This window comes from Neolamprologus brichardi, chromosome 3, assembly GCF_056152115.1.
Source record: "Neolamprologus brichardi isolate AB-2024 chromosome 3, ASM5615211v1, whole genome shotgun sequence".
Lineage (NCBI taxonomy): Eukaryota > Metazoa > Chordata > Actinopteri > Cichliformes > Cichlidae > Neolamprologus > Neolamprologus brichardi.
Window position 1 is genome coordinate 54,118,433 of NC_142106.1, and position 144,179 is coordinate 54,262,611.

General features: G+C 43.5%; 3 protein-coding genes and 2 pseudogenes across 7 annotated transcripts in view; 1 reads left to right on the plus strand and 4 right to left on the minus strand.

Moving 5' to 3' along the window:
- Positions 1–2,817: 2,817 nt before the first annotated feature.
- LOC148105851 (uncharacterized) lies at positions 2,818–3,456 on the plus strand (annotated as a pseudogene).
- Positions 3,457–4,447: 991 nt separating this feature from the next.
- Positions 4,448–90,251, minus strand: LOC148105852 (protein NLRC3-like). Of its 5 annotated transcripts, XM_087838958.1 has the most exons (9): positions 88,977–88,996; positions 83,967–84,202; positions 82,023–83,850; positions 80,351–80,525; positions 73,665–73,773; positions 16,536–16,562; positions 9,122–9,251; positions 6,801–6,974; positions 4,448–4,643 (listed from the first exon to the last, which is right to left on the minus strand). In XM_087838958.1, exons 1-9 carry the CDS (start codon positions 88,979–88,981, stop codon positions 4,448–4,450), a joined length of 2,880 nt encoding a protein of 959 aa, XP_087695084.1. In that variant the 5' UTR covers positions 88,982–88,996. The 5 variants fall into 5 exon arrangements, with proteins under 5 accessions (XP_087695084.1, XP_087695086.1, XP_087695085.1 ...); XM_087838957.1 differs by lacking the exons at positions 4,448–4,643; positions 6,801–6,974; positions 9,122–9,251; positions 16,536–16,562; positions 73,665–73,773 and adding exons at positions 78,407–78,602; positions 89,938–90,036; positions 90,121–90,251 and having other exon boundaries at positions 80,349–80,525; positions 88,977–89,078; XM_087838960.1 differs by lacking the exons at positions 16,536–16,562; positions 73,665–73,773; positions 80,351–80,525; ... (1 more) ...; positions 83,967–84,202; positions 88,977–88,996 and adding exons at positions 11,040–11,216; positions 12,729–14,535; positions 14,652–14,919 and having other exon boundaries at positions 9,122–9,298.
- LOC148105853 (focadhesin-like) lies at positions 23,125–55,577 on the minus strand (annotated as a pseudogene).
- LOC148105854 (neoverrucotoxin subunit alpha-like) lies at positions 58,227–70,776 on the minus strand. Its single transcript, XM_087830824.1, has 5 exons — positions 70,759–70,776; positions 69,125–69,195; positions 60,665–60,711; positions 59,998–60,516; positions 58,227–58,294 (listed from the first exon to the last, which is right to left on the minus strand). Exons 1-5 carry the CDS (start codon positions 70,774–70,776, stop codon positions 58,227–58,229), a joined length of 723 nt encoding a protein of 240 aa, XP_087686950.1.
- Positions 90,252–130,057: 39,806 nt separating the features above from the next.
- LOC148105855 (protein NLRC3-like) overlaps positions 130,058–144,179 on the minus strand; it is a 16,190-nt gene continuing 2,068 nt past the window's right edge. The window contains exons 4-7 of the mRNA XM_087838964.1: positions 137,175–137,184; positions 133,690–133,921; positions 131,734–133,573; positions 130,058–130,238 (exon numbers count right to left, since the gene is read on the minus strand). Coding sequence (XP_087695090.1) covers positions 130,058–130,238; positions 131,734–133,573; positions 133,690–133,921; positions 137,175–137,184 — 2,263 coding nt within the window. The remainder of the gene's footprint in view (positions 130,239–131,733; positions 133,574–133,689; positions 133,922–137,174; positions 137,185–144,179) is intronic.

The following is a 144,179-nucleotide window of genomic DNA, read 5'->3' on the forward strand; positions in this document are numbered from 1 at the left end:
TCACTGAAATGATGCCACCAGTAGTAGCAAATCCCCACACTATACTGAATCAAGTCTCTCCAAAAGAACAATGGTTCTCAGTGATAGACTTATTAAATGCCTTGAGGCGACTTTTGTTGTGATTTGGCGCTATATAAATAAAATTGAATTGATTTTTTTTTCTCAGTGCCTTTACACCCCGACCCACAACACCTGTTTGGCTTCACTTTTGAGGGGCAGACACAGTTTCTACTCTACGTAGATGACATTTTAGTGACTGACCACACAGAGGAAGGGTGTAAGCAAAATACTATGGCTGTGTTACGTCACTTGGCTGAGTTAAGGCCACAAAGTATCTTTAAATAAACTCTAATTATGAAGTCACATACTTAGGGCACACCCTCTCAGGTGAAGGCAGAAAGCTAGTAAACAAAAGAAAAGAAGCCATACAAAATGCGCCACAGCCACAAAACTAAGCATTCACATTCTTTCTGTCAGTGAGCCTGAGTTATGACCTTGGCTCCCTGTTTTTCTGCTCCCGTGCAATGTGCTCTGTTGTCTCTACAATGAAAAAAAAAAAGAGAGAGAGGCCCTGACTCTCTGAACACAATATTCTCTTCATAACTCAGCAGTATGAAATGTCATGAAACAGTGTAACTCACTCACAGTAAATCAGCAGTATAGGATAATACAAACCTATCTAATAAATCTAATGATTTTCACATTCTTTTAACTCAGAAGTATGATGTGGCCTACAGCAGTATCAGTACTCATTTTGATTACAGGTATAATGTAACATATGACAGCATAATAATCTCAAGCACATTTGCCTTTCTTAACACACATGAGAGAAAGGCAGCTGTTAAGAAAATGCCCTTTTTGGGTGAGACAGGCCCACAGGCCCTGCATGCAAGCGTACTAACACACATACATGCAATGAAGAACAGCTTACACTATAGCACACACTATACATGCGCCTGCATCTGTCATTGGTGTTAAAGCAGGGAAAAACTTAGCAGAGTTCTTGTTATCAAATGCTGAATTTATCCACTGCTGACATTTAACTCTCCAGCTTGCAGGACAATAGGTGAAACCTTTGTAAAAAATAGAGAAGAATAAGAGAAAAAATAAATACAGAGAGAGTCTGGTATGACCAAGCAGTAATCAGACAATACACTTAGTTGGTAATACAATAAATTGTGAAATGCTTCATGTTTGATTGATACAACACAAGTAATTTACTGTATGAAGGAAATTCTCTTTTGTGATAATATTTTGAACGTGCATTTCTGTTGACCAGTCAACTTAGCGCATTATAAGCTGATATGCAAATTAGTTGATTGATACTAGATTTGGAAAAATAACTGGATTGTAAAATAAGTGAATAAGATGTAACAAGGGTTGAAATTAGTTTCTTATTTCTAGTGTGTGGAGAAAGGTTTTATCATGGCACACATCCGTTTACATGGGAGGAAACTCCTTATGTGATATGACATTTAGCAATTTGCAAATGTGCAGCACATCAGAAGGATGACTCTGAAATTACAAAGGGAAACAATTTTGCTGACAAAGCTGCAAAAGCAGCAGCGATTGCAACCACAGTCTTACTAACAACTCATGAAAATCACAGTATTCCACCATGTGTACTGCAGGACGAACAAAAAGCAGCACCACCAAAAGAACAAAAACCATGGCTAAAACACGGAGCAGTACTAAACACTGATGACATAATGAAAATAGCAGGGAAACCCATCCTTCCCAAATCATTACACAAAACAGCCGCTCTAGTGAGCCATGGTTTGAGCCATGTTTCAACGGGAGGAATGATCTTTATAATAAACCGACAATTTTACACTATAAATTTTGAAACTTCAGCAAAAGAATACATGAGAACATGTATGAGCTGCCAAAAACACAATACTCAAGGTAACTTAAGGCCAAAAAGAGGACATTTTCCTACACCACCTCACCCATTTCATACAGTTCACATGGACTTCATTGAATTGAATGAGTGTCAGGGCTCAAAATATGCTCTAGTAATTATAGATGTTTTCTCAAAATGGCCAGAAATTTACCCAGTGAAAAAAGCAGACACAATCTCAGTTGCAAAGTGTCTATGCAACCATTTCATTCCAACATATGGTATTCCTAATCTGATGAGATCAGATAATGGAACCCATTTTGTAAATGACGTGATCAGCAAAGTATCTGAAGCACTAGGTTTCAGTATAAAACACCATTGTGCCTACCATCCACAGAGTGCAGGATTAGTGGAGAGAACAAATGGCACTATAAAACAAAGGCTCAGGAAAACAATGGAAGAAACTGGCAGACCATGGCCAGAATGTGTAGGCCTAGTAAGAATGTGGATAAGAATAACACAAGGAAGTAACAAACTGTCCCCATTTGAAATTATACATGGGAGACCTCAATTGTTGACAAACAGAGAAGTTGTTTTGAACAATCAACTGCCGCAAGACTCTTCTTCTATTTCCTGCAGTTTGAAGCCAGGTGATTGGATCTGTGTCCGAGTACTCCAAAGAAAAATTGGAGCTCGCCAGGGTGGGAGGGTCCATACCAAGTGCTTCTGACCACTCCAACTGCCTGCAAAATAGCGGAGAGACCCTCCTGTATACATCAGAGCCACTGCAAAAAAGGTCGAGGTCCCAGAGGATTCCACTTCCTTCACAGTAATCAACTAGGAAAGTTTCACCCTCGCTTGGTTGCTTCAGTGGTGAGGGTGAAGTGCTGATTGAGCATTGCTCGCACTTCCACCTCCAGCCGTTGACCAACTCTAGGGTAACCAAGCAGTAGGGTGTGACGGACCTGTACGCAGCCATGGGAAGGTGGACCCTCTTGGTTACCTTGACTACGACGCTCACCCTTACAGGACCCCAGCTTATGCCAGAAACAGCTGAACCACGAGGCAGACAGAAAAGATGGACGCACGACAACTCCCACCTAAGAGACATGACACAAGACCACATCCACCCGTGGATGAACAATGCCTGGTACCGCTACATCCACAACAGGACCAAGGCAGAATCGGCAAATACAGACTGTTATGTCTGTTCTCATATGCCCAGCACGTAGACATACTCCACACTATATGGTGAATATATGAATAACACTCAAGCAAAGTGTGCAGCTAGCTTCGCTGGCATTGAATTCTAACACAGCAAAATCACCACCAACGATACAATCCCATATGCTGTTGGACTTAGTAATGGAACATGTGATCAGCTCTTCTGGATAGATTTCAATGTGACAAACCAGAATACATCCATCCACTTCCCAGTGTTCCTGGACCAACTCCCAGGGAAGAACCACTCCATGTGTTATCAACAAGAGAAAGGTAACAGACCCCTTGGAAACACAACAAACTGTGTCCAAACTGAGGAAAAGGGGGACTTTGAGTCCTCTTCAACAACACCTGCTGCACTTACATACCAGACAATGTACACTCATCAAACATGACTGATGCCCTGAACGCCTTGAGACAGATCCAGCAGGCCCAAAATCAGGACTATGTAAGCGATACAAGTGACTGGTTTTCTTGGCTTCACACTGGCTCCTGGCTACAGGTGCTAAAAAGACTACTCATCAGAGTTGGAATGTTTTTACTTTTATTTTGTGTTTTGTAACATGTATCCTGCCATGTCTAAAACTCATGATTAACCGCATAATCGTTTCCGCTGTAGCTGCATACATAGCCGTGACAAATGATTATGATGATGACCCCGACCTGTTGGAACATGAAAACTTTGTGTGATTAATGACGATGTGACAGAAAATGTACAAGATGTTACACACTGCTATCTCACTTAAAAGTTATACGTGACAACAGGAGGGAATGCTAATGGAAAATTGTACTGAGTAGTCAGTATAATCTTGTAATGATATAAGTTTACTTGTGATAGAGTACTGCATGATGACCTTTTCCTTGTTTAGAACTGATTGTTCTTTATAAAACGTGTTCTGATATTTCTATCTGAATCTTCCCACAGCGATAGTAAGAAGTCGAACAAGCAGTTCTGACCTCACGCACACACACACACAGAGACACACACACACACAATCAGATAGGCACATGCTCACGTATCAACATTCCACTGAACAAATGTTTTCATTTTTCTTGTGTATAAATAAAGAGTGTGAGCGCTCTGTGACCGCCCTTGCAAGTAAAATCTGCAGCGTGTGTGTCTCCACTCTCTGACTCTCCGCTGAAGAACTGTCATTTAGAATAAATCTCTTGACAGGTGGGCAGGCCGCGTGTGGGCTGCGGGCCATACGTTGAGTATCACTGTTTGAAATGTGAACATTGTTCTGCTGCAGTCAATGGACTAAACCAGAGAAGAAGAAAACAGACTTTACCATGAAGATCCTCAGTGTGGATCAGTATAATATCAGCCTGATGTCTGCAGTTTAGTGTCAGCACAACTTTCACATCATATTCATCTCAGCACAACTAAAACATGCTGACTGACCTCAGAGTTTCAAGTCCACATCCTGGACTCTCCAGAAAACGACACAGATGCTTCACTCCTGAATCCTGCAGCTTGTTGTTGGAGCTCAGGTCCAGCTCTCTCAGATGGGAGGGGTTGGACTTCAGCGCTGCTGCCAGATAATCACAGCTGATCTCTGACAAACCACAGCTCCACAATCTGTATAAAGAATGAAAGATGTAAGTTTATTAGACAAAGTGTGAGCTTGAAATCATTCAGTGTTTCATCATCTGTTCAGAGCTGAAGAAGGTTCAGAATGTAGAAGTTTAGAAAATGGAAACTCCAAACAGCTGAAGCCAAGAGGAAGCAGCTTCAAACAAACACAACAAGAGAAAAAACTCTGAATGTTTCACATTAAAGTCGTACATTTATCATAAAAACAGGACAAAGACTTGAAAAAGTCGTATTTTTCCTTCCAGGAACCACAAGGCTTCACTTTTAAAGGTGAAGTGTGAAAGAAATGGACATATTTGAAATCCAACACCTTTTTCCAGTCACATTATTAAAGCAGACAGACTACAAGCTCCTTTTCATTCCAACAAGTCATCTTCTGACCTGGACTAACAACACTGGTCTCTATGTGCAGCTGGCTGTGAGACCAGTGCTCAGGGAGCATCTACAAAGTGCAAGACTGAAAGAACATCACACACTAATTTGCTTCCAGCACTTTCACACAAACATCTACTGTCATTATTGTCACCAAACTCTGTGGATCCTTTATTGCAAATTCAAATGGGATCAAATGGTCAGACAAAAGAGGGTTATGGGGAAATATGATGAAATGTTGTGTATTAGCAGCAAGTTATTGAATCATTTCCCTCAGAAACCAAACAAAATGATTGACAAACATGTTTTTACAAACTCAGTGTTGGACTTGGATCAGCAGGATAAGCTGATGTTTAAAGGCATTTGAGTCTCGCTGTATGAGAGTCCAGTTATTACTCAATATTTATGGAGGATGTTCTTTCAGTGTTGCACTTTGTAGACGCTCCCTGAGCCTCACAGCCAGCTGCACATGGACCAGCTGACATTACCCAGCATTAGAGGCGGGTGTAAAAAAATGGATTTTCCTATTTAAATGGTTTTAATTTGAATCAAGCGATGTTGATTCATTCAATCCTGAATCGATTTTTAATATAAATGTATTTTGCCAGAATCTCAGGTTAAAGCTCCAAAAAGCATTTCAGCAACACCCAAACAGATAAAACAGTAAATGAGAGCAGCTAAACACACAAAGATGGAAACACAGAGCGTGGATCATTCACTCGACGGCACGTACACGGACACGCCGTCGGGGCTGAAAGTGGACAGCTCACAGATCCTGAAGCTGCAGGTTTCATCTGTCTCCAACCAAAACTGACTGAACCAGCAGCAAAAGAAGATCCAAACTACGCTTTACGTTTGATGAACATTGTCATGAATTCTCTCTGACTTTGACGTTTACTTCCTGCACAGCTCTCTCTCTCTCAGTGTACTTCAAGAACAGTTTACCTTCAAAAATCTGTTTTCTGCATTTTTCACTGCTTATTACGCACCAGTCTGCTGTTGTGTTTACTGCTGTCGGCATCCGAAAACAAAGCCTCATTTCTGCTGTTCAATACTGAAGAAATTTAAACCTTTTAAAATGATGACAGATTACAAACTCTCAGCTGTGTCTGTAATCAAACCTCTGTAACTTTGCTTCACTTCAGCAGCATCAGGTGATGTTCACATGTTGATTCATGGTTTGCTTCAGTTTTTGATTGACTGCAGAATATTTTGAAGGTTATCTGCTATAAAAAGCCAGAACAGGAAAATCTGCTTCATGTGTTTCTGTTTGATCCTCAGTGACTTTGACACTAAGGCCTCTGCTGTGATGACCACACCTCTGATCAAGTCTCACAGTGTCAGCTTTGTTTTTATACATATGGATATGTGCTGATAAATGATCAGAATTATAATATTTCCCACTGTCTGCTGTGTGCCGTGACCTTTGACCTGCTAAAGACAGTCAGCTGTGGATTATTCATTGTTGTGTCTGATACTTAGAACTGTGAGGAAGAACACTACACAGTTAATCAGGGTCCCCTCTCTCTGAATCAGGAAAGGTGGGCAGGCCGCGTGTGGGCCGCGGGGCCATACGTTGAGTATAACTGTTTGAAATGTCAACATTGTTCTGCTGCAGTCAATGGACTAAACCAGAGAAGAAGAAAACAGACTTTACCATGAAGATCCTCAGTGTGGATCAGTATAATATCAGCCTGATGTCTGCAGTTTAGTGTAAGCACAACTTTCACATCATATTCATCTCAGCACAACTAAAACATGCTGACTGACCTCAGAGTTTCAAGTCCACATCCTGGACTCTCCAGGAAACCACACAGATGCTTCACTCCTGAATCCTGCAGCTTGTTCCAGTTCAGGTCCAGCTTTCTCAGATGGGAGGGGTTGGACTTCAGCGCTGCTGCCAGATAATCACAGCTGAACTCTGACAAACCACAGTCCCTCAATCTGTATAAAGAATGAAAGATGTAAGTTTATTAGACAAAGTGTGAGCTTGAAATCATTCAGTGTTTCATCATCTGTTCAGAGCTGAAGAAGGTTCAGAATGTAGAAATTTAGAAAATGGAAACTCCAAACAGCTGAAGCCAACAGGAAGCAGCTTCAAACAAACACAACAAGAGAAAAAACTCTGAATGTTTCACATTACAGTCATACATTTCTCATAAAAACAGGAAAAAGACTTGAAAAAGTCATGTTTTTCCTTCCAAGAACCACAAGCCTTCACTTTTAAAGGATTAAGTGTGAAAGAAATGGACATGTTTGAAGTCCAACACCTTTTTCCAGTCACATTATTAAAGCAGACAAACTACAAGCTCATTTTCATTCCAACAAGTCATCTTCTGACCTGCACTAACAACACTGGTCTCTATGTGCAGCTGGCTGTGAGACCAGTGCTCAGGGACCGTCTACAAAGTGAAACACTGAAAGAACATCACACACTAATTTGCTTCCAGCACTTTCACACAAACATCTACTGTCATTATTGTCACCAAACTCTGTGGATCCTTTATTGCAAATTCAAATGGGATCAAATGGTCAGACAAAAGAGGGTTATGAGGAAATATGATGAAATGTTGTGTATTAGCAGCAAGTTATTGAATCATTTTCCTCAGAAACCAAACAAAATGATTGACAAACATATTTTTACAAACTCAGTGTTGGACTTGGATCAGCAGGATAAGCTGATGTTTAAAGGCATTTGAGTCTCGCTGTATGAGAGTCCAGTTATTACTCAATATTTATGGATGATGTTCTTTCAGTGTTGCACTTTGTAGACGCTCCCTGAGCCTCACAGCCAGCTGCACATGGACCAGCCGACATTACCCAGCATTAGAGGCGGGTGTAAAATAATGGATTTTCCTATTTAAATGGTTTTAATTTGAATAAAGCGATGTTGATTCATTCAATCCTGAATCGATTTTTAATATAAATGTATTTTTCCAGAATCTCAGGTTAAAGCTCCCAAAAGTATTTCAACAACAGCCAAACAGATAAAACAGTAAATAAGAGCAGCTAAACACACAAAGATGGAAACACAGAGCGTGGATCATACACGGACACGGCGTCGGGGCTGAAAGTGGACAGCTCACAGATCCTGAAGCTGCAGGTTTCATCTGTCTCCAACCAAAACTGAGTGAACCAGCAGCAAAAGAAGATCCAAACTACGCTTTACGTTTGATGAACATCGTCATGAATTCTCTCTGACTTTGACGTTTACTTCCTGCACAGCTCTCTCTCTCTCTCTCTCAGTGTACTTCAAGAACAGTTTACCTTCAAAAATCTGTTTTCTGCATTATTCACTGCTTATTACGCACCAGTCTGCTGTTGTGTTTACTGCTGTTGGCCTCCGAAAACAAAGCCTCATTTCTGCTCTTCAATACTGAAGAAATTTAAATCTTTTAAAATGATGACAGATTACAAACTCTCAGCTGTGTCTGTAATCAAACATCTGTAACTTTGCTTCACTTCAGCAGCATCAGGTCATGTTCACATGTTGATTCATGGTTTGCTTCAGTTTTTGATCGACTGCAGAATATTTTGAAGGTTATCTGCTATAAAAAGCCAGAACAGGAAAATCTGTTTCATGTGTTTCTGTTTGATCCTCAGTGACTTTGACACAAAGGCCTCTGCTGTGATGATCACACCTCTGATCAAGTCTCACAGTGTCAGCTTTGTTTTTATACATATGGATATGTGCTGATAAATGATCAGAATTAGAATATTTCCCACTGTCTGCTGTGTGCGGTGACCTTTGACCTGCTAAAGACAGTCAGCTGTGGATTATTCATTGTTGTGTCTGATACTTAGAACTGTGAGGAAGAACACTACACAGTTAATCAGGGTCCCCTCTCTCTGAATCAGGAAAGGTGGACAGGCCGCGTGTGGGCCGCGGGCCATACGTTGAGTATCACTGTTTGAAATGTGAACATTGTTCTGCTGCAGTCAATGGACTAAACCAGAGAAGAAGAAAACAGACTTTACCATGAAGATCCTCAGTGTGGATCAGTATAATACCAGCCTGATGTCTGCAGTTTAGTGTCAGCACAACTTTCACATCATATTCATCTCAGCACAACTAAAACATGCTGACTGACCTCAGAGTTTCAAGTCCACATCCTGGACTCTCCAGGAAACCACACAGATGCTTCACTCCTGAATCCTGCAGCTTGTTGTTCCTGCTCAGCTCCAGCTCTCTCAGATGGGAGGGGTTGGACTTCAGTGCTGCTGCCAGATAATCACAGCTGATCTCTGACAAACCACAGCTCCACAATCTGTATAAAGAATGAAAGATGTAAGTTTATTAGACAAAGTGTGAGCTTGAAATCATTCAGTGTTTCATCATCTGTTCAGAGCTGAAGAAGGTTCAGAATGTAGAAGTTTAGAAAATGGAAACTCCAAACAGCTGAAGCCAACAGGAAGCAGCTTCAAACAAACACAACAAAAGAAAACTCTGAATGTTTCACATTAAAGTCGTACATTTCTCATAAAAACAGGACAAAGACTTGAAAAAGTCGTGTTTTCCTTCCAGGAACCACAAGGCTTCACTTTTAAAGGTGAATTGTGAAAGAAATGGACATATTTGAAGTCCAACACCTTTTTCCAGTCACATTATTAAAGCAGACAAACTACAAGCTCATTTTCATTCCAACAAGTCATCTTCTGACCTGGACTAACAACACTGGTCTCTATGTGCAGCTGGCTGTGAGACCAGTGCTCAGGGACTGTCTACAAAGTGCAACACTGAAAGAACATCACGCACTAATCTGCTTCCATCATTTAACCTGAACAGGAAACAGAGACGCCTCCCCTTCAAAGTAAAAGCTGCTCCTTTTGGACACAGTATGAAAGAAAGTCTACAGTATAACATAGAAAAGACAGAACAAAGTTTTGGTTGTTTTTCAATTGTGCAGAAATGAAACTACACTAAGCTCAATTATGTGACAGACATTTCATCCCATGTCAGTTTGGCCTCATCCTGGGCCGGATTATCCAGCACACACTCTGACCACAGGCCCAGGGGCCACGCACAGCTGGGCTCAATCCAAGAGACAGGAAACAAACCAACACAATAATAAAAAGCACCATGTGATCTTCTTACATCTTCAAGACAAACATAGTAAAAACATGAGCATATTTGTTTCCTGATAAAATGATGTGACAGGTAGAACAGATTAAAGTGGTGGTGTTACAGCCTTTCTCCCCCCTGCTGCCGAGGCTGTTAGTCTCTCCCAAACTCAGCTACAGGACTTCCAAATGAATGAAAGCAGCAGAAGTGGCTTTACAAATGAAAGAGGAAGAGGAGAAGAAGACGAGAGGGAGGCCACCCTGACCATCACTCCAGCTGAAAACATCACACTTCCATTAAAGTTGGTGAGAAAATGTTGAGCAGGATGAGCTGCTGGCTAATCTGGAGGCTGTAGCAGCAGCTCACAGTCACAGTGGATTTCCACTCATGAAAAAGCTCTGGCTGCTTCATTTCTCATCTCATATCAGAGACTTTAATGCTTCACTGAAGCTGTACTGTGATGCTTCCATATTCCAGTGAGGCCTCCATAATGATTTCAGCTGTTCTGTACACACACTGTGTGCCCTGTATGGCTCAAAGTCTCTGCAGCCTGTTTTTATCTGCTATCATCAGATCTTCATCATCCTCATTCACATCCCTCACACACTCTACAGCCTCATCAGCACTGACTTCATCTTCACTGACTGATGGAGCACAACATGAACCTGTGGAGGCTGAAACACTGTCCTGTCAAACATCTCCCCGTCACCACTCCACTTCTGTCAGCCTTTAAATGAACCCTGCTCAAGTCTGTCACTTCTGTTTGGAGCCAAAAAGAAAAACTGTTGTTCAGTCATTTGGAAAGACAACATTTCTGAAAGCACTCAAACTTCTTCACATTTGTCTTCAGACACATCCTGAACATTTAGGAACTAAAGAAAGTTTCAAACATCAATCAAAGACCTGAAATATAGAAAAACAACAACAGCCACAGTCAGTGAACTCACCTCAGAGTCTCCAGTCGACAGTTTGGACTCTCCAGTCCAGCACACAGAAGCTTCATCCCTGAATCCTGGACGTCATTATTTCTACTCATGTCCAGCTCTGTCAGATGGGAGGGGTTGGACTTCAGAGCTGAGGCCACAACTTCACAGTGAGTCTTTGAGAGTCCACACCAAGTCAGTCTGTGATGATAGAAAGTATAAAATATGTTATTATAAAAGCAGAAAATCTGCATTATAAACACAGACTGAATGTATATGAAGGCAAAACAGATTGAGGTCATAATCTGATGAATCTGCTCTTCACATCTGTGCTTCAGCTCCTCTTACTGTGTTTGACATGACACAACGATTGAGTCTCTCTCAGACCTGCAGACCTTTAATGAGAATCTTTGTTTGGCTTTAATCTGCAGATGAAGGAGGAAGATGGTGTCACATTTAGGCTTCCATAATGTCCACAGTCTGTCACTGAGATCTGATCCAGAGTCAGAGTTAAGACACACATTTGGACTGTTTCCTGTTTTGACTCCAGAACATTTTGAATGAGTTCAGCTCAGTGAAGAGTTCCAGCTGGAAAGATGATCTCTGTTTGCTACCTGCTGTCAGGTACGACTGTTCACGTCCACACGTAGGAAAAACCTGCTGACTGTTACCAAACGGAGCAGAAATCTCATCACTGGACAATAATGATGAATGAACTCAGAGCTGCTGATATCAGATCTGATTTCAGGGGAACTAAACACAGAAATGATTGGCTCATTTTAGCTTTCTGAGCCATTATCTGCTGGTGTGTCGCTAGTTGGCAGAAAATGATTTGTATTCCTGTTCAGGGCTTCAGTGTTTATGAGTCCAGATCCAGGTGACAGCAAGTCAAAATGATGTTACCTGTCTGTGTCCAGCAGCAGCCTGTATTCACTTTGAATATTGTTATAACCTGACATGGATCAGTTTGTCTTTGATTGGTTTGTAAATGTCACTGTTTCCATTGGACCTGAGTGACGGTACAAAGACAGAGAGGGAGAGAAAGGAGAGAGAGGATGGAGACAGCAAAGAGAGAGCAAACACAAACAGGTGAGAGTGGACAGGTGACCAAGGTCAGCAACCAATCAGAGAGCTTCTGCTTGACCCACAGTCACTGATGATGACTGCACATAACCAAGCAGTGTGTTACTCTGATATCAAATATGGATCCTGCTCTTATAATAATGATCATCAGATGATATTATTGTGTTATTTTGTAGCTGAATACGATGTTTGTGTGATTATCAGTGAAAGAAGCAGTGAGGAGGATGGAGAGAGAGAGAGAGGACAGAGGGGGAAGTTAGAAACACTAAAAGGATTTTTCATGGATTTCATGGATGATTTGAGTGATTTCCAGCAGGACACTTAAACATGTCAGTGGACGTCCTAAAGAACATATTCACTGATATGAAACGTGTCATTGAACAGGATTAATATCAGTGGAAACATGGTGGAAACAGCTGTGACTGCATGGATGTGACACACTTCAAATCTGTTCTCCACTCTTGGATTTGGGATCCATGGAGCTGCTGCTGAGTCTGTACAATAAAGGAATGGTGTGGAAGGTTGCAGCGTACGGACACAAACACTTTGTGGTTACAATCTGATTTTATTTTCAAATTAAACTACTAACCTACACTGATTAATGATGTTAATGATCACATCTGGACTCACCCAGCCTTTCTGCAGTTCCTCACAGCTGGAATCAGTCTCAGTCGTCCCCGCTCTGATGTTTTGTACTTCTGCAGGTCCAACTCATCCATAACCTCATCTGACATCTGCAGCATGAAGGCCAGAGCTGAGCACTGGATCTCAGAGAGTTCCTTCTCTGATCTGTTCTCTGACTTCAGGAACTCTTGGATCTCCTGACGTACTGAGAGGTCGTTCATCTCCATCAGACAGTGGAAGATGTTGATGCTTCTGTCAGGAGAGATTTCATCACTGTTCATCTCCTTCAGGTTGTTGATGACTCTCTGGATGGTTTCTGGACTGATCTCTGTCTGACCCAGCAGACCTACTAAGAGTCTCTGGTTGGACTCCAGACAGAGGCCATGAAGGAAGCGAACAAACAGGTCCAGGTGGCCATTTTTACTCTGGAGGGATTTCTCCATGGCTCTCCTCAGCAAATCATCCGAAAATGAAATGTAATAGTAAGGATCATCTGGATTATTTTCCAGGAAGTTCTTCAGCACCTCTGTCTTCCTGTTGGTGTGACAGTTGAACATGTAGACTGCAGCCAGAAACTCCTGAATGCTCAGATGAACAAAGCAGTAGACTGGTTTCTGGAAGATCACACACTCTCTTTTGAAGATCTCTGTACAAACTCCTGAGTACACCGAGGCCTCTGTCACATCCAGACCACACTGCTCCAGGTCTTCTTGGTAGAACATGATGTTTCCTTTCTCCAGATGTTCAAACGCCAGCCTCCCCAGCTTCAGAAGAACTTCCCTGTCAGCCTCCGTCAGCTCCTGTGAACTCGTCTCATGACCCTCATGGTACTTGTTCTTCTTCCTCTTTGTCTGAACCAGCAGGAAGTGTGAGTACATGTCAGTCAGGGTCTTGGGCAGCTCTCCTCTCTGCTCTGTAGTCAACATGTGCTCCAGAACTGTAGCAGTGATCCAGCAGAAGACTGGGATACTACACATGATGTGGAGGCTCCTGGATGTCTTCATGTGGGAGATGATTCTGCTGGACAGCTCTTCATCACTGAATCTCCTCCTGAAGTACTCCTCCTTCTGGGCGTCAGTGAAGCCTCGTACTTCTGTTAGCCTGTCAACACATGTAGGAGGGATCTGATTGGCTGCTGCAGGTCGGGAAGTTATCCAGACGAGAGCCGAGGGAAGCAGATTCCCCTGGATGAGGTTTGTCAGCAGCTGGCTGACTGTTGACTTCTGTGTGACATCAGACAGCAGCTTCCTGTTGGTGAAATCCAATGAAAGTCTGCTTTCATCCAGGCCGTCAAAGATGAACAAAAGCTGAGAGACAGCCAGCTTCTCTGCTGTGACCTTCTGTAATGTTGGATGGAAAACATGGAGCAGCTCCAGGAGACTGTACTGCTCATCTCTGATCAGGTTCAGCTCCCTGAATGAAAGCAGAACCACCACACTGACATGTTGGTTCTCCAAGCCCTCTGCCCAGTCCAGAGTGAACTTCTGCACTGAGAAGGTTTTTCCAACACCAGCCACGCCGTTGGTCAGAACCACTCTGATGGGTCTCTGTTGGTCAGGTAAGGCTTTAAAGATGTCCTGGCACCTGATTGGAGCATCATGGAGGGCGTCCATCTTGGAAGCTGTCTCCAGCTGCCTCACCTCATGTTGGGTATGAACCTCTTCACTCTGTCCCTCTGTGATGTAGAGCTCAGTGTAGATGGTGTTGAGGAGGGTTCTACTTCCTGTTTCATCACTTCCTTCAGTCACACGTTCACATCTCCTCCTCAGACTGATCTTATGTTCATCTAAAACCTCCTGCAGACCAACATCTGCTGAAAGAAAGAAAAACAATGAGACTAAAGAGAAAGAAAACTCTTCAATGTCTGAACAACACAAGAAGTCCAGTTTTCAGAAATGAGTCCATCAGCAGACGGATGTTCAGTCTTACTTTGTACACAGCTGCTCTGACTGGCTGTCTGCAGTCCAGCTCTGCTTCTGGATCTTTCTCCACACTGGGGACAGGAGGAGTCTCCTGATGAAGCAGACTGGTCCCAGTATGAGGAGATGCACTTTCTGCAGAACCAGTGTCCACAGCTGGTAGAGACTGGATCCTTCAGGACGTCCTGACACAAAGCACAGCAGGACGGCTGCTCCTCCTCACAAACACAACTCCTCTTCCTCTCTCTGTGAACACATTTCTTTATCACTAAAAACATTTACTGTCAGTGAAAAACATCCAAATGTGACCAAACTGCAGTTCCTCACAGTTCCTTTGATTTCATCAACACTAATGAGCTGCTCTTCCTGTCTGCCTGTCTCATTAAACACTAAGTGATGAATACAAACTCAACACTTCCTGCAGACTTCCTGACTTCACAATAAAAGCTTTCCATCAGAGAGAGACAGTTATGACTTTCACTGTTTTACAGCCGCTGTGTGCAGATTATCTGGGTCAGTTCACTCTGAAGCAGCTTAGAAGTGTCCGTGTAGAGCCGTGGTCTGACACACAGAGACTTCTGATTTTCTCTATTTAAACAAACATGATGAAGATGAGCAGGTTTCTCTTCTAGTATAAAACTCTGTGTCTCTCTGGCTGGCACATGATGGCTTTTCAGGTTTCATTTTTTGCTCTCTCCTGCTAGGGTTTTGCCTGCGTGTGTGGAGCTTGTAATGGCCTCTTGCTCTTGGTCCACACAGTTATGATGATTACACCACCTGTTGCTGATTCACCTGGGCTTACCGGTAACCATTTTACGTTGCGGCATGGAGCAGTTTGTCGCTGGGACATTGACCCTCCTGTGTTCATGATCTCAGCTCCTTGCTAAGAAATCTCTCTCTAAATTCACCAGTTGGGTTAACTTTGTGTATACTTTGAGTATATATTTCCCCGGACCTGGTTACAGACGCTTACCTGTGACTCCCGTGTGTGGCTGTGTGAGTGGAGAGCAGGACAAGAGTGACTGAAGAGGAGTGAGTGTGGACTCCCTTCCCTCTTTTCCCTGGAGCCCTGGACCCCCTCCCCAACTCACTGTACATATATAGAGCACTGTGGTTCACCCCTTTGGTAAATAAACTGTCACCTTTTTGTTGGTCAGAACTCAGTCTGTGCTTGAGTTCCTCTGTTAGCCATGACATTTTGTTGTTTCTCTCTCTTCAGGTCCCTGTAAGTGTTTGATGGGCCTTTCTAAAACATTATATTTATTCTGCTTTGATTGTTTTGTGTGCTGAGGGACATTGTTGCATGATCCACTTTTTCTTATCACTCAAATATCCTGATACTTTCAGAAAGTTGGAGAGCTCTCCTGGCTTGCTTAGTCTTTGCTCTGTACTGCAGTACTTGCATTGGTTTCACTGGACAAGTCTGCATGTGAATCTACAACTGATCTGACATTGTGGCACAAACACAGTAAACAAACACTACGAGCACCTTGTTTCATGTGCAGTGGCTTTCTTCTCATTCTGTTACTGAACACTGTATGAAAAGCCTCTCACTGCCAGCATCCTTCCAGCCCCACGACAACAAGACCAACTCACATCTTCACAACACCAAGAATTTTTCCCCTTTTCTTTGGAGAAACTGAGAAGCCAATAGGATTGTAGCTCAAACTTGCCCACAGTCCTGCTTCATCACTGCTCACTCCTACCTGTGTTGGTGCCGAGTGGACAGTCATAGCCTGCTGCTAGCATGAATGCTACATGTACTGCTGTGGATGATCAGCAGAAAAAGATGTTGTCAGTTTGACTGTTTGCTGTATTTAAAGTGTTTTTCTCACTTCATCTGTATTCAAAGTGCATTCGGGGCTTTAGCTGACAGCTCTTTGTGCTAACAAACTAAACTCTCTTAGTTTAAGCCAACAGACTTTACCAAACACAAAGCCTGCTGCTGCCTCCATGGGTTAGCTTGTGTGACTGGTGTTTACACCAATGAAATCTAAATCACACTAATGTGTCCTCCAAGGTGTTTGGTGGGAGCACTGAGTGAAACATAAGAGCTCTGGTAAAATAACAAACAGGGCTGTGAGAGCAACTGAAGTGATAAAAATACTGTTTAAAGATAAAAAACACTTTGATGTTCTCTCGTCACCTAACAAAGTCCAAACCCTGTGAACTATTTTAGCTTTAATAATTGTGGATTCAGGTATCCTGAACCCATCTTTGGACATTTGTAATGAAATATTTTAAAACTCCATCAAAGACTCCTGATGTGGCTGTTTGGAGAAGGAAAAGAGGGACAAAGTGGAGCGTCGAGTTGAGGCTTCATTCACTGCAAACCTACAGTTATGTTTCCTTATTTCTGCTGTTTGCATGTTCACAGCTGAAATAAAGCTGCCTCTTTGACTTCATCCTGTTGTGTTTGGGTCCAATCCTGCCTGTCACACAGCGCTACAGGACAAAGTCTAATATTTTTATCTTTTTAATGAATCTTTGGTCATATTTATCCAGGAAAACACAAACATGTAAAGGAGTCATCACAGGTCTCTGACCTCTTTGGTCCAGGTTCAGCACTGAAGTTTGGAGGGTAATCTCTGGACCCATCACTCCTTACAGACGGACAGCTGGATCCTGCAGACTGTGACCTCTGACCTCTGCAGACACAAACATGTTTTATTCAATGATCAATTCTCTGATAAAGTGATTGAAGCAGCTGTGATCACACAGACTGCAGATAATGCAGCTGTTTCCTGTCAGTAACAGTCCTCTTAGATTAGAGTTCAGCTTTTTACAGGAAAACAAATGTCCCTGAATGCAACAGTGAGACACAGTCTGCCTGTGTGGCTGTGATAGCTGCCGTTAGGAGCGCTCATGTGTTTGCAGTTAGACGAGGAGATGTTACCATCATGGACATGTTAACAAATCCTGCAGCATCACGTGGCACAAACACTTTGTGTTCCTGTCATCTGCAAGCAACAGGAAGTTCATTAATAAAGGCGGGATGGAGACGTGACTGTGATGGTTCTCTTTCATCCAGCTGTTACACACATCTGGGCTCACACGACGAGCCTTTGTCTAATACAGCAGCTGCTCTCTCAACACTTTTCTGAAGAGGAGCTGCACAAACCTTTGTTTGCTTTCTAGAGCAGCGTATCAAAGTCAAACTACCCACTGCTAGCAGCTGTTTCTATCATAGTTTAGGATCCAGATGTGTGAGGTCTAAATTTACACCTCTGATTAAAATACATAGTTAAAAACAGCCAATTGTGTCCAAATGTGTCTTAAAACCAGATAAACTGACAGTTACAGCTGAGCCTGTGTGTCCTTGGAGACACTGCTCTGCTACAGAGATGCATTTTAGAAACCAGGAAACATCAAAATCATTTAAACAGAGAGTTCTTGTTACTAACAGCTCACCTCTCTGCAGCAGAGACTTTAAACTCAATGATGGCATCTTTAGACGCGTCACTCTTACAGGACACAGAGCTGGGTGGAGGTCCAGGCTGGTTCCTGTGAATAATGATGGAGCAGTGATGTGAGTGCTGAGCTGTGACATGGAGAAGAGTCATGGACAGTTAGAGATGGTCATCTCACCTCTGAGCTTTGGTCTGGCTCTCATGTTCCCCACACAGAGTGCTTTTAGAGGGAGGGACTCCCTCCTCTCTGTCCTCACACTGATCCATGCTGCTCAATTCACATCAGCTCACACACACTTTCTACCTGACTGACCCACTCAGCACCCACTGATTAATTCAGACACGTTTTAATCCCCAAAAGTTGATTCTGTTCATCTGGATGTTTTCAGTGGGAGAAACGTTTCATGACTCATCCAGGTGACTCCTTCAGTCTCAGCTGACTGCAGGTTTCCAACCTTATAAACAGGACATTTGCACAATGGCTGGGAGGTCATGGCCATTGATCAACAACCACTGATCAATGGCCATGAGTCCCATTCACAGAGAGTTGGGGAATGTCTGCAATCACAGCATTACCTAACCCTTACCTGGATGACTGAGCATCAAGACACTTTTTAATATTTTACTAATTTCTGAAGCTTTTTACCAACTTTGTTCAAATTGGTCTGCTGTCATTTTATTGTTGACAAAAAGAGATTTTGAGTTTGACTGTTGACGTTTCCATGTGGGACTGTTGCTGCAACACCAGGATGTTACTACAGAATACACTTTATATTGTGAGCACTTGGATGTTAGTCCAGTGGTCCTAAACTGACACACCTGCACCTGGATTCATTCTGACCAGATTTTAGCCCAACAGTGTTTCATACTTAATACATCAGACACAAACTCTGCAGCTGTCATTGTGTGCAGTGTGTGTGCAGTGTGTGTGCAGTCTGTGTGCAGTGTGTGTGCAGCAGGACACCGTGTCCTATGAGTGTTATACTACAATAAACAGAGCCTGACCGCGGGCATAAAGAGGGCAAAAACCCACTTATGCTCTAAAGATGAAGTTCTATTTCTCTTCAAATGACCCTCAGAGCATGTGGAGGGTCATTAAACGCATCACAGATTACCTCAAGAACAACAGGCTGAAGAACATAAAAACAGAGTTTCTGTCTGATGGTTTGAACATGAAACAGGAATTATTGCGCAAAAACGGCCAGTTTACTAACTCTGCAGAATTTATGATCTAGCATCAGCGCATTCACCTACAATACACGAATGAATATCACCAGTTAAACTGAAAAAGGAAAATAACCTGCATACAAATACGACAGCAGACTATAGTGAACGAGCAGAGAAATGCATTTTATAGATGAAATGTTGGCAGCGACTTCCGAAAAGCAACAAGGACACCCCTGTCTCACTGTCAGCAGTTAATGAACATCCACAGACTGGAAGCCCGTTTTCCGTTTCCATAACTCGAAATTTTGAAAAAACTAACTCGAAATTTCGAGTTAATAAGTCGAAATTTGGAGAATGGATCCTTTTTTGTGGCGGAAACGGGCTTCCATAACAGACTGATGGAGGCAGGAGAAGCTGCCTACAGTCATCAGTCAGTGGATCCACAGTAACATCGACTCTGAGTTCAGCTGCTGATCATCAACTAACTGTTTCTGTCTCATTCCCAGACTCTGATCTCACATAAAACGAAGCAGATTTATGCTGAAACTAAGCTGCACACAGCTGATGTTAGCCAGGAAAACAGTACAGACTGCTAACGTTACCTTAACATGGAGACGATCAACTGCGCCACAACATTCACGAAAGCGAAAGTAAAAGCGACGGAAGGAAACGATCAGAGAGGCGTTTGAGGGACGTTCAGAGTCAGGAACCTCAGAAACGGATCAGGCTGGAGTTTAATTCTGTTTTCATCTTTAGAAACATCTGGAAATAGTTATAAAAATGCTGCGTAATAAAGAAAAATAGTGTAGATTAGTTTGAGTTGTGTTTAGCTGAGCTGTGTCTTTAATCAAATCTAAACTGAAGAGTTAATTTTGTGGAGGAGCAGCAAGACTTTCAGTGTTACTCTCAGGAGAAAGCCTCCCAAATGTCTGTTGTCTTAATAGTGGAATTATCTGGAAAATGAACCAGTTCTTATAAGCTGCTTTTCAATATGAGCAGTCAAAGCATTTTATACAGCGTGCTTCATTCACACAAGCACTTCTTTTTCTAACAATGACACTATGATGGATGCATCAGAGAGCAAGTCGGGGTTCCATATGTTGCCCAAGGATACCGTGGCGTGCAGACTGGAGCAGCCAGGGATCAAACCTCCAACCTTCCAGTTAGTAATTCTACCTGCTGAGCTACAGTCTGTACTTCCTGAACAACACACCCTCCTTTTGTTTCTTTATTTCCAGTAGCAACCAGGACCATAATGAACCCTGACTCAACAGACACTCAGGATCCACCTGCCCAGTAAGTCACCCACTAACTGTAACTATCAGAGCCCTGACCTTCTGCAGAGACGAGTCACACTGAACACAGCAAGTGTCCCTGCTCTCAGATACAAAACCTGCCTTTAAAAGTTCAGAGTAATGAAATCAGCAGTTCTGATTCTAGAATCTGTAGTCTGACACACTTGTGCACTTTTGTTGTTTTGGTTCAGAGCTGCAGAGTAAACCGGTGGTGTGTGTGCAGCTCTTCTTCTGGAACGTCCTGGACCTCCTCCGGTATGCACCGCAGGTTTTATAAGGACGCAGCTGCGTTTGAACCCAATAATGTAGTTTTACAGTGATGCACAAACACATCAGCTTTTCAAACTTCAACTTTACTTTGATAAATCGTTTTAAAAGCACACAGGATGCAGAGCTTTAAGAAGCTTTTAGTACCTTACAGTTGAACAGCACTCCCTGGACCTGACCTCTCAGCACTAATGCAATTATTTTACTAATGTGTCAAACTATCTACATTTTTAAACCATGACGTCTTACTTTCCCTCTAAGCAGATACCCAGGGCAGAAACCCTCCCCCTAAACAGCCAGTTTACATTCCAGTGTAGGTGGAAATCATCGAGTTTCCATCTTTTATTCCAACAAACTGAAAGCTGAGCTCATAAGTACTTTGACTTCTCAACATTACGAGGTTCATTGTGTGGTCAGAGTGTTGTGTAAGGGAAGTGTTGGGAGCCAACAGGAAATGGGTTAGCCAAGCAGAGCTGATGATATGAAGCCAGGAAATGAGCACAGTGCATTCCAGCTGCAGTGAGTAACCTCTGTGCTGTAAGCAGAAGTGCTGGAGGAACGTTCTGTATATCAGCGACACACAGGCCAATAACACTGTGATAGTGAATGAAGTAAAAGCACAGCAAGTGAAGCGTTTGTTCCCCTTTTTGTTTCTCTCTCAGCTGCCACCATCTATCAGGCGCTGCCTTATGTTGAGCAAACGGCCTCCCAGTCGTGTCCACTCAACTCAACAACAGCTCCAAACAGCCACCTGCCCGTGGTGCTGGCGCTCTACCTGCCTGTCCTCACTCTTGGTAAGACGGAGAACAACCCTTTGTGACATTACAGTCACCTGATGGACGTGCTGCACAGGAGCACGTTTGTTTGAGTCCAAGCTCCTCCTTTACATTTATGGTCACTGCAGTCGTCTTCAGTCAGCCACTACTTTCATTAGCTTTGGTTGTTTCAGCTTCTGCGTGCAGCCACGTTAAAGTTTGTCTCGATAAATCAGACTCACTTTTGGTGGGCACTGATCTGATTCTGTCCATATTTACACACAACTTCCCTGTGCAAATGATACTTAAAATGACTGAAAGCTCTGATACCAGTGAGGTTTTCTGAGTAATTATGTGGATTAAACTTAATAAAAGCTGTAAGATAGATTAAACTATACATTTCATACTTGCAGCATAGGCCACTGCAACGTTGCAGAGACAGTTTTACTTTTTTCTTTAGATACTGCATAATCGTTACAGAAGTAAGAAATATGTTACCATTATTAGTTTTTTAACTCTTGTGGTCCTCAGTCGCTCGTCCTTGTATGTTAAACATGCTGGTTGGATGAGGGTTAATGAGACGGTTAGTCGTGCCGTTGTGAGGCTGATGAACAGCAAACACGTTTAGACGAGAACCTTAACTAAGACAAAAAGATGTTAGACACAGAGGTCGGTCGCTTCACTAACACGACCTAAATCCAGCTGAACTAGAACAGACTGAAGGAAAAGAACACAAAACGTTCTCAGGTTCTCCTGATTTGTTACTGTTGGAAAAACGAGTGACAGTTTCCTGAGGAAGACTAGGATGATGAAGAACAGTTACAGGCCTCACTGTCATATCATCATAGTTGGTGTCCGAACTTTCTGACCAGGTCTGTGGTGACAACACTGAGGAGGATCTTCTATCTGGGGATGTTAAATTGGTGTCATGAATGAAGTTACTGTGTAACTGTAGTGTAACTGTAGTGTAACTGTTCAGTTACTGTGTAACTGTAGTGTAACTGTAGTGTAACTGTTCAGTTACTGTGTAACTGTAGTGTAACTGTAGTATAACTGTAGTGTAACTGTGGTGTAACTGTGTAACTGTGGTGTAACTGTAGTGTAACTGTTCAGTTACTGTGTAACTGTAGTGTAACTGTTCAGTTACTGTGTAACTGTAGTGTAACTGTAGTATAACTGTAGTGTAACTGTGGTGTAACTGTGTAACTGTGGTGTAACTGTAGTGTAACTGTTCAGTTACTGTGTAACTGTAGTGTAACTGTAGTATAACTGTAGTGTAACTGTGGTGTAACTGTGTAACTGTGGTGTAACTGTAGTGTAACTGTTCAGTTACTGTGTAACTGTAGTGTAACTGTAGTGTAACTGTGGTGTAACTGTGTAACTGTGTAACTGTGATGTAAAACACTGCTTTGTTTTCAGGAGCCTCGCTCACAGTCGGGCAGCTGCTGAAGGAGAGGCACCACCACCTGGCGAAGTGGAACAGGAAGAGGAAGTAACATGAAGTCACAGCTCGTTGGAGTTACGGATGAAGTCGAATTTAACGATCTGCTGTAAAGAGAGAAAAGGATGTTCTAGACCCAAAATGATTTCTGTTGCACTTTTATTGACAGCACAGATTCCTACAGTACAGTTACTGTCTAACATTAAACAGCAGCTCAGACCAGCAGCCGTGTGTGTCTTTGTGTACGAGCAGCAACGCCTGAGCAGGACACCGAGGCTCCTCTGGGCTACCAGCCGTACGCTCTGGTCCACACGGCTTTCTTCTTGAACTCTGCAGAGGACCTGAGTGCCAACAGAGCAGCTGAAAGGAACCACAGGAGAGATCAGAGGAATCAGAGAGATCAGAGAAATCAGAGCAATCAGAGAAATCAGAGAGATCAGAGAGATCAGAGAAATCAGAGAAATCAGATGGCTGTTCTGAAGACCAGGTCATTTTTTCAGCATATCCTGCCTGTATAAACACTGATGTTTGAGTAAACCTTAAAATACCACCTGCTCTTTCCACACCTTGTTTTCCAACAGTGCTGTCAGCTGAGTGTCAATAAACATGGTGCATTAGTTCTCATGTAAAGACTGCCACAGATGAGGCCTGTGGAGCTCATTTGGCCAAATCATCATTTGTGTATATAGAGCTGAATCACAACAGTCCCCTCTATGGTAACTTGATATTGTGAGATAACCTGCAACAGTGCAGAGAAACTAACAGTCCAACGACCCTGTCTGAGGGACGTGGTGAGGGTGGAGCTCCGACACAACCAGGTTCATGGAGGCCATGATTGGTTGGACTGCTCTGTCTCTGTGATCACTGACAGAAATATTTCAGCAGAAACTACAAACTGCATGTGTCTGAGCTGAAATTCAGGCTTCTAACCTGAATACACACATCTGCATCCACAGCAGTGCGATGTAAGCACAGAAAGACGTGCGTGGATGAGTATAAACCGCTCAGAGAAGAACAGTGCTGCATAAGAACCAGTCCATGAAACACACGATGCATTTCACAAGGAGACCTGAACATACAGGCTTTACCACGAAGGTTTAGCTTCTGGGGCAAAACCAGTAAAGAAGAAACCACAGCTGGTGGTGTACTGGTCACTTTAGTGAAACCTATGAAAATACACTATTGCCAAAAGTGTTCGCTCGTCTACCTTCACACACGTGCACTTCTCTGACTTTCCATCCTGAATACATATGATTTAGTTTGCAACTATAACAGCTTCAGCAGGTCAGGTTGATGTTGGATCAGAAGGTGTGGCTGAGTCCTCGCTCCAACTCATCCCAAAGAGGTCAAGTTCTTCCACACAAACCCGTTCACTGTGCTTTGTGCTGCAGTACAGTCGGGCTGGACGCACGAAGCTGTGTAAAATACCACACCACAATCGCCCTCTCCAAGCTTTACACTTGGAACAACTCTCCACCACGCCCAGACTGCTTCGATTGTCACATGAAGTCTGAGTCATGGTCTCTGCTGCTGCTGCGCTTTAAACCGCTGCACAGCTCAGCTCCAGCTCAGCAGGTCATCTGCTAATAGGAAGGTTGGTGGTTTGATCCCAGTCTGCTCGCCAGCCATCCTTGAACATGGATGAATGTTAGAAAGTGCTTAGTTTACGCTGTGGCTGACCCCGCCCTTCGATTTCAGATGGCCTATCACTTCACAGCAGAGACGCTGTCGTTCCCAGTTGCTTCCACTTTGTCACCTCAACTGGAGTTTGTGTTCAGGTGCCATCCTATCAGCAGCACAAACACCTGCTCGGGCTTATACACCTGTGGCCACAAGTGACTGAACACCTGCATTCAGTGGTTTGGAGAGGGGAGTACTTTTGGCTTTATAGTGACGTTTTTACCTCGAGGATGTAAGAACCTGACAAAACTCAGGCCAGGTCTTAATTTCAATGAGACCTGCACAAGGATCGTAATAATAATAATCTATATCTAATTAAACTGTTTAGATGTGATTTCATGAAGTAGTTTATGGAGACAACAGTCTGTGTACTGCTGTGGTTCACACAGAGTGAAATATTATGAAATGTGTAAGTAGGAAAAAGGCTGCTTTGCTCACCTCTGGCTGTGCTGACCGTTGATGCTGACACGCTCTGGTCAGGAGCTTCCATGATGCTGAGAAGCCAGTCTATGAACTGAGACACACACACGGGGTCATCCCTTCTGCACCTTTACAACGAGTGACATTTGAGCTAAAGTTCAAAGTTCACAGCACAAACACTGACCTTGGGCATTTGGCTGCTCCAGGGCTCCTTGTCCAGGAGCCGAGGGAGGCTGTGGGACATCGCTAACAGGCACCGGGACAGGGCGCCGTCCACCGACGACTCCTCGCCATATAGACCGTGTGTTAGAGCCTGAGGCTTGGGGTCTGGCTGCCATGGAAACCACTGCACCCGGATGCCAAAGAGGAGTGGCATGATGTGGTCACTCCAGGAAACTACTGCAGCAGCAAAGAGCTGGAACAGGAAGTCGGTGGCCTGCAGAGCACACTCAGTTAGAAACACACGACACAGAATCTGCTTCCACCAACTCAGATACACAGAAGAAGCAAACAGCAGCAAGCTTTGCTCTACTGCTGATGCTCGAGAGCAGCCTCGCTGTAGTTAACATGGCACCGTCATGGTGGACCAGCATTTAGCTAAGCTCAGCTGCTGGGAGGAAGAGGAGGATGTGTGGGAGTCACATGGCGGTCACTCAGAAACATACCGATCTGGTGTCTCCACGCTGGACGTCTGTTACGCCGTAGGCAACATTTCGGATACGTCCCATCAGCTCCAGGAGCCACTCCACCCGTCTGGAGATGCCTGTGACAAAGATGCTGACTAAATGAAAACCATCATGGTAAAACACACAGGTGTCAGTTGTCTGTTAGATCAGGAGAGATCCACTTTCCACGCAGTAGGAACGCCTTCCTGTCTCACCTGTGTTGATGCTGGTTGCCAGGCGACACTGGTAAAACGTCTGCAGGAGGAGCCACCCCACTCTGCGGCTCGGCCAACCACGGAGGACCCCAGCAATGACATCATTAAGACTAAGGAGGGGCACTCGTCCCTGAGAGGTCAGGTAGGCTAAGACGAAGCAGGTCTTCTCCATTTGAGTCTAAACAGAACGCAGAGATGTTAAAGCCACAGCGCACGCTGAGCTTCAACGAACCGTCACAGACTGAATGACAGGCGTGACGTGATCACCGCACGTGTGCTGAAAGGAAGCCAGCAGAGGATCTGACAACGAGGGTCAGCAGCAGCTGAGAGGGCTTCAAACTAAACACCTGTCACCATTTCATGTTTAGTTATCCCGTCTTCCTTCTCTTACCCCAACCAATCACAGCAGAGGCCCGCCCCTCCCTGAGCCTGGTTCTGCTGGAGGTTTCTTCCTGTTAAAAGGGAGTTTTTCCTTCCCACTGTCGCCAAAGTGCTGCTCATAGGGGCTCATATGATTGTTGGTTTTTCTTTGTATTATTACTGCAGGGTCGACCTCACAGTATAAAGCACGACTGTTGTTGAAGTGAATAAAGTAACCATGTGAGGAAGATTCCTCTAAATTACTGAAAGCTTTTAACTTAAATCACTATATGGTTACATTTGATCAAACTGAACGTTTATTTAAAGTGCTCCTTTTAGAAATACACACTTGTGTAGTGGGCCCCCTGCTGGGCATCAGGAAGAATGCAGGTTTTACTGTCCACACACTGACAGCTATAAGTAATAAAGCAATATGAGCTACAGGTCACTGGAATTACTTCCATTTCCACTATGAGACCAACAACATGTCTTTGAACCTGTAAACCAAACGTACTTCTGCCCGCGCTTCAGCACATGGAAACAGTGGACGTGGTCCCTCTGTTCATTTTCTGCTGGTGTTATTAACACTGTACCTCAGAGACTTTCATGATCCTCTCAATCTCTGTGTCAGACATCTCAGACAGACACTTGGCCACGCCCACATACAGATCCACTTCATCATCCTGAAATAAATGTACAAGAAATCAAACACAAACACAAAAATTGTTATTTTTTAGTTAAAATGTCTCATTTAAACACCTTTGAACCTGTGTTCATGTGTTAAAGAGGCAAAGCTCAATGCCAGCAGGGCCCAGCAGCAGGACGAATAAAAGGCTTTAACTGTTAGACTGCTCCACACAAAGGTTTCAAAACAGACAAAGACAGCAGGTTGAAGGAGATCAGCTGATTTCACAGAAAGGTGAACAGAGCACGGCTAACAGGTTCAGCTATTAGCAGCTGTTAAACTCAGGGAGCCAATGGTAGGCGACACACACCAGCGCACATATCATCAACTAAATAATTCCAGCCGTTCAAAAGCTGAAATGTAGCATCAAGTACCATGAAACACGAGCACTGTGCTGTTCTTCAGACTGATGAGGTTAATGATGCCACAGGTTCAGAAACATGCTGCTCAACGTAAAGACGACAGAGGATTTGGACAAAGGCTAAAATGAGTCTAACTGCCCGTGATCCTCACACAACTTTAGCTGTTTGACTGTTTTCCTGTTTCTGTTATTGTACTTTGAAAATGCTGGTCGAGATCACGCTGATCGAGATCACGCTGGTCGAGATCACGCTGGTCTAGATCACGCTGGTCTAAATCACGCTGGTCGAGATCACGCTGGTCGAGATCACGCTGGTCTAGATCACGCTGGTCGAGATCACGCTGGTCTAGATCACGCTGGTCGAGATCACGCTGGTCTAGATCAGCTCTCTCCTGTGAACGAGTCTCAACGTGACGACCTGCATGAACAAAGGTCAAAGGAGGTCTCGAGTGGCAGAAACAGCGACAGCTGTGTCACAGAAATCACTGTTAGCCAGAGCGAGCAGACGTGCTAGCTACAGCTGCATCATGGTCCAGAGGTCATGTGACCATGGTCCAGAAGTCATGTGACCATGGTCCAGAGGTCATGTGACCATGGTCCAGAGGTCATGTGACCATGGTCCAGAGGTCTTCTTCTACGGGCAGAATCAGCTTTAAATGGACTGCAGCAAACTGTAAACACGTCTCTGACCAGGTGCATCAAACGTGACATTCTTCCTCATGAAGAGGAGGAGGAGCAGACCCTGCATCTCTGAAGGTATGAAGGTCGTTAGTGTCTTTGGAACTGGCACACACATCTGTCTTACTACAGCCAGACTTCATCGTTACAAAGACCTGCGTCTCACCTTTCTCCAGCTGAAAACATCTGGCCTATTAAGCAGCTGTTGTCCTACATCAGACAACCTGCTCTTCAAGCAGTGCCACAGTTAGTCTGCACACACAGACTGTTGTCAGAGGAAATGCTCTGATGCTCCTGTCTGCACTTCATTTACTCAGTTTATCCAGCTGACATGTCCTGTGTGTTCTGCTATGGATGTAATCAGGCTAATGCACGTGACTGCATTCTGTTTTTATGTTTGCAAACTTCATATTGTCCTAATAAACCCAGACAGCCATCCCACCAAAACATGTACAAATGTTTGCATGTTTCACTGAAGCACCCAGTTTGTATCCAAGAGTTCGACATCTTTAACTTTTGAGTTTGACGACATCAAACGAACACTAACAGGAACCTGCTGCACATCCTGTCTTTGCACTTATTATAAACCTGACTGACATTTCTATCAGGCCTCCTCGTCCAACATCCATCAAGATAATTACGTATTACTTATGCTCGTGTCATTAATATAATAACTGAGCACAGGAAACAGATATGTGAGATACAGACAGGGAGGGGCCAGAGCTCTGTGACCTGTTACTGTAACTGTTCCAGTTACCACTGTTGTTATTATGATGCTGTGTTTGGTCCCTGCCCATCGAGGTGTTCTTACAGCTGAGCTAACGATGGGCTGAAGCTGCTGTGGTGATGAGAAGAGCTCATTTCCAGCCGAGCTCCGGTGACTGAAGCTCTGCACACCTACAGCAGCATCTGTCACAGCTTCTTGCTTTGAATAAAATGGGTTTATGCTCCTGTTCGTGTCTCTGGGTGGATGGGAACATCAGAGGATATCACGATCCCCGAGCGTAAAACCAGGGACAGAGCCATGCATCAAAGAAAAAGCTTCTACGTGTCAGTGATAACAGTCAGCAGCTACACTGCACCTGGATTCGGTCGGGCAGGAAGGTGAAGATCTTCTCCGTGGCAGAGCAGAGGATGGTCCAGCAGCTGCTAGAGGGGTTTGGGAGGGCCATGGCCTGAGCCAGGCCCCGCAGCACAGAGCGACACAGGGACGCGCGCTGGGGTCGGAGGTCCTCCTCAAACTGCTGCACCCCCAAACTCTCCACATACACCTGCAGCTTGTCCTCAGTCACGTGCTTCATCCACGAGCCCAGAGTCTCATAGAGGTGGGCCCGGGTCTGGTACTGGGGGAGACAGACAGCCAGTAAGGATCTCTGAAGCCTTCATCATTGTACTGGACTCAGCACGCTCTCCTACAGCAGAGACAGACTGGATGTGTGTCGTGGTTAAAGAGCATCTGTTCAGCTTTAGAAGCCAAACGCTGATTATTCAGACATTTCTTCAGCTGCTGTACGACTGAGAAACAGCTGAGCTCAGAGGTGAGGCAGTAGATGCTCCTGTTTCTGTTAAGAACACCTAAAGAAACCTGTTCAAATATAAGCTGGATATCAAGAAACAACAGATTAAAGTGGACCAGCCTATAAACCTGATGGAGACTGAATATCAGCCGTCACAGCGCTAATACCCAACTGAACTTACACTGAGACTGTGGACCAGGGGAGGCCACAACCAGGAGCCCAAAAACAGAGCACCGCTGTGGGAGGACTGGGTCTGACAGGCTGCCAGGACAACACACTGATGCTGCACATCCTCTCCTACAAAACACAACAACAACATCGACTGAACAGGATCTGTGGCTTCACGGACAGCACTGAGCGACAACTCTTACCAAAGCTCATCCTCATTAAAGGAGAAAGAGCGGCGCTCCAGTTGATGGGCGGATACTGGAAAGAGGCGCCGACTGACGCCAAAGCGGTGAGAGCGGTCTTAACCAGGCCTGGATGGGAGGACTGAGGACCTGCGCCCAGAGAGAGACGATGTTACAGAGTTACAGCTTCAAACACAACGACCTCTGTAGATGTCACAAACCTTTTTGTCCAGCTTCTGTGACGAACTCCGTCGTGGATCTGACGACACTTTTCTCTGAGAGGTAACTGAAATCTGGAGGAACTGGGAGTTGGATCAAAGTAGTTAGTGCCCAGTAGATCATTTTAAAGTGTTACTGACGCTGCATCCAGCTCTGCTCCGCCCACTGACTCCTGTGTTACCTGCTGTGTGACTGTGACTGCTGGACATGTGGGCCAGGTGCAAATGTCCCAGCAAACAGGCTGTTGGACTGCAAACCGATGGCTCCAGAGAACGTGATGATCTGCAACCAAAGAGCCGACAAGTGGCTGAAACAGACGCTCTGAGGAGCGAGCAGAGGGGAGAGTATCGTGTGTAGTAATCAGAGTAAAGTAATATGTGATAAGTAAACTCTTACCTGTGTGACGGCCCGAATAACTTCATTCAGCCTGTTCTGCTGCTTGGACACGAGCTCCGTCTCACTCTTCAGCTGCATCAGAGGAGAATCAGCATCACTGTCGCTAACTTCAGCTGCACTTTTTTCTCCTCTCCTCCTTCCCCTTATCTTCCCTGCTTAACCTCTTGTGTCCTTGTCTGTCTCATGTTCATTACTTTCCCTCGAACAGTCTCTCACAGTCTGTTCTCTAAAACCTAAAGAGAATTTTGGATTTGATCAACTGGTCTCTGAATGCTATTGACACCCTCTTCTCAACGAGAAGTCTGGGCTCGGGAGAGCCCGAGTGCCCTGGAGGGACTTTCCCTGCCGGATACACGATGGACGGGTGGCAGACATGGAGAGTCATGTGCCTGGCGGGACTGTCGATCGAGGACGCTGAAGATATCTACCTATTCGGAACCATGATAACAGGGTTCTTGCTGATCGGAGCTGGCTTGGCCCTGACTTATCGGAGAATTGAGAGAGCGGAACCGGCTGTTCAAACCCCCCCAAGGCTGCCCGCTGGAATCGAAGCGATGGGACGAGGCGCGGCCTCTCACAACGAACGCAGCATGGTTAACACCTTGGAGACGCTTACAGCTGCTGTGAAGACTCAAAACAACACCATTGAGCGTATGGTGGGATACATCAGAGAGGGCCCTGCTCAAAATGAGACCCTTGAGTGAAAGTTGGATCACATCACAGAACGGGTCACTGCAGTTGTGAGGTCTCAGAATCAAAAGAATGACAACACCACGGACCAGAAGTTTGATACCATCATGGGGAGGCTCGCGGCTCTCCAACGGGAGATCGAGAGACCAGCGTCCGAGTGTTAATGAATCAGCTTTAAATTCTCCTGAGCTGCTCGTATAACAGAAAAATCTACGAATTCAACATGTGGAAACCACGGTGCCAGCTGTGGGCCCAAGGCTGGTGCAACAACAACTCCCTGATAACGACTGTGTGATGACTGTTCTTCCCATCCCAAGCCCACCTGGGTTGGTTGGCAGACTGTTTACTTAGATAGAGCGGAGGACACTGTCTCAGCTGAACTCTGGACACGCACACACACACACTTACACTGATAAGCACGCACTCATCCCCCTCCCTCTCCAAACACCTTCAATGCTTGTTTCCTGTGGGGGAACACGGCGGGTCTGGGTGTCGTGCTGGAATGGTAGCGCTGTGCAGGAGGACTGCTGTGTTTCCTTCGGATTACTCCTCACCCCCTACCCAACCCTGTGGTCACGTGCTCCAATGTTGTACTGTGGACATTTATGTGTTATGTTTATGTTATGTTATGTTTATGTTGGACATTTATGTGCTTTTTTTGTGCAGAGGAGTTTTTTTGTTTCCTGTTCTCATGCTGTCCTCCCATAGGTGCCAGCATGAGTAGAGGTCTCTTTTTTTCCTCTTGTACTTTCCCATTGTTGTGCACTTTTTTCAGTGTTTAATCGGTAACGCTGCCGATCTCCGACTGTATCCCCATGTGATGTCTTTGTTATGTGTGTAAGTCGGGGGGGGTCCCATTCCTCTGCGGGGCAACCTGCATATGGCCAATAAAGCATTCATTCATTCATTCATATTCATTCAACTAAAGGTGTGTTTGCATCTCTTTATGAACACGGGGACGCTTCACATGGCTGCACAGAAGACACAGATCTGCATCCATCACATCTTTTTAAATACTGGGTTTGCCAGTGTGTTCCTATGGTAACCATGGTGATTCCTCAAACCTTACAGGGTCACATGACCTCGATCATCTATGGCTCCACATGCTTGAAACCACTAAACAAAGACATCCTCAGAAACACAACAGCAGGTGATAACATGAAGCTGCAGCGTCTTACCTGAACGAGGTAACTCTCTGATCCCACCAACGCCACCAGCCCGTTGACAGCAGCCAGCCGCTGCATGGTGGGACAGCCCTGTAACACAAAGGTCAGCGCTGGGACCCCAAACATCCTTTCACGTGATTGGACATCGTTTACATGAACATTTAGGCTGAGATGTAGAAAGTGAGGTTTTGTACCTCAGCCAGTAAGATTCTGATCCAGGCTGCGAGCAGGTGAGGGTGGATGTGCTCTGCTTTGCCGTGGCCGCACACCGACAGCCCGTGGACCGCTAACCCCAGAGCCAGCGAGAAGCCCGGGGTCTGGGGACACAGGGTCATCAATGAAACCACAAAGAGCTGCTGGAGCCAGAATGACCCCATCAGCTCTCCTACTGACCTGCTGGCTCTCCTCAGTCAGGCTGCGCAGCGTGTCCGTGACCTCCTCGGCCTTGGCGGCGTCAATAAGACCTGCGCTGAACGCTGAGACGCTCACACACGCCACAGAGTACGCCAACACCTGCACACACACATGTGAAGGTCAGTGAAAACTTTATACGGCACAGTTTTCAACCTTCACCCCACACTGGCCGTGCAGCGTCTCCACCTTGGACAGTAAACAAAGCTTATCTGTGTTACACACTTTTTATTTGCTCTACAAGGTCACGACGACACGTTTTCACAGCTTATAGAAGCCGAATCTGTTCCAATTGTACGGTAAACATCATAAGATACACATTTTAGTGCTTCGAGGTCATAGGTCAAAGTTCACACATCAGCATCAGGCTCAAAGTTTTAGCTCTTGTTTCATGTTCATGTAGCAGAAACTGTCTTTAGTAGATAATTCATCAAAACGACTATTTCAGCTTCTTCTGTCACAAACGTGTCTGAGCAGAGTTACAATCACAGACTTGTTCCTGCGTCAGAGACTTCAGGACCTCGGCTCTGGCGTCAGTGTGAGTCGTGTGCAGGGCTGCTGTACCTCCTGCACCATGCGTCCTCGTCCACTGCAGTCTTGCAGGTTGGCCAGCAGCTTGTCGAGTGTCAGGCTGACACGGACATGTCGACTCCTCTGTCCGCTGCTGCAGAAGGCAGACAGCACTAGACCCAGACCCAGTATACAGCCAGTGCTGAGGAAAGAAGGCGAGAACATGGAAGAGCACATTTAATATGCTAACCCCTGTTTCACTGTTGAATATTAACTCCTAACATGCTTCCAGATGTGTCTGTTGAAAAAGAGTAAATGTGCCAAACGAGCTCTTTTATTGAGCAGCAGAAATGCAGCCTTGGTAACGGCTGAATCTTCCAGCTTCCTACCAACCATGTGATGTCAGTTTGCTCTCTGCAAACACGAGAGGACGTACTTGTATTCCAGGTTGGGGTTGAAAGAGGAACTTTCCAGAGCATCCAGAGGGCCGAAGAGGAGATCAGCATCCTTCTGAGCAGACTCATCACTGACAGAGGACACAGGCAGTCAGTAAGCGTTACGCTGTTGGTTCACATCAGAATCTCCTCCTGCAGACTCTGTACCTGAGGCGCTGGTGCAGCAGGGTGGACAGCACCATGCCGAGACCGAGCCCGGAGTGGAACTGGACGGCCTGGGAGTCGTCTGCGGTGGGGGAGCCCGGGAGGCCGGCCCGCAGTGCCGACAGGATGTGGGTCAGACCGTCCCGCTGCCGCACCACGAGCACGGAGACGAGCAGCGACAGGGCGAGGCTCGCACAGGAGCGCGCTATGGTGCTCGCTGTGTTCTCACCCGAGTAGGAGCGCTGAGGAGGCAGCACAGGGTGAAAGTAATCAATGCAAGAAAGCAACTTTATATTCACAACGACTGTGCAGCCAACAGCAACATGTGTTAGAGAGCAAAGACTCGCTGAGCTGTGAGAACCACGTTTACTGGAATATTGATGCTAATACACTCCAGCTGGTTTACGTGTCGATGCAGCGATGTTTCAGGCTTGTTTTGCTTCTTTTTGTGAGAAAGTCATCAAAATAAAGTTGTTTTTGCTTCACTGCATGCTCGGGATAAAGTGCAGCTTCAAACATCTCTGAAGCCATGGGGATGCATTAGTGCCGCTAGCACGTCTGCACGTCTGGAAAGGCACCGAGTGCTGAAAGTGTTAGCACAGGTGCTAAAGACAGTCAGCGGCTCCCCTCACTCACACTGATGAACACTTTCAGAGCTCAGAGTGATAAAAGCTGCTCCACACTAACAAATCCAACAGTGTTAATCTGACACACACGCTGGTGTTGCAGCTACAGCAGCCACATCAGCGTCTCTGAACCACAGCAGCCAGCAGGCTGCAGTTAACAGACGGACAATCACACGGAGCTCGTGTTTATTTAGAATAACATGTGGTTTATGGGGCAGGTGAATCACTGCATGTTTACTTTTGAGGGTCAGTAAAGTGTTCATAGTGTGAGGCTCAGAAACAGCTGATTCTGTTTCATCACGTCACTGTCACGACTCTTAAAGAACTCGAATCATCTGCCAATCACGGTTTCTTATGTAAAAGCTGATGAAACTCACGTGTAGAAACCAGGGGAAAACTCGTCCTTTGGACTTGAAGCTGCTGCTGCTGATGCTGAGCAGGGTGTCCAGCACCATGGTCAACCAGCTTCCTGTGGCCACGAACTCTGGTCCAGCCTATCGAGTCCAACAGCACTGAGCTCAGCATCTCTATGATGATGAAATAGCAAACACACTGTGTAACAGGACCCTGCGGCGTCTCACCCCCAGGCTGCCGTCACCATCAGTGGGCAGGTTGCTCTCATACTTCGCCAGAACAGCGGCGAGGCCGCTCAGAGCCAAGATGGCGTTTCCCTGAACAACAGGACTGTCCCTGAAACGACCCACAGAAAGTCACAGCGCTCACATCAGGTTACTCTGCTCACCAAACGTTTCCTATGAAACAGAGCGAGCAGGGGACTCACTTTGTAGCAGCTTTGATGACATCTGCCAGCTGATCTCTGGCCCTGTGTCAGAAAAATAATAACAACACATTAAAAAGATGAAGAACGTGATGAAGATGGTGACCAGTGTCTGTTAAAGCAGTGATGCACATCAGCACTTTAGTCTATTTACAACCGTAATACAAAAACATCAGGACGGCGTCTCACATGTAAATGAAACAGGATGATTTACAGATTAAATGTAATCACATGTTTAAACTGAGAAAAACTAACATTTTAGGGGAAACTAAGTCTGGAGAACGTAAGTTTGATGGTGTAGCGCTGAGACAGACGCCGTAGCATCTTTGTAACAGTCTGTAAATGTCTTCGACTGGACTTTGGGACAGGAATGTCCTCCTGTTGTCGTCCGAGGAGCTAAAATCCTGGATCAAAGTCCTGGGTCTTCTTTGGTGGATTGTTTGCTTCCTCCATGCTTTCTAAATAAGTCTCCGCTCCAATTCATCCCACAGATGTTCTGCTGGGTCAAAGTCAGGACTCTTTGTAGGCCAGTCAGGTTCTTCCTGTGCACACGTTCATGTTGGGAGCATGAAATCCTCCCAAATGTCTTGGTATTTGGAAGTATTAAGAATTCCTCTCAGCAGAACTAAGTAGCTGAGCCCAACCTCTAAAAACAGCCCCACTATCATCCCTCCACCACCAAAGTCAGACGAGTATCAGTCTCCTGATAACTGCTGAACCAGACTCCTCCATCGGACTGCGAGACGCAGAAGCGTGAACACGACATTTTCCAACGATGCTTGTTCCGATCACGACAGCGTCCAGGAACTTCCTGAGCTCCTGACAGCGAGCCACAGACTTTATACACCTGTGACTGACAGGCCTGAAAACCATGATTCACTTTCTTCATGGTCAGGAGGGAGAGCAGGTCGTCTACTGGTCAGGAGGTTGCTGGTTCAGAACCAGTTATTTTGGCTACATAGTGCAGGTGTTACCACAAAGTGTTGATGTAAAGTTTGGTCCACACAGCAGGGAAACACACACACTACAGTCATTACAGTAAGATTAGAGACCTTGTACAAAAGCACTACCATTTATATACACACAGTCTACACATATACAAGCAAGTATGAGTGTGGTTCTCACCACAGCCAGGCACAGTGATGCTTGTACTGCAGCTCCTGTGGATCCTCTTTGCCTTGTTTCTGGAGCATCTCTAACTCAGCACGTCGACCCTGCCAACAGAAACCAAACCCTGAGAGACCTTTACTGTAAGATCAGAGGCCTCTGAGGCCTTTACTGTAAGATAAGAGGCCTCTGAGGCCTTTACTGTAAGATCAGAGGCCTCTGAGGCCTTTACTGTAAGATCAGAGGCCTTTACTGTAAGATAAGAGGCCTTTACTGTAAGATCAGAGGCCTTTACTGTAAGATCAGAGGCCTTTACTGTAAGATCAGAGGCCTCTGAGGCCTTTACTGTAAGATCAGAGGCCTTTACTGTAAGATCAGAGGCCTCTGAGGCCTTTACTGTAAGATCAGAGGCCTTTACTGTAAGATCAGAGGTCTCTGAGGCCTTTACTGTAAGATAAGAGGCCTGTGAGGCCTTTACTGTAAGATCAGAGGCCTGTGAGGCCTTTACTGTAAGATCAGAGGCCTGTGAGGCCTTTACTGTAAGATCAGAGGCCTCTGAGGCCTTTACTGTAAGATCACAGGCCTCTGAGGCCTTTACTGTAAGATAAGAGGCCTGTGAGGCCTTTACTGTAAGATCAGAGGCCTGTGAGGCCTTTACTGTAAGATAAGAGGTCTTTACTGTAAGATCAGAGGCCTTTACTGTAAGATAAGAGGCCTTTACTGTAAGATCAGAGGCCTCTGAGGCCTTTACTGTAAGATAAGAGGTCTTTACTGTAAGATCAGAGGCCTTTACTGTAAGATCAGAGGCCTCTGAGGCCTTTACTGTAAGATAAGAGGTCTTTACTGTAAGATCAGAGGTCTTTACTGTAAGATCAGAGGTCTCTGAGGCCTTTACTGTAAGATCAGAGGCCTCTGAGGTCTTTACTGTAAGATCAGAGGCCTCTGAGGCCTTTACTGTAAGATAAGAGGTCTTTACTGTAAGATCAGAGGTCTTTACTGTAAGATCAGAGGTCTCTGAGGCCTTTACTGTAAGATCAGAGGCCTCTGAGGCCTTTACTGTAAGATAAGAGGTCTTTACTGTAAGATCAGAGGTCTTTACTGTAAGATCAGAGGTCTCTGAGGCCTTTACTGTAAGATCAGAGGCCTCTGAGGTCTTTACTGTAAGATCAGAGGCCTCTGAGGCCTTTACTGTAAGATCAGAGGCCTCAGAGGCCTTTACTGTAAGATCAGAGGCCTTTACTGTAAGATCAGAGGTCTCTGAGGCCTTTACTGTAAGATCAGAGGTCTCTGAGGCCTTTACTGTAAGATCAGAGGCCTCTGAGGCCTTTACTGTAAGATCAGAGGTCTCTGAGGCCTTTACTGTAAGATCAGAGGCCTCTGAGGCCTTTACTGTAAGATCAGAGACCTTTACTGTAAGATCAGAGGCCTCTGAGGCCTTTACTGTAAGATCAGAGACCTTTACTGTAAGATCAGAGGCCTCTGAGGCCTGTGGAGGACAGACTGGCTGACATTTGTGTTGTGTAGGTTCCAGTTAGGCTGCACATCACCCAGTATGTCTTACTGTGTCCTGGTGCCACATGGAAAGGGCAGAACTACCAACTGGTGAAGTCACGCTTCACGATGTGCATTTTAGTCGCTGAATTCTTCGTCCACACCATTTATTTCTATGAAGCACTCAGTGCTGCTTTTGTAACACCTGCACAAACCTCCATAACGGCGTAGAAAGCTCGGCTCATGAAGCCCCTCCAGGCCTGTGGCAGGAGGAGGGCACGGTGCCACTCAGAGGGCTGGATGTTGACCTGTGCACCAAAACACAGAAGAAGGAAACAGTTCCTCTTTCAAGCTCTGCGTGCACGACAAAGAACAAGAGAGAAAGCAATGGAAGAAGACAACACGTACTTCATGAACGAGGGCTGTCAGCGTCTGCTGGTAACTGCGGCTGCGGCTGACGAGGAAGCGGCTGATGGGTCTCCCAGCACGATCGGTCTGCACAGACAGACTGTACGACAGAAGCAGCCCAGCTGCACCACAGACAGAGAGGCTGAGTTATAATGGTGCTTCCAACAGTGACGTGTTGGTACAGACACACTGTTTGAAATCTCCACCATGTCCTGGCTTTATGAGAACCAAACAGATTAAATCTGCAGAATATCTTCATCTTCCAAACCTCTCCTCAGAAAGACGTCCCTTCCTGTAGCTCCACATATTCTCTCTTCCTCACCAATTTAAGAAACACAACTTTGATATGCTGACTGACAGATTTTACAGAGTTTAAAGGCAAAGCAGCAACATGTTCATAGTGACGTTCAACGACACCATACAGTCGATATCACTGAGACCAACTAAATGAGAGGTGTCACTGGGTCACCTGCCAGTCCTGGCTTCAGCCCAGGCTGCTTGTTTTTCTCGTAGGTCTTGAGCATGAACGACGGGATCCCTGCCACCGTTTTACCCTGGTCTGAGCGGAGGTTACCCCCCCTCAGGGCTGAGAAGTAGATTCCCCGCGGCATCTGACTCATCTCCTGCCTCACCAGTGACGTCAAGAAGAGCTCGAAGGCTGGAAACATAAAAGAAACACCATCAATGCATCATCAGCATTACTCAGTATCACACGCAGATGTGACAGATCCACGATCTCTCCAGCAGGAAACACACCAAACACCTGATGTCTGTTTCTGTGCAGCTCAAACAGCTCAAACAGCTGTGATGTTGATGGTTATGAACAGTTGTGCTAAACAAAAATGTTGTAACATCATGCAGCGTACATGTGTTCCTAAAGTATCTTAGCGGTCCCAGGACTGCACTCTCCTGGAAGCTGCTTTCAGGGTTACAGCCTCTAACGCTCCTACTGCCACTAAGACCACTTTGTTCTTGTTCTCCAGTCGCTGCTACTCTGGAAGTTGAAGCACCCCCGACCCTTACTCCTACTACCGGCTCGACGGGGCTTCTAGTCCACATGTGGCGCGGGTGTTTCTATACACTACAGCTTCCTGGTTGTGCTTTGAGTTTATGCTATCCCAGCTTGCATCTTCCATCCTGCTACTACGTGGTGGAAAATGTCCGTAGCACCTTTGCACAGTCTGCAGCCGTGGTAGACTCCCTCCTACCACAGCTCACCTCTAAGCATCTGGATCTTTCTACCATTCATCGGGCTTCTCAGCATCTGTTTCAGCATCTGCACGGATTTGGCTCTGACTGATCTTCATCCTGCTGGCCTCACCAGGTGGATCTCACTGACTCCTCCCATACAGCTTGATGTCATCTACAGGATGACATTTGATGACATCACCTCTTAGTGATGAGCTGGCTTTGGGGATTGAAGCCTTTGCAGACAGAAGCTGGGACACTGCACACTCCAGTACTGTCTCCCACAGTTCCTGATGAATGTTATCAGTGCACTGAAGCACAGTAACAAGCAGGTCAGTGTGCATGAATGGGGCATAGAGTCAGGTTGGTCTGCCTAGTCTTAAGTGCTCTTGTACTGTCAGAATGACACGATAGCAGCCCTACGAACCAGCAGCTGAGCTTTTGTGTTGTTTCTAATGCTTTTCAGAGTTTTGCTCATGTACTGGCTCATGTGCCTCCACAGCTTCAGTAGCTCCTGTGTCGTGGAGAGGCGAGTTATCGGGCCGTGGTTTGATGGCCAGGACGGTTCAGTCCTGTGTTCGTGCCTTTAGCATTCCCCATATCTACAGACCGCTGATCACTGAACGCTTCTTAAACAGTAGACGTGGATTATGTCGGGTCCCGCTGTTGTCCCAGACTCATTGTCTCGAGAGTAGATCCTGGATGGATCTCTAGAAGCAGTTTATTCTGTCGGGACGACAGGATACGACCTGTTGGTTTGTTGGCTGCTCCAGTTTACCTGGAAGAACAGACGAGGTGGTGAGAGTCATCAGCTTCACATAAGATGAGCCTGGGACGGAGAGATCCTTCTCATCTTCCTCCTTTTCTTTACTCTGTTCATCTTCTTCGTTTTCAGGGAGCTTTGCAGGTGGTCGGGCCTTCCAATCAGAGAGAAGAGAGAGCTGACACACGGCGGCGTATAGGGACGTTTCTGAACACGCTAAAATAACTGAAACATCAGCTTCCTCATTAACTAGTGCCTCATAGTTACACCTGACTAACGTCTGAGGACAATTAATAAAGAAACATTGCAAAATGATCTGGCTAATATGTTAGAAACTGTTCTGATGTTGTTATGAGAGTGGAGCAGGACTCTTAACTGCCTCAGGAAGGTGGTTGATGGTGTGATCTGTTTCAGGAAAGGCTGCCAAAGCCCTGTAGCCACAGCTGGCCACCTCTGGATCCTGTTACAACACAAAGGTGCAGACACATGTTTCTGTTTCCTACAAGAGGATGAAACTTATGTGACATCACAGCATATTTGTGCATGTAGGAGTCATCATGTCAGCTGTGTGTGGATACAGTATATACAGACCTCGCTCAGAGCATAAGTCCAGAGAATGCTGACCACCTCTTCTTTTAATTTCTAATGACAAAAATAAGAAGTCATTTTAATGCACATTTAACACACACACACACACACACACACACACACTAGAATCAACAGAGTTTTCCAACCTTTTCTTATGTTTTCTGCAGACTTTCTTTCAGCCAAATCGCTGCACTGACCTAAAGCACGATCTGCACGACATTTCCTTTAAACACAGTGAAGGTGGACGCCGCTCTTAATGAAACCCAGAATTAGCTTTCATGTATATGAAAGTTGCTGCTGTGCTCTGGATCTTTGGCATTTTGCATGAAGCGATTTTCTCTAAGCTTCAGTTCACACAGCAGAGAAGTTTGTGTCTGACTCAGTGACTGCAAGGTGCTGCACAGGTCCTGTGGCTGCAACCCAAAAGCATCCCTATCAGCCGTCCTGTGCTAATACGCCATGTTTGGTTTTGGCCTTTGGTCTTGTGTTTGTTTAGATGCAACTTTGCAAACCTAAGCTGTACTGCCATATCATTGTTAGAGAGGAGGAGAGCTTTCCAACAAGCAGCACTGCATGGTCTAGGATTCATCTGCTGGGACGGCCTCTGCTGCTGTGTTGAATCCTCCAGAGCAACAAATTACCAAAACGTCTGTTTTTAAAAAGAGGCTCACACTCGCTGATCCATTTATTAGTTACTGTGAAGTCCGAGCAGAGCAGGACTCTGAGGACTGGACCCTCACACGTCTGTACTTTGTGCTTCTACACAACTTTACATTGAAGTGCTAACTTTAGCTACCAAACACAGTGATGTAGAGATGTGACTCTACAGTGAGGTGATACAAACAGCTGGTGAGAGTCCTGTTTACAGACAGAACCACAGAGAAAAACAGAACCTGGTGGAGTTCCTGTGTCACTCTGTTAGCTCCTCAACACAGAGGAACATGAACGTTACGACGCACCTCGTACTGCTCTGATTTAACTGTGAGCTGAGGCACCAGAGCCAAAAGCTCAGCGATGGCTTGAACCACCTCTGGCTGTGAGTGACAGCTGAGCTCAGGCCAAACAGTTCTCCATGCTGAGATAATATCCACCACCTGAGAAAGAAACATTTCTTTTAAGACCAGAACTTTGGAAAAGATTCAAAAGTTATGATGCAGAAAAAAGATGATTCCTGAATTTAAAGAGACAAATGGAGACAGACGAGGTACCTCTGCTCGACACAGCTCCTGTAGTCCCTGCAGGACGAGAGCAGCCGGGGTTGCCAGGTCTGGTCTGTTGCACTGTTTTAAAGTGAGTGAAATGGCAGCCACCATGTCCCCTGCATGCTGGTAAGGCCTGGTTAACACACACATCAGCGTGGACAAAGTGGAAAATGTGTTTCTTCTCATTTTGTTACCATTTTTATTAAAAAGCATTAAAAGTGCCAGGACACGTGTAAGTAAGTAAATGCCAAACACAGCGTCTTATCATTGCAAACTCTTCTGGCTGCAAATGTTTTACAATAAAAGCAAACGTAAGCATTTGTGAAAACAAGAAACAGCTCAATGATTTGCTAAATTTGTGCTGTAGCATCCATCCAGAGGGTTTCCCAGGTTTTCACTAATGCTAACAAAGCTGCATGTACATGTTAGCAGGTGTAACAGGCCCCGGGACGATGAGCAGTGTGCACCAGCTGGTTAGAACAAAGGAAATAATCAAATAAAATCATTGTTTGATTTCATCAACACAAATAAAGGCCAGTTCACAAACACTGACAAGCATTAGCTCACAGCTAACATGTAAAGGACGTGTGCAGGAGCCTGGATGCAGTTTGTGGAGTTTATATGATCAACATAGTTTTTGGGTTAAAGGTTAAAACTATAAAGTTATGGCTCACTTGCTTAGAGTTGTATTATATGGGAAGCAATGCTTACAGACTGACATAATAATAGTTTGATTTCGTTTGCTTTAAATGTATGCTTTTATTTTGATAGTCTGGCAGAGACAGGAAGTTAGCTGCCTCTCAGTCTCTCTGTTTGATCTGAACTTTGTAAGACTTTGATCCTTCTGGATTCAGTCACGTGTAGCTGCTCTGAAAGATTTAAAACTGGACTCCTGCTGATTTTTGGAGAAACAGGGACTCAGTGGAGCGTCGAGCTGAGGCTTCATTCACTGCAAAGCTACAAAGTGCATTCATTTATCTTAACAAGCAAAGTTGATGTGACTGAAAAAACAAATGTTTTTCTGAACTTTTATCAGCTTGTTGAGCAGAAACATCTATGAAGAGTCCAGTCAGTGATTATTACTCATCAGAAGGGAAGATGAAGAGTCCTGGTGTTGGAAGCTCACACTGTCTGCACTGTGCATGCAAAGTCCACTGAATGAATGAACCAGTGAATGCAGGAAGTGCCCACTGTTTCTGTAAGTATGGGAGGACCCACCTCTCTCTGCAGATGTCCCTGACACAGGCGGCCCTGGCCAGGATCTGCTCCCACTGGGCGTCCCTCCCCAGCACCACCCTGCTGTCCTGCTGGCTCATTAGACGCTGCAGCTCTGGGTAGACCCGGTCCTTGCAGACATGACCAAAGCAGCACACAATCAAAGACAAACAGAAGCTTTGAACACGTGAATATGACATTTATAGTAATGCGTTATTACTGCAAACCTGTTTCTTCCACAGAGCGGTCATGAGGCGCAGTCCCACTGCTCTCAGCTTGGGGGAGCCGGCCAGCATGTGCAGACTGTGCAGCACGATCGGGAAGCAAAGCTGGAATATTACAGCACATATGATCAGAGCCAAGTTTACAAGAGAAACACACGGTTACAGCTGAAGAAGGCAGATGTTAGACGATGACTGCTGGTTTGGAGAGTCCAGCTCACTGACAGAGTGCTTTATACTACAGAGCACTGCATCTATCCCACACAGAGGCTGCTGTGGTCCAATCCCAGCTCCTACAAACTGGGTACAAGAAACACTGTCCGTGTTCATCTCAGTTATTCACTGTTATTGGTGGATTGTGCTCACATGCGGGTATTTGGGACACGCGGGTCACTGGTTTTTAAACTCTAGAAGCCTCCTGGATGAAGAAAAGCTCCTCAGACTACATGACCTGGATGACCCCACAGATAAAAGCTCATCTGTGTGTATGATGGACTAAAACACACTGTGAGCGCTCAGATGAAGTAGAAAGGTGCTGCTGATGTTCCAGCCCCGTCTCCAGACGCTCACAGTCAGTACAGGTTCTTCTTAGTCGTGCTGCGTACCTTATGAGTGCCGAGGTTTGGCAGGCTTGTGAGAACAGCGTGAGCCAGGACGGGACTCTTTTCTTTGGTCAGTTTGAACAAAAGAAGCAGCACGAGGGGCGGGACCTGCAGAGGGAAACGCCCACATCAGCAAACACACCAACCAAACATTAGGGGTACAATGAAACAATGAGGGGTAAACTTCACACTTCATCTGCAGCTAGTGACTCCAACACAAGTCCAGAGGGAAGTCTGTCCCCTTAGAGCGCTCCCTAACCTCTCCCTTTATACGGCAGCAGATTAGCAGCAATCACACAGCAGTGACAGCTTTTATCTTCCTGCTGATCTGAACCATTTCAAAGTCATGTGTTGGTGCCAAAACACCAGGTTATCAACATGTGTTTACTGCTCTTAGAAAGACAAACACGAGCTAGCTGCCTTACATACAACATATCTACATGTCAGAGGGAACAACATGCATTACTTTATATTCAGGCCACAGATTCAAGAGAACCAGTTGTGTGGGTTATCTACCTGGCAGGGGTCGGCAGCAGCGACAGCCTGGCTTGCTTTCAAAGCCAGCTGGCAGATGTTTTCCTGACCCATGATGATGAGATAAGTCACAATCAGGACAAGAGAGGAGGACAGGCGCTGGCTGGACGACAGGGCGGAGCTGACCGCCAACAGCCAATCGGTCGCTGCTGCTGGATTGTTGGCCACTTTGCGCAGTACCGACAAAGACACGCTGAGCTCACTATACCAGGAACTCAGAGACAGAGGCAGTGATGGGTCCGGCTGAGGGAGACAGATTCATGAGAAACAAAGAGAAAGAACAAAGAGCAAAGCTACAGATGCACCATGAATGTTAATGAAGTGTAATTTAAGGATCAAGCAAAGCATCCCAGAGGAACAACACTCCAGAGACTGGATGCTGACCCTGAAGAAGAGGCAGTAAAGACAGCCCTGTTGCTATGACACTGAGAGGGAAACAATATTTTTGGATGGATGTCGTCTGTGCTCTAATGCTCTGTCCACTCACCACCTAACAGCTACCTGCACTATTGTAACAGTGTTTCTTTACGTGGCTACACCTCAAAGAAAGACTCCAAAAACTGAATGTGAGAAACAGGCCTGGGGCTACCTGCTGGGCTACCTGCTAGGCTACCTGCTAGGCTACCTGCTAGGCTAACTGCTGGGCTACCTGCTGGGCTACCTGTTGGGCTACCTGCTAGGCTAACTGCTGGGCTACCTGCTAGGCTACCTGTTGGGCTACCTGCTAGGCTACCTGCTAGGCTACCTGTTGGGCTAACTGCTGGGCTACCTGCTAGGCTACCTGTTGGGCTACCTGCTAGGCTACCTGCTAGGCTAACTGCTGGGCTACCTGTTGGGCTTCCTGCTAGGCTATCTGCTAGGCTACCTGCTAGGCTACCTGTTGGGTTACCTGCTAGGCTACCTGTTGGGTTACCTGCTAGGCTAACTGCTGGGCTACCTGCTGGGTTACCTGCTAGGCTACCTGTTGGGCTACCTGTTGGGTTACCTGCTAGGCTAACTGCTAGGCTACCTGTTGGGTTACCTGCTAGGCTACCTGCTAGGCTACCTGTTGGGTTACCTTCTATGCTAACTGCTGGGCTACCTGCTCTGTTACCTGCTGGGCTACCTGCTCTGTTACCTGCTGAGTTACCTGCTGGGGTTTATCTGCGGGCCTGCTAACTCTGTGCAGCAGGCTGTGAGCCAGCCTGTGGTTGGTGCTGTGTGTGTTCTGGTCAGACAGCGGCTCAGTGAGACCCAAGCAGGACAGGAGCTGCAACACGGGGAGAATCAGGACCGGACTCAACCAGGGCGACGCCTCCGCTTGTTCAGGGACCAAACTCAGTGCTGTGTTGAGAGAAAGAATATCTCATGTAGGACACAAATCTCTGTGAGGTTCCAACCATGACCTGTACACACAACCTAGTTTTGTTCCCACTAATTCTTTCACTGCTTCAAAGTCTCTTAAAGGAAGCTAAAGCCAGCAGAGCTTTGTCCAAAATAATCACTTTACCAAGTCTGAGAAGGCTGGTCAGCTGATCTGAAGGGGCTTCCAACAAGAGCAAGGCCACGCCCATCACCAGCTCATCCAACAGCAACTCCTGCAGAAAACAAACAGCGATGCAAACAGGTCAATACAGGCCACAGAGGCCCGAGGGCTCACACATTACAGCACTGACAAGGTTCACAATGGGGGACATTTGACCCACATGTGTAAACCTCTATAGGCCAGAAGGCATCTTGTTCCATTCACTGACATCACCAGCAGACTGACAGCTAATAAATAAGTCAGCATGTTTGGTTTTGTAAGCGTGGACAGGATCGATGGTCAGACTTCCTCTCAGAGAGGCTCCAACTGCAGGATGTGAATGATGTTAATAAGGTGAAACGTGTAAACAGAATCGGTCCCAGCATGGAGACAGTGTGTGAAGAAGACTCTGTATTTACATGAACCAATCACCACTGCAGAGCAGTTCATTTAATCCCCACGTAAGAAGATCTGTGTAACCGTCACTACAGCTGTTTCTGTGATGAAGTTTCAGTCAGCTTTAATCAGCTGTTTGGATGAGATGCAGCGCAGAGACCAACAAGTGCTCAGCATCACTGGGAACAAACCACTTCAGGTGACCCATCATGGAGCTCATCCAGAGGATCAGAGCAGCGATCAAAGAAAAGGGTGACGAATCTAAAACATGTGCTGAGTTACTTCCTTCCACACGTGTTCATAGTTCTGATGGCTTCAGTGAGAATTAGTCTAAAGTAATTTTTCACACTAATTCTGGTCACACAGCGTCTCCAACACTGCTTTCTTTAATGTGACTGTAGCCTGAGGGTGCACAGCCTGACTCCATCACACAAGTGAGTGTAAACAAACCTGATGACAGCCATGACGTTACGTCACGTTAACCAGCACAGCTTCTTTATCTTTGCTGGTGTCTGATTGTCTACAAACAGCGATCACCTGACAGGCTGGAACAAGCTGCTGCATTAAGACGATTATTGGTCTGCAGTCTCCGTTGAACTCGAGGCATCGCCGACACGCACACAGCAGCTGCAGAGCCAGCGCCGCTTTCTCTGGTTTCCACTGGTCTCCAGAGGTCCCAGTTAGATCTTGGAGCAGAGCGCCCACAAACGCACACAGCTCCAGGACTGCCTCCACGCTGTCCACCTGCAGGACAGAGAGGAGAGGCTGACATAGCTCCATCCTGCTCTCTGTATTAGCTACTTCCTGTCAATCTGAGCGTATGCAAATAAGAGAGACACATTTAAATGAACGATGGTGTAACATACAGAGTGGAAACATGTTGACGTGTCTTTGTACAGTTACCTAACATAACTTCAGTTTGTTACCTGCATGTGTGGAACCAGCTGACAAAGACAGAGCAGCAGCCTGTCAGACACTGGGGACAGCGTTTCCTGCTCCTTGTTCTGGGGGGCGGACCTGGATCCTCCCTGAATGGGCAGCATCACCCTAAGAAGACTCTGTCGAAGGAGCGCGTGCTCGGGTTGCCTGTGAGGTTGGCAGTATAGGTACCGAAGGAAGGGGGCCAGCATGGTGATATAAGCCTCTTTATCTCTGTAACGTACACACACACTGGAGTCATAAGAATCTCTGAGAATAGATCATCTCATAATGTCCAGTTGTCTTCAAAGTAGTGTACAACATAACAGCTACGATAGGAACCAGTAAGACTTACCTGTCAACAGCTTTCTGGATAAAGTCATCGATCTCGAACAGCAGAGCCGGCCAGCAGTCCACTCTGTTCTCCAGGGCTGTGACGTACGGGTGAGGGCTGCTCCTGCAATGGACGGGTCAGTGTCCCAGCTCTGATTCAAGTTATGCTCCCAACAAACCACTGAGTCAGTCTATTACAACGAAGACAAACTAAGAAGGCCTCAATCCACACAAGACCTGTTGCCTTCCTTCTCTCACCCCAACCAATCACAACAGATGGCCCCGCCCCTCCCTGAGCCTGCCAGAGGTTTCTTCCTGTTAAAAGGGAGTTTTTCCTTCCCACTGTCGCCAAAGTGCTGCTCATAGGGGGTCATATGATTGTTGGGTTTTTCTCTGTGTTATTATAGGATATACTGTACAATATAAAGCACCTTGAGGCGACTGTTGTTGTGATTTGTTGCTGTATGAATAAAACTGAATTACAAGTTCTCCAAAGAACAAGTGCAAACTGTCAACACTAAAAACTATTGACAGTGTTATTTTAAAGCATCGATCCTTTACTGTTGGCTACACATCGTCACTTTTGCAGAATGCAGTCATATAAATAGTCCTCCAACATCCATACTGTTTCCACACAAACTGGATTTATACACCCACTCCCACAGTGACAATCTAAAGGCAAAATGTCACGTAGCTGCCACCTATGAGGATGAAAACATGCTTAAAATATGGTGTACTCACACGTACCTCTAACCAGAGTCGAGTGTGAGAGACAAAACGTTAGCAGTTGCACACACACTAATGCATCCACTGATACCATTATAGATCAGCCTTTGAATGAAGTGCTGTGAGCCTGTTCAATCATTTTCCAAGTGCAGGAAGGAAGCTCACGTCTGTGCCTGTGACAGCCTGCACTGTGGGCCAGACGTCTACTCCTCCGTGTTTCCAGCCTTCACATGACGGAACCTGTTTGACCACGTGTGTCACCCTTCAGCACGCCATTTCCAGACCCTCAGTTTCAATACACGCCAACTCGTCAGCCTATCAGAGCACTCCCCACGTTCCAGCACAAAGGAAGCAAACAATCAGGAGTTTCTTCTATTTATTGTGACTCAAAGTCTGTTGGTGTTTCAGAGCACTGGCAGGCAATTTGGACAGAGGAGATCTTTCTGTTGCACCGCTGATTTTTATACGGATGTTCACGAGTGTCTTTGCCTTTGAGGTGAAGTCTGCAATCATCCACAGGACAGATTTTATACACTAAAAAGAGGAGAGCTCACTATATTGTGACCAAACATCACTTTTAATTTTAAACCCTGTTCGTTCTTACAGCGGCCCCATCACTGCAGCCACAGCACCGTCTGTCACTCTGTCCTCACTCATGAACAACACCCACAGATACTTAAACGCCTCCAACTTGGGCGCCAGCTCGTCCTTGACCTGGAGTGGGTGCTCCACTGTTTTCAGCTTTGAACCACAGCCTCAGACTTGGAGGTGCTGATTCTCATTCCCAATGTTTCCCACGCAGCTGCAGAATTACTCAAAACAGCATCGATAACAACACCCACCAGGAATAGATCCGACAGTGATGGCAAAACGGACCAAGCTCAAAAAGTCTTGCTCCATTGCCTCACCAAGCTCCTCGTACACCTGAGTTTTTGCGTCAGCTTCTGCAAGAGTTACACTCATCCTGTCGATATCTGCCAGACGATAGCCAAGCCTAACAGGACGCTTCAACCTGCTGCTCCTGAACCTCCAATGTCTATCTTCTGGTTCAGGGTTTGCCACCAACACATCAAAGTCCCCCAGCAGGACTATGGAGTTGCTAGATGAGGTACCCACCTCACCCAGCAACTCTAAAAATTACTCCAAACAACTGTTAGTCACATGTGAACAAATGACTATCGGCACCTGTTCCCAACATGACGGCACAGGGAAGCAACCGTCTTGTCCACCAGGGAAAACTTCTAAATGCTGCCATCAAATCAGGGAGATACAAACGTACCCATTCCCTGTCTGCCACCTCTCACTCTTTACATGTAGTCAGTATTTTTCAACCTCATGCACCAGTTTGGGATTCTCATGCTCCAAGAGCCAGTTTATAGCTGGGACTGAAGCACCAGGGCCTTGACTGCCACCAGACAGAGCACCGGACCCCTACGGCACTTCAAGTGGGTGGTGGACCAATGCTGCTTCTTTGGACTAGCAGTAAGCTACAAGCTATATGTAGCTTGATAGATTACACAAGACAATATGTTTGAACATCTCTAGATATTAGACATGAGATACTTACCTGATAGAATACGGACAGGTGAAGTGTCCATCGCTCTGGTCAGCCTGCATCTCCAACAATCGCCGAATGACTTTTATCAACCCTTGAGTGTGTCTGTTGGACATCAGAGTCAGAATAACTGAAAAAACTATTTTCTTTACTTCACATGAGCCCTGATGGAGAGCAATGACATCGTGGATTTATCCTCAGCACAGACTAAGCTGTGACCTCCATGTGTCTAACTCAGTTTGTAGACTGTCAGTCGGGTTCCTGCACTGGAAGCATTGACTCCATGTTACACACTGGTAGCTGGAAAAGAAGGCGACTGGACTTGATTAAGTTTTAAAGATGTTTCACTTCTTATACAAGGTGGAGAGACTCACATATTTAAACCCTACAGGGCGTTTCCCTCCTTGGAGATGGTCATCGAGCTATTTGTCATGTGCGTCGTCACATGAGTATAAACAAAAGCGTAGGTCATTGTCAACACCAAGGGTTAAGGGTTGAACCACTATGAGACCTTTCTGCGACCCATCATGTGACCTTTGAGGTCACCTGAGGCGAGGTGTGAGTGGGCCTTTAAAGGGATTTAAAGACTGAATTTGTAGGTGACGATGGCCAGTAACAGTGGACATACACGGCCTTCTTCATACCTCTTCTCAGTTCACAGTGTTAGCATTCTCATGCTAAAGAGAGCCTTCTTTGTCCTGCTGATACACAACCTCGTCCTGCTGGGGTCTATCTTTCATGTTGTGCCTTTGTGCAGCGGCTGTAACGCTGCATGGATGCAGGTTACAGAGCCTCTATCAGACTCATTGACAAACAGCTGAGCTGAGCTTTCTGAGGCAGGATCGTGGCGTCCAATAACTGCGCGTTGCATACCTTGCAGAAGGCAGGAGGTTGAGGACACCATTGAGGATGTAGTCCAGGTCTGCATGGCCCTGGTCCACCAACAACACCAAGGTGTCACAGCACGCTGAACACACCACAGCACAGTCACTGCAGCACTGCTGCCACAAAGCTTCCAGTGCTGGGCCCTGAACAACAACAGTGATGCAGTCAGTGTTTCAGAAGTTTAACAAAACGATCTGTGCCATTTCCACACATGCACTGAAGCCCTGAATGAAAACGGACAAAGACAGAGGTGCACGTGAGAATGCAATCTGTCCCACTCAGTTCAGCCACTCGGGCTCAGCACTGATTCAATCCCAACAAGGTTTGATTCAATTTGGACTCAGACAGTCAGAAATATTATAACTATGATCGTTTATCAGTGCATATCCATATTTTATATCTGTGTATAAAAACAAAGCTGACACTGTGAGATCAGAGGTGTCAGCCTCACAGCAGATGTGTCAAAGTCACTGAGGATAAAACACAGGACCACATGAAGCAGATGTTCCTGCTCTTTTATACTTCATGTAACTAAAGAAATGATCATATGTGACTCTTACAGGAACTCACCTGAGCACAGGACCAGGTGATTTGCCCATTTGACCCTTTTTCCTTTAAGACAGCTGCAACAAGACTTCTCACCGTCTACAACACAAGAAAATCACACTTCTGTACCTTTATTCACAATAACAATGAGAGGAAGAGAAACCAACACTACAGAGTGAATGAATGAGTGAATGAATGAATGAATGGGTGAATGAATGAATGAATGAATGAATGAATGGATGGATGAGTGAATGAATGAATGAATGAGTGAATGAATGAATGGATGAATGAATGAGTGAATGGATGAATGGATGAATGAATGAATGAATGAATGAATGAATGAATGAGTGAGTGAATGGATGAATGAATGAGTGAATGGATGAATGAATGAGTGAGTGAATGAATGAATGAGTGAATGGATGAATGAATGAATGAATGAATAAATGAATGAATGAATGAGTGAGTGAATGAGTGAGTGAATGAATGAATGGATGAATGAATGAGTGAATGGATGAATGGATGAATGAATAAATGAATGAATGAATGAATGAATGAATGAATGAGTGAGTGAATGAATGAATGAATGAGTGAATGGATGAATGAGTGAATGAATGGATGGATGAATGAATGAATGAATGGATGAATGAATGAATGAGTGAATGAATGAATGAATGAATGAATGTGCCTACAGGGACCTGAGTCTGTGTGTGTTCAGTAAAACCTGCCTCTCCTCTACATAAACATATTAAACACACGAGTGTGAGTGACTCAGAAACCCTCGTGGTTGCCAACAAACATACAAAGTAACTCTGTGTCTTGGATCTTGTTACACTGTAAACTCACCTCATGTCTCTTTAAAATCCTCCAACAGCTGCACACATGTATCAGTGCACCTTACAGTCATGTTACTCTATCAAATAGTTACGTTACTCTTTACTCTGTCTTATCAGGAGACTTTTTTATGAGTATTGCTGAATTCCTGTTAATGGTAGAGATTTTCTGCCTGTGTGAGCTGCTACTTAGTTTACCTCTATCATTAACAAATCACTCGTACCTGTGGAATCAGACAAGGGAAGGATCATTGGTATCATTTGGATGGGAGGAGTCACAGAGCAGAGTCCGCCTCTTACCTGGGCTTGTATGACGGGGCAGGGGAACTCGAGCCGCGTCTTTAAACTCTCCATCATGTCACTGGATCATACCTGTGAACATCCAGAATCTCCATTAGAACAAGAGAAGGAGGTTTGATCAAAGTAAAGACAGCTCTCCTGTTAAACTACAGATGATCACAGATCAGGGAAATCAGACTTTAGCTCAGGGATGTGACATCGAACCCCTGACTGATCCAAACAGTTTATTCTTCCTCTCAAACAAACATTCCCAAATGTTTGTCCCAAACAAAGGAAACCAAGATTACCCTTCAGCCATCCACCCACTAACTAAACAACACTTTAGGTTCAGGTAAAGTTTCTGGATGAAACTTTATATGAACTTACATGACGTGTACATTGTTGTTTCTAAATGCATTTTGCTAAACTATTTTAGTACTGTGGCAGTGTGTTGTCATGTGTATCTATTAATAAGTGTTCAAACAGAGATGCTAACAGTGCCTGATTACGTTATCTTATATAACAAATACGTAGCTTTCAAAGAGAACACATGGTGATAGATGATGAAGTCTCCCAGCAGCCCTCCTACTGCAGTGTTACTGGGATACGCTCAGAGACACCTGATCGAGTTCTAACAATAAGCTTTAGAGAAAAAACACAAACACTAAATGGGGAGTCTCATGAATCCAAGCTGGGAGCTGGTCCACAGGAGATGGGCCACTGAGAGACAGCTGAAGGCACTGCTGAAGGCACTGCCTCCTATTCTACCTAGCAACAACAAATAAGGCTGCAGTCTGAGGAGGGAGTGCTCTATCAGTATAACTTTGTACTACAAGCTTTTTAAGAGACGACAGAGGCTGATTATTCGAGACCTCGTCTGTCAGAAGGAGGATTTTAAATCTTGGATTTAACAGGGAGTCAGTGAAGAGGAGCTAATATGTGACAAACATGCTCTCTTTCTACTTCCTGTTGGTACTCGTGCTGCAGCGTTTCAGGTTAACTGGAGGCTTTGAGGCTTTTCACGGCACTTGTCTGATAACACTGACTCACAATCGTGCAGCTAGAGTCACTCTCAGCTTAGTTCACAGACCTACATGGTTGTTTGTGCACACTGAATGATATATTCTGCTCAAAGACTCCTCACAGCTTCACTGGAGCCACGATGATGCTGTTTCTAAGAGTTTTAGGGCCGAGCACAACAGCCTCTGTCTGGATTTAGAAGCAGGAAATTAGAGGTCACCAGGTCTTTTAGGTCTCTGTGATCAACCAAATCACAACAACAGTCACTTGAAGGCACAGACCACGAAGCACAGAGAAAATCCCACCAACCGGTCAACCCCAATGAGCAAGGCCTTGGCCACAGCGGGAAGGAAAATCTCCATTTTAGCCGAACCAGATTGGAGGACGAGCAGACGTCTGACCGACTGGTGGAGAGGGAGGGACTCACATGGTGGATACTCATCTCTCACAGACGGTGAGAGGACAAAGACAAAAGTGTCACCTCATATCAGCCAAAAACTGCAATTCCCCTAACGGCCTCTGGAGGCTGCATCCAAAAGTGAGACAACCCCAGCAGCCTCCTATATGAGCACTGTTACAGTTTACAGCTGTAGCTTTTTACCAGGCCTCACCTCTGCCAATCCAAGTGACCCACCTGTGTCACACACACTGTGAAGCTAAGCAGTGTGTCACAATGAAAGCTCCTGCTTCTTCCATGGTTTATATACACATGCTGTGTGGATCTGTGTCTGAAGGAGCACAATACATTGGGACGCACACTCATTGTGTCCCAAGTGTCACTTTCAAACTATAAAATACAAAAATAAAATCAGCAGCGTTTGCTCTGTTGGTCTCTAAAGAGGACATCAGGCTAAATACATCTACTGTTGTTAAATTAGTGCGACACACCATGATGAGCTGCACTCACACTGATACAGCCACGTAGTACGTGACAGCTCAAATAATTAATCAAGAATAATCCCCCAGATATATAACAATGCTCAATCTGGAAATGGCAAAGCCGACCACCCAAGACAGAGCAGCATGTTTATGAAGTGTCCCACAAGAAACTGGACACGTCAGAGAAACCAGGAGAGGAACTGTGGTGTTACATGATGAGTGGGTGAATACAGCTGTTAAGGGTCACTGAGTGAAGGATGCAACAGGAGTTAGACCTGCTCTGGTGTCTGTTTTGGAGATGGTGACAATGACTTCAAATTAAAACTAAAACCCAGCTGGATGTGTCGTAGTGGAAAATGTTCAGTTTGTCTTTGAGAGTGACTGGAATGGACGAGGAGGGCCAGCTCAGGGTGAACCTGAGACCAGGTGACAGACCTGGATCCTCGGGACCAGGTGAGAGGAGGCAGATGAGTTGCTATGGAGACACTAAGAGGAGAAACCGGAAGAAGGAGAATGAGCTACTATCTGTGGCGTTTCCGTCAGAGCCGCTGCACAGATCTACCCTGCAGGGCTTCCGTCGTGATGTTCGTGGCAGGAACACTGCATTGTTTCTTGAAACTACACCGTTAGCTGGGTGACATTAACGGCGAGATGTGTGAAAACTGCAGTTTTCCAAGTGACAAGACTTTTATTAATGAAGTGAGTGAAAATAAGGTTGACTTGTCAAAGCGGTTTACTGCGGTGCGCAGCTCGTTCTGATGTTTCCTACATTTCCCACAGGCCAAAGCGCTTCACCACGAAGCTTCCGTACACACGAGGCCATCCACAAATATCTGGTGATCGGAGGAAACTAAACTGTAAAGTCGTCCGGACACAACTTAGCGCTGAACAGGACCTGCTAATAGCAGCTTAGCATCAACACAAGCTAATGCTAACGTGATACAGCTGACGGCAGGTTCACTGTAATAGATACGCGGCTGTAACTGTAACTGCAGCAGGCTGAGAAAGACTAACGAAGCTCAGTTAAAGTTATACATGCTGTTCAAAAAACTTTACCTCCGACATCCAGCAGACCCACGCGGAAATACGGCGAGCAGCGGGGGCCAAAAAGGACAGGAAACCGCCTTTCTCACGCGATTACGTCAGAGACATGAACAGCACGCGCAGGCTGAGTTCATATTTTCAGCACATTTAATAGAGCAATGCAATTATTATTGTTGTTGTTGTTGTTTCTTGTTGTTAATATTATTTTATGACAAAATGTTGACACACTGTGTGAAATGTAAATAAAATTGAATTAAATTAAATTAAATTAAATTACAAAAATTAAATCTCATGAACCCATACTTTATTCATAACGCTGTAGTGTGCAGCTTACTCAAATACCTGGACCACAAACAGGACTTGCGGTCTTCCACTACAAAACCCTGCTGTTGTGTGCAGCTTAGCAACATCCTCCTTAAACATGTAAAAGACATCATCTCCATCGGAGCACATGCTGCTCTAAAACCTGTGTATATAATTCAGTCTTGGTTCCTTTCCAAATGTGCAAGGTGCCACTTCCATAGGCACTGATCTAATGCCAACCATCACAGATGCAGCCTTTTTAAACACTGATAACAAACTTCAGCTCAGACATGTAAAGCGTCTCATTACAGACGATTTACAGCCGGCGAGCCTTCAAAGTCTTGGGTCTGAGATGAGTCCGTAAGAAACCACGTCGGCCGGTCTGGAAGCACGTCGCGAGGCTCCAAATGCTCCACCAGACCGCCGACAGGTCTCGCACACCACAGCCGCTCTATCACATGACACATACTGCTCCTATGAGCTAAGGTCATGTGTTGGGTTACGCCATGTCGCAAGTTTTCTGAGGTGCTTTTGTGATATTTAGTAGATTACATCTTTTTTTATTTATTACTTATATACGATCCAGTAATTTAGGTCAGTATTGGACTGATACCGATACGCAACGTCGGATCGGTCCATCTCTAGTTCAGATGGCTTTTAATGAGCCTTATAAAATAAACACAGTTTAAAAACATCTAGCAACTAAATCAAGGGTAGCCTGAACTTACAGTCACTGAACACAGCAAGTGTCCCTGCTCTCAGACACAAAACCTGCCTTTAAAAGTTCAGAGTAATGAAATCAGCAGTTCTGATTCTATCATTTGTAGTCTCACACACTTGTGCATTTCTGTTGTTTTGGTTCACATCGGTTGATTTTCTGCTGTAAACAACTAAAGAGAACATTTTCTAAACCTTTGAGTGTCCATCAGGATCCTGTAGAAACAGCTTCCATGTCAAAGATCAATATTCTGGATTCTGTTTAGAAAGAAAAAGATTTTTAGAAAAATCTCTAAAGAATTCAACATCTGTTTTGTTTTCTACTATTTATTTATTTTTTTAAGTCACTCTAGCACAGATTTCTTTAGTCACATGTCTTTCTGTGTCTTCCATACAACCATTAAACATGCAAACACTCAACACAGCAACACTGAAAGCATTTGAGTGTAACTTTCATTCAAATCAAACTTTATACACAATTACAAAATGGAACAAAAGAGAATCTAAACATTAAAACACTACAGCCACTGAAGAAACAAATGAAACCAATCACAATTAAAATCAAAATATGATAACAGAAAAATAGAAGAGACATATCATACATCATATATCATCAGAGTGTTTCTCTAACAGCAGGAGCCTCTTTACAGCTTCACACAGACGAGCTGAGGAATGATCAAGCAAACAACAGCATATGGCACTTGGCCACAGGTGGCAGCAGTGGACTGGCCTCCATTTGAGACTGCTCCAGCTGCTATGTGATAGTCCAGCTGCAAACTGAAGATCATATGCAAGTTTTGGAAATTAAACTGTACAATATAAAGCGCCTTGAGGCGACTGTTGTTGTGATTTGGTGCTATATAAATAAAATTGAATTGAAATTCAGAATATTCTTAACTTAGCTTTAAAACCAACCCAATCTAACTCTCCACCACACGCAAAAACAAAGACAAACCAACTGACACATCTGAGTCCCTCATTTTCTTCAATCCACTCACTCTCACAAGATCCACTTAGTCACACTGGCTCTGTTTATTACTAATTACTATTGTCTCCCCAGAAACACTTCCGTTTTCTTTTTTCCTATTTGTGTTTTTTGTTCTTTTGCAGCGTTTTTTTATTGCTGGTGTTTTCTTAAGTTGCAGTCCGTTTGGCCTCTCAGGGCCACCGTAGATCTAGGCCAAAAATAAATACATAACATCATTTAAATCACTTTAAAGGTTTATTTGCAAGACACAAAAACAGAAAAAATTAAAAATTACAAATGTATTGTGCATGAAACAGGAATTCTAACGTCTAAATATTAAAACACTACAACTGCAGAAGAAAAATAAAACCAACCACAATCAACATCAAAATATGATCATAGAAAAATAGAAGAAGAAGATGACAGCTCCAGCACCCCCACGACCCTGAAAAGGAGATGTGGAAGCAAACGGATGGATGGAAAAATAGAAGAGACATATCATACAATTCATATACGTTCATGTGATATCTTTGGGTTCAAAAAACCCAATAACCTTGAATCCTTCTTTTAAATTACATTTAAATTTCAGCTGGTAGCAAAGAAATTAATCAGAAATTAACCACAATTAATCTGCAGCTTCATCAATGTGATGCTGAGTTTCTGACTGAAATTCAGTCTGAACATGTCTGACTCTGTTAAACAGTCAGAGTGTTTCTCTAACAGCAGGAGCCTCTTTACACTCAGCTTCACACAGACGAGCTGAGGAATGATCAAGCAAACTTCTTCTTCTGTCATTTTTAACAGCAGCTTGCATCCAAAGATGTTGAACTACTGCCATCTCCTGGCTTTTACTCTTACTTCTCTTCCAGACCCTCAGATCCTCTTGATGACATCAGTATTTCTCAAAAATGAAAAACCACTCCTTTCACCTCATCATGACTTAACTGATTAACCACTTTTTCAAACGTGAGTTTCATTTCACCACCAGTTCCCACCCTCAACACTCTCCTTTGACTTCTATACTTCCTGCAACTAATAACCACATGTTCAACCGTCTCCACAGCATTACACCATCACATAACCCAGTCGGATGTTTCCCCATCATAAAAAGAGAACCATTCAGAAAGCAATGACCTGTTTGTATTCTCCTGCTGCCTATTTAACCCACTACTCCTCTTAACTTCTATTGTGTTTGTACCCCATGTCTCCCTTTTGTTCCATTATCCCATGCCATTCTCCAGAAGTTCTTACTTTGTGTCCAAACTATTCTTTTCCCTCAGATTTCAACAATGGTATCTGCACATCTATGTCTACTTGTTAAACAGCTGCTTTAGCCAACCTATCTGCTCTTTCATTACCCACAATACCTCTATGAGCCGGAGTCCACATATTACTATATGTTTACTTTATGTTTTTATTGTAGAAAGATGAACCAAATTTAGTTTGACTCTGACAAACGATGGCAAGATAAAAGTAGTTTGTTAAAAAAAGACACAAAAATGGTAACAATGAAAACAAATACAAACAACAGCATATCCTGATATGAGGCTCACAGATCAGGATCAATACAAGCAACTGACACTGATGTTGCCATGGTGACCACTGCCATATATAGTATTTCTGTTGCCTCACTTGTCTTAAACATCAACGCTGGCTGTTTTTCATTTTACTAATGAGTCCACTCTCTTCCCTCACTTTTGTCTCCTCCTCGTGTTTGAGCTCCTCTCAGAGAGGATTTAAGAAAGAGCTTTGATGATGGCTGTAGCTCAGGAGATAGAGCAAGGCATCTAATGATCAGAAGGTTGGTGGTTCAATCCCTGACTGCTCCAGCTGGCACACAAAGTATCCTTGAGCAAGACACTAACCCTCTCTGATGTATCCATCAGAGTATGAACGTGTTAAACAAGAATCAGTCCATTCACCATGGAAATATCAAAGTAGAAAGTGATGTCAGTTATGATTGGCTGCACAGCTGGATCACATGACCAGGTGAGTGGTGCAAATAACAGGAAGCTTCTCTTGTGGCTTTAATAATCATTTGAATTGATAACTTATGATTTACAGACTGTTCTTTATCTTTTCATTGTCGTCTGAAACACAGAAAAATATCAATGTTGGAAAATATGACATTTATATCTAGTTTCTACAGGATGGTTTAATCTTCCAAAGGCCACCACAGACATGACAAAGTTATTTCATCATTATAATGCACAAAAACAAAAATCAGGATGAGCCCTGCTGCTCACCAAACTTGTGTTGAAGAATAATTTGTGAATCATTTAGTTTAAAACATCAACTGACTGAATCCATGAATCTCATCATGTGTTTCAGAGTGAAAGACACAGACATGTACAGACTGAACTGTTTCTCTAACAGGTAAGACTAACTACACAGAGTCACTGACTCAGGGACAGTTAAAATTCTTCTTACAGACTTCTGAAAAAGACCGGTCAAACCCAATGGAGCATCCGGTGGAGTCCAGAACCCAAACCCAGGATAAAGAGGTTCAGTGAATGTGGTGTGGAAGGTGTGGAGGTGGATCAGAGAGTCAGAGGAGACTCTGTAGAAGGACAGAGTGCCAGCAGGACAGTCTACATACATTGCTGCTCTGTTAGAGACAGAGGAGGAGGAGGAGGAGGAGGAAGAGGAGGAGATGGGTGTTTCTCTGTTATTGTGCCACACAGAGGAATAATGATCAGAACTGAAAAGACTCCAGGACTGATCATTTCTACCAAAAACACACTCATCACTGTCTCCTTTCCTTTTGATTCCTCTGTAACTCACTGATATCCAAGCCCTGCTCGTCCACTCGACCTCCCAGTAACAGCGACCAGTCAGACCATCTCTACACAGCAGCTGAGGATAAACATCAAATCTGTCTGGATGATCAGGATATGACTGAACCTCCTCCACATGTGTCACCTTCCTGTTGTTGTCAGACAGTTGGAGCTTTGTGTTCACTGTGTTTGTGTCGATTGTGAGTTGACAGGAATCTGATGGAGAGAACAAACACAATCCAGCTGCAGTTATTGATCCATCATCTGTTCATTGATTGACACTTTGATGATGACTCCTGACATGATGAAGATGGTTGAATGTGTGCTGCTTTGTTTTCATGAATCCCATTAAAAACACACTTACACTTCCTCAGACCTGGTCTCAACCATCGGACTCCAGCAGGCTCCACCCTGAAAGGAGGAGGGGGGTCAGAGCAGCACAGTCAGCATGCACACATGGACATTACATGGCTCTCATACACACACTGTTACACACTGATAAAGGAACAGTCCAACATTTTGACACATAAATGTTTCAACTTCAAAAGAGCAAAACTCATAATCACATCACATTTAATCTCCTTTATTAAGCACGATGTCCAGGGAGCATTGACATGTGCCACAGTCAAGGTTCAACACACTGTGACATTCATGCTGTCAGGGAGTGGCTGCATATTAAATGTAAAGACTGGGACTGGCTACAAAAAGTGATCCAGTACAGGTAGAGTGCAGCAGCCAGTGCATCACATATTTTGAGCTAATGCAGCGGTCATCACACCACATACTGCTTTCTATGTAAAGGAGCCTTCATTCTCAGATTAGGGCTGTTTGTGACCATAAAGTCTGTCTCACAAGGGCAGCCACTGGTCCAGGCGAGGATGCCTCCACAGTGGGATGTCTGAGGGTGCAGACATGGGTGAAGTTAGGACCAGGTGCCAGTGGACCTGTGGACCTCTGGAGATAGGAGTTATTGTTTCACTCCACCAAAAGCAGGAGAGAAAGATGTTTATTAATAATCCTTCTAATTAATAAATGCTCTGTAGAGCAAATTTGTTGAAGGTAAACAAACATAAATGATGGAAACAGCATCAACCAATCACAATGTGCAATGCAGGCTGCAGGGTAACAGGACCAGTGGTTGTTAATGCTACATCCACTTTACAGTCAAAAACACCCACTAGTCTGGGCCTAACACCCAACCGGTGACCCGGTTTCCTCCACCAGCTCCATCCCTTTGTTTCTTAATCTCTTCTTTCTGTTGGAATGATTATTTCTTATTATAATTATAATTTCAAGGTTGATCAACCAAAGTTAATTCACTTTGACTGCATTCTATTTTTCTGTTGTTTTCTACTAACTATCATCACAAAGTCCAGAAGATCAATTGGATATTTTAGCACAAACAAGTTTCAGTAGTAAACGCTCAGAAGCAGCAAAATAGCAGTGCAAAATAGCCCATTTTAGTAGGTGGCCAGTTAAGTTGAGTGACCTATCTGTCTGCAGCTGAGACAGTACAAACTCAAACTGTGGGGAGAAGATTATATCACTTCAGTTTAAATTGACCTGGAAGCGCCACATTTTCACAGACTTCTTTATTTACAGCATTTTTTATGTGCTGTATAGATTATACAGTTAGGTCCATAAATATCTGGACAGAGAGAACTTAATTTCTAATTTTGGTTCTGTACATACACTAAAATCAATTTGAAATGAAACAACTCAGATGTGTTTGAAGTGCAGACTTTCAGCTTTAATTCAGGGGGTTGAACAAAGAGATTGCAGAAAAATGTGAGGAACTAAAGCATGTTTAACACAATCCCTTCATTTCAGGGGAAATGTAGAGGAAAAATTAGAAAAATTAAATAACTTCATTAAATTAATTAAATAATAAGATTGTCAGCTGATAACCAGCTTCATGCGACCGCTTATTCTGGTCCCAGTGTTAGGGTCAGTGAATCCAGTTAACAGAAAGATATCCTGGATATACTTGACTGACTTTTTAGACTCAAGATTAATAATCATAATAAAAATTATAGTCTAACATCCAGAAATCTCTACGATGTGTTTCATTATGTCTAACAAGCTTTGTACAGTTAAAGCTAACAGTTACTACATGACTGAAACACCAACATTATCTCTTTTATTAAAACATGCATATTAGGGCTGGTATCGTCACTCATTTCTAGAATCGATTCAATTCAATTTGATTCAATTTGAATCGGGGAAATTTTGCCTCAGACAGTCAGAAATATTATAATTCAGGTCATGCATCAGTACATTTCTATATTTTTATATCAATAAAAAGAAATCTGACACTTGCGAGACTTTATCAAAGGTGTGAGCATCACAGCAGATGCCTTTGTGTCAAAGTAGCTGAGGATAAAACAGAAAAACATGAAGGTTTTCCTGGCCTGGGATTTTATAAAAATTATCTGCAGTACATCAAAAACAAAAGAAAACCATTAATGAACATATGAACATTACCTGATGCTGCTGACGTGAAGCAGAGCAAAGTTACAGAGGTTTTATTACAGACACAGCTGAGCATTTTCAAATTTTCATCATTTTAAAAAGTTAAAATTTGTTCAGTATTGAACGGCAGAAATGAGGCTTTGTTTTCAGAAGTAAGTAAAAAAAAAAACAGCGGCCGACAGGCTGTAAGAACGGTAGACTTGTGCATAACAAGCAAGTGAATAATGCAGAAAACAGATTTTTAGACGGGAAACTGTTCTTGAAGTACAGAGAGAGAGAGAGAGAGAGAGAGAGAGAGAGCTGTGCATGAAGTGTGATTTTATCGTGGTGGCAGCAAAACAAACAGAGAGAATTCATGACGATGTTTATGTGAAGCGTAGTTTGGATCTTCTTTTGCTGCTGGTTTACTCAATATTGTTTGGAGAGAGAAAAACCTGCAGCTTCAGAATCAGCACAAAAAGGGCGTAAACACAAAGCGCGGACCCGCCGAAACATCAGAATCAGCGAGCGGTCGGCTTTCAGCTCGTGTCCGTGCAGTCAGGTGAGAAAGTCACATCTCACTGATTCTGATGCGTCGGCGGCTCCACGCTTTGTGTTTACGTCTTTGTGCAGAATCCGTGTTCCTGCTCTCATTTACTGTTTTAGCTGTTTGGTGGTTGTTGAAATTTTGGGAGGTTTAACCTGAGATTCTGGCATTTTGGCCAAAATAAATTTACATGAAAAAATCGATTCAGGATTTTAATCAATTGATATCACGTTATCCAAGCGAGAATCGATTTTAATCGATAAATCGATAATCAAAACCCACCCCTAATGCAGATACACGGGTCACACTGCTTATTGAAACCCCCCAAAGATCAGATCTTAATCAGACAGGTTTTTGTTTTTTGTTTTGTTGTTTGCGAGTGATGGGAGAAGGGAGCCGGAGATCGACAGACGGTAATGCAGACGCTGCACCGGTCCGTCGTAGTGAAGAGGGAGCTGAGTGTAAAAGCGAAGCTCTCAATTTACCGGTCGATCTACGTCCCTACCCTCACCTATGGACACGAGCTGTGGGTAGTGACCGAAAGAACGAGATTGCGGATACAAGCGGCAGAAATGAGCTTCCTCCGAAGGGTGGCTGGCCTCTCACTTAGAGAGTGTAAGAGGGTAGAGGGTGAGAAGTTCGGCCATCCGGGAGGGGCTCAGAGTAGAGCCGCTGCTGCTCCACATCGAAAGGAGCCAGCTGAGAAGGTTCCGGCATCTGACAAGGATGCCCCCTGGGCGCCTCCTGGGTGAGGTGTTCCAGGCATGTCCCACCGGGAGGAGGCCCCAGGGCAGACCCAGGACACGCTGGAGAGATTATATCTCTCGGCTGGCCTGGGAACGCCTTGGTGTAAGCTGGAGTAGGTGGCCTGGGAGAGTGAGGTCTGGGCCTCTTTGCTTAGGCTGCTGCCCCCACGACCCGGCCTCAGATAAAGCGGATGAAGATGGATGGATGGATGGTTTTGAAATTTTAGACTTTGCTTCTATTGGACTTTTTATCAGTAACACGTGCTTACTTTTTGCAGGAACAGTTGAAACTAACATAAATAAATAACTCGAGAGGTGATAGTCAGCAGGGGGTTTACAAGTTGTGTGCCGCGTTGTCGGCGGTATAAGCTCGACCACTTGCAAGGTGAGCTGGCAGACATCACTGAATTCATCAGAGATGATTAGGTTCATTTTGACAAAGTGAGCAGATATTTAACCTCCTAGGACCTGGCGTCTACATATGTGGACATCACATTTTGGGTTGTTTAGACCAAAATACTAAATTTTGCTCTACAAGGGCCTGATATCCACTTACGAGGATGTTATACTGCCACTGTGCTATCGAAATTTTAGACTAATACCCTAATATGTGGCTCTCATTTTTCTCAGAAACAAAAATTTGGTTAAAAAAAAAAAAAAATCTGGTAATTCTTTGTTTTTACATTCATCGGGTCCCAATCAGCCCAAATATCAAAGAGAAATTAAAAATGAATGCCACGGAGGAGTTCGGGTCTTAGGAGGTTAAAGATTATGCCACTACATTCTTGTCTAGAAGATATTAAAGTGTATTTGGTGACACACAAAAAAGGGTAAAGTTTAAGTATAGTTTGGGTCCACACATGTCCAAACCCTGGTGTGTAGGCCTACTTAGTTTTGAGAAATTGTCATGGGACCAGGGTCTGGGTGACCCAGGGCCTGTAAGAAGTTATGGACATGTGTGTTTTTGGTGCTGCTGTCTCCTGTTTCCATGTTTGTGTATCTAGGTGTGTGTGTGTGTGTGTGTCAGCCAGGAGCCTGGCCACACCTGCAGAGGAGAATTACTCACACCTGCAGCTGATCAAGTCTCGTCGGAGGAGCTACTTAGGAGTGTGGTGGAGCTTTCTCCGATGCTGGATCATTGCGTAACTTCACGTTAGTGTCTTGGCGAGTTAGTTAAGGTTAGTCTGCCGCATTGTGGTGTTGCTGACGGCTGCCTCTTTGTTCTTCCCCAGGAGGAGTGTGGAGATGAGAGGGCAGCGAGCACGGGGTGCTCAGACACTGAGGAGCGGAGACAAAGAACACTAACACTGGCAAGAGGACATGTCAGAGTCGGGAACGCACTGGGGATTTATTGTTGTTTGGATTATTTAGCATCACTGTAAATAAATGCATTGACATAATCAAAGAGTCCAGCATTTGGGTCCTCCTTCCCCTCATCATAGTCTGCCACGCAGGCCGTGACAGAAAAGCCCACTAAAAGAACGCCCACCAGACCAAAGCAATGGTTTTGACTTGATCAGCATTAACCCCGCCCCCTGACTTTGATGGGTGAAGCTGACGAATAAAATGTATCTATGAACACCGATGCAGGGCCAGGAGTAGCAACGTGAATTAAATAAATACATCATTAAATAATTCATTAAATGTGTCAGTAAAATAATTAAAATAGAAAACAAACAAATAATTGATTAAATATGTAATTAACTAATTTGAATTGTACATAAACAAATAATGAAACATCTTAATTGAAATTAATGGATAATTCATTATTAACCCTTTAAGACCTACCATAGAACCAAGTCCGCCAGAGCTTATATTATATTTTTACATGCTGTGGAGACATTTTTGGGAGCATTTCAAGTTGCTATACATCAATACAACCATTACAGCCTAGATTTTAATAATATGTATGAATTAAGTGCATAGTAATTACATAAATTTAAAAAAGTGCAATAAACTACAAAAAAATTTAAAATCGTTTTTGTTTTTCAACATATATGTCTAGTTAGAGAAATTTAAGAGGCTTATCCCTCAAAACTGTAAATACAAAAAAGTTGCACAAAATAGTTTCCCACCATAGGAAATTTATTTTGAGTGTCTTCATAGTTTTATTTTTGAAATACACCAATTTTTATATACTGCAGGAAAAGCGAAAATAAATATTATAATGCAAATTTGCAAAAAAGCAGCATATGCATCAAAATAAACTATTTCCAGCAGTGCAATATGAGTCCTAAGCATCTCAGAAACGACACAGAAAGTCATAAAGTCAAACATAACTTTTAAAAACACCAGTATAGGCTCATTCAGGCCGGGACGATAAAAAACTACATTTCTGCGAAAATGACGTCACTTCCGGTTTCGGGCAGGTCATGGCGGACATGCGATAGTTCGCGCTGATGGACGTAGGAAGTGTTATGAACAGCTGATCGAATCGGCAAAGCGTGTTTCTGGAATATTATGTTTTTGTTGCTGCAAGCGCTTTTTATGCAGTTTTTGCAAAGCTATATGTGGAAGGAAACTGTGACCGAGGACAAGCTGATGGCATAAGATGTAAGTACAACTCCTCAGGTTTCATATGCAAAAAAAATTATTGCGCTAGCTCAAGTGGGTGCAGAGTTACCGGGATTTAAAAATAGTTACGCAAAACAGAGCGTGCCCGCTCCAACCAGTTTTAAAGGGTTAATATATTTCTTTAATTGATTATGTACATTTTTAAATAATTACTGAAATAATTAATTCATTAATGATGTCTTTTTTTAATACAACCATAAAATACCATATAAATACCATAAAACTGCTAGTTTACTCAAAATAAATTTAAGAGATCAATATTAAAGGTTAAATTATGATAATGAATACATGCAACTATAACTGATTACATAAAAATGAGGATTTCTTAAGCTAAAGCCAAAGTGCTGACTCATTGGCATGTTACTCTCAAAAGTTTTCCCTAATAACAATAACATAATTGCACTTTAGCCACAAGAGGGCAGCAGCATTAATATAAGTCGCATGTATATAAAGGTACAGTGATTATATTACAGTGATTTTGAAAAAAACAAAACAGAAGTTGATGGCAGTGTGTTTTTCCATGACAGAGTAATTACGCACACCCCACTTTGCAGTTATTTATTTGTAAAAAATATTTGGAATCATGTATGATTTTCGTTCCAGTTCTCATGTGTTCACCACTTTGTGTTGGTCTTTCACGTGGAATTCAAATAAAATTGATTCATGTTTGTGGCTGTAATATGACAAAGTGTGGGAAAGTTCAAGGGGGCCGAATACTTTTGCAAGCCACTGTAAAGTTCACTATCAGTAACATCATAGCACCCACCCAGCTGTATAGAAACTCCGTCATGCTAGCTAGTACGCAGTACGAGTGATTGTAACTGACTGTAAAAAGTCAGCACAAGGAAAATAAACTCCACCTAAACTTGGTTTATATCTGACCCAGATAGACTGCAGGTCATAACTTCTAACCTGAAGTTCAGTTCACCTGACACTCGGACCGGCGGCCGCCTCGGGTCTCTGCTCCTCCTGCCTCCCCTTTCCCTCATCCACCTGCTGCCTCTGTGGAAGCTCCGCCATAGCCACCACCAAACAACTGACTTATTTTTACACATCGACCAGCATCCGGCCAATCCACCACCTTCCATCGTTTATACCGTTACAAAAAAATTAAAAAAACATCATCGGCCGATAAAAACGAAAAATCACAATCAGTATGCCCGATGGCCAGTCCAGCTATGGTCGTGCCATCAGTTAACCCTTTACGTGGCAGCTGTGACACTCGTGCCCAGGGTTGCCGACCCCTGCTCTAAAGCATCTGATTTGGATTCCTGAGATCAAATATATTTTCCTTTGGCTTTGTTTTCTTCCCATTTGTGGCTTTAATGTAGTGTTACATCCTGTTTGTTTGCTTCCATCTGTATACATGTCCAGATTCACTGTTATGTTTCTATTCTTACATTGCTGTGTGATCACTGTTCCCTCTGCTAACTGATGTGACCTTTTGTATCTTACACTGATACTTGTCATATTTGTATCTGCGCCTAAAAGATTATAATAAAAAAGTTTCCCATGCTAAAACACAGCTCCACCTCCTGCAGTTCTCCCTCTGAATCACTAGATGTCTCTGTTAGCTAAATGAAGACGTGCAGCACAGCAACCACAGCAGCGTTCAGATCACACGTGTCCTGTTATTATGTATAAAAGCATGAAACAGGTGAGACAGGTGGGATCAATATTAATGTTGTGGAAATATATGAAAAGGCAACAGATGAGTGAAAACATTTCGTGTTTCTAGAAAGATCTTTCAGCTCATAGCTGCTCACAGACTGTATTTACAAGTGACAAACTGCAACTCTACAGTACATCTACAGTATATATCAAATATATTCTGTATTCAAATCTATTGAGTGATGTTTGAAAGTCTTTCCAGGTGAGTTTGATCCAGGAGGGTCTGAAGCCAGAGTCAGACAGAGACTGTGCAGAGACTGTAGAAGGACAGAGCAGCAGCAGAGCAGTCCAGATACACTGATGATCCTCTGTCAGATCCAGAGGGACACACAGGGATGATGCTGGACTCTACATTGTGTCTGACAGTGGAGCTGTTCTCAGAGCAGTTCACTCTGCAGCACTGACAGTCATCTGCACTTCTTCTCATTCCTCTGTCAGTCACTGCTGGATGAAGCTCTCCTCTCCACCTCCCAGTAACATGGCCCAGTCAGAGCGTCTCTACACACAAGCTGCTGCTGCTTCAACCTCTCTGGATCATCAGGACACAGCTCCTCCTCTCTCAGCACACACACCGTCCTGTTTACCATCATCACCTCCACCTGCAGAGAGAAGAAGGAAGAGCAGAGGAGATAAACGAGTGTTTCCAGAGACTCTTCATCAGCTGTCAGTCAGTGATGCAGCACATCCAGTATAAAGAGCAGCAGGGACTTCAGTGCTGGGACTGTACTAGGACTCATTGTTGCTTCACTTTTTCTAATCTTTGGATTTTTATTGAAGTTGATGAAAATGTTTTTCACTCCTAGTTTGAGTTTGGACTTTCATTCATTAGAAGAACCTTGGTGTGTCCACTCTGAGCTCTGTAGGAACCCCAACAACAAGCCCAACAATCCAGATGGACGGTTCCAGCTGTTAACTGGAGGAATTCCACCCAAACATCTGCTCTCACTAAATTCTTCCTCACCTACAGACTGTGTTCTTCACTGCTTTAAACTTGGAAATGAATGCAGTCATTGGTCTGCGTGCTGCTTTGTTCAGAGAGCTGATTGGCTGTTGACAGTGTTTGATCAGAGAGTGTCAGCCGTTACTATGGTGACCATAAAGGTCAGAAACAGGAAGTGTTTGTGTCCAATCCTGAAGCCTTTCACCATTCCCCTCTCACAGCTTCACTGAGAAGCCGCAGCTTTACAGGAAACACTGGATCTTTGTTTCATACTGACTGTGTTTAGTACAATACTGCTGACAGCACCACCCACTCACTCCATCACTCTACTTACACCAGAGTCTCCAGTCTGTAGTCTGGACTCTGCTGAAGATCCCAAAGCTGCGTCACATCTGGATCCTTCAGGTTGTTTCCCCACAGCTCCAGCTCTCTCAGATGGGAGGGGTTGGACTTCAGTGCTGCTGCCAGATAATCACAGCTGATCTTTGACAAACCACAGCCCCTCATTCTGTATAAAGAATGAAAGATGTAAGTTTATTAGACAAAGTGTGAGCTTGAAATCATTCAGTGTTTCATCATCTGTTCAGAGCTGAAGAAGGTTCAGAATGTAGAAGTTTAGAAAATGGAAACTCCAAACAGCTGAAGCCAACAGGAAGCAGCTTCAAACAGGAAACTGTGCAGAGTTTCAGACTATATGTCCTGATGAAGCCAGTTGGATTTTGGAGATTTGAATCTCTGTTCTGTGACTAAGTCCTTGAATCATTTCTTCCAGTTGGTCCAACAAGACAGACTAAGTATTGGACATGTGTTGTGGCTCCATTAGGGGAGCTTCTAAATGTGATGTGATGGCCCCTCTGGGTCTGTCAGGTCACAGGACTGAAGAGAGCTCAAACTGGGCACACAGTTGTTCCAGTCTGGACCAAAGACTCTATACTGGGACTGAGGGACTGCTTTGACTGCACCCACTGGGACTTTTTAAAGGCTCATGTTCTCACTTAGATCATCGATTTCTACTTACATTTCTTTCTGGGAAAAATGGGGATTACTTCGAAAACAGGAAGTATTTTCCCCAATAAGCAGCCCTGGATTAGTAAATCACTTCAACATGTTCTCAGGCAGAATAAGCTGTCTTGTTATGAGGGAAAGAAGAAAAAGATTGAGGCACAAAACTTGTAGAAAGAGAGATAAAGCAGCTAAAAACAGGTGTAAAAGTAAAGCAGAGGATGATCTGAATAAAGGACACTCAAGGCTGGCTTGGGAAGGAATGAAGTCCATGGTGGGGATGCAGAACAAGGAGCAAAGATGAATGTGATGCTGAATCAGCAGAAGACTTGGACTCATTTGATTCCAGCTTTGATATCATTGATTTCAATGAAGAGCTTTGTGATTGTAGCAAAGGGCTGGTAGCTCTGAGAGTCCCACTGATGAGGTGTTTGTGTGGAAATCTCTTAGTGGGACCAAAGAGAGAAAAAGCCCTGGTCATGATGCTGTGGGAGGGAAATGATTGAAGTGTGCTGTGACGAACTGACTCGGAGATTTTCACACATTTTCCAGTCCTCCTTGGAACAACAGGAAGTTCCCAGCATATGGAAACAGAGGTTAAGTGTCCTATGGCACTCAGTGATGATGGTGCTGTGGCCACACCACCTCCACCTTTTTTTTAAAGGAACTCACCGTAATCTGAAGCTTCAAATGGAACTAAGACTTCCTCCACTAGGTGGCAGTGTCTGATGAGAAAGTGTTAGTGGAGCTGGCCTGGAGTCAGAAACAGGAAGATGCAGGATTTGGGCTGAAATGGGAAAAAGTGGTTAGCACTAGTGCCTTAAAGCAAGAAGGTTGTAGGTTGAAGCTTGTTGGCCTTTCTGTGGAGGTTGGATGTTCTCCCACAGTCCAATGAAATGCTGCTTAGGTTCATTGGTGCTTCTAAATTGGCTGTAGGTGTGGATGTGAGAGAGTTCTTCTCTGTCTCTCTCTGTTGGCCCTGTGATGGACTGCTCACCTGTGCAGGTGGACCACGCCTCTTGCCCTATGAAGGCTAGGGCAGAGGCTGCAGCCCTGTGAGCCTAAGCTGAATAAACAGTTAGCAAAAATGATCCATAGATGGCCTGAAATTCCCCAGTTAGCAGTTTGGTAGATAGCTATGACATGCTAATCCCATCCAGCAGCTGTATTCTACCTGTAAGCTGATCCCTGCTGAGCCAAAGCACTTTTTCATATACAAATTACAACCTTTAATAGAAACCTATTGGTCAGCATCTTGTTAGCCTGCTGTTAGCTTCATTCCACAGAAAACTGAGAGAAACTAACAGAGTTGATAAAGAATAAAGAGAAATGTGCTGATTTAAAGCCTTTGAAGTGCTTCAGATGATCTCTGTCCACTTCTGTCCACTCATTCATTCATGTAAGCTTTCTAATGCAGCTTTGATCTTCACAGTCTGCTTTATGAAACTCATTCTAACCCTGAATGTCAGAGTGTTCCTCCTTCTCTTTCCCATCATTCATGCTGGCAGTGGAGGAGATTTGGATGTTGGACTGTGTTTTGGATGATGTGTGTATGTTTGTGTTGGACTGCTCTCTGTAAAGCAAACACACATTTTTCTTTGGATATCAGTGCCAGACAGACTTTAAGGTGGAATGAAGAGTTTGAGAGTTTCACAGTGAATTATCCAGTGGAGGATTTTTCTTCTTCTTTGAAGGTTTGAAATGTGAACATTGTTCTGCTGCAGTCAATGGACTAAACCAGAGAAGAAGAAAACAGACTTTACCATGAAGATCCTCAGTGTGGATCAGTATAATATCAGCCTGATGTCTGCAGTTTAGTGTCAGCACAACTTTCACATCATATTCATCTCAGTACAACTAAAACATGCTGACTGACCTCAGAGTTTCAAGTCCACATCCTGGACTCTCCAGAAAACCACACAGATGCTTCACTCCTGAATCCTGCAGGTTGTTGTTGTAGGTCAGGTCCAGCTCTCTCAGATGGGAGGGGTTTGTCAGGCGTTGTGTGGAGGCGAGGAAGAAGGAACCCAAACGCAGGACTCACAGGTAGGTGAAGACTGGTGGATGTTTATTATAAGGAGTGGAGGAACAGAGGGTGAACGGACACTGACTGGCTGGAACACTGAATGGCTGACTGACTGAGAGAACACGGGGAGGACAACATCACACGAACATCATCAATGACACGACAAAGAACGAATAGAAACAGAAGACTTAAATGCACAGACTGATGAGGATGATAATGAGAGACCGGTGAGTACACAGCTGAACATAATCTGGCTAACGGCACGAGACGAGCTAACACAGGAACAAACAGGAAGTGACGAAATAAACTGAACGTGAACAAAACGGAAAGCACTGGGTCACCGACCCAGGAACCCTGACAGTACCCCCCCCTTCAAAGGACGGCACCCGACGGCCAAAAGAGAAAAAGACCAGAACAGGGCGGGCGGAGGGGGCCCAGGACGGAGGGACGGAGTCCACAGAGAGACAAACAGTTCAGGCGGGCGGCCGCGTGGCCGGCAGCCGAGACGAGACAGTTCAGGCGGGCGGCCGCGTGGCCGGCGGCCGAGACGAGACAGTTCAGGCGGGCGGCCGCGTGGCCGGCGGCCGAGACGAAACAGTTCAGGCGGGCGGCCGCGTGGCCGGCGGCCGAGACGAGACAGTTCAGGCGGGCGGCCGCGTGGCCGGCGGCCGAGACGAGACAGTTCAGGCGGGCGGCCGCGTGGCCGGCGGCCGAGACGAGACAGTTCAGGCGGGCGGCCGCGTGGCCGGCGGCCGAGGCGAGACAGTTCAGGCGGGCGGCCGCGTGGCCGGCGGCCGAGGCGAGACAGTTCAGGCGGGCGGCCGCGTGGCCGGCGGCCGAGGCGAGACAGTTCAGGCGGGCGGCCGCGAGGAAGGCGGCGGCAGCCGCTGAGCTGGTCCGGTGGGCGGCCGCGAGGAAGGCGGCGGCGGTCGCTGAGCAGGTCCGGTGGGCGGCCGCGAGGAAGGCGGCGGCGGTCGCTGAGCAGGTCCGGTGGGCGGCCGCGAGGAAGGCGGCGGCGGCCGCTAAGCAGGTCCGGTGGGCGGCCGCGCCGGCGATGACGTCCAGAACGTGGCTGGGGCGACGGTGCGGCAGCCGCAGGACCAGGCGAAGCGGAGGCTGGCGACGCGGCAGCCGCCGGACCAGGCGAAGCAGAGGCTGGCGACGAGGCAGCCGCCGGACCAGGCGAAGCAGAGGCTGGCGACGAGGCAGCCGCCGGACCAGGCGAAGCAGAGGCTGGCGACGAGGCTGAGGCCGGACCCGGCGAAGCTGAAGCAGAGGCTGAGTCCGGACCAGGCGAAGCAGAAGCTGAAGCAGAGGCTGAGTCCGGACCAGGCGAAGCAGACGCTGAAGCAGAGGCTGAGTCCGGACCAGGCGAAGCAGACGCTGAAGCAGAGGCTGAGTCCGGACCAGGCGAAGCAGACGCTGAAGCAGAGGCTGAGTCCGGACCAGGCGAAGCAGACGCTGAAGCAGAGGCTGAGTCCGGCCCAGGCGAAGCAGACGCTGAAGCAGAGGCTGAGTCCGGCCCAGGCGAAGCAGACGCTGAAGCTAAAGCTGAGTCCGGCCCAGGCGACGCAGACGCTGAAGCTGAGTCTGAGGCTGGCCCAGGCGACGCAGATGCTGACGCTGAGGCTGGACCAGGTGACGGCACGGGAGCCGGGGGTGACGGAGCCACAGCTTTAGGGCCAGCGGGCGCGGAAGCCCCTGGCTGGAGACAGGCAGGGCCAGCGGGCGCGGAAGCCCCTGGCTGGAGACAGGCAGGGCCAGCGGGCGCGGAAGCCCCTGGCTGGAGACAGGCAGGGCCAGCGGGCGCGGAAGCCCCTGGCTGGAGACAGGCAGGGCCAGCGGGCGCGGAAGCCCCTGGCTGGAGACAGGCAGGGCCAGCGGGCGCGGAGGCCCCTGGCTGGAGACAGGCAGGGCCAGCGGGCGCGGAGGCCCCTGGCTGGAGACAGGCAGGGCCAGCGGGCGCGGAGGCCCCTGGCTGGAGAGCGGCCGGGCCAGCGGGCGCGGAGGCCCCTGGCGGGAGAGCGGCCGGGCCAGCGGGCGCGGAGGCCCCTGGCGGGAGAGCGGCCGGGCCAGCGGGCGCGGAGGCCCCTGGCGGGAGAGCGGCCGGGCCAGCGGGCGCGGAGGCCCCTGGCGGGAGAGCGGCCGGGCCAGCGGGCGCGGAGGCCCCTGGCTGACAAGCAGGAGGGCTCACAGCTGGCTCTGGGTGCTGTGGCTGCAGGTCCAGGAACTGAACTGACTGGACGGGAGGCGACGGGACTGACTGGACTACAGACTGGACAGACTGGAGGGCGGGAGGCGACTGGACTACAGACTGGACTACAGGGGACTGGAGGACGGGAGGAGACTGGACTACAGGGGACTGGAGGACGGGAGGAGACTGGACTACAGGGGACTGGAGGACGGGAGGAGACTGGAGGACAGGAGGAGACTGGAGGACAGGAGGAGACTGGAGGACAGGAGGAGACTGGAGTGAAGGCTGAAGAGCAGGTGAGTGAACTGACTGGAGTGAAGGCTGAACAGCAGGTGAGGGAACTGACTGGAGTGGAAGCTGAACAGCAGGTGAGGGAACTGACTGGAGTGGGGAAGCTAAGGGATGAACAGAGGTTGGCGATGCTAATGGCTGAGCTAATGACAGAGTTACCGAGGGGGATAAGATTGCGGCCTGGGCTAATAAGGCTGGTGCCTGAGCAGGGGACACCTCAGCTAGCCTAACCAGGGACAGTGCGAGGGCGTGAAAGGTTGGATCAGGAGGTGGATGAAGAGGTGAAGTAGTAGGTGGGCCGGTTAGCCCTTCCAAGCCTCCAGGGAGGTCAGGCTGGGTTGAGGCTGCCCTCAGCCTGGGCGCTGGGACAGGCACGGGAGGTGGCTGGACACCAGTCACCCCCACCCGGGAAACAAGAGTGGATGTGGAGGTAGACTGCGTCGCAGCTGCCTTCCTCCTGGGAGCTGGCACCGGTGTGGGTGTAGGCCGGGCCCTAAACATCTGAGGAGATGAAATGGCTGAAGAAGAAGGCCAAATCTGGGCTGCCGTGCTGGTGGGGAATGGCTGAGTGACGGGTGTGGAAATGGTGACCGGGTGTGTGCTACTGGCAGGTTTATCAGAGTTCGGTCTGTTTTTTCTGCCACCACGATTTACAGTCTTTGTGGGAGCAGCGCAGAAAAAATCTTCCCAGTCGACATCCTCCAGGAGGGAAACTCCCCATGGATCGGTGGTGGATCTGTTATGTGTTTTATGGGGATAATCAGATGATGGATGTGGAAAACAGTTAGTGGAACTCACCACCGGGAGTTGTTGAAAATAGTCCATATTATGGCGACGTGTGCGCCGCTTTCTTCGGGAAGAGGAAGCGGCCGGGGTAAACAGCTGAGCCTCTGGCGCGGTAGCCTCCATTGAGTCGAGGTGGGAGGCGTAGCCACGGTGCCGTGGCGAAGGTGGAGGTCCGGCGAATGAGGCGGCGGGTGTGCGAACGAGGAGCGGAGCGGCGAGAGAGGGAGCGGCCGAAACGCGGCACGAAACGTCCGCTCTCCGCGGCAAATGCTCCGAGGCAGGTGTGGCAGCAGGTGGGGGAACGCGGCGTCTCCGAGGCCCGCCCAGAGCCAGGCGAGTCCCCTCGAAGATGTGCTCTCGCTCCGCGAAGAGCCGCTGTTTTCCCCTGACCACCTCTGCCCAACGGGAAAGCGCTGCCACCTGCCGCTCGTTGAGGTCCGAGTCCGCTGGGTCCCAATCGTGTCTTCGTGGCACGGGTCGTGTCATTCTGTCAGGCGTTGTGTGGAGGCGAGGAAGAAGGAACCCAAACGCAGGACTCACAGGTAGGTGAAGACTGGTGGATGTTTATTATAAGGAGTGGAGGAACAGAGGGTGAACGGACACTGACTGGCTGGAACACTGAATGGCTGACTGACTGAGAGAACACGGGGAGGACAACATCACACGAACATCATCAATGACACGACAAAGAACGAATAGAAACAGAAGACTTAAATGCACAGACTGATGAGGATGATAATGAGAGACCGGTGAGTACACAGCTGAACATAATCTGGCTAACGGCACGAGACGAGCTAACACAGGAACAAACAGGAAGTGACGAAATAAACTGAACGTGAACAAAACGGAAAGCACTGGGTCACCGACCCAGGAACCCTGACAGGGTTGGACTTCAGTGCTGCTGCCAGATAATCACAGCTGATCTCTGACAAACCACAGCCCCACAATCTGTATAAAGAATGAAAGATGTAAGTTTATTAGACAAAGTGTGAGCTTGAAATCATTCAGTGTTTCATCATCTGTTCAGAGCTGAAGATGGTTCAGAATGTAGAAGTTTAGAAAATGGAAACTCCAAACGGCTGAAGCCAACAGGAAGTAGGTTCAAACAAACACAACAAGAGAAAAAACTCTGAACGTTTCACATTAAAGTCGTACATTTATCATAAAAACAGGACAAAGATTTGAAAAAGTTGTGTTTTTCCTTCCAGGAACCACAAGGCTTCACTTTTAAAGGTGAAGTGTGAAAGAAATGGACATATTTGAAGTCCAACACCTTTTTCCAGTCACATTATTAAAGCAGACAAACTACAAGCTCATTTTCATTCCAACAAGTCATCTTCTGACCTGGACTAACAACACTGGTCTCTATGTGCAGCTGGCTGTGAGACCAGTGCTCAGGGAGCGTCTACAAAGTGCAACACTGAAAGAACATCATACACTAATTTGCTTCCAGCACTTTCACACAAACATCTACTGTCATTATTGTCACCAAACTCTGTGGATCCTTTTTTGCAAATTCAAATGGGATCAAATGGTCAGACAAAAGAGGGTTATGAGGAAATATGATGAAATGTTGTGTATTAACAGCAAGTTATTGAATCATTTTCCTCAGAAACCAAACAAAATGATTGACAAACATGTTTTTACAAACTCTTTGTTGGACTTGGATCAGCAGGATAAGCAGATGTTTAAAGGCATTTGAGTCTCGCTGTATGAGAGTCCATTTATTGCTCAATATTTATGGATGATGTTCTTTCAGTGTTGCACTTTGTAGACGCTCCCTGAGCCTCACACCCAGCTGCACATGGACCAGCTGACATTACCCAGCATTAGAGGCGGGTGTAAGAAAATGGATTTTCCTATTTAAATGCCATCGGGGCTGAAAGTGGACAGCTCACAGATCCTGAAGCTGCAGGTTTCATCTGTCTCCAACCAAAACTGACTGAACCAGCAGCAAAAGAAGATCCAAACTACGCTTCACGTTTGATGAACATCGTCATGAATTCTCTCTGACTTTGACGTTTACTTCCTGCACAGCTCTCTCTCTCTCAGTGTACTTCAAGAACAGTTTACCTTCAAAAATCTGTTTTCTGCATTATTCACTGCTTATTACGCACCAGTCTGCTGTTGTGTTCACTGCTGTCGGCCTCCGAAAACAAAGCCTCATTTCTGCTGTTCAATACTGAAGAAATTTAAACCTTTTAAAATGATGACAGATTACAAACTCTCAGCTGTGTCTGTAATCAAGCCTCTTTAACTTTGCTTCACTTCAGCAGCATCAGGTCATGTTCACATGTTGATTCATGGTTTGCTTCAGTTTTTGATCAACTGCAGAATATTTTGAAGGTTATCTGCTATAAAAAGCCAGAACAGGAAAATCTGCTTCATGTGTTTCTGTTTGATCCTCAGTGACTTTGACACAAAGGCCTCTGCTGTGATGATCACACCTCTGATCAAGTCTCACAGTGTCAGCTTTGTTTTTATACATATGGATATGTGCTGATAAATGATCACAATTATAATATTTCCCACTGTCTGCTGTGTGCCGTGACCTTTGACCTGCTAAAGACAGTCAGCTGTGGATTATTCATTGTTGTGTCTGATACTTAGAACTGTGAGGAAGAACACTACACAGTTAATCAGGGTCCCCTCTCTCTGAATCAGGAAAGGTGGGCAGGCCGTGAGTGGGCCGCGGGCCATACGTTGAGTATCATTGTTTGAAATGTGAACATTGTTCTGCTGCAGTCAATGGACTAAACCAGAGAAGAAGAAAACAGACTTTACCATGAAGATCCTCAGTGTGGATCAGTATAATATCAGCTTGATGTCTGCAGTTTAGTGTCAGCACAACTTTCACATCATATTCATCTCAGCACAACTAAAACATGCTGACTGACCTCAGAGATTCAAGTCCACATCCTGGACTCTCCAGAAAACCACACAGATGCTTAACTCCTGAATCCTGCAGGCTGTTGTTGCAGCTCAGGTTCAGCTCTCTCAGATGGGAGGGGTTGGACTTCAGCGCTGCTGCCAGATAATCACAGCTGATCTCTGACAAACCACAGCTCCTCAATCTGTATAAAGAATGAAAGATGTAAGTTTATTAGACAAAGTGTGAGCTTGAAATCATTCAGTGTTTCATCATCTGTTCAGAGCTGAAGAAGGTTCAGAATGTAGAAGTTTAGAAAATGGAAACTCCAAACAGCTGAAGCCAACAGGAAGCAGCTTCAAACAAACACAACAAGAGAAAAAACTCTGAACGTTTCAAATTAAAGTCGTACATTTATCATAAAAACCGGACAAAGATTTGAAAAAGTTGTGTTTTTCCTTCCAGGAACCACAAGGCTTCACTTTTAAAGGTGAAGTGTGAAAGAAATGGACATATTTGAAGTCCAACACCTTTTTCCAGTCACATTATTAAAGCAGACAAACTACAAGCTCATTTTCATTCCAACAAGTCATCTTCTGACCTGGACTAACAACACTGGTCTCTATGTGCAGCTGGCTGTGAGACCAGTGCTCAGGGAGCGTCTACAAAGTGCAACACTGAAAGAACATCACACACTAATTTGCTTCCATCATCGAACCTGAACAGGAAACCGAGTCGGCTCCCCTTCAAAGTAAAAGGTGCTCCTTTTGGACACAGTATCAAAGAAAGTCTACAGTATAACATAGAAAAGACAGAACAAAGTTTTGGTTGTTTTTAAATTGTGCGGAAAGGAAACTACACTAAGCTCAAGTGTGTGACAGACATTTCATCCCATGTCAGTTTGGCCTCATCCTGGGCCGGATTATCCAGCACACACTCTGACCACAGGCCCAGGGGCCACGCACAGCTGGGCTCCATCCAAGAGACAGGAAACAAACCAACACAATAATAAAAAGCACCATGTGATCTTATAACATCTTCAAGACAAACATAGTAAAAACATGAGCATATTTGTTTCCTGATAAAATGATGTGACAGGTAGAACAGAGTAAAGTGGTGGTGTTACAGCCTTTCTCCCCTCTGCTGCCGAGGCTGTTAGTCTCTCCCAAACTCAGCTACAGGACTTCCAAATGAATGAAAGCAGCAGAAGTGGCTTTACAAATGAAAGAGGAAGAGGAGAAGAAGAGGAGAGGGAGGCCACCCTGACCATCACTCCAGCTGAAAACATCACACTTCCATTAAAGTTGGTGAGAAAATGTTGAGCAGGATGAGCTGCTGGCTAATCTGGAGGCTGTAGCAGCAGCTCACAGTCACAGTGGATTTCCACTCATGAAAAATCTCTGGCTGCTTCATTTCTCATTTCATATCAGAGACTTTAATGCTTCACTGAAGCTGTACTGTGATGCTTCCATATTCCAGTGAGGCCTCCATAATGATTTCAGCTGTTCTGTACACACACTGTGTGCCATGTATGGCTCAAAGTCTCTGCAGCCTGTTTTTATCTGCTATCATCAGATCTTCATCATCCTCATTCACATCCCTCACACACTCTACAGCCTCATCACCACTGACTTCATCTTCACTGTCTGATGGAGCACAACATGAACCTGTGGAGGCTGAAACACTGTCCTGTCAAACATCTCCCCGTCACCACTCCACTTCTGTCAGCCTTTAAATGAACCCTGCTCAAGTCTGTCACTTCTGTTTGGAGCCAAAAAGAAAAACTGTTGTTCAGTCGTTTGGAAAGACACAACATTTCTGAAAGCACTCAAACTTCTTCACATTTGTCTTCAGACACATCCTGAACATTTAGGAACTAAAGAAAGTTTCAAACATCAATCAAAGACCTGAAATATAGAAAAACAACAACAGCCACAGTCAGTGAACTCACATCAGAGTCTCCAGTCGACAGTTTGGACTCTCCAGTCCAGCACACAGAAGCTTCACACCTGAATCCTGCAGCTTGTAGTTGTTACTGAAGTCCAGCTCTGTCAGATGGGAGGGGTTGGACTTCAGAGCTGAGGCCACAACTTCACAGTGAGACTCTGAGAGTCGACACTCAGTCAGTCTGTGATGATAGAAAATATAAAATGTGTTATTATAAAAGCACAAAATCTGCATTATAAACACAGACTGAATGTATATGAAGACAAAACAGAGTGAGGTCATAATCTGATGAATCTGCTCTTCACATCTGTGCTTCAGCTCCTCTTACTGTGTTTGACATGACACAACGATTGAGTCTCTCTCAGACCTGCAGACTTTTAATGAGAATCTTTGTTTGGCTTTAATCTGCAGATGAAGGAGGAAGATGGTGTCACATTTAGGCTTCCATAATGTCCACAGTCTGTCACTGAGATCTGATCCAGAGTCAGAGTGAAGACACACATTTGGACTGTTTCCTGTTTTGACTCCAGAACATTTTGAATGAGTTCAGCTCAGTGAAGAGTTCCAGCTGGAAAGATGATCTCTGTTTGCTACCTGCTGTCAGGTACGACTGTTCACGTCCACACGCAGGAAAAACCTGCTGACTGTTACCAAACGGAGCAGAAATCTCATCACTGGACAATAATGATGAATGAACTCAGAGCTGCTGATATCAGATCTGATTTCAGGGGAACTAAACACAGAAATGATTGGTTCATTTTAGCTTTCTGAACCATTATCTGCTGGTGTGTCGCTAGTTGGCAGAAAATGATTTGTATTCCTGTTCAGGGCTTCAGTGTTTATGAGTCCAGATCCAGGTGACAGCAAGTCAAAATTATGTTACCTGTCTGTGTCCAGCAGCAGCCTGTATTCACTTTGAATATTGTTATAACCTGACATGGATCAGTTTGTCTTTGATTGGTTTGTAAATGTCACTGTTTCCATTGGACCTGAGTGACGGTACAAAGACAGAGAGGGAGAGAAAGGAGAGAGAGGATGGAGACAGCAAAGAGAGAGCAAACACAAACAGGTGACCAAGGTCAGCAACCAATCAGAGAGCTTCTGTTTGACCCACAGTCACTGATGATGACTGCACATAACCAAGCAGTGTGTTACTCTGATATCAAATATGGATCCTGCTCTTATAATAATGATCATCAGATGATATTATTGTGTTATTTTGTAGCTGAATACGATGTTTGTGTGATCATCAGTGAAAGAAGCAGTGAGGAGGATGGAGAGAGAGAGAGGACAGAGGGTAAAGTTAGAAACACTAAAAGGATTTTTCATGGATTTCATGGATGATTTGAGTGATTTCCAGCAGGACACTTAAACATGTCAGTGGATGTCCTAAAGAACATATTCACTGATATGAAACGTGTCATTGAACAGCATTAATATCAGTGGAAACATGGTGGAAACAGCTGTGACTGCATGGATGTGACACACTTCAAATCTGTTCTCCACTCTTGGATTTGGGATCCATGGAGCTGCTGCTGAGTCTGTACAATAAAGGAATGGTGTGGAAGGTTGCAGCGTACGGACACAAACACTTTGTGGTTACAATATAATTTTATTTTCAACATTAAACTACTAACCTACACTGATCAATGATGTTAATGATCACATCTGGACTCACCCAGCCTTTCTGCAGTTCCTCACAGCTGGAATCAGTCTCAGTCGTCCCGGCTCTGATGTGTTGTACTTCCGCAGGTCAAACTCATCCAGAACCTTCTCTGACATCTGCAGCATGAAGGCCAGAGCTGAGCAGTGGATCTCAGATAGTTCCTTCTCTGATCTGTTCTCTGACTTCAGGAACTTTTGGATCTCCTGAAATAATGAGAGGTGGTTCATCTCCATCAGACAGTGGAAGATGTTGATGCTTCTGTCAGGAGAGATTTCATCACTGTTCATCTCCTTCAGGTTGTTGATGACACTCTGGATGGTTCCTGGACCGTTCTCTGTCTGACCCAGCAGACCTACTAAGAGTCTCTGGTTGGACTCCAGACAGAGGCCATGAAGGAAGCGAACAAACAGGTCCAGGTGGCCATTTTTACTCTGGAGGGATTTCCCCATGACTCTCCTCAGAAATACATCAAGTGATTGGAGATCTATGTTATCAAAAACACTGGAAATCATCTTGATTAAAGATTTTGGTTTAAGGAAGTCCCTCAGCACCTTTGTCTTCCTGTTGGTGTGACAGTGGAACATGTAGACAGCAGCCAGAAACTCCTGAATGCTCAGATGAACAAAGCAGTAGACTGGTTTCTGGAAGATCACACACTCTCTTTTGAAGATCTCTGTACAAACTCCTGAGTACACCGAGGCCTCTGTCACATCCAGACCACACTGCTCCAGGTCTTCTTGGTAGAACATGATGTTTACTTTCTCCAGATGTTCAAACGCCAGCCTCCCCAGCTTCAGAAGAACTTCCCTGTCAGCTTCCGTCAGCTCCTGTGGACTCGTCTCATGTCCCTCATGGTACTTGTTCTTCTTCCTCTTTGTCTGAACCAGCAGGAAGTGTGAGTACATGTCAGTCAGGGTCTTGGGCAGCTCTCCTCTCTGCTCTGTAGTCAACATGTGCTCCAGAACTGTAGCAGTGATCCAGCAGAAGACTGGGATACTACACATGATGTGGAGGCTCCTGGATGTCTTCATGTGGGAGATGATTCTGCTGGACAGCTCTTCATCACTGAATCTCCTCCTGAAGTACTCCTCCTTCTGGGCGTCAGTGAAGCCTCGTACTTCTGTTAGCCTGTCAACACATGTAGGAGGGATCTGATTGGCTGCTGCAGGTCGGGAAGTTATCCAGACGAGAGCCGAGGGAAGCAGATTCCCCTGGATGAGGTTTGTCAGCAGCTGGCTGACTGATGACTTCTGTGTGACATCAGACAGCAGCTTCCTGTTGGTGAAATCCAATGAAAGTCTGCTTTCATCCAGGCCGTCAAAGATGAACAAAAGCTGAGAGACAGCCAGCTTCTCTGCTGTGACCTTCTGTAATGTTGGATAGAAAACATGGAGCAGCTCCAGAAGACTGTACTGCTCATCTCTGATCAGGTTCAGCTCCCTGAATGAAAGCAGAACCACCACACTGACATGTTGGTTCTCCAAGCCCTCTGCCCAGTCCAGAGTGAACTTCTGCACTGAGAAGGTTTTTCCAACACCAGCCACGCCGTTGGTCAGAACCACTCTGATGGGTCTCTGTTGGTCAGGTAAGGCTTTAAAGATGTCCTGGCACCTGATTGGAGCGTCATGGAGGGCGTCCATCTTGGAAGCTGTCTCCAGCTGCCTCACCTCATGTTGGGTATGAACCTCTTCACTCTGTCCCTCTGTGATGTAGAGCTCAGTGTAGATCATGTTGAGGAGGGTTCTACTTCCTGTTTCATCACTTCCTTCAGTCACACGTTCACATCTCCTCCTCAGACTGATCTTATGTTTATCTAAAACCTCCTGCAGACCAACATCTGCTGAAAGAAAGAAAAACAATGAGACTAAAGAGAAAGAAAACTCTTCAATGTCTGAACAACACAAGAAGTCCAGTTTTCAGAAATGAGTCCATCAGCAGACAGATGTTCAGTCTTACTTTGTACACAGCTGCTCTGACTGGCTGTCTGCAGTCCAGCTCTGCTTCTGGATCTTTCTCCACACTGGGGGCAGGACGAGTCTCCTGATGAAGCAGACTGGTCCCAGTATGAGGAGATGCACTGTCTGCAGAACCAGTGTCCACAGCTCGTAGAGACTGGATCCTTCAGGACGTCCATACACAAAGCACAGCAGGAGAGCTGCTCCTCCTCACAAACACCACTCCTCTTCCTCTCTCTGTGAACACATTTCTTTATCACTAAAAACATTTACTGTCAGTGAAAAACATCCAGATTTGACCAAACTGCAGTTCCTCACAGTTCCTTTGATTTCATCAACACTAATGAGCTGCTCTTCCTGTCTGCCTGTCTCATTAAACACTGAATGATGAATACAAACTCAACACTTCCTGCAGACTTCCTGACTTCACAATAAAAGCTTTCCATCAGAGAGAGACAGTTATGACTTTCACTGTTTTACAGCTGCTGTGTGCAGATTATCTGGGTCAGTTCACTCTGAAGCATCTTAGAAGTGTCCGTGTAGAGCCGTGGTCTGACACACAGAGACTTCTGATTTTCTCTATTTAAACAAACATGATGAAGATGAGCAGGTTTCTCTTCTAGTATAAAACTCTGTGTCTCTCTGACTGGCTCATGATGGCTTTTCAGGTTTTATGTTTTGCTCTCTCCTGGAGCTTGTATTGGCCTCTCGCTCTTGATCCACACAGTTATGATGATTACACCACCTGTTGCTGATTCACCTGGGCTTACCGGTAACCATTTAACGCTGCGGCATGGAGCAGTTTGTCGCTGGGACATTGACCCTCCTGTGTTCATGATCTCAGCTCCTTGCTAAGAAATCTTTCTCTAAATTCACCAGTTGGGTTAACTTTGTGTATACTTTGAGTATATGTTTCCCCAGACCTGGTTACAGACGCTTACCTGTGATTCCCGTGTGTGGCTGTGTGAGTGGAGAGCAGGACAAGAGTGACTGAAGAGGAGTGAGTGTGGACTCCCTTCCCTCTTTTCCCTGGAGCCCTGGACCCCCTCCCCAACTCACTGTACATATATAGAGCACTGTGGTTCACCCCTTTGGTAAATAAACTGTCACCTTTTTGTTTGTCAGAACTCAGTCTGTGCTTGAGTTCCTCTGTTAGCCATGACATTTTGTTGGTTCTCTCTCTTCAGGTCCCTGTAAGTGTTTGATCGGCCTTTCTAAAACATTATATTTATTCTGCTTTGATGGTTTTGTGTGCTGAGGGACATTGTTGCATGATCCACTTTTTCTTATCACCCAAGTATCCTGATACTTTCAGAAAGTTGGAGAGCTCTCCTGGTTTGCTTAGTCTTTGCTCTGTACTGCAGTACTTGCACTGGTTTCACTGGACAAGTCTGCATGTGAATCTACAACTGATCTGACATTGTGGCACAAACACAGTAAACAAACACTACGAGCACCTTGTTTATGTGCAGTGGCTTTCTTCTCATTCTGTTACTGAACACTGTATGAAAAGCCTCTCACTGCCAGCATCCTTCCAGCCCCACGACAACAAGACCAACTCACATCTTCACAACACCAAGAATTTTTCCCCTTTTCTTTGGAGAAACTGAGAATTTTCTCTAGGATTGTAGCTCAAACTTGCCCACAGTCCTGCTTCATCACTGCTCACTCCTACCTGTGTTGGTGCTGAGTGGACAGTCATAGCCTGCTGCTAGCATGAATGCTAAATGTACTGCTGTGGATGATCAGCAGAAAAACATGTTGTCAGTTTGACTGTTTGCTGTATTTAAAGTGTTTTTCTCAGTTCATCTGTATTCAAAGTGCATCCGGGGCTTTAGCTGACAGCTCTTTGTGCTAGGCAAGGTCAAGGTAGGTCAAGGTAACTTTATTTATACCCATAGGCAAGGTAAATTTGCTTTACAGAAAAAATGACAGCATTTGGCATCCCTTTAAAAACACACATACCTAGTAAAGATATAAACCTCACGGTGGCACATATATAATCATTTTAATATTTCGAATCAAAAACAGTTCTTATTTAATTCAGTGACAGCAACGGGGACAAAGCTATTTTTATAACGCTTTGTCCTGCATCTCGGAAATAGAAATCTCCGTCTTGAGGGAAGAAGCTGAAATTCACCCCTTAGAGGATGGGAACCATTTTTAAGGATTGATAAAGCCATCCTCTGTACCTGCTTAGAGTACAGGGAGGCTAAACAAGACTGTGGCTCACCTATCAGACGACTGGACCATCTCACTATCTGATTTAGAAAGTTTTTCTCTGTGACAGAGGTCTGACCAAACCATGCCACCAAACAAAAGGATAAAACAGACTCAATAAAAGAACGATAAAACAAAGTTAAAATTTTTTGGTCAATGTGGAAATGAGCAAGTTTCCTAAGACAATAAAGGTGCTGGTGACCCTTTTTACAAACTGATTTGCAATTTTGATCAAAGTTCCGTTTTTCATTGATTATGGTCCCAAGATATTTATATGATTGTACTTGCTCTATTTTCTGACCTTTAATTAAAGTGACTGCGTGCCCATTTTCAGCATATTTAATAATGACCCTGTTTTCATGTCTGCTCTGACACATATTTGTATAGAGAATGAATAATAAGGGAGATAAGACGGACCCTTGAGGAGAACCTGTGGAGGAGAACACTGGGTCAGACAGAATCCCATTTATTCTCACTCTTTGTGACCTGTCAGTTAAAAAATCTAAAATCCAGCCCATCAGGTTTTTCCTGATTTCAAACTGTTCTAAAAGTCTTTTAATTAAAATATGGGGCTGTATTGTATTAAAAGCCGAAGAAAAATCAATGAAAAGAAGTCTTGCAAAAGTCCCTTTACTCTCTACATGTTTAAGAATCTGATTTAATGAAGTCAAAATTGCGTCCTCCACTCCTCTATTGGGCATGTATGCAAACTGCATTGGATCCAGCTGATGTTCAGTCTCTTTCATAATCACATTTCTGATGATTTTTTCAAAGACTTTCATTACAACTGAAGTGAGGGCAACAGGCCTGAAGTCATTTAGAATTTTTGGACGACTAGATTTAGGGACAGGAACCACGACTGCTTCTTTCCAAACAGAGGGCACATGTTGTGTTTGCAAGGACTTATTAAAAATAACCTGAAATATAGGACTGAGTTCGTCAGCACAAGATTTAATTAGGCGGCCACTAATATTATCAGGACCCTGGCTCTTGTTCACACTGACTGTATGAAAGGCCTTTTTGACATCACTGAGTTCAATGATAAAGTGCTGAGTATCTCTCAGTTTCTGTTTCAGTTTCAAAATATCCTCGCTAAAATCAAAAGAACTAAAACGAGCATAAAACATATTTAAAGAGTTTGCAAAATCTCTGTCTGAATTAAAATCATCTAAAATGATCTGACTGCTGCTCTGGGGATTTTGAAACCCTGCTATGGTTTTCATACAAGTTCAGGCAGACCCCAAATTTTTTGCAGCAAATTTGGTTTCAATAAGGTTTTTGTAGCTCTGTTTTGCTTTCAGGATCTCGATTTTCAGTTCCTTGGTGGCTGTCTGGGAATCAGTAACAGCGCCCTCTTTAAAGGCCTATCTCTTTTTCCTTAAACAGGATTTGAGGCTTTTAGTGACCCATTGCTTATTGTTAGCGTAGACTTTAACGCGCTTACGGGGTATAATCATATCTTTACAAAATACTGCATAAGAGCTAGTAACATCCAGCAAAGCGTCGAGATCATCTCCACAAGACTGAATAAAAACTTCCCAATCTGTACACTTAAAACAGTCCTGCAATGTAAGCACAGATTCTTCTGACCATATGTCAACATCCTTAGTCTTTGTCTTCTCTCGTTTTAAGAGATTATAGATGGGCAGAAGATGCACACAGTTATGGTCAGAAGATCCCAGAAGAGGAAGCAGGAGGGATTTATAAGCATTTTTCACCGATCCGTAACAAAGGTCCAACATTTTATCCCGTCTGGTAGGACAGGATACATATTGATACAGATTACCCAGAGTTGATTTAAGAGAGACATTATTATTATCCCCGATTATAAAGTTTGGTGTGTCAGGAGAGAGCGCCTGCAGCTTCTGCACTACGTCTGAAATGATGCTGCAGGTGGAGGTGGGGTGAGCCCTCGGGTGAATGTAAACTACGGTAATAAAATGTTGTGGAAACTCACGAGGGAGATAAAAATTAAAAAAAAAGGCTGCTGCTAGCATGAATGCTAAATGTACTGCTGTGGATGATCAGCAGAAAAAGATGTAAGTTTGACTGTTTGCTGTATTTAAAGTGTTTTTCTCAGTTCATCTGTATTCAAAGTGCATTCGGGGCTTTAGCTGACAGCTCTTTGTGCTAACAAACTAAACTCTCTTAGTTTAAGTCAACAGACTTTACCAAACACAAAGCCTGCTGCTGCCTCCATGGGTTAGCTTGTGTGACTGGTGTTTACACCAATGAAATCTAAATCACACTAATGTGTCCTCCAAGGTGTTTGGTGGGAGCACTGAGTGAAACATAAGAGCTCTGGTAAAATAACAAACAGGGCTGTGAGAGCAACTGAAGTGATAAAAATACTGTTTAAAGATAAAAACACTTTGATGTTCTCTCGTCACCTAACAAAGTCCAAACCCTGTGAACTATTTGAGCTTTAATAATTGTGGATTCAGGTATCCTGAACCCATCTTTGGACATTTGTAATGAAATATTTTAAAACTCCATCAAAGACTCCTGATGTGGCTGTTTGGAGAAGGAAAAGAGGGACAAAGTGGAGCGACGAGCTGAGGCTTCATTCACTGCAAACCTACAGTTATGTTTTCTTATTTCTGCTGTTTGCATGTTAACAGCTGAAATAAAGCTGCCTCTTTGACTTCATCCTGTTGTGTTTGGGTCCAATCCTGCCTGCCACACAGCGCTACAGGACAAAGTCTAATATTTTTTATCTTTTTAATGAATCTTTGGTCATATTTATCCAGGAAAACACAAACATGTAAAGGAGTCATCACAGTTCTCTGACCTCATTGGTCCAGGTTCACCACTGAAGTGTGGAGGGTAATGTTTGGACCAGTCACTCCTCACAGACGGACAGCTGGATCCTGCAGACTGTGACCTCTGACCTCTGCAGACACAAACATGTTTTATTCAATGATCAATTCTCTGATAAAGTGATTGAAGCAGCTGTGATCACACAGACTGCAGATAATGCAGCTGTTTCCTGTCAGTAACAGTCCTCTTAGATTAGAGTTCAGCTTTTTACAGGAAAACAAATGTCCCTGAATGCAACAGTGAGAAACAGTCTGCCTGTGTGGTTGTGATAGCTGCCGTTAGGAGCGCTCATGTGTTTGCAGTTAGACGAGGAGATGTTACCATCATGGACATGTTAACAAATCCTGCAGCATCACGTGGCACAAACACTTTGTGTTCCTGTCATCTGCAAGCAACAGGAAGTTCATTAATAAAGGCGGGATGGAGACGTGACTGTGATGGTTCTCCTTCATCCAGCTGTTACACACATCTGGGCTCACACGACGAGCCTTTGTCTAATACAGCAGCTGCTCTCTGAACACTTTTCTGAAGAGGAGCTGCACAAACCTTTGTTTGCTTTCTAGAGCAGCGTATCAAAGTCAAACTACCCACTGCTAGCAGCTGTTTCTATCATAGTTTAGGATCCAGATGTGTGAGGTCTAAATTTATACCTCTGATTAAAATAAATAGTTAAAAACAGCCAATTGTGTCCAAATGTGTCTTAAACCAGATAAACTGACAGTTACAGCTGAGCCTGTGTGTCCTTGGAGACACTGCTCTGCTACAGAGATGCATTTTAGAAACCAGGAAACATCAAATCACAAAAAAACAGGACACAGAGCTGGGTGGAGGTCCAGGTTTGAGTCTCTGATGGATCCTGAAAAAGTTATAAATCTTCAGTAAAATTCTCATCACATATCAGTTGATATTAAGTTGGTAAGGTCTTAGCTTACCTTTTCTCAGCTGACTGTCTTTGCTCAAATCTCTTAATGACACCTTTGACTGAGTTACTTTCGTAGGACACAGAGCTGGGTGGAGGTCCAGGCTGGTCCCTGTGAATAATGATGGAGCAGTGATGTGAGTGCTGAGCTGTGACATGGAGAAGAGTCATGGACAGTTAGAGATGGTCATCTCACCTCTGAGCTTTGGTCTGGCTCTCATGTTCCCCACACAGAGTGGTTTTAGAGGGAGGGACTCCCTCCTCTCTGTCCTCACACTGATCCATGCTGCTCAATTCACATCAGCTCACACACACTTTCTACCTTCACCTGCAGAGGAAACACAAATCATTCATGTGCACATCAACAGAGAGCTGCAGAGGTCGTGTCTGACGTGTTGGACTAACATCCATCTGAGACGCAGCTTTCATCAGTTCACTACAAAAAGTGTCACAGAGCCGAGTTCAGCCTCCAAATCCTCCATTACTGTAGTCCTACAAAGCAGCAGGTCAAACATGGCTGCAGAGAGCAGCTTTATGTCAGTAACAATGTCCAGGACCGAGCTGACTGCTTACAGAGTTCATACTCTAACTGCTAGCTGCTCTGCTAGCTAAGCTAACTCAGTAACAGTGACTCTGACAGCAGTTACTGTGGAACAGCGGCCGAGCTCAGGACACATTCAGTGTGTTTAGTCTGAGTCCTGGACTCTGATTCAATGGATTCAATCCAGCTCAGAGTTTCATGTGTTCATCAGAATAAAATACATGTACTAATATAACAGAAGTAATACTCTGAATGCAGGACTGTAATGGAGGATAAATAAGGTTTTTACAGCCTGAAAGAAACATTCAGTTCATATATTTGTAGACAGTGAAGCAGTTTTTAATACTGCAGCTGTTTCCTTCACCTGTGTGTGTGTGAGCCACACCTTCATGTGCTGCTTTAGAAATATGTGGTCTGACTGCTCAGACTGAGTCTAGGAGGAAAGTTCACACGCTGGAGAAAGTTTTGTTCCTAACTTTGTCAGAGTTCGGCTCCAAAGACAAAGAAGACGGAGCTCACAGTCTGTAGATGGTCCTCAGTGTGTGTGTGAAGCCAAGAAAGCACACAGGAGTGTGCTTATGTCAGCAAATCAGTGTGTGTGAAGAGTCTGAGGGAGTGTGTGAATGAGACTAAACACTGAAACCAACAGTCCAAGAAAAGCGTCTGGATTTCTTTAAGTTTAACTTAAAGAAATCCAGACGCCTGAACTCTTTTTAACGTACATAGCGTACTTTGAATTGGAACAGTATTTGGTCTGTGAGTGATATGACGTATCACAAGTGTGCATATATTAAGAAACAATAACACACATGCAATGAAAATCAGCTTGTTATCTTTCATCAGTGTTAAAATAGTGTGAATTTAACACACTTAAACCCTGATGTTGAAGAATAACTCAGGGAAGCTCATGACAGTAGAGTGATTCTTGTGAAAAGGAAAAAGTGATTAAAGCTTAACGTAGTTTTTAGAATAGTGAATTAGGAGTGCTCCTGTACAGATTGATCAAAACAAGTGATTACTGTAGAAAGAAAATAAAAATAATTCAATAATGTGGTAATGGTTAAATATGCATTGTCACGGCAACTTCTTGAGATATGAGTCAGTATGCAAATGAGTTGAATGACTGGGGACAGGAAAAGAAAAAGAAGAACTTGAGTTTCCTGTCTGACTGGATGAGTGAGGCTTGCACTGAAAGAGACACTGTGACTGTGTGAGAAGAAAGGCTTGGTAACAGACAGGATAATTGAATAAAGTGGTCAGGTCTGTGACTAAGTGTAGTAGTCCAGATTTGGAAAAGAAATTCAGAAGTGTGGTTTAAATTGGGATTCTGGGTAAAAAAGGGGGTTTAGGAAGTAGATTTAAGATATTTCACATTTCACAGGTGCTGTCTTACAGCTTGATTTATTTGTTGTGGATAGAAGTAATTATGACAAAATAATAAGGAAACATTGAAAACATACAACCCGTTGAGAGGACAGATAGGGTTGGGCAATTGAAAGGTTTCATTTTGTTTAGCATAATCTCTTTTGTTATATTTTAGCCTTTTAACATGCAAGTAAACTTAATGGGATAAATTAGGAATTATGTCGTGTTTCTTAGGAAACACGAAAAGGGGGAGAACTGTCATGTAATTAATATATTCTTAGTGCTTATTTTCTGATTATATTGTTTTATGTACTTTAATAATGAAGGTTTGTAAAGCAAGGCCACTTTTGACTCACAAACTAAGTGCTCAGCCAGACTGAAAAACAGGAAGTTAGTGTAGAAATATACAAGCATATTAATAAATACAGGAAGCCAGACAAAAAAGAGGAAATAGTAACATATAAGGAGTGTTTGTATCGAAACTGTGTGATGTGTAAAGTACCAAAATAACACCTGTATGAGACACATTTTATGATTCTAATGTTAGAGATCCTGCAACTGCCGTTGGGCTGTGCAGAGCTCTCTCTTCCGGAAGATGATTGAATAAAGAATTATTAATGTTTTGACCACTATGAGTCGGGTTTTCTCTGTTCTTTCATGGGGATCAAAGAACCGGGTTTAATACGGCACATCAGAGGAGCACTTTCTCTAACACACTGATTCAGTTCCACTGACACAAGGACACACACAGGAAGGCACACACACACAAGCCTTTATAAGAAACAACACAATCATCTGCGCTTGACTTGTCAATCCAAGTCCTTAGCCCATGAGCCCGCGGTATCAGACCACAGATATTCCCTTACTTTGAAAAAATAAAGCCAGTTTTCAGAACAGACCTGATGTTTATGCTACAGCCTGTTTACCAATATAATCAATATCAGATATCAGAGCAACAGAAACCTCGGTGATCAGGACGCTGGGACTGAGAACAGGAAGTGGCTCAAACGTCACAGTTTCATAACGTCACCCTGAACTCCACTCACGGAGTTTCTGTCGCCATTGTAGTTTTTAAAGTCCAGTGATAAAGGCGGGTCTTTCTGTGGATCCGCACGCTCATTGGCTAATAACTTGAGATTGACACATCGTTATCCAATGAGCATGCGGGAACTTCCGACATAAAGTTGTTTCCTTTGAAAAACCAAAGTCTGATTATTTTTGCCTCCACTGACGGAGCCTGTTGTTCCCGCCACAGAGACACAGTAATGTCAGAGCGGTGTTAACACTCACCCTGCCTCAGCACAGCTCTCACTCTCCTCCTGCTCTCTCACACTAAACGGAGGCTCAGCTAAACTCACTTCCTCTCTACTTACAGGAAACCAGCGCTCAGAGGAGCCGACCGGCCTCACATTTCACCCACAGACACCAACAGCGTGGAATTATTTTATGTCATAAGAAGAAACATATTCATGTTAACACTCACCTGCCTCAGCTCCACCTTCCTCCTCCTGCTGCTCTGAACGGAGGCTCAATACTTTCACTTTCACTACTGCTCCCTAAACACAGAGGATGCTGGGACTTGTAGTTTTTTCCTTCCGGTGTGGTCTTCCTCTTTGTTTGTTTGTGTTTGTGTTCAAGTTTTTTCGATCATGTAAACATCAACAGAACACGTGAAGCCACACAGAGTTTGTATGTCGAGGTGGGTAGGAGGGTTTGAGGGTTTGGGGAGGGGTCAGAGGGAAGAGGTCTCTCAGTCTTGACAATCCACATTGATGGCATTGCATCTTTCAACGTGTTTGTGGGTCGATTTGGATGCTCCAGGTGTAAGAGCAGCCACTCAGCCTCTACTGCAGATGTGTGTCACAAGTTCATCTAGTAGTAGGCTATGGCACTTGGCCACAGGTGGCAGCAGTGGACTGGCCTCCATGTGAGACTGCTCCAGCTGCTATGTGATAGTCCAGCTGCAAACTGAAGATCATATGCAAGTTTTGGAAATTAAACTGTACAATATAAAGCACCTTGAGGCCACTGTTGTTGTGATTTGATGCTATATAAATGAAATTGAATTGAAATTCAGAATATTCTTAACTTAGCTTTAAAACCAACCCAATCTAACTCTCCTCCACACTCAAAAACAAAGACAAACCAACTGACACATCTGAGTCCCTCACTTTCTTCAATCCACTCACTCTCACAAGCTCCACTTAGTCACACTGGCTCTGTTTATTACTAATTACTATTGTCTCCCCAGAAACACTTCCGTTTTCTTTTTTCCTATTTCAGTTGTGTTTTTTGTGCTTTTGCAGTGTTTTTTTTTTTTTTTTTTGTTATTGCTGGTGTTTTCTTAAGTTGCAGTCCGTTTGGCCTCTCAGGGCCACCGTAGTTAAAGTCCAAAAATAAATACATAACATCATTTCAATCACTTTAAAGGTTTATTTGCAAGACACAAAAACAGAAAAAATGAAAAGTTACAAATGTATTGTGCATGAAACAGGAATTCAAACGTGGCTCAGATGTGTGTCACAAGTTAATCTGGCTGTAGGCCTGGCACTTGACCACAGGTGGCGCTAATTGACTTGACTCCATTTGAGTGCACACAAAGTAAACTGCACACTTTAGTTGTGAAGCGAAAATGCTGAAATTGCAGTAATAACACGTACGAGGGGAACGATAACGAAGACAAGATGCTCCTGATCGTTACTCTTGCTGTCCTGTGAACAGCATCGGCGTGGTGTTAATTGTTTGCTTTTTTTTTGGCGATGGCCCCGTCATTGAGAATATGACCAGGTAAACCTGCGACATTTTTAAATAGTTTGTCGTTCAACAGCAACAAGACTGACGGAGTGTGTTTGAGGAAACCTCACAAATGTCACAGATGAAATATTTGGTGTTTATTTGCTGGTTTGTCGGTAGCAGCTCCTTCAAATTAAGTCTACCACACATCTGTTTGACCAACGCCAGTTGATTTGGATCACCGGTCCAAACAATTTGAACGATTGTTATGTTACCTTTTGTGTTGAGTTTGACTGATATTTGCTGGATAGCAAATGTTTTAAAGCTATTCAACCTTTATCTGTACATAGCAGTTAAACTGTTTAGATAATTTTTTTCTTTCTTCTTTTGTACGTAATTAGCAGCAGGTGTGTTGTTGTTCGGAAGGAGCAAACAGTTTGTGACCGCTGCGCTGTTATGTTAAATTGTGTTGGAATAAAGAATCTAAAGGACAAGATATGGTTTCAGTTATTGAACCAAGTTTAATAAGTTTATTCATACCAGTGACCAAGCATTAACCTGCCAACAAACAGCTCAGTGGCTTTAAATGTAGGCTTAGCCTTGACAGTATCTATAACACCATTAAAATTCAGTAATGGCCACACAAAAAATAAAACGTGACCATATTCAGTTTAAGCCATTTTATGTGGTTTAGTTTATACACTTGAATCACAATAGATGATAGATTTCTGTTCTTAAATGTCTCCATTTATTGCAAACACTATAGTTACTGTTCTGCCTTTTATAAGGTAAACTGGATATTATGGTTATAAACGGCCCAAGAGCTCCCTCTAGTGGCTGCTTTGTAATATGGGTTTGACTACTTTGGGAATCATTTGTACATTTGAAAGTTTTATCTTGTTAGCTTGCAGTAAGAGTGTAACAAGTTAGTTTACAATGTTAGTTATCTAATACAGTATTTTGTACTTTCAGTTTTACAATGGTCAAAGAGAAGGCAATGGTCAGAGGCCATTCTTCAATAAATCAGCGCAAAAAGGAAAATAAGTTATTGGAGCATCGTTATTTGGTGACACTAAGAGACTCAGGGCGAGGACAGCAAAGTAAAAAGACATTAGCGCAGTGGGCACAACCACGAGGAGCTATTTTCAGCGCATCAGTTATGAGTCTATGGTCAGGAAAGCAATATCAACTGGATCTTCCAGAAGAGGAAGAAACACCAGACCAAAGAGAAACACAACAAGTGCACAACGCAGAGAATATGGAGAACAAGGATAATGCAAGCAACGCAGACACACAGGCTGAGTCTAGACGCTTGCATACATCCAAGCGTTCATCCACAAGTTCTGCAGCAAAAGCAGAGATTGCACGTGCACAGCTGGCGTATTCAGAAAGAGAAGCAGCTATAATGAAACCAAAAACTGAACTTGAGGCCAATTTACATATTTTGAGTTGTCAAAAGGCTGTTGCAGTTGCAGAAGCAGAGGTTGCAGTTTATGAAGAAGAGGAGGGACCCTCAGATAGTGAACTGAACTGCCCTATCCATTGGTGGGACCACCCGCCAGTCCAAAACAACGCACAGCAAAGTATGTACAAGAAAACTCAGACATTTACCTTGAAGGATTCAAACTAAAAGTAGATCCACTAGCCTGTCACAAAATTGCATGTGAACAATGCGAAATGGCCATGAATGCAGATATACACAATCAGGGCTCACACAGTGCTCAAAAGGCTAATGTTAAAGTGGAACTCCAAACACAACAGATAGAGAGACTGGGTTCCCCCAAACCTTATCTGTACAACACTCTTCAAACATCAACAGAGACACAGGGGGTCCAGGATATTACAAGGTACCTGACAATAAGGGAAATTTAACGTACTGGACATTTGCAGTTTGATGACCACCCAGAAAACTACTGGCCATTCAAAGTGCTATTAAAGACTTGTATGTTACAGCTCAAGAGAAGCTAAATAAGATTATAATATTTATTTTATTTTCACTTGCTAAACACGGGACAGACATCACTGGGGAAAAGGAAGAGGGAAAGAAAAACAGCGGGGAAGAGGGACGGCGATAAAGGGCAAAAAACAAAAACAAACACAACAAACAGACAAAAAATCCACATATCAATCACCTGGATAACCTGTTGAGAAAGAAAAAAGAGAAAACAAGCAAAAAAAAGAGAGCAATATAATAAACAACATCATCGCGATGATCTATGTGAATAACTGTAAATACTAAATATTGAATATTATTGTGCAGCACGTAAGATCGTCAGCGCACAGTGTGCTTTGAAGTAGCAGCCAAAAAGAGTGCAGTTTGTGTGTGTGAGCACCCGTGTGAGCATGAGCGAGCTTGTATTTAAAAGGTTCCTTCATGTAATTATCTGCTAGAGGGTGTGGGGGGGTCACAGCCCTGTCCACCAGAGCATGAAACAGGTATGGAGGAGATCCAGGCTCTAGACATCTAGAGGCCCTCAGAGCACAAGAGACCAAGGAAGAGCCGCGCCACTATCCCGGAAAGAGCTGAGGAGAGTCCCAGATGAGGGGTCAGCCGCGGAGCAGAAGCCAGGGGGGGTTGCAGTGACGTGCCCGTGAGCTCCGCTGGCAGCCAGCTGTGCCAAAGTGACCGAACCCCAGGCTGAGGGCACCCCACCCCCGAAGTGGCCCGAGTGAGCCCCAGGCTCCAGGTCCCGACAAGCAGCCACCAGGAGTGAGCCGCTGCGTACCTGGACGCCCATCCTCGGACACAAAGAACCACCAATGCACCGATGCCTGAGGGCGTCTGCCACTGGCAGGGGGAGTGGTGGGGGGAGATAGGCCTCCATACCTTGGAGGGCCTGAGATGTCCCCAGAGAGGTGGCGTCTGATACCCGACCTGACATATAGACACAGACAAACAGACACACACAGATACAAACATCCATTCCCACCCTCATGCTCTCATATGCAATTACTCAGCAGCAGGTAAGCGCAGAGCCCCTCCTGATAGCCCTCAATGTCTACGTGGATTTAAAATTGAGAGGTGGGCAACGGTGCCAGGGGTGAGGTCGTACACCCCGATGGTCTTCTGGATGCCGTGTAGCGTGCCCACCCCCAAGGTCCTATATGTATGTGTTATGAGAGTGTGAGTAATGTGAATGTCTAAGTTGTGGGATAAAATTGAGGCACAGGCAGCCAGAAGGGGAAAGAGGGGGGGATGCCTCCCCTGCACCCTGGTGACACACCTTTACCCCAAGGCCCTGCATGTGTGGGTGATTGTGGTGGAGCGGGAAGAGGGAGGCAGCTGGAGATGGGGAGGGAAGGAAGGGAGGGACAAGGGGGCCCAGGCCCACCCGGACTAGGGCCCAGTTCAGCAGCGCCGCCCGGCCCCACCACAGAGAAAACTGCACCCACCCCGTCATCCACTTATCCTCCAGACTACACAAGACATAGACACCCAGGCTGAGTTCTTCCTCCACCTCTCCTGTATCTCCCCCACCTGCAGAGGGAGTTCCTGGAGAGAGGAGACCTCCTGCAAGATGTAACAGCCTCCCCCACCAGTCTTCCATACAAACGTTAGACATGCAAACACTTAACACAGCAACACTGAAAGCATTTGAGTGTAAATTTCATTCAAATCAAACTTTATACACAATTACAATAATGGAAAAAAGTCTAAATATTAAAACACTACAACCGCCGAAGAAACAAATAAAACCAATCACAATCAACATCAAAATATGATCATAGAAAAATAGAAGAAGAAGATGACAGCTCCAACACCCCCATGACCCTGAAAAGGAGATGTGGAAGCGAACGGATGGATGGAAAAATAGAAGAGACATATCATACAATTCATATACGTTCATGTGATATCTTTGGGTTCAAAAACCCAATAACCTTGAATCCTTCTTTTAAATTACATTTAAATTTCAGCTGGCAGCAAAGAAATTAATCAGAAATTAACCACAATTAATCTGCAGCTTCATCAATGTGATGCTGAGTTTCTGACTGAAATTCAGTCTGAACATGTCTGACTCTGTTAAACAGTCAGAGTGTTTCTCTAACAGCAGGAGCCTCTTTACACTCAACTTCACTCAGACGAGCTGAGGAATGATCAAGCAAACTTCTTCTTCTGTCATTTTTAACAGCAGCTTGCATCCAAAGATGTTGCACTACTGCCATCTCCTGGCTTTTACTCTTACTTCTCTTCCAGATCCTCAGATCCTCTTGATGATATCAGTATTCCTCAAAAATGAAAAACCACTCCTTTCACCTCATCATGACTTAACTGTTTGACCACTTTTTCAAACGTAAGTTTCATTTCACCACCAGTTCCTACCCTCAACACTCTCCTTTGACTTCTATACTTCCTGCAACTAATTACCACATGTTCAACCGTCTCCATAGCATTACACCATCACATAACCCAGTCGGATGTTTCCCCATCATAAAAAGAGAACCATTCAGAAAGCAATGACCTGTTTGTATTCTCCTGCTGCCTATTTAACCCACTACTCCTCTTAACTTCTATTGTGTTTTGTACCCCATGTCTCCCTTTTGTTCCATTATCCCATGCCATTCTCCAGAAGTTCTTACTTTGTGTCCAAACTATTCTTTTCCCTCAGATTTCAACAATGGTATCTGCACATCTATGTCTACTTTTTTAACAGCTGCTTTAGCCAACCTATCTGCTCTTTCATTACCCACAATACCTCGGTTGAGGGGGTCAGACCAGCACAGTCTCTTTCAGCACACATGGATATTTCATCAGTCTCATAGACACTGAGAACAATTTGTGTATGAGACTAAAGAAACAGTCCACACATAATTGAACAAAAGGCCTCTAAAGTTCTGTAGTTGCCACATTTCTGCATGACTGTTTAATTACAGCAAAAACCATAATTATAATTATCTTGATTGATATTGTAATCTCAGTTTTCAACACAATTGTTCATTAACTTAAACAATGTTACAAGATAAATATATATTCTTAGTGCTTATTTTATGATTGGATTGTTTTATGTATTTTAATAAGAGAGGCCTTTATAAACCAAGCCCAGATGTGAGAAAAAACTAGGTCAGAGTGTGACCATAAAATAAGAGCTTGATTAGGCTGTAGAAACGGATGAAAATCCAGCAAGGTGAAGAGTGTGTGTGTGTCTGTGTGTCTGGCAGGAAGTGAAGCAGGAAGTGTGAATATAGCTTGTGAGCTTGTGAGAGACATTTCAAAATGAAAAGAGAGGAATTAGAGAATGAAAGTGCTAAGTAATAGTAATGAAAATGATATTAAATAAATGTCTTAGTGTGTTAATACAGGTGCCCATGGACTTGCTCAACCTCCTGGAAGAATACAGCAGAAAAATGATAGATTAACAGAATTGGGATGAAAACAGGCTTTGGTTTAAAATTTCACAGCTTCACCTCTCATCCTGTCCTTATCCTGAGAAGAAGCTTAAAGGACAGTTAATCTCCTGATGAAGACAGAAGACAGACAGAACAACACCGTGAACTTGAAGAATTAACAGCAGGCAAAAAGACAGTGCAACTGACCTAAAACACTGAAGGGTCCAGCAGCATGTATGTTGATGGAAACATGCGCTCTGAATTACAAGCTGGAAAGTGTACCAGTGACATGACTGTGTGAAACCACTGGATGGGACTGTCTGAGTTCATATTTGCCATGCTGGGAGTTAAGCGCCAAGAAAAGACTGAAAAGAGGAAGAGAGAATGAAGAGAGAAGAAGAAACAGCTGATTTGGGCCTGTGTTTGATTTGGGAGGCCACACAGGAAGTTGAGAGAAGAGGGGACGAGGACCGGTGAGAGGTGAAGGCTGGACGTGTTAAAGTGACAGCATAGGAAAATTGGGTTGGACATTGAGGCTGAATTTGTGGGTTTAGAAACATCCAGAGCATCGCAACAGAAAGGTAAAGAAAAAAAGAAAAAAGAGAGAGAGATAAAGAAATAAATAAACTAATAATACATAAATGAATAGAAAAATAGAAAACACACATGTAGAAATTGTCACATGTGAAATTATTTTTGGAGAGAATCAGAAGTGAGACCGTTTGAATCCACAGTTCAGCGCAAAGATGCAGGAATTAAATCTGATTATAAAAACACATCGAGGCAACGAAGACCAGCTTACACTCAATATTAATATGAATACACAACATACACACAATGAAGACATGCTTACATTCATGAATGTGAATACATGACATAAATGCTAAATGGTGTAGATTTAACACACTTAAAGGCTGAAGCTGAGGAATAACTCAGGAAGTTGCAGGACAATAGAGTGACTTTTATGAAAAGGAAAAAGAGACTGGGAGGACCAACCAGTGATTAGAAGCTTAAAGCAGTTTTAAAATAGTGAATTAGAAGTGGTTTCCAGCTGATTGAGCAAAAGAAGTGACGACTGTAGAAATAAAAATAAAATAATAATAATTGAATTATGCGGCAATGTTTTGAATATGCATTTCTGTTGTCAGGGCAACTTCTCGAGATGTGACTCAATATGCAAATTAGTTGAATGAGTGTGAACAGAAAAAAAAGAAAAAAGAAAAACTCAAGTTTCCCGTCTGAGACATGAGTGAAGTTTGCATTGAGAGAAATATATCTGTGACTGTGTGAGAAGAATTGTTTGGTAAAATATATGATAGCAGCAGCAGGACAATTAAATAAAGTCTGTGTCTAAGTGCAGTCGTGCAGATTTGGAGAAGAAGTTTATAATTTAGTGATGACACATTGTTATGTGAAGTGTTTAGAAAGGGCTTAATGGGAATATTACTGTTGGGCAAACTGTGCGGCTTTTAACAAGATTTTCTGTGTATTTAGCAGGTGAAACTATGTCAGTTGACTTCAGACTGTCAGGAAGCTGAAGAACCTGAGGCCAACCACTGAAATATGATGTGGGCAAAATGAACAGAGGGAGTGATTTTAAGTCTGATTTCAGACTACACTGTAAAAAAAAATTCTGTAGAAAAACGGAAAATGTCCTGGTAATTTTCTGCCAGTACATTTTCTGTTTTTTTACGGACGTTTGACGGAGTTTTCTGTAAATGATAAAACGGAAAATTCTGTAGATTTACAGTATACTCTCTGTACTATTTACAGACATTTCCTTCAGCTATAAAACGGAAAATTCCGTTTATTCACAGTATAATTTCTGTATCATTAACTGATATTTTCCGTTAATAGAAAAATTGAAATTTCTGTTTATAATACTATTTCCAAGCACTTCATTTCATTGTAACTCATTAAATATAGTTCTTTATATCCTTAAACCTATATTTCTATGCAACTACAACCTAGTACACCATGTGCTCAAAAATTTACAAATTAAAACTTTTAATTTGTGCTTCGTACACAACAACATTGGTACAATGAATGTTAAATATTCTTTTATTCTCCTTAACTCAAACACATTATAAAATATAATGACAGCATCCATCTTGTCATAAAACGACTAAACAGCTGATACATGAACAAAATAACTCACAAGCTTTCAAATTTGAGCATTTTTATTTCCTTGAACTCAGGTTGCCCTCATGTAAATGAGTTTATTTACATTCATTCAAGTGGCTACCAAGTATTTTCTTCAAACAGGACACCTGACAAACAAAAAATGTCATATTTAACGATATGTTCACATTTAATAATATCCAGAGTACCTTTTAGTTAGAATCACTGCCTTGTGGTAGTTTTGCCTCAGCCAAATGGTTAAGGTGTGGTTTACATCCATGTCTGTCCACTTATGATACAGTATACACATGTAGTCAGTTATAGCCAAACACCTTTGATTACTGAATTACATTCACTTCATTAATGAAGTGAATGTAATTCACATTTGTGTGAACATTTGTCTGAGATTAACTCTTTGGGGTCTTTACCTTACATACTATAATATACTTGAGTCAAAATTTGTTAACTGTTTAAGTGGTGCCAAAACTGAACAGATCTAAAGAAGATGTTCCTGAACTTTGGATTTATTCGAAAAGGACGGATGGATAACCACAGGACTTTTCCCCATATGATAACTAAAACACAAAATAAATTAAGACAGATTACTGTCCCAAACTTGCTTTGTCAGTGAGGAGCAAAGTAGTAGTGCTTGTTCTGAATAAAAGTTAAACTGTAAACAGCAGCGTAGTGAATAAGGATCTGTGTCCACGAATCCTCAGCAGTGACAACACTTAAACATCATAGTTCAAAATCCTTAATGCAGACCTTTTTCTCCACGGTGTTCAAATGCTCTTAGCTGTTTAAGTAGAGGAAAAAGTCTGACATATTTCATGACCATTAAATGTTAGACAAGGCTCTGAAAACAAGGTTACGGTTACAAACAAAAACCTCTGCTTGTGCGCACAGACCCTAAATCACAACAAATAAGACAATAGTAAGACAAATTACTACAAAGTCTTGTTACCACTCTTCATACCAGTGTGACAAAGTCCTGAATGCAGCCTGCATGTTAGTCCATCAAGGTCCATCTGAGCTTTAAATAAAATACACTCAGCTTTTCCTTGGATTTTCAGAATTGCTCAGTTCATACAGGAACTGCAGCAGTCGGGGTTAACGTGTCGCTGTGTTGCTCCTCCATGTCAGCCATTGAGACTAGTCGCAATTTATTCTGAGGAAAAAAAGAGAAACAACAAGACACTTTTAAAAAGTCGTTTTTTTTTACCTAGAACATAAACAACATAAACAAAAAAGGATTAGGGCTGTGCAATATGACGATATACATCAGATGACGATATAAAAATGTTCATTGTTTCATATTATACACTATTGTTTGTTTTGTGTATAATATGAAACAATGAACATTTTTATATCGTCATCTGATGATATTATACACTATTGTTTGTTTTGTGGGGCAGCACGGTGGCACGGTGGTTAGCACTGTTGCCGCACAGCAAGAAGGTCCTGAGTTCAATTCCACCATCAGGCCGGGGTCTTTCTGTGTGGAGTTTGCATGTTCTCCCCGTGTTTGCGTGGGTTCCCTCCGGGTACTCCGGCTTCTTCCAACCGTCCAAAGACATGCAGTTAGTGGGAATAGGTTAATTGGATAATCCAAATTGCCACTAGGTGTGAATGTGCGAGCGAATGTGAGTGCGAATGGTTGTCTGTCCCTGTGTGTTGGCCCTGCGACAGACTGGCGACCTGTCCAGGGTGTACCCCGCCTCTCGCCCTATGACAGCTGGGATAGGCTCCAGCGCCCCCCGCGACCCTGAAAAGGATAAGCGGAAGCGAATGGATGGATGGATGGATGTTTGTTTTGTGGTGTTGCAAAATAAACTGTTTACGGCAATATATTTTTCATGATTTTGATGGTCGCTGTAGTTGCTATATTATTTCTTAAAGTTCTTTCTTTCTCTTATCCTTACAATAACCACACTATGGACGGACAAGTGACTGTTTTTACGCGTACTTTCATTACCAACAATGAAGGTAAAACCATTGTGTGGCTCCACTGTCCGCTTGTTTATTTTCCACATAAACCTTTCACAATAAAGCACAAGTTTCTGTTGAGACTTTTCAAAATAAACTGAAATGATATACATTATTCTCAAACAAATTTTCAGAATATGCATCAAACAAATGACCTCAAATAAAAACATGAAGTGACTATAAATGGCGCTTACAGTCACCACGCAGATGAAGGCACAGAGAATACCAGCATGGCCAGCAAGGATGAGGCAGAACCAGCTAGCTCCAAACAGAAGGACCAGTCAAAACAAATCGAGGACCTTATTGTTAAACGAGGGGCAATGGACATGGTTTGGTTATGAAAAGTCTGACACGCCCCAGAAAATTGTACTATGCAAATTATGCCACAAACTGGTCCCCACCACCACTCAAACATGACAAACCTCTTTAACCACAGAGAAACCTTGTTTCTGTAGAGAAGGTGATCAGGGTTTTTCTTCATTTCCTGAGACCAGCTGCTCTTCATCACCAGCTTGTATCGTCATCTTTTTTTTCCACTTGGGGAAGTCTTTCCTTTTCTTGGCCATTGCTATGCACTGGAAAACCAAAGAGTGTGATCAAAGGTGAAATAAGGGATATTTTTCCACTGCAGGACTTAGAGTGCTTCAAGTAGTGATAGCTGTTGATCCATTTCTCAAATAATCTATAAGGATCTGGATTTTTAAGAAAGATACAAACATCTCTGCTTATATTTGGCTAAAAGCTTGATATAGACACAAAAGTTTATAATATGTCAGCATCCCCCACAAGGCATATAAATACCCTGCACACCAGCACTGCACTTACATTATAGTTCAATCAAGAAATAGTTATTATTGATTTATTATTGAATTTCTTTTAGTAATAATTATTAGTATTTAATCACATTAGCACAGTGGGTGACAAAAATATTCCACATACTAGAAATGCTGCTCAGCATTTCATAAATTACATTTTCAACAAATGTTGGAGTAAAAACACAGTTACAGGGAAAATGTGTCTGTCTGTAAATATTAACTAAACATTTCTATGTGCTACAAAATAGACATAATTGTAAATGTGCTGAGGTGAAACTATACTTTCAATAATATTGCCACTACAGTCTGTTAACCACCGAAATAATCTATGCTGGTCAGCTAGCTAAAAGTATTTACTTTAGCAGCCCAAATCAGAGGCTAACATTAGCATTTGCTAGCGTCAGCCAGGAAGGTCTGAGGCTTAAACTAGGGTTAATGTAACTCTGAAACCCTTTAAAGTGTACAGTAGAGCCAACTGTAAAACACAGGTATTGATACAGTACTTTGATTGAGTCCTAGAATAATTTCTAGAACCATAAATTTCTCACTTTTCCCAGTTATCCACATCGCTGACTTTCGCTAATTAGCTAGTTAGCAGTCACAGCTGTGTAATACCCAGAGAGAGACAGACAGCTAACTATAATATGAAAACTTGTTCAGCCACTGAAGGGCAAAACTGGAGGTATCACAGTAAAAATTATTTTAACATTAACTAAAATGGAAAGCTTAAGTCATGTTAAACCTAAATAACAATTATTTAAAAAAATGAGTCAGCAAAATATTCCTGACTTGTCTGGAGACAGCCGAAACCAGTTAACAAATAAATTAACATTTCTTTCTAAATAAAAATGAGGAGTCTTTTAAAAAAACATTATTTTAATTAAAGGAAATATGAGTTTTAATACTTAACATAGAAACTTGAAGGCAGTTTCTCCAACTTTAGAGTCCAAAATCCAGCTGAAGCCTGAAAGAAGCCTAATGGCTGCTCTTGGGCTTACTTTTCCCTCCTTTTCGGGTTCTTTTCGCCACAATGCATTGCAGTAGTTGAGAAATACAGAAAAATACCTGTAAATTATTAATACGGAAAATTCCTTCACGTTTATACAGTAGATTGTGCTGTATTTTTACGGATTTTTTTTTTACAGTGTATGTAAGTATTAGTTAAGCCAAGAGTCGGGCAAAAGCTTTATGGCCCAGAAAGTTCTAATTCCCACAACATATTGTTAGATTAGTAAGAAAACGTTTCTGTGATTAAGATTTTTGGGGTTGCTGTTTTAGTGATGGGTTAATTCTGTCAGTTAGGTTTGGCTTGTTTTCTTATTTCAATAGAGGGAGTTTTACTAAACATGGACATGTCGAGGAGGGACTCATTATTTTTGTAACAGTGCACTTAGAGAAAACTGTCAGGTGTCGCCCCCTTTAGTGATGATGTTTTGTGCTCTGATGAGCTAATAATCAGCTCTCTTTTTCTCCTTTTTTGTTCTAAGCAGGCCTGCAAGATTGAATTAACAGCGCTGTAAAACATTTTTGTGAGAGCAAATATAAGGTGAGCTTTTCCAGATTACAATGGGCTGAGGAAAAGGTCACCTGTGGGAACCTGCAAGTTCCTGTCTAAAAGGATTGCAGCGAGTCAATCCAGTCCAAGATCATAAAGAACTCTTTTTCTAAAAACAAAAGGAAAAACAAATAAATGAGCTCATATTGATGAGGGTGGAGAATCTGATCCTTTGCACGTGAGGCTCCACTATCAGCAAGATCTAGTGTGAATGCGTGTGCATGATGTGTGTGACTGGACTGTGACTGGACTGACCATGTGGACTAAAGTGTTGACTGACTTGACACTGAGACAAAGACTGGACCAACGTTAGGATGAGTAGATGTTGACAAACAATTCACGACCCCGGTAAGAAAAGGGTGGATGCTTTGCTTTGCTTTTGGCAGGAGCAGGAGCACAAGAGAGAGAGGGAGACCGAAAGGTTCACATGAGAGTGTGGAGCTGCAGACTCGACCCTTGGGCGGCTAATTTTGGGTTGCTGATGTTTGCTTTAAGAAAATGTTGTTTTATTGACTGGGTTTAGATGATGGTATCACATTATATTGTTGGGAAAATGCCAAATGCTAAACGGGAGAAAATGTTTGATATTACTGATGCTACCATTAACCAAAGCAGGCCACTGTAGAAGTCAATGACATTTTATAGAAGGAAAATAGAACCAAAGCAAAATGTAGGAGTTATATAGGGGATTGGTAGACTTGTCACATCCCAAATCCAGTTATGGAATAACAAACACTGGTCCAAGGGAAAGGGCATGTGATACGAGGTGGTGCTGGAGGAAAACGAGCAAAGTAAAGACAGCAAACCTATTTTGGTTCGATTTGATAAAGTCAAATTAAAAGAAGTACCATGACACTCAGAGGATCAACCTGAAAATAAAACATACGCAAATTTTGTATGAAGCACATGACTGATAACTGTTCTGTTTTAAGTTTAGTTTCAGCTAATGTAACCGACCCTGAGTTTGGGCCGGTAAAACAGATTAAATGTTCCTGCAAAACAGGGAAATGATGAGACAGAGACGACTGGTGAAGTTTCTCTTTGCCTCGCTTCTGCCATATTTATTTATACAATCACATGTATTTTTAATTTGCACCATCACCATTCTCCATATACAACAGAAATAACAATAAAACCATCTGTATGTTCAAGCTGCAATACCACGATCTTTACATGGGAAACAAGAATACTTCACGTGTAGTGACCATCAAATCATTTACTTGGCTATTCTCTCTGAATGACAATTCAAAACAATATGAAATGCATGTTCAAATACATTTTTACCTCTATTTAACTTTTAACCGAAATACCTATGTATTCTGATTGTTTTAACCAACATACCAGTGCTTGGTCTTAAACCAATTTAGTTTAGTAGCTCACAAATACATAAGAGTCATGTGTATGCTGGCAGGCTTAGCTTTAGCTTTAACATTCTCAAAATCACTTTTCAGAACCAGTAAACAGTCGTTCTTCACTGCCAACAGCATATTAACATTCATATTCACAATATCAGGACACAACAGGGAGCTTATTCAACTTAAACGAACTGAAATAAGTGGAAAAAGGAAACCAAAATGGCGCCCGTGGCTGGCTAGGCTTTGGCATTTTTCCAGTCCTTCTACTTCATAAAACGTAACAATTAACAGGGTTTACCCACTTATTTATACCCCCACATTTAGCGGTGTTCCTTATCAATATTTTACAACCGTTTTAATATAGTTTTACCGGTTACAAACCTGCAAAACAGGGAAATGTTGAGACAGAGACGACTGGTGAAGTTTCTCTTTGCCTCGCTTCTGCCATATAGGAGAGGAGGACCTATGACCTCGCTATTCTGTCTCACTGAGCAATGCGCCACCCAGAGGCTGGGGGGTGCAACTACCTCATTACACATAGTTCACTTCGGTGACAAATCTCTCATTTTTTTATAACAAGTACTACTTCTGATGGGATCACACATTAGTGTGTCACACGAACAGTAACAGTTAGTTAATTAGTTCAGTAACAGCGCTGTAAAACATTTTTATTTCAATATTTCTGAGTCTGATATTTCTCAAAATATCAGATAGATCCTGGAACCCAAATCCAGGATAAAGAGGTTCAGTGAATGTGGTGTTTAAGGTGTGGAGGTGGATCAGAGAGTCAGAGGAGACTGTAGAAGGACAGAGTGCCAGCAGGACAGTCCACATACACTGCTACTCTGTTAGAGACAGAGGAGGAGGAGGAGGAGATGGATGTTTGTCTGTTATTGTGCCACACACAGAGGAATAATGATCAGAGCAGAAAAGACTCCAGGACTGATCATTTCCACCAAACACACACTCATCACTCCTTCCTTTCCTTTTGATTCCTCTGTAACTCACTGATATCCAAGCCCCTCTTGTCCACTTGACCTCCCAGTAACAGCGACCAGTCAGACCATCTCTACACAGCAGCTGTTCACAAACATCAAATCTGTCTGGATGATCAGGATATGACTGAACCTCCTCCACATGTGTCACCTTCCTGTTGTTGTCAGACAGTTGGAGCTTTGTGTTCACTGTGTTTGTGTCGATTGTGAGTTGACAGGAATCTGATGGAGAGAACAAACACAATCCAGCTGCAGTTATTGATCCATCATCTGTTCATTGACACTTTGATGATGACTCCTGACATGATGAAGATGGTTGAATGTGTGCTGCTTTGTTTTCATGAATCCCATTAAAAACACACTTACACTTCCTCAGACCTGGTCTCAACCATCGGACTCCAGCAGGCTCCACCCTGAAAGGAGGAGGGGGGTCAGAGCAGCACAGTCAGCATGCACACATGGACATTACATGGCTCTCATACACACACTGTTACACACTGATAAAGGAACAGTCCAACATTTTGACACATAAATGTTTCAACTTCAAAAGAGCAAAACTCATAATCAAATCACATTTAATCTCCTTTATTAAGCACGATGTCCAGGGAGCATTGACATGTGCCACAGTCAAGGTTCAACACACTGTGACATTCATGCTGTCAGGGAGTGGCTGCATATTAAATGTAAAGACTGGGACTGGCTACAAAAACTGATTCAGTACAGGTAGAGTGCAGCAGCCAGTGCATCACATATTTTGAGCTAATGCAGCGGTCATCACACCACATACTGCTTTCTATGTAAAGGAGCCTTCATTCTCAGATTAGGGCTGTTTGTGACCATAAAGTCTGTCTCACAAGGGCAGCCACTGGTCCAGGCGGGGATGCCTCCACATTGGGATGTCTGAGGGTGCAGACATGGGTGAAGTTAGGACCAGGTGCCAGTGGACCTGTGTACCTCTGGAGATAGGAGTTATTGTTTCACTCCACCAAAAGCAGAGAGAAAGATGTTTGTTAATAATCCTTCTAATTAATAAATGCTCTGTAGAGCATGTGTTGAAGGTAAACAAACATAAATGATGGAAACAGCATCAACCAATCACAATGCTGCACTCTTGAAGGACGATGTTGTGATTTGATGCATGTGATGAATATATTTATGATCAATTTGATTCAATTTGAATCGGGGAAATTTTGCCTCAGACAGTCAGAAATATTCTAATTCAGGTCATGCATCAGTACATTTCTATATTTTTATATCTATAAAAAGAAATCTGACACTTGCGAGACTTTATCAAAGGTGTGAGCATCACAGCAGATGCCTTTGTGTCAAAGTAGCTGAGGATCAAACACAGAAAAACATGAAGGTTTTCCTGGCCTGGGATTTTATACAAATATTCTGCAGTACATCAAAAACAAAAGAAAACCATTAATGAACATTTGAACATTACATGATGCTGCTGACGTGAAGCAGAGCAAAGTTACAGAGGTTTGATTACAGACACAGCTGAGCATTCTGCAATTTTGCATCATTTTAAAAAGTTTAAATTTGTTCAGTATTGAACGGCAGAAATGAGGCTTTGTTTTCAGAAGTAAGTAAAAGAAAAAAAAACCAGCATCCGACAGGCTGTAAGAACGGTAGACTTGTGCATAACAAGTAAGCGAATAATGCAGAAAACAGATTTTTAGACGGGAAACTGTTCTTGAAGTACAGAGAGAGAGAGAGAGAGAGAGCTGTGCATGAAGTGTGATTTTATCGTGGTGGCAGCAAAACAATCAGAGGGAATCCATGACGATGTTTATGTGAAGCATAGTTTGGATATTCTTTTGCTGCTGGTTTACTCAATATTGTTTGGAGAGAGATCAAACCTGCAGCTTCAGAATCAGCACAAAAAGGGCGTAAACACAAAGCGCGGAGCCACCGAAACATCAGAATCAGCGAGCTGTCGGCTTTCAGCTCGTGTCCGTGCAGTCAGGTGAGAAAGTCACATCTCACTGATTCTGATCCGCGTCGGCGGCTCCGCGCTTTGTGTTTACGTCTTTGTGCAGAATCCATGTTCCTGCTCTCATTTACTGTTTTAGCTGTTTGGTGGTTGTTGAAATTTTGGGAGGTTTAACCTGAGATTCTGGCGTTTTGGCCAAAATAAATTTATATTAAAAATTCAATTCAGGATTTTAATGAATCAATATCACGTTATCCAAGAATCGATTTTAATTGATAAATCGATAATCAAAACCCACCCCTAATGCAGATACACGGGTCACACTGCTTATTGAAACCCCCCAAAGATCAGATCTTAATCAGACAGGCTTTTGTTTTTTGTTTCCAAAGTTTAGACTTTGCTTCTATTGGACTTTTTATCAGTAACACGTGCTTACTTTTTGCAGGAACAGTTGAAACTAACATAAATAAATAACTCAAGAGGTGATAGTCAGCAGGGGGTTTACAAGTTGTGTGCCGCGTTGTCGGCGGTGTAAGCTCGACCACCTGCAAGGTGAGCTGGCAGACATCACTGAATTCATCAGAGATGAATAGGTTCATTTTGACAAAGTGAGCAGATATTTAACCTCCTAGGACCTGGTGTCCACATATGTGGACATCACATTTTGGGTTGTTTAGACCAAAATACTCAATTTTGCTCTACAAGGGCCTGATATCCACTTACGAGGATGTTATACTGCGACTGTGCTATCGGAATTTTAGACCAATATCCTCATATGTGGCTCTCATTTTTCTCAGAAACAAACATTTGGTAAAAACAAATCTGTTAATTCTTTGTTTTTACATTCATCAGGTCCCAATCAGCCCAAATATCAAAGAGAAATTAAAAATGAATGCCACGGAGGAGTTTGGGTCTTAGGAGGTTAAAGATTATACCACTACATTCTTGTCTAGAAAATATTAAAGTGTATTTGGTGACACACAAAAAAGGGTAAAGTTTAAGTATAGTTTGGGTCCACACATGTCCAAACCCTGGTGTGTAGGCCTACTTAGCTTTGAGAAATTGTCATGGGACCGGGGTCTGGGTGACCCAGGGCCTGTAAGAAGTTATGGACATGTGTGTTTTTGGTGCTGCTGTCTCCTGTTTCCATGTTTGTGTATCTAGGTGTGTGTGTGTGTGTGTGTCAGCCAGGAGCCTGGCCACACCTGCGGAGGAGAATTACTCACACCTGCAGCTGATCAAGCCTCGTAAGAGGAGCTACTTAGGAGTGTGGTGGAGCTCTCTCCGATGCTGGATCATTGCATAACTTCACGTTAGTCTCTTGGTGAGTTAGTTAAGGTTAGTCTGCTGCATTGTGGTGTTGCTGACGGCTGCCTCTTTGTTATTCCCCAGGAGGAGTGTGGAGACGAGAGGGCAGTGAGCACGGGGTGCTCAGACACTGAGGAGCGGACACAAAGAACAGTAACACTGGCAAGAGGACATGTCAGAGTAGGGAACGCACTGGGGATTTATTGTTGTTTGGATTATTTAGCATCACTGTAAATAAATGCACTGACCTCATCAAAGAGTCCAGCATTTGGGTCCTCCTTCCCCTCATCATAGTCTGCCACGCAGGCCGTGACAGAAAAGCCCACTAAAAGAACGCCCACCAGACCAAAGCAATGGTTTTGACTTGATCAGCATTAACCCCGCCCCCTGACTTTGATGGGTGAAGCTGACAAATAAAATGTATTTATGAACACCGATGCAGGGCCAGGAGTAGCAATGTGAATTAAATAAATACATCATTAAATAATTCATTAAATGTGTCAGTAAAATAATTAAAATAGAAAACAAACCAATAATTGATTAAATATGTAATTAACTAATTTGAATTGTATATAAACAAATAATGAAATATTTTAAATGAAATTAATAGATAATTCATTATTAATATATTTCTTTAATTGATTATGTACATGTTTAATTAATTACTGAAATAATTAATTCATTAGTCATGTATGTATTTAATACAACCATAAAATACCATATAAATACCATAAAATTGCTAATTTACTCAAAATTATTTTAAGACATCAATATTAAAGGTTAAATTATGATAATGAATACATGCAACTATAACTGATTACATAAAAATTAGGATTTCTTCAGCTAAAGCCAAAGTGCTGACTCATTTGGCATGTTACAAATGTTTTCCCTAATAACAATAACATAATTACACTTTAGCCACAAGAGGGCAGCAGCATTAATATAAGTCACATGTATATAAAGGTACAGTGATTATATTACAGTGATTTTGACAAAAACAAAACAGAAGTTGATGGTAGTGTGTTTTGTCCACGACAGAATATTTACGCACACCCCACTTTGCAGTTATTTCTTTATAAAACATGTTTGGAATCATGTATGATTTTCGTTCCACTTCTCACGTGTTCACCACTTTGTGTTGGTCTTTCACGTGGAATTCCAATAAAACTGATTCATGTTTGTGGATGTAATGTGACAAAATGTGGGAAAGTTCAAGGGGGCCGAATACTTTTGCAAGCCACTGTAAAGTTCACTATTACTGTATAGAAACTCAGTAGTTTCGGAGTTTCTATACATGACGGAGTATAGAAACTCCGTCATGCTAGCTAGTACGCAGTACAAGTTATTGTAACTAACTGTAAAAAGTCAGCACAAGGAAAAAAAACTCCACCTAAACCTGGTTTATATCTGACCCAGATAGACTGCAGGTCATAACTTCTTACCTGAAGTTCAGTTCACCTGACACTCGGACCGGCCGCCAGTAGCGGTTTTTGATACGGCGACACGGGCAGTTGCCCGGGGCGGCATCGTGGTGGGGGGCGGGATCACGAGTATCGGCAAAAAAAATGTAAAAATTAAAAATTGCTCGTACTCATGCTGCCCCGACATCAGCCAGCGCATATTGGGAATGGCATAGGTAACGATCGGTTTTCTATCGCCCATTTGCTGGGAGTAAGGGCGTCCTCCGTTTGTGAGGTGTGCCTGCTGCTTGCGGCACAGGGAGGAGAGGGCGGGGCGGCGGGGGATTCTCTGGCTGACTGGAGCAGCATCTCATTACGGAGCCCCGCAAGGGACATGGGAGAAAAAAAAAATGAAGACAAGCTTTTGCGAGATCTCGCAAAAGTAACTCGGGATCTCGCAAAAGTTTTAGCCGCATTCGGAGGCCGCCAGCTTGAAGCCGACTGGGAGGTCGAGGCATGATGAGAGCGGTGTTCCCCCCAGCTGTAGTAGGTCTCGACCTCCCATTAGCTTCGAGATGGTGGGTGTCAGACATCTCCGAAAACGTCGGAGCTCTTTTGCAAATATGTGATGTCTTGTAAACCGAGCAGATATTTGACGTTTACACAGCTACATTCACGCCTCAAAATATCTTAAAAGTTTATTTTGTGACCCAGAAATAGTAATGTTACAACTAAGTAGCTGCCGCCATTGTTGGAATTCAACTTTTGCGAGATCTCACATTCGCAAAAGTTTTGTGAGATCCCGAGTTAGTTTTGCGAGATCTCGCAAAAGTTCATCGTATTTTTTTTTCTCCCATGTCCCTTGCGGGGCTCCGTATCTAATAACCAACTCGCAAAATAAAACAATATAAAAACAAACCAACAAACACGAAAACACCAGACATTATAATACAGACTTATAATTTGCAACAATGTTTTTTCGAAATTCTATAAAGTGAGCGCGAGAGCGCGAGAGAGCGCGAGAGAGCGGCGAGAGCATGAGAGCGCGAGAGCCCTCGGTGCGCCTGCTCGCTGCTGAAGTCAAAGTAAACTTTATTGTCATCTCCGCTACATACAGTCCAGTAAACGAACAATAAATATAAGAAGAGTAAGAAAATAAATATACAGTTTAGGACTCGGGGTAAAGGATCAATGACAATTTAAAATTTATAATTTACAGTTTGATGATTTAAAGTCTCACACACAACCCGTCGAAAGGGGAGGGGGGGCAGCTGCTTACACATAGAGCATATTTCATTCATAATGTTGTAAATCCAAGCCCATTATGTATTCATGATTTGAATCCTGGGTTGTGTGAAATCCCAGAAATACACCTTAGACAAAGTGAATCTGTGAATTAAGGTGTAGGTCTATTAGGATATGTTGTGGTGATTGTTGAGTTGGGGAATGGGTGTTCATACTGGAGTGCAAAATTAAAAACAAGATCGACAAGAAAAGTTCAAAGCCATCAGGTCCTCAGTTTAAAAAAAATAGAAAAGAGGAGGAGAAACGAGCAAAAGATGCAGGTAAGCAGATGTGTCATTGGATAATGGCAGGTCATCCTGAAACAATCAGAATCAGAATACTTTATTAACCCCTAAGGAAATTATGTGTGTTACAGTTGCTCCAAAAAGAAATGGTAAAAATAGCAACAGTAACAGACTAAACTCCAAACATTATGTTACAGATTTTAATATTAATTAGTGATTGTCAATTGCTGATTCATACTGTTCTCATTGTAAGATGAATTATGATGGCTGTTTGGTAGCTGTTTGCAAAAAATGCATGCTGTCCATCTCTTTATATATATGTGTGTGTGTGTGTGTTTCAATGGTGAAATTCAGTATGTTTCTGACAACAGTTTTATGTTAATGTACAATCCTTAATATGTTTTCTGTGTGTGTGTGGAGGGGGGGGGGGGCAGAGGGAGTGTTGGCCCGGGGTGCCAAAGAGGCTAGGACCGCCACTGCCGGCGGCTGCCTCGGGTCTCTCCTCCTGCCTCCCCTTTCCATCATCCACCTGTTGCCTCTGTGGAAGCTCCGCCATAGCCACCACCAAACAACTGATTTATTTTTACACATCGACCAATCCACGACCTTCCATCATTTATATCATTACAAAAATAAAAATTAAAAAAACATCATTGGCTCATAAAAACGAAAAATTACCATCGGTATGCACGATGGCCAGTCCAGCTATGGTCGTGCCATCAGTTAACCCTTCACGTATCAGCTGTGACACGCGTGCCCAGGGTTGCCGACCCCTGCTCTAAAGCAACTGATTTGGATTCCTGAGATCAAATATATTTTCCTTTGGGTTTGTTTTCTTCTCATTTGTGGCTTTAATGTAGTGTTACATCCTGTTTGTTTGCTTCCATCTGTATACATGTCCAGATTCACTGTTATGTTTCCATTCTTACATTGCTGTGTGATCACTGTTCCCTCTGCTGACTGATGTGAGCTTTTGTATCTTACACTGATACTTGTCATATTTGTATCTGCGCCTAAAAGATAAAAATAAAAAAGTTTTCCATGCTAAAACACAGCTCCACCTCCTGCAGTTCTCCCTCTGAACCACTAGATGTCTCTGTTATCTAAATGAAGACGTGCAGCACAGCAACCACAGCAGTGCTCAGATCACACGTGTCCTGTTATTATGTATAAACGCATGAAACAGGTGAGACAGGTGGGATCAACATTAATGTTGTGGAAATATATGAAAAAGCAACAGAAGAGTGAAAACATTTCGTGTTTCTAGAAAGATCTTTCAGCTCATAGCTGCTCACAGACTGTATTTACAAGTGACAAACTGCAACTCTACAGTACATCTACAGTATATATCAAATATATTCTCTATTCAAATCTATTGAGTGATATTTGACAGTCTTTCCAGGTGAGTTTGATCCAGGAGGGTCTGAAGCCAGAGTCAGACAGAGACTGTGCAGAGACTGTAGAAGGACAGAGCAGCAGCAGAGCAGTCCAGATACACTGATGATCCTCTGTCAGATCCAGAGGGACACACAGGGATGATGCTGGAATCTACATTGTGTCTGACAGTGGAGCTGTTCTCAAAGCAGTTCACTCTGCAGCACTGACAGTCATCTGCACTTCTTCTCATTCCTCTGTCAGTCACTGCTGGATGAAGCTCTCCTCTCCACCTCCCAGTAACATGGCCCAGTCAGAGCGTCTCTACACACAAGCTGCTGCTGCTTCAACCTCTCTAGATCATCAGGACACAGCTCCTCCTCTCTCAGCACACACACCGTCCTGTTTACCATCTTCAGCTCCACCTGCAGAGAGAAGAAGAAAGAGCAGAGGAGATAAACGAGTGTTTCCAGAGACTCTTCATCAGCTGTCAGTCAGTGATGCAGCACATCCAGTATAAAGAGCAGCAGGGACTTCAGTGCTGGGACTGTACTAGGACTCATTGTTGCTTCACTTTTTCTAGTCTTTGGATTTCTATTGAAGTTGATGAAGATGTTTTTCACTCCTAGTTTGAGTTTGGACTTTCATTCATTAGAAGAACCTTGGTGTGTCCACTCTGAGCTCTGTAGGAACCCCAACAACAAGCCCAACAATCCAGATGGACGGTTCCAGCTGTTAACTGGAGGAAATCCATCCAAACATTTGCTCTCACTAAATTCTTCCTCACCTACAGACTGTGTTCTTCACTGCTTTAAACTTGGAAATGAATGCAGTCATTGGTCTGCGTGCTGCTTTGTTCAGAGAACTGATTGGCTGTTGACAGTGTTTGATCAGAGCGTGTCAGCTGTTACTATGGTGACCATAAAGGTAAGAAACAGGAAGTGTTTGTGTCCAATCCTGAAGCCTGTCAACATTCTCCTCACAGCTTCACTGAGAAGCTGCAGCTTTACAGGAAACACTGGATCTTTGTTTCATACTGACTGTGTTTAGTACAATACTGCTGACAGCACCACCCACTCACTCCATCACTCTACTTACACCAGAGTCTCCAGTCTGTAGTCTGGACTCTGCTGAAGATCAGACAGCTGCTTCACATCTGGATCCTTAAGGTTGTTTCCCGACAGGTCCAGCTCTCTCAGATGGGAGGGGTTGGACTTCAGTGCTGCTGCCAGATAATCAAAGCTGATCTCTGACAAACCACAGAAACTCAATCTGTATAAAGAATGAAAGATGTAAGTTTATTAGACAAAGTGTGAGCTTGAAATCATTCAGTGTTTCATCATCTGTTCAGAGCTGAAGAAGGTTCAGAATGTAGAAGTTTAGAAAATGGAAACTCCAAACAGCTGAAGCCAACAGGAAGCAGCTTCAAACAGGAAACTGTGCAGAGTTTCAGACGATATGTCCTGATGCAGCCAGTTGGATTTTGGAGATTTGAATCTCTGTTCTGTGACTAAGTCCTTGAATCATTTCTTCCAGTTGGTCCAAACAAGACAGACTAAGTATTGGACATGTGTTGTGGCTCCATTAGGGGAGCTTCTAAATGTGATGTGATGGCCCCTCTGGGTCTGTCAGGTCACCGGACTGAAGAGAGCTCAAACTGGCACACAGTTGTTCCAGTCTGGACCAAAGACTCTATACTGGGACTGAGGGACTGCTTTGACTGCACCCACTGGGACGTTTTAAAGGCTCATGTTCTCACTTAGATCATCGATTTCTACTTACATTTCTTTCTGGGAAAAATGGGGATTACTTTTAAAACAGGAAGTATTTTCCCCAATAAGCAGCCCTGGATTAGTAAATCACTTCAACATGTTCTCAGGCAGAAGAAGCTGTCTTGTTATGAGGGAAAGAAGAAAAAGATTGAGGCACAGAAACTTGTTGAAAGAGAGATAAAGCAGCTAAAATCAGGTGTAAACGTAAAGCAGAGGATGAGCTGAATAAAGGACACTCAAGGCTGGCTTGGAAAGGAATGAAGTCCATGGTGGGGATGCAGAACAAGGAGCAAAGATGAATGTGATGCTGAATCAGCAGAAGACTTGGACTCATTTGATTCCAGCTTTGATATCATTGATTTCAATGAAGAGCTTTGTGATTGTAGCAAAGGGCTGGTAGCTCTGAGAGTCCCACTGATGAGGTGTTTGTGTGGAAATCTCTTAGTGGGACCAAAGAGAGAAAAAGCCCTGGTCCTGATGCTATGGGAGGGAAATGATTGAAGTGTGCTGTGAGGAACTGACTGGGAGATTTTCACACATTTTCCAGACCTCCTTGGAACAACAGGAAGTTCCCAGCATATGGAAACAAAGGTTAAGTGTCCTATGGCACTCAGTGATGATGGTGCTGTGGCCCCACCACCTCCACCTCTTTGTAAAGGAACAAACTGTAATCTGAAGCTTCAAATGGAACTAAGACTTCCTCCACTAGGTGGCAGTGTCTGATGAGAAAATGTTAGTGGAGCTGGCCTGGAGTCAGAAACAGGAAGATGCAGGATTTGGGCTGAAATGGGGAAAAGTGGTTAGCACCAGTGCCTTAAAGCAAGAAGGTTGTAGGTTGAAGCTTGTTGGCCTTTCTGTGGAGGTTGGATGTTCTCCCACAGTCCAATGAAATGCTGCTTAGGTTCATTGGTGCTTCTAAATTGGCTGTAGGTGTGGATGTGAGAGAGTGCTTCTCTGTCTCTCTCTGTTGGCCCTGTGATGGACGGCTCACCAGTGCAGGTGGACCACGCCTCTTACCCTGTGACAGCTACTGCACGGGCTCCAGCCCTGTGAGCCTAAGCTGAATAAACAGTTAGCAAAAATGATTCATAGATGGCCTGAAATTCCCCAGTTAGCAGTTTGGTAGATAGCTATGACATGCTAATCCCATCCAGCAGCTGTATTCTACCTGTAAGCAGATCCCTGCTGAGACAAAGCACTTTTTCATATACAAATTACAACCTTTAATAGAAACCTATTGGTCAGCATCTTATTAGCCTGCTGTTAGCTTCATTCCACAGAAAACTGAGAGAAACTAACACAGTTGATAAAGAATAAAGAGAAATGTGCTGATTTAAAGCCTTTGAAGTGCTTCAGATGATCTCTGTCCACTTCTGTCCACTCATTCATTCATGTAAGCTTTCTAATGCAGCTTTGATCTTCACAGTCTGCTTTATGAAACTCATTCTAACCCTGAATGTCAGAGTGTTCCTCCTTCTCTTTCCCATCATTCATGCTGGCAGTGGAGGAGATTTGGATGTTGGACTGTGTTTTGGATGATGTGTGTATGTTTGTGTTGGACTGCTGTCTGTAAAGGAAACGCACATTTTGCTTTGGACTTCAGTGTCAGACAGACTTTAAGGTGGAATGAAGAGTTGGAGAGTTTCACAGTGAATTATCCAGTGGAGGATTTTTCTTCTTCTTTGATGGTTTGAAATGTGAACATTGTTCTGCTGCAGTCAATGGACTAAACCAGAGAAGAAGAAAACATACTTTACCATGAAGATCCTCAGTGTGGATCAGTATAATATCAGCCTGATGTCTGCAGTTTAGTGTCAGCACAACTTTCACATCATATTCATCTCAGCACAACTAAAACATGCTGACTGACCTCAGAGTTTCAAGTCCACATCCTGGACTCTCCAGGAAACCACACAGATGCTTCACTCCTGAATCCTGCAGCTTGTTGTTGTCACAAAGGTCCAGCTCTCTCAGATGGGGATGGTTGGACTTCAACGCTGCTGCCAGATAATCACAGCTGATCTCTGACAAACCACAGCTCACCAATCTGTATAAAGAATGAAAGATGTAAGTTTATTAGACAAAGTGTGAGCTTGAAATCATTCAGTGTTTCATCATCTGTTCAGAGATGAAGAAAGTTCAGAATGTAGAAGTTTAGAAAATGGAAACTCCAAACAGCTGAAGCCAACAGGAAGCAGCTTCAAACAAACACAACAAGAGAAAAAACTCTGAATGTTTCACATTAAAGTCGTACATTTATCATAAAAACAGGACAAAGACTTGAAAAAGTCGTGTTTTTCCTTCCGGAAACCACATGGCTTCACTTTTAAAGGTGAATTGTGAAAGAAATGGACATATTTGAAGTCCAACACCTTTTTCCAGTCACATTATTAAAGCAGACAAACTACAAGCTCATTTTCATTCCAACAAGTCATCTTCTGACCTGGACTAACAACACTGGTCTCTATGTGCAGCTGGCTGTGAGACCAGTGCTCAGGGAGCGTCTACAAAGTGCAACACTGAAAGAACATCACACACTAATTAGCTTCCAGCACTTTCACACAAACATCTACTGTCATTATTGTCACCAAACTCTGTGAATCCTTTATTGCAAATTCAAATGGGATCAAATGGTCAGACAAAAGAGGGTTATGAGGAAATATGATGAAATGTGTATTAGCAGCAAGTTATTGAATCATTTTCCTCAGAAACCAAACAAAATGATTGACAAACATGTTTTTAAAAACTCAGTGTTGGACTTGGATCAGCAGGATAAGCTGATGTTTAAAGGCATTTGATTCTCGCTGTATGAGAGTCCAGTTATTACTCAATATTTATGGATGATGTTCTTTCAGTGTTGCACTTTGTAGACGCTCCCTGAGCCTCACAGCCAGCTGCACATGGACCAGCTGACATTACCCAGCATTAGAGGCGGGTGTAAAAAATGGATTTTCCTATTTAAATTTTTTGAATTTAAATAAAGCGATGTTGATTCATTCAATCCTGAATCGATTTTTAACATAAATGTATTTTGCCAGAATCTCAGGTTAAAGCTCCCAAAAGTATTTCATCAACAACCAAACAGATAAAACAGTAAATGAGAGCAGCTAAACACACAAAGATGGAAACACAGAGCGTGGATCGTTCACTCGACGGCACGTACACGGACACGCCATCGGGGCGGAAAGTGGACAGCTCACAGATCCTGAAGCTGCAGGTTTCATCTGTGTCCAACCAAAACTGACTGAACCAGCAGCAAAAGAAGATCCAAACTACGTTTTACGTTTGATGAACATCGTCATGAATTCTCTCTGACTTTGACGTTTACTTCCTGCACAGCTCTCTCTCTCTCAGTGTACTTCAAGAACAGTTTACCTTCAAAAATCTGTTTTCTGCATTATTCACTGCTTATTACGCACCAGTCTGCTGTTGTGTTCACTGCTGTCGGCCTCTGAAAACAAAGCCTCATTTCTGTTGTTCAATACTGAAGAAATTTAAATCTTTTAAAATGATGACAGATTACAAACTCTCAGCTGTGTCTGTAATCAAACCTCTGTAACTTTGCTTCACTTCAGCAGCATCAGGTCATGTTCACATGTTGATTCATGGTTTGCCTCAGTTTTTGATCGACTGCAGAATATTTTGAAGGTTATCTGCTATAAAAAGCCAGAATAGCAAAATCTGCTTCATGTGTTTCTGTTTGATCCTCAGTGACTTTGACACAAAGGCCTCTGCTGTGATGATCACACCTCTGATCAAGTCTCACAGTGTCAGCTTTGTTTTTATACATATGGATATGTGCTGATAAATGATCAGAATTATAATATTTCCCACTGTCTGCTGTGTGCCGTGACCTTTGACCTGCTAAAGACAGTCAGCTGTGGATTATTCATTGTTATGTCTGATACTTAGAACTGTGAGGAAGAACACTACACAGTTAATCAGGGTTCCCTCTCTCTGAATCAGGAAAGGTGGGCAGGCCGCGTGTGGGCCGCGGGGCATACGTTGAGTATCACTGTTTGAAATGTGAACATTGTTCTGCTGCAGTCAATGGACTAAACCAGAGAAGAAGAAAACAGACTTTACCATGAAGATCCTCAGTGTGGATCAGTATAATATCAGCCTGATGTCTGCAGTTTAGTGTAAGCACAACTTTCACATCATATTCATCTCAGCACAACTAAAACATGCTGACTGACCTCAGAGTTTCAAGTCCACATCCTGGACTCTCCAGGAAACCACACAGATGCTTCACTCCTGAATCCTGCAGGTTGTAGTTGTCACTCAGCTCCAGCTCTCTCAGATGTGAGGGGTTGGACTTCAGTGCTCCTGCCAGATAATCACAGCTGATCTCTGACAAACCACAGTCCCACAATCTGTATAAAGAATGAAAGATGTAAGTTTATTAGACAAAGTATGATCTTGAAATCATTCAGTGTTTCATCATCTGTTCAGAGCTGAAGAAGGTTCAGAATGTAGAAGTTTAGAAAATGGAAACTCCAAACAGATGAAGCCAACAGGAAGCAGCTTCAAACAAACACAACAAGAGAAAAAACTCTGAATGTTTCACATTAAAGTCGTACATTTATCATAAAAACAGGACAAAGTCTTGAAAAAGTCGTGTTTTTCCTTCCAGGAACCATAAGACTTCACTTTTAAAGGTGAAGTGTGAAAGAAATGGACATATTTGAAGTCCAACACCTTTTTCCAGTCACATTATTAAAGCAGACAAACTACAAGCTCATTTTCATTCCAACAAGTCATCTTCTGACCTGGACTAACAACACTGGTCTCTATGTGCAGCTGGCTGTGAGACCAGTGCTCAGGGACCGTCTACAAAGTGCAACACTGAAAGAACATCACACACTAATTTTCTTCCAGCACTATCACACAAACATCTACTGTTATTATTGTCACCAAACTCTGTGGATCCTTTATTGCAAATTCAAATGGGATTCAAATGGTCAGACAAAAGAGGGTTATGAGGAAATATAATGAAATGTTGTGTATTAGCAGCAAGTTATTGAATCATTTTCCTCAGAAACCAAACAAAATGATTGACAAACATGTTTTTAAAAACTCAGTGTTGGACTTGGATCAGCAGGATAAGCTGATGTTTAAAGGCATTTGAGTCTCGCTGTATGAGAGTCCAGTTATTACTCAATATTTATGGATGATGTTCTTTCAGTGTTGCTGTTAGGTTTTGTAATGTTGATTGTCATTTATGCTTAGAAATATCTACTTATATATGCCTAGAGTTTTATAATTAGTTTTAGATTGGTAGAGGTGTTTAAATAATTGTGTAGTGATAGGATGTGTGATCTTTAGCAGGCTGCAAAGGCTTGGTGCGCATTCCAGAGTTTTCTGGAATCCACACCTACATCCTGGGAGCATGGGAAGAGGTCGTACCTTGTATTATTTTTTTATGGTAGGATAAACGTGGCTATATCTGTTTTAGGCTAAGTGCCTTTTGTTTAGATAGACTGCTGGACTTTCCAGACCAGTAGGTTTAGGGAAGTCATTTATGGGGTCATACTCTGACCCCACACACACACACCACACACACACACACAGTATTCTTTGTTCACATGTATACCTATGTAAGATGTTATATGTTAATGACCCTATGCATATTCATGTAACCACAATAAAAGGAGTGCTATGGGCAACCTGGCTGAGAGTCTGATGGAGGTCAAGTGGTGGAACGACACTTGGCTCCAGGCAGGTCTCCCTCATGCATGAGTAACACAAAGAACTTTGGTGCCTTGTGTCTGGCTTTTTGCTGTGTAGCAAATTGTCCTTAACGTTCCAGCGAATAGGTTTATGCTACGAACCTATCAGTTGCACTTTGTAGATGCTCCCTGAGCCTCACAGCCAGCTGCACATGGACCAGCTGACATTACCCAGCATTAGAGGCGGGTGTAAAAAAATTGGATTTTCCTATTTAAATGGTTTTAATTTGAATAAAGCGATGTTGATTCATTCAATCCTGAATCGATTTTTAATATAAATGTATTTTGCCAGAATCTCAGGTTAAAGCTCCCAAAAGTATTTCAACAACAACCAAACAGAGAAAATAGTAAATGAGAGCAGCTAAACACACAAAGATGGAAACACAGAGCGTGGATCGTTCACTCGACGGCACGTACACAGACACGCCGTTGGGGCGGAAAGTGGACAGCTCACAGATCCTGAAGCTGCAGGTTTCATCTGTCTCCAACCAAAACTGACTGAACCAGCAGCAAAAGAAGATCCAAACTACGCTTTACGTTTGATGAACATCGTCATGAATTCTCTCTGACTTTGACGTTTACTTCCTGCACAGCTCTCTCTCTCTCAGTGTACTTCAAGAACAGTTTACCTTCAAAAATCTGTTTTCTGCATTATTCACTGCTTATTACGCACCAGTCTGCTGTTGTGTTCACTGCTGTTGGTCTCCAAAAACAAAGCCTCATTTCTGCTGTTCAATACTGAAGAAATTTAAACCTTTTAAAATGATGACAGATTACAAACTCTCAGCTGTGTCTGTAATCAAACCTCTGTAACTTTGCTTCACTTCAGCAGCATCAGCTCATGTTCACATGTTGATTCATGGTTTGCTTCAGTTTTTGATCGACTGCAGAATATTTTGAAGGTTATCTGCCAGAACAGGAAAATCTGCTTCATGTGTTTCTGTTTGATCCTCAGTGACTTTGACACAAAGGCCTCTGCTGTGATGATCACACCTCTGATCAAGTCTCACAGTGTCAGCTTTGTTTTTATACATATGGATATGTGCTGATAAATGATCAGAATTATAATATTTCCCACTGTCTGCTGTGTGCCGTGACCTTTGACCTGCTAAAGACAGTCAGCTGTGGATTATTCATTGTTGTGTCTGATACTTAGAACTGTGAGGAAGAACACTACACAGTTAATCAGGGTCCCCACTCTCTGAATCAGGAAAGGTGGGCAGGCCGCGTGTGGGCCGCGGGCCATACGTTGAGTATCACTGTTTGAAATGTGAACATTGTTCTGCTGCAGTCAATGGACTAAACCAGAGAAGAAGAAAACAGACTTCACCATGAAGATCCTCAGTGTGGATCAGTATAATATCAGCCTGATGTCTGCAGTTTAGTGTCAGCACAACTTTCACATCATATTCATCTCAGCACAACTAAAACATGCTGACTGACCTCAGAGTTTCAAGTCCACATCCTGACCTCTCCAGGAAACCACATATATGCTTCACTCCTGAATCCTGCAGCTTGTAGTTGTTACTCAGGTCCAGCTCTCTCAGATGGGAGGGGTTGGACTTCAACGCTGCTGCCAGATAATCACAGCTGATCTCTGACAAACCACAGCCCCACAATCTGTATAAAGAATGAAATATATAAGTTTATTAGACAAAGTGTGAGCTTGAAATCATTCAGTGTTTCATCATCTGTTCAGAGCTGAAGAAGGTTCAGAATGTAGAAGTTTAGAAAATGGAAACTCCAAACAGATGAAGCCAACAGGAAGCAGCTTCAAACAAACACAACAAGAGAAAAAAGCTCTGAATGTTTCACATTAAAGTCGTACATTTATCATAAAAAGTAAGTAAGTAAGTAAAGCTTATTTATTAAGCGCTTTTCATAGACAGGTAGTCACAAAGCGCTGCACACAGAGATTAAAATAAACAGTACGATAAATAGCAAAATGCACAATATACACAATATAGAGTTTAAATGTAAATTAAAATATAAAAATGTAAAAAGCATTGGTCAACAGAAAGCTTGTTTAAACAGTAAAGTTTTAAACTGTTTTTTAAAGGATTCCACAGAGTCAACCAAACATAGTTGTAGAGGTAGACTGTTCCACAGCCTTGGTGCCACAGACTGAAAGGCTCTGTCCCCTTTCATCTTCAGACGTGTTCTGGGAGCAACCAACAAACTCTGAGTCTGTGAGCGGAGATGGCGAGCAGTAGTGTATTTTGTGAGAAGCTTGGATAAATAATCTGGGGCTTGTCCATTTAGTGCTCTGTACGTTAAAACAATAATTTTAAAACGAATTCTAAAATCTATTGGGAGCCAATGTAAAGAACATAAAATAGGAGTGAGGTGAGCACGCTTGCTAGAGCGAGTTAGAAGTCTAGCTGCTGCGTTTTGTATAGCTTGGAGGCGAGAAAGAGATGATTTATCCAAGCTGGTAAACAGGGAATTACAATAATCTAAACGCGATGACACAAATGCATGGACAATTTTTTCCAGTTCAGCTGAGGAGACCATATGTCGCAGTTTAGAAATATTCCTTAAATGAAAGAAACAGGAACGAGACAGAGATTTTACGTGTGAGTCAAGGCCCAAAGAAGAGTCAAATATTAGATACAAGATTTTGAATATTTCGCTTAGCAGAAGAACAGAAAGGGGCAAGAACCTGACTGATTTTAGAATATAGATCAGGAGGAGCTATGATTATGGTCTCTGTCATGTTCATGTTTAAAACAAGGTAATTGTTAGAAAGCCAATCAGAGATTTGAGTTAAAGCCTGGAATAAGGTGGACAGCCTATCCAGCTGATGAGGCTTAAAGGACATATACAGCTGAATGTCATCGGCATAGAAATGATAAGACAGGTCACTAAAAGACTGAATAATGCCAGCTAAAGGAAGCATATAAAAAGAAAATAATAATGGACCCAAAACTGAACCTTGTGGAACCTCGCAGGTTAGGGCAGCAGTGTTAGAGGAGAACCTATCAGTCCTAACAGAAAAAGTCCTGTCTGATAAGTAGGAAGAAAACCAGTCTAAGGCGGTGCCAGATATACCAGCCAGAACCTTCAGCCTGTTGAGTAGGATTTTGTGGTCGACAGTATCGAAGGCTGCGCTAAGATATAGCAAAATGATCACCGAACAATTTCCTGCATCAGATGCCATTAACTGAATTTCCTGGAGGAACCCACCCGAGGGATTAATAAAGTTTCATCTAATCTAATCATTAGTAGATCATTATAGACCCTTAAGAGAGCGGTCTCCGTAGAGTGCTGCTTTTGAAAGCCAGACTGAAAAGGGTCAAAAATCTGCAATCGGCATAGTAAGGACCTGAACTGATTTTCTACAATCTTTTCTAGTAATTTACTTATAAATGGCAATCTTGAAATAGGAAGATAACTACTAGGGGAGGTAGGATCTAGATTCTGTTTTTTTAACAGAGGGGTTACCTCAGCATGTTTAAAATAGGACGGGACACAGCCTTGCCTCAGTGAATTGTTGATGATTGATAGTAATGTGGGACCAATGCTGGTGAGAGTCCCAGACAGGACAGAGGGAGGTAATATATCTAAGGAGCATGATGAGGATTTCATTTTACCTATTACTGCAATTAAGTCATTGAGTGTGATTGGAGAAAAAGAAGTAAATGACCCATGACAACAAGGGGCATCTTCATAAGGGGAGGCACTTGAGGAGATTTTGGATCTCAAGTCCATCACCTTATTCACAAAGTAATTGAGGAAAGTGCTACAGTCTTCATCAGAAAGTATCACAGCATGCTGAGTTGGAGGAGAAACAATACTGTTGATAGTATCAAAGAGAATTCTTGGGTTATTTTTATGACAATTTATGAGATTATTGAAGTAAGAGGACCTGGCCTCTTTAACTGACTCATTATATAAGTGAAGAGGTTTTTTGAAGTGTTCCCGATGGACAACCAGCCCAGTGGACTTCCAGAGATGCTCTGCTTTCGACAGGAGCGTCGAAGACCTCGGGTTTGATTATTTAATCATGGTGTGCAGGAACTAACAGTGCAATGAATAGTTTTGAAAGGAGCAACCTGATTAAGAATGGCAAGACAGTGTTCGTTAAAAGAATTAATAAGGATGTCAACCTCGTCAGAAGAAGGTTTAAAATTAAAAAGAGAAGAAAACTTTAAAATGACAGAGTCATCAATAAAGCGCCTGCGCCTAATAAAACTTTGGGGAAGAGACTTGAACGATACATTAAAAAAGACTGACTTATGATCACTAAAAGAAACATCATTTAAGCTATAAGACTTGTTGACAATTGAGAGCGCATTAATTAACATCCATTTTGCGATGCGACCCACCGGGACAGGGGTAGAGTTTCCAGGAACAGAGTTCATACTATGCGGTAAGCTGCGCAGCAAAACAGGGTTCCTGCCGCGATGAGGCATTGCTTTCCATGCTTTTAGGTGGAAGCTTGGGTGGTAAACACAGTGGGTTGAGGGGATTAATCCAGCTTCGACAAGACTCAAGCGGATCTTACCGCTAGCAGCCCAGGAATAAAGCCCCCGAAGATCTGCCTCTTTCCGAAGACGACGGAGCAGGACAAGAAAGCCGGCTCTCTTCTCCCGTTTCCTCCGACGAGGCGTCTGAAGCAAAATTGAGCTGACCGGCAAGAGTGGAGGTGAACCGGGTGCTGCGTTGCGCTCAAGCGGCGGTGGGAAAACAACGTTGTATCGTTGACTCTGAAAGTTATCCATAGCAGATTTGATCGCCAGTAACGCATGGCGATCATAAACCCGAAGGGAGATGACACCGGACAAAACCGTAGCAAGAACGCTTGCATAACATATAAAGTAAACAAACACACGGACGGAGGCAGCTGCACAGCCAAACACAGGCGCCATCTTGCTTCCGTGACAAAGAAAAACAGGACAAAGACTTGAAAAAGTTGTGTTTTTCATTCCAGGAACCACATGGCTTCACTTTTAAAGGTGAAGTGTGAAAGAAATGAACATATTTGAAGTCCAACACCTTTTTCCAGTCACATTATTAAAGCAGACAAACTACAAGCTCATTTTCATTCCAACAAGTCATCTTCTGACCTGGACTAACAACACTGGTCTCTACGTGCAGCTGGCTGTGAGACCAGTGCTCAGGGAGCGTCTACAAAGTGCAACACTGAAAGAACATCACACAATTTGCTTACATCATCCAACCTGAAGAGGAAACAGAGACGCCTCCCCTTCAAAGTAAAAGCTGCTCCTTTTGGACACAGTATCAAAGAAAGTCTACAGTATTACATTACTGCACATTAATTTGTGCAGAAATGAAACTACACTAAGCTCAATTATGTGACAGACATTTCATCCCATGTCAGTTTGGCCTCATCCTGGGCCGGATTATCCAGCACACACTCTGACCACAGGACCAAGGGCCACGCATAGCTGGGCTCCATCCAAGAGACAGGAAACAAACCAACACAATGAGAAAAAGCACCATGTGATTTTCTTACAGTTTAGCTCTTCAAGCCAAACAAAGTAAAAACATGAGCATATTTGTTTCCTGATAAAATGATGTGACAGGTAGAACAGAGTAAAGTGGTGGTGTTACAGCCTTTCTCCCCTCTGCTGCCGAGGCTGTTAGTCTCTCCCAAACTCAGCTACAGGACTTCCAAATGAATGAAAGCAGCAGAAGTGGCTTTGCAAATGAAAGAGGAAGAGGAGAAGAAGAGGAGAGGGAGGCCACCCTGACCATCACTCCAGCTGAAAACATCACACTTCCATTAAAGTTGGTGAGAAAATGTTGAGCAGGATGAGCTGCTGGCTAATCTGGAGGCTGTAGCAGCAGCTCACAGTCACAGTGGATTTCCAATCATGAAAAAGCTCTGGCTGCTTCATTTCTCATCTCATATCAGAGACTTTAATGCTTCACTGAAGCTGTACTGTGATGCTTCCATATTCCAGTGAGGCCTCCATAATGATTTCAGCTGTTTTGTACACACACTGTGTGCCCTGTGTGGCTCAAAGTCTCTGCAGCCTATTTTTAACTGCTATCATCAGATCTTCATCATCCTCATTCACATCCCTCACACACTCTACAGCCTCATCAGCACTGACTTCATCTTCACTGACTGATGGAGCACAACATGAACCTGTGGAGGCTGAAACACTGTCCTGTCAAACATCTCCCCGTCACCACTCCACTTCTGTCAGCCTTTAAATGAACCCTGCTCAAGTCTGTCACTTCTGTTTGGAGCCAAAAGGAAAAACTGTTGTTCAGTCGTTTGGAAAGACAACATTTCTGAAAACGCAGTCAGTGAACTCACCTCAGAGTCTCCAGCCGACAGTTTGGACTCTCCAGTCCAGCACACAGAAGCTTCACACCTGAATCCTGGAGGTCATCATTTCTACTCATGTCCAGCTCTGTCAGATGGGAGGGGTTGGACTTCAGAGCTGATGCCACAACTTCACAGTGAGACTGTGAGAGTCGACACTGAGTCAGTCTGTGATGATAGAAAATATGAAATGTGTTATTATAAAAGCAGAAAATCTGCATTATAAACACAGACTGAATGTATATGAAGACAAAACAGAGTGAGGTCATAATCTGATGAATCTGCTCTTCACATCTGTGCTTCAGCTCCTCTTACTGTGTTTGACATGACACAACGATTGAGTCTCTCTCAGACCTGCAGACTTTTAATGAGAATCTTTGTTTGGCTTTAATCTGCAGATGAAGGAGGAAGATGGTGTCACATTTAGGCTTCCATAATGTCCACAGTCTGTCACTGAGATCTGATCCACACACATTTGGACTGTTTCCTGTTTTGAATCTGACTCCAGAACATTTTGAATGAGTTCAGCTCAGTGAAGAGTTCCAGCTGGAAAGATGATCTCTGTTTGCTACCAGCTGTCAGGTACGACTGTTCACGTCCACACGCAGGAAAAACCTGCTGACTGTTACCAAACGGAGCAGAAATCTCATCACTGGACAATAATGATGAATGAACTCAGAGCTGCTGATATCAGATCTGATTTCAGGGGAACTAAACACAGAAATGTTTGGCTCATTTTAGCTTTCTGAGCCATTATCTGCTGGTGTGTCGCTAGTTGGCAGAAAATGATTTGTATTCCTGTTCAGGGCTTCAGTGTTTATGAGTCCAGATCCAGGTAACAGCAAGTCAAAATGATGTTACCTGTCTGTGTCCAGCAGCAGCCTGTATTCACTTTGAATATTGTTATAACCTGACATGGATCAGTTTGTCTTTGATTGGATTGTAAATGTCACTGTATCCATTGGACCTGAGTGACGGTACAAAGACAGAGAGGGAGAGAAAGGAGAGAGAGGATGGAGACAGCAAAGAGAGAGCAAACACAAACAGGTGAGAGTGGACAGATTACCAAGGTCAGCAACCAATCAGAGACCGTCTGTTTGACCCACAGTCACTGATGATGACTGCACATAACCAAGCAGTGTGTTACTCTGATATCAAATATGGATCCTGCTCTTATAATAATGATCATCAGATGATATTTTTTGTGTTATTTTGTAGCTGAATACGACGTTTGTGTGATTATCAGTGAAAGAAGCAGTGAGGAGGATGGAGAGAGAGAGAGGACAGAGGGTGAAGTTAGAAACACTAAAAGGATTTTTCATGGATTTCATGGATGATTTGAGTGATTTCCAGCAGGACACTTAAACATGTCAGTGGACGTCCTAAAGAACATATTCACTGATATGAAACTTGTCATTGAACAGGATTAATATCAGTGGAAACATGGTGGAAACAGCTGTGACTGCATGGATGTGACACACTTCAAATCTGTTCTCCACTCTTGGATTTGGGAGCTGCTGCTGAGTCTGTACAATAAAGGAATGGTGTGGAAGGTTGCAGCGTACGGACACAAACACTTTGTGCTTACAATCTGATTTTATTTTCAAAATTAAACTACTAACCTACACTGATCAATGATGTTAATGATCACATCTGGACTCACCCAGCCTTTCTGCAGTTCCTCACAGCTGGAATCAGTCTCAGTCGTCCCCGCTCTGATGTGTTGTACTTCTGCAGGTCAAACTCATCCAGAACCTCCTCTGACATCTGCAGCATGAAGGCCAGAGCTGAGCATTGGATCTCAGAGAGTTCCTTCTCTGATCTGTTCTCTGACTTCAGGAACTCTTGGATCTCCTGATGTACTGAGAGATCATTCATCTCCATCAGACAGTGGAAGATGTTGATGCTTCTGTCAGGAGAGATTTCATCACTGTTCATCTCCTTCAGGTTGTTGATGACTCTCTGGATTGTTCCTGGACTGATCTTTGTCTGACCCAGCAGACCTACTAAGAGTCTCTGGTTGGACTCCAGACAGAGGCCATGAAGGAAGCGAACAAACAGGTCCAGGTGGCCATTTTTACTCTGGAGCGATTTAGACATGACTTTAGTTAAAAAGACATCCATTGATGTAAAGCTATAAGATTTGAACATGTTCTTAAAAAAAAAAAAGTTTTTGTATTCTTCTCGGAAATTCCCTAGAAACACTTCTACCACCTCCGTCTTCCTGTTGGTGAAACAGTGGAACATGTAGACTGCAGCCAGAAACTCCTGAATGCTCAGATGAACAAAGCAGTAGACTGGTTGCTGGAAGATCACACACTCTCTTTTGAAGATCTCTGTACAAACTCCTGAGTACACCGAGGCCTCTGTCACATCCAGACCACACTGCTCCAGGTCTTCTTGGTAGAACATGATGTTTCCTTTCTCCAGATGTTCAAACGCCAGCCTCCCCAGCTTCAGAAGAACTTCCCTGTCAGCCTCCGTCAGCTCCTGTGGACTCGTCTCATGTCCCTCATGGTACTTGTTCTTCTTCCTCTTTGTCTGAACCAGCAGGAAGTGTGAGTACATGTCAGTCAGGGTCTTGGGCAGCTCTCCTCTCTGCTCTGTAGTCAACATGTGCTCCAGAACTGTAGCAGTGATCCAGCAGAAGACTGGGATACTACACATGATTTGGAGGCTCCTGGATGTCTTCATGTGGGAGATGATTCTGCTGGACAGCTCTTCATCACTGAATCTCCTCCTGAAGTACTCCTCCTTCTGGGCATCAGTGAAGCCTCGTACTTCTGTTAGCCTGTCAACACACGTAGGAGGGATGTGATTGGCTGCTGCAGGTCGGGAAGTTATCCAGACGAGAGCCGAGGGAAGCAGATTCCCCTGGATGAGGTTTGTCAGCAGCTGGCTGACTGATGACTTCTGTGTGACATCAGACAGCAGCTTCCTGTTGGTGAAATCCAATGAAAGTCTGCTTTCATCCAGGCCGTCAAAGATGAACAAAAGCTGAGAGACAGCCAGCTTCTCTGCTGAGACCTTCTGTAATGTTGGATGGAAAACATGGAGCAGCTCCAGAAGACTGTACTGCTCATCTCTGATCAGGTTCAGCTCCCTGAATGAAAGCAGAACCACCACACTGACATGTTGGTTCTCCAAGCCCTCTGCCCAGTCCAGAGTGAACTTCTGCACTGAGAAGGTTTTTCCAACACCAGCCACGCCGTTGGTCAGAACCACTCTGATGGGTCTCTGTTGGTCAGGTAAGGCTTTAAAGATGTCCTGGCACCTGATTGGAGCGTCATGGAGGGCGTCCATCTTGGAAGCTGTCTCCAGCTGTCTAACCTCATGTTGGGTATGAACCTCTTCACTCTGTCCCTCTGTGATGTAGAGCTCAGTGTAGATCCTGTTGAGGAGGGTTCTACTTCCTGTTTCATCACTTCCTTCAGTCACACCTTCACATCTCCTCCTCAGACTGATCTTATGTTCATCTAATTCCTCCTGCAGACCAACATCTGCTGAAAGAAAGAAAAACAATGAGACTAAAGAGAAAGAAAACTCTTCAAAGTCTGAACAACACAACAAGTCCAGTTTTCAGAAATGAGTCCATCAGCAGACAGATGTTCAGTCTTACTTTGTACACAGCTGCTCTGACTGGCTGTCTGCAGTCCAGCTCTGCTTCTGGATCTTTCTCCACACTGGGGACAGGAGGAGTCTCCTGATGAAGCAGTCTGGTCCCAGTATGGGGAGATGCACTGTCTGCAGAACCAGTGTCTACAGCTGGTAGAGACTGGATCCTTCAAGACGTCCTGACACAACGCACAGCAGGACAGCTGCTCCTCCTCACAAACACCACTCCTCTTCCTCTCTCTGTGAACACATTTCTTTATCACTAAAAACATTTACTGTCAGTGAAAAACATCCAGATGTGACCAAACTGCAGTTCCTCACAGTTCCTTTGATTTCATCAACACTAATGAGCTGCTCTTCCTGTCTGCCTGTCTCATTAAACATTGAGTGATGAATACAAACTCAACACTTCCTGACTTCACAATAAAGGCTTTTCATCAGGGAGAGACAGTTATGACTTTCACTGTTTTACAGCCGCTGTGTGCAGATTATCTGGGTCAGTTCACTCTGAAGCAGCTTAGAAGTGTCCGTGTAGAGCCGTGGTCTGACTCACAGAGACTTCTGATTTTCTCTATTTAAACAAACATGATCAAGATGAGTAGGTTTCTCTTCTAGTATAAAACTCTGTGTCTCTCTGGCTGGCTCATGATGGCTTTTCAGGTTTTTTTTATGTTTTGCTCTCTCCTGCTAGCGTTTTGCCTGCCTGTGTTGAGCTTGTAATGGCCTCTCGCTCTTGGTCCACACAGTTATGATGATTATACCACCTGTTGCTGAGTCACCTGGGATTGCCGGTAACCATTTAACGCTGCGGCATCGAGAAGTTCATCGCTGGGACATTGACCCTCCTGTGTTCATGATCTCAGCTCCTTGCTAAGAAATCTCTCTCTAAATTCACCAGTTGGGTTAACTTTGTGTATACTTTGAGTATATATTTCCCCGGACCTGGTTACAGACGCTTACCTGTGACTCCCGTGTGTGGCTGTGTGAGTGGAGAGCAGGACAAGAGTGACTGAAGAGGAGTGAGTGTGGACTCCCTTCCCTCTTTTCCCCTCCCCAACTTACTGTACATATATAGAGCACTGTGGTTCACCCCTTTGGTAGATAAACTGTCAACTTTTTGTTTGTCAGAACTCAGTCTGTGCTTGACTTCCTCTGTTAGCCATGACATTTTGTTGGTTCTCTCTCTTCAGGTCCCTGTAAGTGTTTGATTGGCCTTTCTAAAACATTATATTTATTCTGCTTTGATCGTTTTGTGTGCTGAACATAGCTGGACTGGCCATCGGGCATACCAGGCATTTGCCCGGTGGGACGATGGTGATTTTTCGTTTTTATGGGCCGATGTTTTTTTTTTTTTTTTTTCTTGTAATGGTATAAACATGGAAAGGTGGTGGATTGGCCAGATGAAGGGAGATGTACGGTGGCCCTGAGAACTTCAGAAAGCACTTGCAAAAAGAAAAATGCTGCAAAAGAAAAATGCTGGAAAAAGAAAAACGCTGCAAAAAGAAAAACGCTGCAAAAGCACACACAACACAACGGAAATGGGGAGACAATAACCGGACGGACCAGTTGCACGAACCAAAACATGTATGTATGGTTGTATCCCAATTCAGGGGTTGTGTCCCAATTCAGGGTCTGCAGCCTTAAAGTACGCAGCCTTAACGGTCCTCAAGGGCCGCGTACTTAAAGACCGCTGAGGCCGGAAGTGCGAGGCTTGTAGGCTTGTGAAATGGGACGGTCTAGCCTCCGTCACACTGCCCAGGTATCCTAGCAACATATTTTGTACATTTGTTTTTACATGAGCTTTGTGTGATTTGATAAGTATCTGAGGCTGAGACCACAGGACTGTAAAACATGATTTTTGGGCTTCATTTCTGTACTGAACAGTCATTTAAGATTAGTTAGTAAATAAAAATTAGCTAATGTTGTTCATGAGACTAAAGTCATCTCACTTAGGTAATGTAAATATAATATGGCCAATATTATGTTAATCATTATTAGTTATTACAGCAGTGAGTTTGAACTCCGAGTCAAATACTGAGCTTCAGTAAAGATTCAAGTTGCAGTTATTTATATTTCCTATTACCGTAAATCTTCACTCAAAGACAAGTATCTGTGACAGTATAGATGTATAAGAGACAAATATTGTTCTTTTAATATGTTGGCATTACTAAATTTGGCTCAATGCTTACATATATGTGTAAAAAGAAAATGTACAAGCTGTGAAAACTGTTTCTGATAGAATGAGTATGAAATGAGTATGAAATGAGTAGACTGATATATGAAATATTCCTTTATTGGGTGAGAAAATCAGACCATGTCATAACTGCTTTAAGTCATACAGAATAGATATCAGAGCCTTAAACTGGCTGACCTCTGCTAAATGGGTCAAACTGGGCAGAAAGTATAGAAACACATAACATCCTTATAGAATATGATGTAACACTATAGATCAACTTACCTCAGAATATATAAAGCATATAAACAATTACAGCAATATGATGCAACAAACACAGCAGTGCTACTAATCCAAAATACTCAAAGCTTCATAGAACTGAAACAAACATTTATTTTTAGCTCCATTCTGCTGCTGATACATACTTTAGGTTTCTGAACATTAAACTTGTTTCTGCCTTTCATAGTGTGTAACTTAAAGGCCCTGAGTACTTTCTCCCACACTGAAAACACTGGGATGATAAAATTATTTGAACATTACCTAATAAGACTGATTCAGGACAGACAATTAGTTATTTTAAACTTTTCTAGCAGTCCTTCACAAACAGGGAACAGTTTGTCTATTCTCTCCATCTGTCAGCTGCTGCTGGCTCTTCCTCCTCCTCTTCCTCACATACTGCTGACTGCTCACACAATCAGAGAGAAAGAAACAGAGAGAGAGTGCAGGACAGACAGACAGGTGACAGTCTCAGGTGTAGACACTGCTACAAAACAGCACAAGAGAAGGAGGATTGTGTGTTATTACGAGTAGGGGTGGGTTTTTATAATTGATTTATCGATTAAAATCGATTCTGGCTTGGATAACATGAAATCGATTCATTAAAATCCTGAATCGATTTTTTCATATAAATTTATTTTGCCCGAAATGCCAGAATCTCTCGTGAAAATTTCAACAACCACCAAACAGCTAAGACAGTAAATGAGAGCAGGAACATGGATTCTGCACAGACGTAAACACACAGCGCAGAGCCGCGGATCAGAATCAGTGAGATGTCGCCTTTCTCACCTGACGGCACGGACACGGTCGGGGATGAAAGCCGACAGCTCGCTGATTCTGATCTGTCGGCGGGTCCGCGCTTTGTGTTTACGTCATGTTTGCGCTGATTCTAAAGCTGTAGGTTTTATCTCTCTCCAAACAATATTGACCGAACCAGCAGCAAAAGAAGAGCCAAACTATGCTTCACATAAACATCGTCACGAATTCACTCTGACTTTTACTGTTTTGCTTCCACCACAATAAAATCACACTTCATGCACAGCTCTCTCTCTCTCTCTCTCTCTCTCTCTTCAAGAACAGTTTCCCATCTAAAAATCTGTTTTCTGCATTATTCGCTTGCATGTTACGCACAAGTCTACCACTCTTACAGCGCTCTCGGTCGCTATTTTTTTTTCCCGTTTTACATACTTCCGAACAGAAAACCTAATTTCTGCTGTTCAATACAGAACAAATTTAAACTTTCTAAAATTATGCAAAATGCAAAACGCTTAGCCGTGTCTCTAATAAAACCGCTGTAACGTCAGAGGTAACGTTTATATGTTGATTAATGGTTTTCTTTTGTTTTTGATGTACTACACAATATTTTTTATAAAATCCCAGGCCAGGAAAACATTCATGTTTTTCTGTGTTTTATCTTCAGCTACTTTGACACAAAGGCATCTGCTGTGATGCTCACACCTTTGATAAAGTCTTGCGTGTGTCAGCTTCCTTTTTATAGATACAAAAATATGTAAATACACTGATCTGAATTATAATATTTCTGACTGTCAAAATTTCCCAGATTCAAATCGAATTGAATCAAATCAAATCGAAATTGAATCGAATCGAATTGAATCTAATCGGGACCTTGTGAATCGGAATTGAATCAATTCTAGAAATCAGTGACGATACCCAGCCCTAATTACGAGTGCTAAAAAAGAAGAGTTCCCCAATGGTACAGTGGACACATATGTGACTCCTGTGATTAAAGCATCTTTCTTTCAGCTTAACGAGTGAACCGTCAGCTCGTTCAAACACACGTTAAAGTCCGTTTGGCTCGACACCACCGAACAGAGGCAGCAATATAACATAGCTAACATTAACAGTGCAGTGAATCCTGCTTGTGCCGTGATATTCAGTACTGCAAACCGAGCAGCATCACTGATTTTAAGCTTGTTGTGTTTGTGGATATATGACTGACTTTAATTATCCACAAAATCATCAGATTCTCTGTAAGATTAAGGTCAACTATCGAACGGCCTATAAAGTAAAGGCTTTAAAACAAAGTAAACGCGGAAAGTACAAACATCGCTAATTCAATTCAATTCAATTCAATTCAATTCAATTTTATTTATATAGCGCCAAATCACAACAAATGTCGCCTCAAGGCGCTTCATAGATACAGAGAAAAGCCCAACAATCATATGACCCCCTATGAGCAAGCACTTTGGCGACAGTGGGAAGGAAAAACTCCCTTTTAACAGGAAGAAACCTCCGGCAGAACCAGGCTCAGGGAGGGGCGGCCATCTGCTGCGACCGGTTGGGGTGAGAGAAGGAAGACAGGATAAAGACATGCTGTGGAAGAGAGACAGAGATTCAGATTTCAGGCCCCTCTTCTGTGGAACCAGCTTCCAGTTTGGATTCGGGAGACAGACACTATCTCTACTTTTAAGATTAGGCTTAAAACTTTCCTTTTTGCTAAAGCATATAGTTAGGGCTGGACCAGGTGACCCTGAATCCTCCCTTAGTTATGCTGCAATAGATGTAGGCTGCCGGGGGATTCCCATGATGCATTGAGTTTTTCCTTTCCAGTCACCTTTCTCACTCACTATGTATTAACAGACCTCTCTGTATTGAATCGTATCTGTTATTAATCTCTGTCTCTCTTCCACAGCATGTCTTTATCCTGTCTTCCTTCTCTCACCCCAACCGGTCGCAGCAGATGGCCGCCCCTCCCTGAGCCTGGTTCTGCCGGAGGTTTCTTCCTGTTAAAAGGGAGTTTTTCCTTCCCACTGTCGCCAAAGTGCTTGCTCATAGGGGGTCATATGATTGTTGGGCTTTTCTCTGTATCTATAAAGTGCCTTGAGGCGACATTTGTTGTGATTTGGTGCTATATAAATAAAATTGAATTGAATTGAATTGAATTGTATGTGAGGAGCAGGATTTTGAATTCAATTCTGGATTTAACAGGAAGCCAATGAAGGGAAGCCAAAACAGGAGAAATATGCTCTCTCTTTCTAGTCCCTGTCAGTACTCTTGCTGCAGCATTTTGGATTAACTGAAGGCTTTTCAGTGAGTTTTTTGGACATCCTGATAATAATGAATTGCATTAGTCTAGCCTGGAAGTAATAAATGCATGAACTAGTTTTTCAGCGTCACTCTGAGACAGGATATTTCTAATTTTAGAGATGTTGCGCAAATGGAAGAACGCAGTCTTACATATTTGTTTAATATGTGCGTTGAAGGACATATCCTGGTCAAAAATGACTCCAAGGTTCCTCACAGTGTTACTGGAGGCCAAGGTAATGCCATCCAGAGTAAGAATCTGGTTAGATACCATATTTCTAAGCTTTTCAGCGCCGAGTACAATGACCTCAGTTTTATCTGAGTTAAGAAGCAGAAAGTTAGTGGCCATCCAAGTCTTTATGTCTTTAAGACATTCCTGCAGTTTAACTAATTGGTGTGTGTTATCTGGCTTCATGGACAGATAGAGCTGGGTGTCATCTGCATAGCAGTGAAAATGTATGCTATGTCTTCTAATGATGCTGCCTAGGGGAAGCATGTATAATGTAAACAGAATTGGTCCTAGCACCGAACCCTGTGGAACTCCATAATTAACCTCAGTGTGTGAAGAGGACTCTCCATTTACATGCACAAATTGGAGTCTATTAGATAGATATGATACAAACCACTGCAGTGCAATACCTGTAATACCTACAGCATGTTCTAATCGCTCTAATAGAATATTATGGTCAACAGTATCGAATGCTGCACTAAGGTCAAGAAGGACAAGCACAGAGATGAGTCCACTGTCAGAGGCCATAAGAAGATCATTTGTAACCTTCACTAAAGCTGTTTCTGTGCTGTGATGAACTCTGAAACCTGACTGAAACTCTTCAAATAAACCATTCCTCTGCAGATGATCTGTTAGCTGTTTGACAACTACTCTTTCAAGGATTTTTGATATGAAAGGAAGGTTGGAGATTGGCCTATAATTAGCTAAGACTGCTGGGTCTAGAGATGGCTTTTTGAGTAAAGGTTTAACTGCAGCCACCTTGAAGTCCTGTGGTAGGTAGCCGATTATTAGAGATAGGTTGATCATATATAAGATCGAAGAATTAATCAATGGCAGAACATCTTTGAGCAGTTTTGTAGGAATGGGGTCTAAAAGACACGTTGATGGTTTGGAGGAAGTAATTATTGAAGTTAACTCAGAAAGATCGATTGGAGAAAAAGAGTCTAACTTAACATCAATGGAACTAAGAGTAGCTGTAGATAATATTACATCTGTGGGATGATTATTGGTAATTTTTTCTCTAATGATAAAAATTTTATTTGTGAAGAAGTTCATGAAGTCATCACTAGTTAACGTTAAAGGGATGGTTGGCTCAAAAGAGCTCTGACTTTTTGTCAGCCTGGCTACAGTGCTGAAGAGAAACCTGGGGTTGTTCTTATTTTCTTCAATCAGTGATGAGTAGTAAGCTGTTCTGGCTTTGCGGAGGGCTTTCTTATAAAGCAACAAACTATTTCTCCAGGCTAAATGATGATCCTCTAAATTTGTGACACGCCATTTCCTCTCCAGATTACGAGTCATCTGCTTTAGGGTACGTGTTTGAGAATTATACCACGGGGTCAGGTACTTCTGATTAGAGACATTAGTTTTCACTGGAGCTACAGTATCCAGAGTCGTACGTAGTGAGGAGGTGAAATTATTAACAAGATAATCGACCTCTGTTGGGGTAGCGTTCAGATAGCTGCTCTGCTCTGTGTTGGTACAGGGCATTGACGATGATAACAGTGGCTGGATTATATTCTTAAACTTAGTTACAGCGCTTTCAGAAAGACATCTACTTTGATAAAGTCCACTCTCCACTGCTGCGTAATCAATTATTGTAAATGTAAATGTTATCAAGAAATGATCAGACAGGAGAGGGTTTTCAGGAAACACTGTTAAATGTTCAGTTTCTATGCCATATGTTAAAACAAGATCTAGAGTGTGATTAAAGTGGTGGGTGGGTTCTTTTACATTTTGAGAGAAACCAATTGAGTCTAACAACAGATTAAATGCCATGTTGAGGCTGTCATTTTTAGCATCTACATGGATGTTAAAATCACCCACAATAATTATTTTATCTGAGCTCAGAACTAAATTAGATATAAAGTCTGAGAAATCAGACAGAAACTCTGTGTAAGGCCCAGGTGGACGATAGATGATAACAAGTAAGACTGGTTTCTGAGTTTCACAGCTGGGGTGGACAATGTTAAGCATCAGGCTTTCAAATGAATTAAAAGTCTGTCTTGGTCTTTCATTAATTAATAGACTGGTGTGAAAAATTGCTGCCACACCGCCCCCTCGACCTGTGCTTCGAGATTTCTGGTAGTTAGAATGACTCGGGGGTGTTGATTCATTTAAACTAACATAATCATCCTGCTGCAACCAGGTTTCTGTAAGGCAGACTAAATCAATTTGTTGATCAATTATTAAGTCATGTACTAACAGAGACTTGGAGGAGAGAGACCTAATATTTAATAATCCACATTTCACTGTTTTACTCTTTGGTTCAGATGTGGATACTGTATTGTTCTTTCTTTGTGATTGTTTAAGTTGTTTGTTGCTGGTTTTTAGTTTGTTTTTTGTCTTTTTGGAAGCAGACACAGTCTCTATGGAGATGGGTTTTTGGGGGGGTAGCAGGAGGAGAGAAGCTGCAGAGAGGCGTGTAAGACTGCAACTCTGCTTCCTGGTCCCAACTCTGGATAGTCATGTTTTGAGGGGTTTAATAAATTTGTCAATATTTCTAGAAATGAGAGCTGCTCCATCCAAAGTGGGATGGATGCCATCTCTCCTAACAAGACCAGGTTTCCTCCAGAAGGTTTGCCAATTATCTATGAAGCCCACATCGTTTCTGGGACACCACTCAGACAGCCAGCAATTTAAGGAGAACATGCGGCTAAACATGTCACTCCTGCTCTGATTGGGGAGGGGACCAGAGAAAACTACAGAGTCCGACATTGTTTTGGCAAAGTTACACACCGATTCAATATTGATTTTAGTGACCTCCGATTGGCGTAACCGGGTGTCATTACTGCCGACGTGAATTATGATTTTATTGAATTTACGTTTACCCTTAGCCAGCAGTTTTAAATTTCCTTCAATGTCGCCTGCTCTGGCCCCTGGAAGACAATTGACTATGTTTGCCGGTGTCTCTAGCTTCACATGTCTGAGAACAGAATCACCAATTACCAGAGTTTGACCCCCAGCGGGCTAATGTCACATAACTTTGCCGGCATGTGGCCAACAGTAATGTTTTAATGTTCTTTGTTATTAAACATTTGCACATAAATAAGTGACAAAATATTCAGAACTTACTTTTGAAATTTTACTCTTTGGCCGCTCCACTTCCAATTCTTTGAAGTGTCTCCCAGTCCCAGTGCACTTGGTAGCATGTTTTGGTTCGTGCCACTGGTCCGTCCGGTTATTGTTATCCATTGTGTTGTGTGTGCTTTTGCAGCGTTTTTCTTTTTGCAGCGTTTTTCTTTTTTGCAGCACTTTTCTTTTCGCAGCGTTTTTCTTTTCGCAGCGTTTTTCTTTTTGGAGCATTTTTCTTTTTGCAGCATATATCTTTCTGCAAGTGTTTTTCTTTTTGCAGGTGTTTTTCTTTTTGCAGCATTTTTCTCTTTGCAAGTGTTTTCTGAAGTTGCAGTCCGTTTGCCTCTTCTTCTCTCATTCTCTCCCCCTCCCTCTCCTGTTTCTACTTCAATCATGAAACTGATCAATGATCAGCTGATCGGCTTTTCTCTCTTGTTTGTTTATCGCTCACTTTGCGCCAGAAAGAAGAAACCAGCAGATGTCGTGCTAAACAACAGCAGCATGTTTAAGCTTGATCAGCTGTTGTTAGAATTTATTTAATATTAATTTCTAGTATCAGCTGATGTTTGCTGGAGCCAGAGCTGTAAAGCTGCTGGTCATGATATCGGTTTGGATATGTGGTGAGAGGGAAACATGAAGATGAAACCAGGAGATGTCCTTACTGAATCATCAGAGTTGAACAGGTGATGGAGAAACAAGTTTACCTTTTAGGTGACATGGATGAGTTGAAGGGAAGTTATGAACTGTTTCTGAGAGACAAATAACAGCAAGATCCTTTTCTAAGTAGCTGACAGCTGAAAACTGTGCAGGGGCCGATCTAGCAAAGTTTTTCCAGGGGGGCCAGGTAGGGCATTAACAGGGAAAGGGGGGCACAAAGAAATACTTTTCTTTCTTATTCTCATTTCTCGCTTTTAACAAATAATTATCTGAATCTTACAACAAACATTTTCATCTGATATAAAATGTATAGAAATCCATTATTGTACATAGTAATTTTTTTAGGGTCCCAACATAATTTCTTCAGAAGTAGCAAAGTACTGTATATGATGCCAGTATTTTCCCAAACTTTCTAGATTCTGTACCAGTACTGTGTGTAAAATGCCATCAAAAAGTCAATTAAGTTATATTCTTTCTCACCTGTCAACTTCTTTCTCCTTTCACTTTTTAAAGGTTGCCATGTTAGAAAAAATATTTGCCCTGCCATGCTGTTTATTGATGTGGCAAATGAATGGTTTATGAAAATATATCTAAATCTGTCATCAGTAATCAGTAATGATCATGTCTCACCTCTAGTCTCCTCTGTCTTAATTTCAGGTTTTCACCATGTGTTGTAGATAGTTCAGGAGGTTAACTTGACCAAGCAGTCTACTTTTGGGTATTGTTTAGAATACCAGAATAGGGAGGATGGTGTAGGTTTAGGTTTATTAGATTGATACATATATACCAACAAGACAGTGTACATCACTGTGACAACAGTGTTTGTTTTCATTCAAAGGCTTTATGGTTTTTCCTATAATACCTGGTGGGCCGGTCTCTAGGCAAAATGCCCGGGCCGATTTTTTGTCCCAGTCCAGTGCTGAGGGACATTGTTGCATGATCCACTTTTTCTTATCACTCAAATATCCTGATATTTCCTTTCAGAAAGTTGGAGAGCTCTCCTGGCTTGCATAGTCTTTGCTCTGTACTGCAGTACTTGCAT

Excerpts from the sequence above, each read along its gene's own strand:
- LOC148105854 (XM_087830824.1), bottom strand. Across the intron at positions 60,712-69,124 it reads CTCAGAGTGGACACACCAAG|GGTGGAGCCTGCTGGAGTCC; the intron begins GTTCTTCTAATG and ends TCCTCCTTTCAG. Across the intron at positions 58,295-59,997 it reads TGGGTTTGGGTTCTGGACTC|ATCATTCCTCAGCTCGTCTG; the intron begins CACCGGATGCTC and ends GAAGTTTGCTTG.
- LOC148105852 (XM_087838958.1), bottom strand. Across the intron at positions 73,774-80,350 it reads ACTGTCGACTGGAGACTCTG|TCAGCCTCTGCTTCAGCGTC; the intron begins ATGTGAGTTCAC and ends CCTGGGCCGGAC. Across the intron at positions 9,252-16,535 it reads GCTTAAACTAAGAGAGTTTA|CAGCACTGAAGTCCAACCCC; the intron begins GTTTGTTAGCAC and ends ATTATCTGGCAG.